Genomic DNA, 142539 nt, shown 5'->3' on the forward strand with positions numbered 1-142539 from the left:
AGTTCCAGGCCTGTCTCAGAAAACAATAGATATGTAGGTAGGGAGGTAGAAAGCTAAGTAAGTAGGGCTGTTCCTTCTTTCCCTATTAGAGATACTTAGGTTAATGTGTACTAAACACCCAGTTATACAGCTGTAGGATTGTGCGTCACAGGCTGGTAGTTACAACCCTTCTCAGCCATGCATCTTTTCAATTTCAGCCAGGAGGCAAGTCCTTCATTGACCTTTAGACGTCTTCACTTTTAAAATGGGAACAGTGGCATACCTGTGAGCAGTCTTGATGATTCAATCTTCCCTTCAGCAAATATTTATGAAGTGTGTACAATGAGCCAAGCATTGGTCCAGATACTGAAGATAATGCAGTAGATAAGGTCCTTTCTTGGAGTCTTTCTCACAGGGTGGAAAACACCAATACAGATAGATATATCCATGTCAAGTATTTTGATGATCAGCACTAACAGGAATAAACCAAGGAAAGTGACCCCAGCAAAGATGAGAGGGTCTGACGGTTCTGTGTTAGTGTTCAGCAAACAGTTCTCAGAGGGCAGGGAAGTAACTCTGTTGGTGTGGGCTTTAGGGAAGCAGAGCTTTGGGGTAACAAGAATCAAAATACCCAGGTCTTAAAGAGGGGCGGAGTGGCATGAAGGACCAGCAAGGAGGCAGTGATCCTGGGAGCAGTTGGCGCCTGAGCGTGTGCCTGGAGCTCTGCCTTTCACTGAAGTGTTTTCAGTGACATAGTCAGACCTACTTAAGAAAAGGAAATCCCGTGGCAGATGAGTTAGACAGAAAGAAGAAAAACAGACATGAAGGCAAGAGACCCTTAGACCTCTAAAATAACTCAGGGTGGGGATTGGTAGAGACGATGGGAGTGGTTAGATATAGCATTTTGAGTAACGGCTGACACAAAACTTGATGACTGGTATGGTGTGATGTTCGTAAGGAAAAATGGAGGATAAGACTCCAAGAAGGACAAGGATGGAGTTCCCATTCCTCAGTAGGGAAGAACTATAGATAAAGATGGAGTAGTAGTCAGCAAAGCATAGACCTCTGCAGAAGAGCCTTAGTTCCAGGAAGGGTATGACCCAGAGACACAGTGGGGGCTTACCCAGGGTGTAGTGTATTAAACACTGGAAGACCAGGAAATGAGGATCATATGGACAAAGTCTAGACCCCCACTCCCATCCCCTCTTTCTGTATCCTCCCTCCAGTTCCCCCCCCTTTTTTTTCTGGGCAATGGAACCCTAATCCTCAGGTACACTAAGGAAGCGCTACCACTGAGCTATATCCAGCTCTTTTTATTTCTGTTATTTTGAGGCCCAGGGTCCACTAAATTGCCTGGTCAGCCTGCAACCTCCTGCTGTCAACCTTTGTAATAACTTCAGGCATGTCCTACTAGATCTATCTGCTCTTTGTTTCTTTCTATAAAGATTTTATGATTGATAGGTAGAAAATTATTTTTTAAAGCATTTTATTTGCTTTTTGAATCTTCAAATCTATAGTACTGTTTTTGTTGTTGCTTTAAAGACTATGGATATTCATTCACATAGTATCATAGGTTGTGATATAAAAATCGTCAAATTCTTGGGCAACTTCAAAATATCATTACAAAGTCAACATAACCCCTTACATTTCTAAATTCCTATTTAATCTTCATCAGTTGCCAAGTTTTCGAACTGATTGACACACGTGTTGAAATTAAAAAGTAAATTCGGAGTAAGTAGTCAACTATGTATCTCTTGGTTGCAGGGCGTTAGTAAAATCAATGCCACCATATCAAACAAAGCAAAAACTATAAAAAGCTACATTCACGACAGTGTGTTTTCCCTTTTTTTTTGGTGGATTGAATCATTACTTAATTTCGGGTGTCATAAGTACAAATTCATCTTTGAAACGGATTTCCTGGCTTCCACCATTTCTAATCGTTTTTGTGAAGATCCAGATTTTAATAAGAGATTTCAAAGCATATGTAGACAGTTCATTTCCTTACATTCAGCCAAAGAACAAAAGTAAATACAAACTTGTTTTAAATGATACACTAGTTACTAGTTACAAAAGAGTGTGCTTTTTTTTTTTTTTTTTTTTTTTTTTTTTTTTGGTTTTTCGAGATAGGGTTTCTCTGTGGCTTTGGAGCCTGTCCTGGAACTAGCTCTTGTAGACCAGGCTGGTCTCGAACTCACAGAGATCCGCCTACCTCTGCCTCCCAAGTGCTGGGATTAAAGGCGTGCGCCACCACCGCCCGGCGAGGTAAAGCTTTTTGATGAGTATAACAAACCTTCAGAATATCTAAGGGTTCTCGCATATTTAGGGGAGTCAAAGGCCCCACAGAAGAAGTGGAGGGCACCTATTTTGCCCTGCAAATAGAGCTAGTTCCCTCAAGGACCCCTTCTGGCTGTCGCACTCCCTGCGTCCTCACCATTTGGACCACTAAGATGGGGCATGCCCGAGTTAGTCTGCAGACGACAGCTGGCACCTAAAGCAACTCAGCCTGAGAACCCAAACCACAGCATGAACGCGGCGAGACCCTTCAGATGAGCCCTGCCCGAAAAATGACTCGCAGCTTGAGCTTCTTCTGCCCTTCTCCAAAATGGCTGTTGTTGGCGCTGGGGATGCTGGGCGTGCAGCTCGTGGACCGGAGGGGGAGGCGATGGGGGCGTGTTTGGAGGTGGGCGGAGCTGTGTGGAGGCTTGCTCTGATTGGCCGCGATAGCCGACCGGCCTCCGGCGCTGGTCCGTAGCGGGCGCCGCGGCCTGGGGCTGGGGATGTGACCGGCAGTGGGCACCCGGCTCCCGGCGGTGACGGCTGCGAGCGGCAGCGACTGCAGCCAGGGCGGCGCAGGCAGGCGAAGCCAGAGCACCGAGGACTGCCGGCCGACAGGGCCGCGGGATGAGGAAGCGGACCGAGCCCGTCACCTTGGAGCATGAGCGCTGCGCCGCCTCAGGCTCGTCCTCCTCCGGCTCGGCCGCCGCGGCGCTGGACGCCGACTGCCGCTTGAAGCAGAACCTGCGTCTGGCGGGCAAGGGGACGACAGAGCCGAGCAGCGGAGCCGACGCGGGCATGAAGCGGGCGCTGGGCAGGTGAGACGCGGCGCGGGTACTCATGGGCCCCTCACCTGGCGGGCAGGTAGTCCCAGGCCCCCACCTTGAGTGATCTGCTGTGGGAGCATCACTGCATCCCATCCTCCCGGCGTCCTCTTCGACCCTTCTTCAGACTTCCTCCTCTGGGCTGGCCCTCAGGGGTCGTCCAGCCCCATTCTTTCTTCCAGGCACCTTCCTCTGAATCGCTGCTTCCACCCTCGCTTCCCTGCTGTCCACCCCTACCCTACGGGCTTCTCACTAACCCAGCCAACATTCTGACATCGAGACCCTTATCTTAGTCCGCAGGGATACTTAGGGACTGGGTCAGTAGTAGTCAGGAGTCCAGTAGTCCTGACTGGCCCTGGAAGAGTCTCCTGAGGAGTTAGGAAGGCCATGTGTAAGAAGAGGGCCGGGCAGGGTGGACTGCAGACCCTGCAAGTGTTGTTAGCCACTTCTCTCGCTTTGCCTTGACCTCAAACGGAGCTCAGTAGCAGCGCTCCCCTGTCTGGAAATTTACGGATGCTTGGTCCTTCCCTTCGGTTGTTCATCCCAGGTAACTATGTCAGAGCAGCGTTCGCCGACGCTGCTTCGAGGGTTAGGCCGTTTTGTAGTATTTAAGGGAAAGGATGGATGCATTCATCCTCAGCTGTTGGAGGGAACCGGTGGTTGCCTGTGCAGGTGGCTGCAGGCACTTGAAACCTGCACAGGAATTGGTCATTGAGAATCAGTTTGTATGGTTCTGAAGTCTTCTGGGGTTGGTCGATTAGTTTTGTATCCTCCCTTTGGGATGGAGAAGAGTACAGTTATGTAAAGCTGATTTCAAAATTGAAATAGCGTCTTTCATAGGGATAGGTTTCTTTCCCTCTATGGTGGTTTCTTAATCTGACAATTTGCCAATTTGTAGATTATCTTTCTTGACAGTTGTGAAGTCTTGATAATTCATGACCAGAGATGTTGCTTTTCAATACTCCCGAGATAGGAATTGTAGCAGTCATTTCTTTTTACGTTAGTTGAACGTTCCTTACGTATATGTAAAACATTTACCTAAACAGAAAGAAAACCAGAGCTTGAAACTCTGTGGTAAAAGATCATGAACTTAAACATAGCAATCTCTTAAATCAGTGATTCTCAGTCTTGAGGAAGGGTCAGAACTGACTGATTTTGTTTTGTATGTGGGTAAAATTAACGAGATTGCCTAGCTGGTGAAGGCTCCTGCTCAGACCTAATGACCTAAGATCCATCCTTGGGACTCCATGGTGGAAGGAGAGAACTGTCTCCTGAAAGTTGGCCTTTGACCTCCTTGCAGTCTACCTACATACATGCACAGAATAATAAATGTATTACATGTAATTAAAAATTAACTAGCAGGTGATCTTTTGTAAAACTGATTTACTCTATTTTCTTTTAAGTTTACCTGCATTTGAAAATTCTTGATAGTTCAAATAAATACATTTTTATTTATATGCTTTTTAGATAACTTAGAAGTTTTTCCTTTGAGAAAAATCAAATTGTCATGCACAGTAATGTTTTTTTTTTTTGGTTTTTCGAGACAGGGTTTCTCTGTGGCTTTGGAGCCTGTCCTGGAACTAGCTCTTGTAGACCAGGCTGGTCTCGAACTCACAGAGATCCGCCTGCCTCTGCCTCCCGAGTGCTGGGATTAAAGGCGTGCGCCACCACCGCCCGGCATGCACAGTAATGTTGAGGGGGCAGGACTACTGCTCTGACACCTTCCTTGTATTAAAAGGACCTGGTTAGTACTGTGAGACAAAGAGACACATTCACATGGTGCCCACATCCTCTGAATGAACAGAGGCTTCAGGAAAATAAAGCATAAGGAAGGAAGGCCAGATTGGAGTATTACTCCATAGCTTTCTTTCTGGTTCCCCTACAAGACTTTCTGGTGCTTCTTCGCCCAGCCCAGCCCTGTTTACCTTATCACTTACCTGACCTTGCAGACTTGTTGACTTGCTTTACCTGTCTCCTCCCCCAACAAGAATGGAGCTGCAATTAGAGCAGGTTCTCTCCACCTCTGTATTCCAGTGCCTGCCAAATGGTAGGTGGTTAAAAAAAAAAAAAATACTTGTTGAATGAATGAGTATCCATGGAATAAATTCCTAGAAGTGGAATTGCTGGGCCAAAGGGTGTGTCTATAAGCCAAAGCGTGCACTGAAGAATTAGTACTAATTGTGACCTTCGTCATTTTAAGTTGCCTGCACTTAAAATGGTGTGTAATTACCACATTTTGACCTTGCCTGTTTCTTTGAACTCCGTTTCTTGGGTACTTTCAGGTACACGAAAGTGAGGAAAACATAATGGTTCATTATGTCTGCACACACACATTCTAAACTTTCACTGTTTAGCGGTATTGAATCATCTCACTTCTCTGCAGTTTTTTTTTTTCAGGGTGGGGGGTTAGACTATTTTTAAGCAAATTTGATTGATTGATTGATTGATTGATTGGTTGGTTGGTTGGTTGGTTGGTCTTTTGAGACAAGGTTTCTCTGTGTAGCCCTGACTATATTGGAACTCGCTCTGTAGACCAGACTGGCCTTAAATGTGTAGAGATCTGCCTGCCTCTGCCTCCTGAGTGCTGGGATTAAAGCGTGCGCCGCCACCACCCAGTTTGCAAATTTTTAAGTACTTTAGGATAATCTGAACAAAAAAATTTATTTGCAACGATGTAGTAGTGATAGTACCATATGTCAACTATGTATAATGTCCAGTCTGCACTCAAATTCCTAAATTCTCAGAAACGTCCTCTTGATTATTGTATCTTAAAATTGTTTTTTCTTTGCTCCCTACCTGTCTACTTCTTTTAGAAAAATTCTATACATTCTCTATTTTATTTTGTGTGTGTATGATATGTGTATGTGGAAGTGCATGCAAAGATCAGAAGACAGTCATGGAATCTGTTTTCTCCTTCTCCCTTTGTGTGGGTTCTAGAGTCTAACTAAGTTCTCCATGTCGAATGACAAGTGCCTTTACTGGATGAGTCATCTTCCTGGCCTCTCCTATACATTTTCAGTCTAATTAGTTGATTTTGTTGTTGTTGAAAATAGAATCCTTTATCATAGCATGTATTCTTATTGTATTAGTCATAACTAGTAGCATTGTTTTTTATAGCTTTTTACAATTGATTCGCTTTGTTTTCTGAGTTTTTGCATGGTGGCTGCAAGTAGTAAGAATTTTGTCCCTTGTCTTCCAATGTTTATGTCACTTGTTTCTTTGTCTTTTCTAATTCATGGTATTTCTAGGAAAGCCAAGTACTGTTGATAATAGTAGACATTTTTGACTAGTTCATGACTTTACTGACAGCCAAGTGCTATGACTGATACTTTAATTAGTTTATGACTTTACTGATAGCCAAGTACTGTGGAGACCCTGGGCACCTTGATTAGTTCATAAATTTACTGACATCCAAGTACTATGGGTGATACCAAGCACCTTCATGACTATATTGATGTTTTTGGTGTTTTTGCCATTAAGTGTCATGCTAGTTATTTTGGTAAGGGGATTATTGGTGATGTTTTTTATTTGTTTTTTTTTTTTTTTTTTTTTTTTTTTTTTTTTTTTTTTGGTTTTTCGAGACAGGGTTTCTCTGTGGTTTTTTGGAGCCTGTCCTGGAACTAGTTCTGTAGACCAGGCTGGTCTCGAACTCACAGAGATCCGCCTGCCTCTGCCTCCCGAGTGCTGGGATTAAAGGCGTGCGCCACCACCGCCCGGCTTGGTGATGTTTTTTAATTAAAAAAAAAATGATAGCTGAAATTTTTTCTTTTTTCCCTTTCTTTCTTTCTTTTTTCTTTTTTTTGGTTTTTCGAAACAGGGTTTCTCTGTTGCTTCGGAGCCTGTCCTGGAACTAGCTCTTGTAGACCAGGCTGGCCTCAAACTCACAGAGATCTGCCTGCCTCTGCCTCACGAGTGCTGGGATTAAAGGTGTGTGCCATCACCACCCGGCCGGTAGCTAGATTTTTTTTAAGTGCCATTTTAGCATTTGTGGCAGGTTCATAGTGTTTTTCTTTTTACTATAACAGGTGATAGATTCTTTTAAATTATAGAATCATTCCATTTTGGGGATAAGTATTAGAAGGTATGTTGACATTTAGAAATTGTACATCATTATTCTATAATTTCATTATTAATTTTTTTTGCAGTACTGGGATAATGAACAGTTTTTAAAAGAAAAAAAGATTTATTGTATTTTTAATTGCATGAGTGCAGGTGCCCAGGCCAGAGGCGTGGGATCCCCAATAGCTGGAGTTATAGGCAGTTATGAGCAACCTGACAAGGTGTTGGGAACTGATCAGGTCCTCTAAAAGATCTGTACATGTTTTTAACACTGAACCATCTCTCCAACCCCCCAGACTTCTTTTTTTATTGCTGTCTCTATCAGTTGTTTCAGCGTTGTCTATAGCTTATTTAAAAGTTTTTTTCTGGCCAGGCATGGTGGCCTGCAGGGGTTGAGGCAGAGGAAGGTGCTTGAGCCCAGGAGTTTTGGATTAGCCTGGGCAATGGGACTGGGAGCAGGGCTCTCTCTTCCTCTAAGTCAGTTTAAACTACTTTGTGTTGGAGCTTTAAGTAGCTCAGGCTGTTCTCTAATGCTCTGTATAACCAAGGATGACCTTGAATTCTTGGTCCTCCTGCCTCAGCCTTCAAGTGCTGGGACTACAGGCCTCTGCCATCAGACCTGGCTCAATTTTAAATACTCTGAAAATTGTCTGTTTCTTTAAAATTTGTAGAATTGCCATGTAAAGCTGCCTAAGTATGGAGCTCTTTCAGCATATAGCGCATTAACTATTACGAATTGTACTAGGCCATCAGTGTTTAGACTTTGCTACTGTCTGGATTCACTTTTGCTGACTTACATGTTCATGGAAAATCATTAAATCATCTACTTAATTTAGCTTCTCCTGTCTCTCTCTATCTGAGGCTGTTTTCCTCAAATTATTAAATACTTCCTGCCCTCCCCCTTGATTTAGACTAAATAATGATATATTTAATACAGATGTACACTGGAATTTGAGAAAATGTCCCCAAGACAATACTTGGTTTTTATCCTAGAAGGGCTGAAGGGTCACTAGAAGTTCTGATGAAGGGTGCTGCAGCCATTGTGCCCTGTCTATTGGTTTTGTTTGTTTGTGTGGGTTTTGTGCTTTGTATATGGTCTCATCAGCTTTAAAAATCAAAATCAAAACCCAGAAAAAAACAAGAAAAACAAAACAACAAAAAACTCCACTGTAGCTAATTTAGATGGAAACAGTGTTTGAAGTCAAAAGCCCCCATTTTGTTGTTTGAAGTTCTGGGTGGGTGAAAGGGTGGTTTTTAAAGGTAAATATTGATATAATTAATATAGGAACTCTGTAGTCTCTGGGAAGAGGAATGATATTAATTTGCTTTGTCTGGATGAGCAGAGATACAGGGCAGATGAGGGATTTTGTAAGAGTTTCACTTTTTTTCTTGTAGCCGTGGGATTCTTGACAGTGTTCATGAAAGGTTCAAGTGGTCTAACATGGACCCTGAGAAGGCATGCATGAAATGTACAGGAATGATCTTTCTTCTTCTCCCAGCCTTTAGACCAAATCCAGAGATGGACAGAGACTAATGAGCTGCATGGGAGGTTTCCTAGTCAGATCCCTGTTCATGTAAATACCAAAGAACACAGTCAACACCCTTCATTTTTCCTTGGTCCAGAGAAGGACCGTCATCCAAGATGCTGTTGACTTTACTATAGCCCAGAAAGGCAGGTGGCTGAGGTCAGTGTCCATGTCATTCACCTTTAGCCATCCCAAGGTTAACCACACTTCATGCATCCCGGTATCTGTCTTTTCATGCTTAGTTTCAGAGCCAGCTTTTAATCTTTTGTTTTGCTCTACTGCACCTAAAACAACAGAATTGCCCCAGCAATTTGGCTAGCAATTGCCCTAGCAAGTTGGCTTTGTCTGGTGTGCTTAATCAGGACCTCGGTTGGATCAGCCTTTTCCCATTGTGCCCTACCTTGTCATGGTTGCTCTATATAGCCTGACACCAAATGTTATTAGGACTGCGGTTTTTATATTGCTGTTTGACTCAAAGTTCCTTTCAACTCACAGTCACTACTCCTACCCAAGGTAGCTTTCTGTGGTAGGTAACTCTGACAGACAGGTCTGAAAGGATTAGTATGGACCAAGACATCCCAATACCAAGTTTTTAGCACAAAGGAGATTTATTTGCCCCAGAGGGACAAAGGGCAGGGAATAAGAGACAAAGACAGGGGATAGAGAACAAGGGAGAAGGGAAAATGGGCAAGGGGAAGAAGGGGTATTTGTCCTAGAGGGACAAAGGACTGCCTCTGCATAGAAAAGAGACAAATGTAGTCCATAGGCAAATGGCAGATTATAAAGGTTAAACTGGGGAACCAGTTTTAGTATGAGTTGGTTTGTTTTGATCGGGCATGTCAATTAGGGCAGCAAAAAGAGGGCTTTTGATTGCTGGACTTTAATGGCTGGACCTTAGTAGTCAGCCTCAAGGGGAGAAAGTGGCCAAATAAGGGAATGGACCTTGGTGGCTAGCTTTAGGAATGAAATATAATGGCTTTTAGCAAGGCAGAGGGACTAGGGGAATGTCAAGGCCTGCCAGAGCCATTTTTGTCATGCATGGGCCTACTAGAGTCCTCCAAGGTCTACATTTTGGAGATGCCTTTCGGCAAACTGAGTTCTTGACATGCTCATGGAGGCTGCCTTAGAAAGAGTCATGGAATTTTTTAGAAGTTTAAAAGTGACTGGGTGGGGAGAGCAGTAAGATGGGTCAGTGGGTAAAGGTGCTTGTTGCACAAGTCTGGTGACCTGCGTTTGATCCCTCAAACCCATGTATTGACAGAAGGAGAGAACACTACAAAGCTGTCCTCTGACTTTTACATGCGTGCCATGGCAAGCACACCCCCATACAATTTTACAATTTTAATACTTAAAGTCAAGGAAGATAGTCATTTTATCAGGTCTGTGCTAATAAAACTGGGATCCTGTTTCAGTTTCCTGATATTCCTCCCAAGAGAACGTTTGCATTTTGAATAAAATATGCAGAAGACTGTGTAATGCCAGCTGAGACAAGCTTCAGGTCAGTGCTCTTTGTCTACAGTTGCTGTCATAAAACTTAGGTTTCAGTGGGTTTGTGCTTTCTGAGTGACTGTCAGCACAGCAAGTGACTTGTTCCATCCTATGTTGTGATGGGCATGTGGAATTTCAGAACAGAGCGACCAGCCAACATAGAGAAGATGATAGCCAGAGTGCCAGGACTAGACTGTCCATTAACTAAAGGACCTGCCATTTGGGTTTAGTCTCCCCTGGACCAAAGTCCGTATTTTATAGGATGCTGCATAGTGACCTGAGTTTCAAGTGAGTCTTCTCAGAACCTTTGGCGTGGCATGAGCTATTTAACGTTCTGAGTCTGTTGTTTTCATCTGTAATGTGGGGATAAGAATGTCTCCCAGTTGGATTGTGGTGAGGCCCAGGTGTGTGGAAAATTCCTGGCACCTGGTGAACATCAGTCAGTAGCATCTTCTGGTGCAACCATCCCATTGTTATTACTAATGTTATAAGCTAAAGGGACTGAGAAAGCTGTTAGCTTGTGTCAAGAATTTATTCCTACTTTCCATTCCTGTCCCCAGACTGTAATCTAATCTAGCATTTCATAGTTGTGCATTTAGTATATCTTTTTATTGCATATATTTATTTGTAGCTTTGTGGCGGGGGTTTGCCCTCAAATACTATGTGGAGGTCAGAGAATAACTTGCAGGAATCTGTTGTGGAATATTGTTTTTACTATGTAAAGATGAATTACATTTGTTTATGCTGCAGAGTATTTGACTATATAAAGGTGTGGTACATTTGTTTATGTTGCATTTGTTTAACGATGTAAGGATGTGTTTTTAAATTTGTAGAGATGAGTTGCATTAGTTTCACCTTGCCTGCCTAAGGTACCTATAGGATAGTAACAGTGGGTGCTTGAGACTTTACTGTCTGTAGCACTCCTGCTTCCATAGCATTGTTGGGCTTTTACCAGTGATCATAAATTGGAGTCTTTTACCTGAGTTCTTCCACAGTTGGAGACTCATTGGTAGCTCTACAGTTCTGGGATCTTTCTGGTGGCCCCACCCTTGTAGCTTTGCTGAGCATTTGCGCTCATGCTATTTCTTTTCTTTCTTTTTTTCTCTTTCTTTCTTTTTTTTGTCTTTTGATTTTTGTTTTTTGCTTTTTTTCAAGACAGAGTTTCTCTGTAGCTTTGGAGCCTGTTCTAGAACTAGCTCTTGTAGACCAGGCTGGCCTTGAACTCACAGAGATCCACCTGCCTCTGCCTCCCGAGTGCTGGAATTACTGCCCAGCTCCTCGTGCTATTTCTGTGGTGGCTCTGCCTCATGATGTCTCTGTCTAGTCTCCTTGGCTGTTGACAGTTCTCATAATGTTCTAGAGCATGGACAAAACTGAGCTAAAGTCTTTGAACTTTATAAACGAGTGATCTTTGCTCTGATTTCCCATATAGTTCCTCATTTGTGTCTGAAATCTCACAAGGATGGTCTTTGCTCTGATTTTCAGTATTATAGCTTCACACTTTGAGATTGCACAAGGATGACCTTTACTCTGATTTCCAAGATAGTTCCTCATTTTTTATCTGCCCTGGTTAGTTCTGTCAGCTTGAGTTGATTGTTAAACCTAGAGTCATCTGAGAAGGAAGTCTTAAATGGGGATTGCCCAGGTGGGATTGACATGTTGGCATATCTGTGGGGAATTGCCTTGATTGTTAACTGATGTAGGAGGGCCCAGTCCACTGTAGGTGGCACCGTTCCCTGGATAGGTGGTCTTATTCTATATCAGAAAACTAGCGAAACATGAAGCTACAAGTAAGCCAGCCAGTAAGCTCTCCATGGTTTCTTATTCAAGTTCTTGCTTGTTCCTGCCTTGACTTTTCTCAATGATGAACTGTAGCTTAAAAACTAAAATAAACTCTGTCCTTCCCTAAGTTGCTTTTGGTTAGAGAGAGAGAGAGTGTGTGTGTGTGTGTGTTTGTTGTTTTTGTTTTGTTTTCCAAGACAAAATTTCTCTGTGTAACAGCCCTAACTGTCCTTGAACTAACTCTGTAGACCAGGCTGGCCTCGAACTCACAGAGATCCACCTGTCTCTGCCTCTCAAGTGCTGGGATTAAAGGCATGAGCATCACTTGCCTGGCTTGGCTAGAGTGTTTAATCACAGCAGCAGAAAGGAAACTGAATACTAACTGATACCTGGCAAACACTTAAACAAAAAATGATGAATTCTTTACTTCCCTGAAGCTCTTTTTCTGAATGCTTATCAGAACTTATCCCTAATGCTTTGCTCATGAAAATATAGACCTTTTCTAACTTTCTCTAAATTATTTCAACTTTAACCCTTTACCAAGTTCTTTTTTTGTTTGTTTGTTTGTTTTTCAAGACAGGGTTTCTCTGTAGCTTTGGAGCCTGTCCTGGAACTAGCTCTTGTAGACGCGGCTGGCCTCGAACTCACAAAAATCCACTTGCCTCTGCTTCCCGAGTGCTGGGATTAAAGGCATGTGCCACCACCGCCTGGCCCTTTATCAAGTTCTAAACCTTCTTCTACATTTACCTGTGTGTATGTGTGGAGGATACAGGAGGGCCTTAAGTGCCCTCTGTCACTCTCCACCTTATTCCTTTGAGGCAGTCTCTCCCTGAACCCAAAGTTTTTGTTTCTTCAGCTGACAACCAACAAGCCTTAGTGTGTCTGCCCTATTCATTTCTCCTGTGTCTGCCCCATTCATTTCTGGGGTTTCAGATACCATGAGGATCGCATCCAGCGTGTTATATGCACTCACAGAGAATGTGAGGCTACAGGCTCAGGTCATCATTCTTGCAGAGCAAGCACTCCTACACCACTGTGCCACCTCTCCAGCCTCTTAGTCTGTTTTTACAGCTATAACAGAAGACCACAGATTGGGAAGATTATGAAAAAATAGGAGTTTATTTGGCCCATGGTTGTAGAATATGAGAATTCTAAGATTGAGGATCATATCTGGTAAGGGCCTTCATGCTGTGTTATATATAACATGCTAGAAAGCATCATAAGGAGAGAGAAAACTCAGGAAGTAGAATAGCTTCAAGGAAGAAATCACATGCCAGACCCTGTTCACCTTTATTACAAAGCTACTTGCTTGATTTTTAAGCCAGTTTGTTCAGTCAGTTTGTCAAGATGAAGGTAGAGGACTGGGCTATGACTTAGTGGTAGAGAGCACTTAGCATTTCCAGGCCCTGGGTTTGATCCACAGTGCTGTAAAAAGAAAGAGATAGAGGAAGTCTGCCAGTTGAGGAATATAAGCAGAGCCAGGAGTGTTTTGATCTTTTTGTTGTTGTTTTGTTTTTAGACAGGGTCTCTCTGTGTAGCCCTGGCTGTCCTGGATTTGCTCTGTAGACCAGGCTGGCCTTGAACTCGGAGATCCCCCTGCCTCTGCCTCCCAAGTGCTGGGATTAAAGGCGTGTTTTAGAAGTGGTCTTGCACTTTAAAGTGAAGGAAAAAGTTAAGTTGTCTTCAGCTGTTATCCGACTAGTGGAAGTGCCACAAAGGATTGGATATATTGACTGGCTGCTCATAATGGAAAGGCAAAAACGTAGAATTGGTGCCAATTATTTTGCAAAAATGACCCTAGAAAAGATCAAGATGTTGATTTTTCATTGCTTTTAATAATGTGTTTTTTTTTTTTTTTTTTTTTGGTTTTTTGAGACAGGGTTTCTCTGTGGCTTTGGAGCCTGTCCTGGAACTAGCTCTGTAGACCAGGCTGGTCTCGAACTCACAGAGATCCGCCTGCCTCTGCCTCCCAAGTGCTGAGATTAAAGGCGTGCGCCACCACCGCCCGGCCTTAATAATGTGTTTAGCAGATACGCTATGCCCTTTCATCTTTGACCTGTGCCATTCTTGATCATGGAATAGCCACAAAGCTTTGCCTGAAAATAACACCAGTGTCAGGTACCTATACATTATTGTATTCATCAGTCACTAAGCTTTCCCAGGTACTATGAAAGCAACTGGTGATGCAATGAGAGGATTCTTGCCCCTAGGGAATCTTGTTTTTCAGCTTTTATGAATGGCAGCCATCAAGTCTTACACTCAAATGTTTTGATCAGTGCTATGGCTCAGAGAGAATACAGTCTGTCTGCTCTCACATTCATATTTTTCTTCGGAGTTTTGTTGTATAGCCCAAACTGACCTTAAACTTGCCTTCTCTGGTGGTTTGGGGGAAGAAAAAATAAAAGGCCCCTAAAGGGAGTGGCACTATTAGGAGGTGTGGCTTTGTTGGTGTATGTAAAGCCTGTTGAAGGAAGTGTATCACTGTGGAGGCGAGCTTTGAGGGCTCATAGATGCTTAAGCCACGCCCACTTCCTGTTGCCTGTGAGTCAAGATGTAAGAACTCTCACTTGCTTCCTGCCTTTATAAGAGTTGCCATAGTCAGCCAGGCGGTGGTGGCGCACGCCTTTAATCCCTGCACTCGGGAGGCAGAGGCAGGCGGATCTCTGTGAGTTCGAGACCAGCCTGGTCTACAAGAGCTAGTTCCAGGACAGGCTCCAAAACCACAGAGAAACCCTGTCTCGAAAAACCAAAAAAAAAAAAAAAAAAAGAGTTGCCATGGTCATGGTGTCTCTTCACAGCAATAGAAACCCAAAGACTTCTTTCTTCTGCCTCAACCTCCTGAGTACAGTAGGCATTTACTCATCACTATGCTTGATTTCCTGATGACCTTCCTTCCTTTTTTCTATTTTGAGATAGGATCTTTTGTAGCCAAATTCCTGATCTTCCTGACTTTACCTCCCAAGTACTGGGATTATAGGTATGCACTGTAGACCAAGCTGGCCTCAAACTCAGAGTTTGTCTCTGCCTTCTGAGTTATGGGATTGAAGGTGTGTGCCACCACTGTCAGGCATTTCATCTTTCTTAAAGACCAATATATTGCAATATGTGTTACATGCTGATTTATGTTAACAGCATCCCGTCATTTGGCCTCTCACTTCATGAAATGTTATAATACAAGGAACATCACAGACCAGCTACGCAGTCTAGAAATAGAAGAGGAAGTCTCGCAGTTAGGGACACAATGCACTCTGACAAAGTATGTCACGTCAGGACCCTGAGGAATAACCAAGAAGACCACCATTATAGAACACCTAATATCTAGCTTAAGATTCCAGAAGCGCCTCTTAAGCCAGTGTGGGCAATGTAGAAGTTTGCCAGTGCCTCCCAAAGGCCTCAGGAGAAAACTGAAAATTCTGTGGGGCCCAGGGAAGGAGTCTAGGTGTGAACTTACCCAGGAGATGCCATCACTATGGTGAAAGGCTGTCTCAGGGGCTATCACTCTCTCTCTCAGCTCCTTACTTTGTATCTGATTCCAAAGTAATAAAGATCCTGTAGTGAGAATAAAGCACAGAAAGATAACAGGGAGGTGAAATTCTCCAGAGTTTTAACCGTGTGGTGTGTATGTGTGTTGAAAGTGGGATTTGTACTCATTTGTTTAACAAGTAGCTTTCACTTAGCCTTCCTTGAAGGCTAGATAATTCAACTAAAGCATGGCATAAGAGTGGGTTAGTCTCATCTGTACAGAGTTTACAATCTTGTGAAGAAGAAGCACAGCCAAAAAGGTTACATACACATAAATACCAAGTAAAATTTCAACAGTGTGGTGACGTACTGTGGAAAAACAAAAACAAAAAACCAAGAACAAGAGAGGAAACATGGCCAGGTATGAAGTCTTGAAAATGAGCCCCACCTCTGATAATCTTTATTTTTGTTATTACCAGAACCCCAATCCTGTCCTCTTTCCCCTGCTGAACACAAAGCAGACCTTTCCATAGTGGTACACTTAGCTGTTCAACTCCGCCAACAAATTCCTCTTTGAAAACAAAGAAACATTAGAGGTGGTTGTTGCATGTTTCATTAAGGTCTTGACGTTTTCAGCGGGAGTAGTGTAATTGCACCTACATTTGATTGTATTGTGAAGGTTGTTAAGATTTCCTCCAAGCCAGGTGTGGTTGTGTATGCCCTTAATCCCGGCACTCAGGAGACAGAGGCAGATGAATCTCTGTGAGTTAGAGGCCAGCCTGGTCTGCAAAGCATGTTCCAGGACAGGCAGAGCTGTTACATAGAAAATCGCCAGCTCTCAAATAATGGCATTACACTTCTTATTAATTATGAAAGCTTAGCCTTAGCTTAGGCTTGTCCCATTGCTCTTATAACTTAAATTAACCCATTTATTTTAATCTATGCGCTGTTATGTGGCTTGCAGCTCGTGGCTTTTACCTCTTCTAGATGTCCTGCTTTCTCTGAGTCCAGAAGGCAACTCCCCTTCTCCAAGTCCTCTCTGCCCCCAGAAGTCCCACCTAACCTTTTCCTGCCCAGCTATTGGCCATTCAGCTCTTTGTTAAACCAATCACAATGATACATCTTCACAGTGTAAAGGAGTATTCTGCAACAAAACCCTGTCTCAAAAAGCAAAAGAGAAGCCGGGTGGTGGTGGCGGCGCACGCCTTTAATCCCAGCACTCGGGAGGCAGAGGCAGGTGGATCTCTGGGAGTTCGAGGCCAGCCTGGTCTACAAGAGCTAGTTCCAGGATGGGCACCAAAGCTACAGAGAAACCCTGTCTTGAAAAACCAAAAAAAAAAAAAGAGAGATTTCTATGTAAAAAAAAATTAAAAAAAATTTAATTCAGCTGCTAGTGTTGGGAAATTAATCTTTACTAATGGGCTTGTACTTTAGTTTCTAAGAAAATATGTTGTGATAAGATCAAAAAGAAAACACTGCAGCTCTTTCGATGATGCAGTAATGGAATTGTAATAGTTATTTTTCTCGTGTTGTAAGAGAACATCAGACAGAACAGCTTCGGGAAAGGGGATGTTTTTTGGCTCACAGTTTTCAGAGGGTATGATCTACTATGGCAGGGAAAGTGTGGTGGCCAGAGCTGCTGATCACTCTTGTGGCAGCTGTTTTACTATAGCCAGATAGAAGCCTTTTCCTCATATCCCATCCAAGCCCCCAGCCCGTGAACTAGTCCCATATTCAGGTTAGGTCTGTCTTCCTCGGTTAATCTTCTCTAAAACATTCTCACAGATACTCAGAGGTAAATGCTTCAATTTCTTTGGAGGTCCTAAATTTGACACTGAAGGTTAATTATCACAAGTCCATTCCTTGTCAATTTTCAAACACATTACTCAAATCTTCAATACTTTCCCCCTACCTTCATGTTCCCATTCATTCCTCTCAAAAACCCACTCCTGTCTAGCTCATGATTTATCTAATTTCAAGAATACCTTCAAACATATTCAGAAGTTTAAGTTCAAAGTCTCCTCTTTGAATTGATACTTTGACTCAAAGCATTCTCTTAACTTGAGCCACTGTACATATTTTAAAAATGTTACATACTTCTAATATACAGTAGCACAGAGTACACATTTCCATTCTAAAAGGGAGGAGACACAGTAAAAACATTATCAGACCTAGCCAAGACCAAAGCCCAGATGGAAAACACAAATTTTTATAGTTCCAGGTTCAGCATTTAGGGCTCATGGTACCATCATGTGGTCTCCAACAGGCTTGCGTAGCCATGACCCTCCAGTCTATTACTTGTGACATGCATGGCATCCATTGTGAGTTTACTCCACTTAGTAATCATTCCTAGCATCTGCAGCACCCTGGAGTCTATCTGTTGCTGCTTGGGCTTCACATTCATAGCTTTACAAATACCTACTCAGGAGCTCCAGTCATGGAATTCTACCCTGCCATACATTGACTGAACCTTGATTCAAGGTTATCATTATCCTACGACACTTGTATTTTTCATGCCTTCAAGTGGCTTGAGATGTAGCTTAGCCGCTTTGAACCATAGCTTCCCTCCCTTCCTTTCTTCCTTCCTTTGTTTCTCTCCCACTCTTTCTTTCTCTCTCTCTCTCTTCCCCCAGCCTCTCTGCTCATGGTGTTTTGCCTGCTTGCATTTATGTGTGAGGATGTCAGATCCTCTGGAATTAGAGTTACAGAGAGCGGTGAGCTACTGTGTGAGTGCTGGGAATTGAACCTGGGTCCTCTGGAAGAGCAGCCAGTGCTCTTAACTGCTGAGCCATGTCTCCAGCTCCAGGAAAGCATTCTTCAAAGGTATCCTGCTGCGATGGGGTGTCCTGGGAGCTGTCTTCTCAAGCATTCTCATCCAAGCATTCTTCCTTCAGATTAATTGCATTTTATGCCCTGGAGCTTTTGATAGATTGGCGTCTTGGCTTCATGATATCTTTTCTGCTGTCCCAGTTCTAAGTGTGAGCTCTTTTTAATTGAACCAGAATGTCAGTTACAATGACTTTGTCTTCAGCTACTTTGTCTGAACTTTAAAATTTGCTCAATATCCTCTGTTCACAAAACTATATTTTTACCTTCTAATTTAGCAAAAGAACAGATCTTTTGCTAGACTATAATACAAATAGTTTCCATCACAGTTCCTGATAGAATCCTTATTTCTCACTGAAACCTGATGAGTCGTCTTTTCTTATCTGCTTTTCTATTGGCAGTCTAATCCCCTGAGTTTCCACCAGAACTGCTCACTAAGCTATGCTTACAACGCTCTAGAGTTTCTTCAGCCTCTTCCACTTTCCTGCCACATACCTATTCCCAAAGCCTGTGAACCATATGGTTAGGATTATCACAGCAAGACCCTGCTCGGCAGTACCTGTTTCCTGTATTTAGTTACCTTTTTACCTGTTTTATCAGTGGGGCAGAATATCTGACAGATCAGCTGAAGGGAAGGAAGATTATTTTAATTCACAATCTCAGAGGGTACATTCTGTCACAGGAGGGAGCCAGTTGGGTTGGCAGGAGTCTGGGGCAACTGCCTTATACAAGTTGCCAAACGGGAAACAAAGTGAATGTTGACACTGAATTCACTTTCTCTTTTAGCCCATCCTGGCCCCCAGCTCATGAAATGATTCTGCTCAGATTCAGGATAGGTCTTTTCTCCTCAGCAGATTCTCTCTGATGGACTCAGTGGAGTGCCTCAGTTCTCTAGGTCCTTCTGAGTCCAGTCAAGCCAATAATGAAGGCCAACCATCACTACAGATATTGCTGAAAAACAATTATAACACTTCTTTTCTTTTTTATTTTTGGCTTTTTGAGACAAGGGTTTTTTTTTTTTGTTGTTGTTGTTGTTTTGTTTTGTTTTTTCTTATTTCAAGACAGGGTTTCTCTGTAGCTTTGGAGCCTGTCCTGGAACTAGCTCTTGTAGACCAGGCTGGCCTCAAACTCACAGAGATCCTCCCACCTCTGCCTTCCAAGTGCTCGGATTAAAGGTGTGCACCACCACTGCCCAGTTTAGCCACCAGGTCTTGAATACTCTATAGATGTAGAGAGAGGAGTATATGGGGAATCCGTGTTGCTTCTGCTCTATTTTGTTGTCAACCCAAAGCTGCTCTAATTAAGGGTTTAAAGGAGAGAAAAGAATATTGACAGGGGACACAATGAGTGAAGAGCTTGAATCCTCAAATATGATGTACGAAGACAAAAAAATGGAAGTTTTCTCTAGTGACAGATGCATAGGCACTTGAAGTCGGAGCCAACTGGAGGGATTGAGAGGAGGCATGAGAAGAGCTGGAAACAGAATGTCAGACAGGCCTGTTGGTTTCCCAGGAACTGAAGTTCAGACTTAGTAGGTTATACACCTTTATGCAGTTAGTGTGTGTCAATTTGTCTCAATAAAACAGTTTTTAAACAGTGCTTGAGATTCTCTCTTTCATTTCTTGTATTCTGTTGTTCATGCTTGCATTTGTGGTTCCTAATCTTTTTCTCATGATTTCTGTTTCTATAATTCCTTCAGCTTGTGTTTTCTTTATTTTTTCTATCTCAGTTTTCAAGTCCTGAATAGTTTCTTTATATGTTTGAGTTCTTTTTCTTGGTTTTCTTGAAATGATTTGCTGATATCTTCCAATTTTTTGTTTGTTTTTTCCTCCATTTCTTAAGGGAATTTCTCATTTAATCTTTAAGAATTTCAAACATTCTCTTGAGGTTATTTTTTAGATCATTTTCTTCTGGTTCATCTATATTTGGTTGTTCGGTCTTGCTTTTGTAGAGTCTTTAGGTTTTACTGGTATTGTGTTGGTCTTTGTGGTGTAACGTGTGATCTTACCTTTTCTACTCATCTTTTCCTCTAATAGGTGTGGTTGGGGCTGTCTGAGATTCTGTTGAATAATCTTCTAGGTGCCAGCGAATCCAAAGTTCAGATGGTTGTTCCTCGTGGTACAGTCAGTGTCACAGTTCTAGTTACCCTGTTGGTTACTCCTGTTCCTGGAGGTAGCTCAGTGCTCCTGTGTTTGGTCTGCTCCCTTGCAGTTTGTTGTCAGGCCTGCTTTGGCCTAGGCTGCTGGCTTTGATCTGTTTCTGTAAATATTGGTCTGGATCTCCTCCTACAGAAGTCCCTGGCTTGGAGTTGGACCTGTTGTGGTGGAGATCACTGACTCTGGATCTGGCTGCCGGCTCAGACTTGATCTGCCCATGTCCTCAGACTGGGTTTGCTCCTGGCTTCTGCTCCTGGTGAAGCTTGTTCTCTCTGTGTCTTAGGTAACCGGTTCAATCCCACTCCAGTTCCGGTGGAGATCGCAGACTCTGAGTCAGGTCGTTGGCTCAATTCTGGTCTGCCAGTGTCCCAGAACTGGGTTGGCTCCCAGGGCTGGATTTGCTCCTGGCTTCAGCTCCTGGGGGAGCTTGTTTCCTCCGGTCCTCTCAGTCCTAGGAGTCAAGATCTCACTTCTTAATAGTGTCACAATGACAGCTGAATCTTTTTTCTTTTTTTAAATATTTATTTATTTATTATATATACAATATTCTGTCTGTGTGCATGTCTGCAGGCCAGAAGAGGGCACCAGACCTCTTTACAGATGGTTGTGAGCCACCATATGGTTGCCGGGAATTGAACTCAGGACCTTTGGAAGAGCAGACAATGCTCTTAACCACTGAGCCATCTCTCCAACCCAACAGCTGAATCTTTTTTGGTTTTTCGAGACAGGGTTTCTCTGTAGCTTTATCAACAGCTGAATCTTAACATGACTTTTGAAGGGGCACACTTATTAGTGAGATCACTAATTACTTTTCTGTGTTTGGTTTAGTAAAGTCTATAAAGCCCACCTCAAAAAGTGGCCGTGAAGATCGGGAGGTGATTTTTATTCTTCATGTTTCCCCCCCTGTATTTATATGCTATGTTCCCTGCAAGATTCTTGTAGAAAACTGCAGTGGTACAGAGCCTCCTTTCATGCTGAAATGATTGTGTCTGGTGAGGTTTTGTTATGTTTTGTTTCTTGGCAGAGTTGTAGATAGACATTTCTGTCACGCCTGGTCCTACAGCCATTCAGTCCCAAAGAAACACACAGAGGCTTATATCAATTATAAATTGTTTGGCCTATTAGCTCAGACTTATTAACTAGCTCTTACACCCTAAATTAACCCATAATTCTTGTCTATGTTTAGCCACATGTCTTGGTACCTTTTCTCACTACAGTATTCTCATCAAGAAAATCATTAAACTTTACTAAGAAACATTAATATCTATATAAAAATATTTTACAAAAATTTATTTTATTTATTTATTTATTTATTTTTTTCAAGACAGGATTTCTCTTTGTAGCCTAGGTGTCCTAGAACTCTCTCTATACACCAGGCTGGCCTTGAACTCATAGAGATCAGCCTGCCTCTGTCTCCTAAGTGCTGGGATAAGAGGCTTGAACCACCACTGCCTGGCATAACATTTAATTTTATACTTTTCTGTTTTTTTATTTTGGTGGGGGGGCAGTAAGGGGGAAGGGAGAGGGTTTCTCTGTGTAGCTATGGCTGTCCTGGAACTCACTCTTTAGATCAGTCTGGCCTTAGAAATACTCCTGCCTCTGCCTTCCAAGTGCTAGGATTAAAGGCATGCACCACTACCACCCAGCTTTTTTCATAGTGTATCTTTCATATATACCCCCAATTCCCTCTTTCTGCTACCTTAAAACCCTCCATGTCTCCCACCCATTGTCCTGTGTCTCTGCTTATAACCTACTGAGTCTGCTTAGTGCTGGAGGCTGGAATGCCAACTGAACTTGTTGGCCTTAGCTTTTACCCTCTTAAATAAACACAGATCAGGACAGTAGCTCCACTCTGTTCTATGAAATAAGAATCAAGGTCAGTTTGTTGGTCTATCTGTCTGTCTGTGTCAAATTATCCTGATTCCTGTCTGAATCTGAGCAGCTTCAGACTGAATCTGAGCAGCTCCTATGCCTCATTTGCTCACATGCTGATTCAGGGTTCTTTTAGGCATGTTGGCTTAATTCCTGGAGTTGTATTCTCTAGCTTACAAATGTTATTTTTTGATATTTATGTTTCTTTAAATATTTATTTATTTATTATGTATTCTGCCTGCATGTATGCCTGCAGGCCAGAAGAGGGCAGCAGATCTCATTATGGATGGTTTTGGGCCACTGTGTAGCTGCTGGGAATTGAACTCAGGACCTCTGGAAGAGCAGCCACTGTGCTTAAGTACTGAGCCATGTCTCCAGCCTGATACATATGGTTTTATAGTGTTAAAAAAATTACTGTTATTTTAGTGGAAGGAAGTTAATTAAACCTGTGATCTTTTTTTTTTTTTTTTTTTTTTTTTTTTGGTTTTTTGAGACAGGGTTTCTCTGTGGTTTTGGAGTCTGTCCTGGAACTAGCTCTTGTAGACCAGGCTGGTCTCGAACTCACAGAGATCCACCTGTCTCTGCCTCCCGAGTGCTGGGATTAAAGGCGTGCGCCACCACCGCCCGGCAAACCTGTGATCTTTATACTTGTATGTAAAATTTTTATTTTCAAAGTGATTTTAAAGTTACATTTATTTAATGTGTATTTGTGCATGCTTGTGCATTCATGTGTGTATGGTGTGTGTGTGTGTGAATCTTGAGTGTTGTTCCTCAGGAGCTGTCCACCTTATTTGAGACAGGGCTTTTCATTGTCCTGAAACACTCCTATTAGGCTAGATAGACTGGCTATCAACTCCAGGGATCTGCAAGTCTAACTCACCAGCACTGAGATTATATGTTGGCATACAAAAGACTTTCACAATAGTCCAGAATGGAGTATAACAAAGGTTTATTTATCTGGGGATAAACTCACAGAAAGAGTAGTGATCTGCAGTCCTCTATGTGCACTGGGAACTGGAACTGAATCCAGCAGGCAAGAGGCCTGCACATGCTTTTTGTCTGCATTTATAGTACATAAGACCACACCCGGAGTGGGCCAGTATCTTAAAGGCTATTGACTGAAGGAGTTTCCACAGCACCTCCCCCTTTTGTCAAAATAAGAGAGTTCTAAGCGTAATGCAAAACTATATACAATAAGAGCAAATATCAACTATTGTTCAGGGAAAAGAAGAGGCAAAAACACACATAAAAATTGGTTATAACCAGCATGAACAACATCAAACAAGAAACATATGCTAAATGTTTCAATGGTTATCCTGTCCTATGGAGTCTAATTATATTAAAAATGGTTCCACTAAGTCATGAGAGAAAAGTAACTATGGCTATCTAGTCTTCAACCCCATCAAAAACCTGAAAAGGGAAATAATATTACTTGAGTAAACAGGAAGTGCAATCTAGCAACTTCCAAAAGGCACAAGAAATGACAGAGACAACTGGCTACCTGGGCATTCACCCAGTCTCATTTGCAACATTGGGTCAACCAACTTTGGTTAAGGCCTAGTGAAACTGACAGACCATTTTCAGAGGCAGGAAAATTTGAAAAACTGTCTTACCTTGTCTTGGCAAAGTTTGGCAGACTTTTTGCTTGTATCCCGCTTGACCAGTCTGGGCACAGTGCATTTTGTCAGTGGTTGAGGCAGGGTCAGTTCTTCACCCAAACACTTGTTTTACCAAGAAGAAAACAAGCTCCAAGTGGAGTGTCTTTGGTGCCCAACATTCTCTGGGGAATAGATTGGTGCTGCCAGGAACAGTCATGTCTCACATCAACAGAATCCTAAATTATTTAAATGCCATATTCTACAGTTCTTTGAAGTGTTTAAATATTACCTATCTATGTAGAATACAATCTCTATGCATCTAAAGAGTATGATTAGGCTAACTATAAGTATATAAGCATGGATGACTATTGACCTATAATTCTTAATACCATTATAGCTTAAGGACTAAGGTGTCATATTAAAAAATTAAACAATCTTTAAACAACTGTACAGCAAATGAGGACTCACTTTTTGTGAGGGCTGTTATGCTGATCTACAGAGGTAAGGTATTTACAATGAATATATCTTTTTTTTTTTGTTTTGTTTTGTTTTTCGAGACAGGGTTTCTCTGTGGCTTTGGAGCCTGTCCTGGAACTAGCTCTGTAGACCAGGCTGGTCTCGAACTCACAGAGATCCGTCTGCCTCTGCCTCCCGAGTGCTGGGATTAAAGGCGTTACAATGAATATATCTTGTCCCTATACCACAGCAGCCTTAAATGCTTGGAATAGGATTCAAGAACCAGAAAGAAGAATTGGATCCCATACTAAGGTCATACAAGGCCCAAGAGAACCCTTTAGTGACATTTACAAAGATTAACTAAAGCTATACAAAGAGGGGTAATAGATCCAGAGGCTAGACGAATACTTACTTATTGAAACTCCGGCTTTTGAAAATGCCAACTTAGAAGCAAAAAGATACTTGGACCTTTAAAGGTTAGGTCAGCACCAATGGATGAATGAATCCTGCACACAGTCAATGTTGAGTTATTTTACTATAATACTGAGGCTTTGGTAGGAGAAGCAATTTCCAAAGGTATGTAAATACCTTAACTCTGTAGATCAGCATAACAGCCCTCACAAAAAGAATTTGATCTTGGGAAGCCTCAAATCCTTTGACTCTACCTTACTATTCTAGGGCTTTAATCTCCTCTCTGCAATAGCACTTCCACTGTCACTCCAGCCTGTCTTCTAGCACCACTGAGACTAATTGAAGTCAGTCATTGCTTGAAGCCCATGTCTTTACCATCTCCCTAACAAATGGTGAATGCATGCCATAAGATACTACTGCTTGCTTAATTTTTTTTTTTTAGATCTTTCATACCTATGGGTTCCCATTTACATTCTATACATCTGTTTGGGTATTGCGTATTTGCTGGCTTTTCAGAGGTAATAACAGGATAAGTAGCTAACACTCTTGGTAAGTAACTTCTGACTCTGAAAGGTACTGGTGATGCTAAATCTTTTGCCTGTACCTTCCGTCCTTGCTTATCAGTTCCAACAAGTTCCTCAATTGATTCAACTCTCTTTATCACTGTCTTTTGTAAAGCCTGAATCTCTTGACCTGTGAATATTTCTAATGATTTCATCAAATCAATTAATTTCTGGTTCTCATTCTGCAATGTGATTCTAAGGTATTAAATTTTTCTCTTAGGGGGCTGGAGAGATGGCTCAGCAGTTTGCCTGTAGATTGCCTGCTCTTCCAAAGTTCCTGAGTTCAATTCCCAGCAACCACATGGTGGCTCACAACCATCTGTAATGAGGTCTGGTGCCCTCTTCTGGCCTTCAGGCACACACACAGACAGAATATTGTATACATAATAAATAAATAAATATTTTAAAAAATTATTTCCTCTTAATGATAACTTTTCATCCTTGGATTTTATTTGAATGATGTGCAGATTGCCTTCCTGGAGAGATGTTCTATCTGCTAACTTATAACTTTTTTTTTTTTTTTTTTGATTTTTTTTGAGACAGGGTTTCTCTGTAGTTTTTGGTTCTTGTCCTGGAACTAGCTCTTGTAGACCAGGCTGGCCTTGAACTCACAGAGATCCGCCTGCCTCTGCCTCCTGAGTGCTGGGATTAAAGGCGTGCGCTACCACCGTCCGGCCTTATAACTTTTTTTAAAACAGATTTTGATTGTCAAACTCAACAATATGAATCCTTTCAGCTAAAGACTGTATCTTTTCTAAAAGTTTCTCATTCTTGATTCTGCTATCAAACCATTTCTTTAAGGATATGATATGAAGAACAAAGCTAATATCTATCGTAATCACATATATCATATAGCTTTTGCAGAATTCCATTCATAGTAGAAACAAAAAGGTTGCTAATTTCCTGGATGGCAATATTGTCTTCAATTATCTTGGGGTTGGTTCATAATTTTCAAGTTTATTTATTAATCAAATTAACTTACCTCCATTATAATTTTCAGAAAATTGTTGTAGGTGTAATAATCTTGATTGGCCAGCAAGTGTAGCAGTTGCGGCAATAAGTCAGGTCGTCGATCAGAATCTGAATTACCTGAGACTTAGAAATACTAACAAATTTAGTTAATTACTTAAGAGCAGCACATGCCCATACGGAGGTTTGACTTGGGGAGAATATCAAGGAACCCTGAGCTTGCAGGCAGTTGCAAGCTACGAGTTTACTGACCAAAGCTTGGACCAAACTTTCACAAATCCAAACTGGGAACACAAGTCTGTGTTCCAGTTGCAGGATTAGAGCCCCTCCTCTCGGAGTCAGAGCTCGGCCTGATCAGAGCAGGCCTGGCAGAACCCAGAGAAGCCACAGAGGAGTTGCTGTAGAAAACAGCAGGTGACAGTAACAGGTTGAACTAACCCATGCAGGTGCGGGCCAGAGGAAATTGCCAAATCTCCATCTTGGGCCATCCGAGCTACACCTTGCACAGCTGCCCAGATGGGTAGTTCGGCTGCAGAAGGGTAGTTCAGGTGCATGGGGTGGAGAAGGCCGTGGGGCCTGGGCAGTGCCCATCAGTGGCATGGATTCAGACCATGTTGGTGCCAATTTGTTGGTGTACAGAAGAGTTCCACAGTAGCCCTGAATGGAGTATAACAAAGATTTATATATCAGAGGATAAACTCACAGAAGAATAGCGATCGACGGGCCTCTGCATGCACGCTGGAAACTGGAACCGAATTTAGCAGCCAAAAGGCTTGCCTACACACGTGCCTGTATTTATAGTACATGAGACCACGCCCAAAGTGGACCAGTATCTTAAAGGCTATTATTGGCTGAAGAAATTCCCATAGCAATTATAAGTACGTGGTACTATACCTTACTTTTTTATGTGGTTTCTGAGGATCAAACTCAGGTCCTGTTCTTGGACAGCAAGCAAGCATTTTACTCTCAACTCCAGGGATATCCTTTTGAATGCATCATCTTACAGTGTTTTTCACTTAGCAGTAAATCAAGAATTTACTTTTGCATCAAAAACTATTTGTATAAAATTAAGAAAAATAACATGGAAGTCAGTGTTGATTATGACTGTTCATTGTAAAATGCGTTTTCAGATAATATAGGAAGGTATAAAGTAGACAACAGATAGCTACAGGTTCACTTTCCATGGGCATCAGTTACCCTTCTAGCTGTATTTACATGCTTTAATCTGTGTACACACAAGCACAATTTTCATTTTTATCTAAGATTTTGGTTTTGTTTCCCCAGTGCTGGGATTATAGGTGTGTACTACTGTACCCAGCTGTACACATGATTTTATGAACAGTAACTTAACTACTGTATGCTAGATTTAGGTCCAGGTCCTCACCTAGAGGTGCCATTGTTTTTAACATTTGTATATCAAGTACCTTCCTTGTTTGACCCTGGGGTCTCCCTGTGTACTGAGTTGCCATAGTGCTGTCTGACTGAAAGATACAAGGAGTAGCAATGATCTGATGTGTACAAGGGAACCACGTGTGGCCTGAATGCCACCCTGTTTTATCTTTGTCACAGTGGCTATGCTTTATACTACCAGTGGCTCAGCTGGCTCATCATAGAGCATGAGATTTTGTTTGTTTGTTTGTTTGTTTCTAGAGACAGGGTTTTTCTGTAGCTTTGGAGCCTGTCTTGGAATTCACTCTGTAGACCAGGCTGGCCTCAAACTCACAGAGATCCACCTGCCTCTGCCTTCTGAATAATGGGATTAAAGGTGTGCCACTGCCCAGCAAGCATGAGACTCTTAATCTCAGGGTTGTGGGTTTGAGACCCACATTGGGCACCAAATGTAGCAAGCTTTCTTGGACTGCCAACCCCTAAATCATGATGTGGAGACTTATTAATTATGAATGCCCATCCTTATACATGTCTCACTAGCTCTTAAAATTTATTTTAACCTATTTCTCTTCATCTATGTTTTGCTTTGGAGCTTTTTACCTTTCTTTCATTCTGTGTGTCCTACTTCCCTGCTTTTTCCATGTCTGGCTGGCCCCAGGTCTCTCTCTCTCTCTTCTCTATAGTTCTCCTCTCTCGAGCCTAGGTTCCCCCTCTAATATTCTTTTTTTTTTTTTTTGGTTTTTCGAGACAGGGTTTCTCTGTGGTTTTTGGAGCCTGTCCTGGAACTAGCTCTTGTAGACCAGGCTGGTCTCGAACTCACAGAGATCCGCCTGCCTCTGCCTCCCAAGTGCTGGGATTAAAGGCGTGCGCCACCACCGCCCGGCTCCCCTCTAATATTCTTATTCTTTCTGCCTGACAGCCCCACCTAGCCCTCTACTCCCTAGCTATTGGCCATTCACCTTTTTTACTTATTTATTATTTTTGTTTTTTTAAGACAGGATTTTTTTTTTTTTGGTTTTTCGAGACAGGGTTTCTCTGTAGTTTTGGAGCCTGTCCTGGAACTAGCTCTTGTAGACCAGGCTGGTCTCAAACTCACAGAGATCCGCCTGCCTCTGCCTCCCGAGTGCTGGGATTAAAGGCGTGCGCCACCACCGCCCAGCTAAGACAGGATTTCTTTGTGTAACAGTTCTGGCTGTCCTAGAACTCACTTTGTAGACCATGCTGGCCTTGAACTCACTAAACTCCACTTGCCTCTGCCTGGGCTGGGATTAAAGGTGTGCACCACCACTGCCCAGCAAACTGTTCAGCTTTTTATTAGACCAATCAGATGCCTTAGGCAGGCAAGGTGAAAGAAATGCAACACATCTTACATAGTTAAATATGGCATAAACATGTAGCACACTTTTACATAGTAAAGTAATATTCCACAACACAACCCTGTGTGCTTTGCATAAGACCCTTCCCTACTCCTGATAATGCTTGCTCTGTGTGAGATTTCTCCTGTTTGCCTTGTCTTGCCCCTTACCATGTTTTGACACATATGAAGAAGGATGTACAGGTCCTAGTCCAAATTGTGTATGCAGAAACAAAAGAAGGGAATTAAATGCAGTCTGGAGATGACACAGGAATGGTAGCATGCATTCACATAAACCTCTGTTGCCCCAAGGATGGAATGATCATTGAAGGAACAAGAGGAACTTGCGGCCACCCCTCATGACATCAGGGGAGTTTTAAAAGAATAGTTACTACTGTTCTCAGTAAAGATTTGGTATGATACATACCCAGCATCTTCATAATACATGAGTTCATCATTTATTTAATCAGCTTCCTACAGATCTGGCTTTTCTCAGTGCTTCTTGCTATTATTTGCAGTTTTCTAGTGTTCAATCTGTTCGTTTTTCAAAAGGTGCCTTGTTACTTTGGGTAATTTGAGATGTGAGTCAGAGTATGAATATTTGCAATTTTGACATGTTGCCAAGGTGACCTATGACAAGGTTATGTTTTACCCTTTTGCCTGGAATGTTCAGATGGACCATTCTCACTTTCATTAGCTATTATTAAGATTAATTGACTGTTTATGGATGAAAATAAAATTTTATGTGACACTTTTCCTTTGATACATAAACTGCATAATATGTATTTAACTTGAACCTTGCAATTTTTTTTTTTTTTTTTTGAGACAGGGTTTCTCTGTAGCTTTGGAGCCTGTCCTGGAACTCCCTTTGTAGACCAGGCTGGCCTCGAACTCACAGAGATCCGCCTGCCTCTGCCTCCCAAGTGCTGGGATTAAAGGCGTGCGCCACCACCGCCTGGCGAACCTTGCAAAATTTTATAGATTATTTCCTTGAAAATATTTTGCTAGTGGAAGTTGTTATAAGAACTTGACTTCTAGCTGGCTGGTGGTGGTAGCACACCCTTTTAATCCTAGCACTCAGGAGGCAGAGGCAGGTGGATCTCTGTGAGCTTGAGGTCAGTCAGAACTGTTAAAAAGAAAACTCCTGTTTCGAAAAACAGTAACAACAACAACAAAAAGAACTTGACTTCTAGGGATGGATGTATATATAGCTCATTGACCTAAGAAGCTCTAGGTCCTGGGTTTGATGCCCAGCACCACCCAAAATATTATTGTCCTGCTGAACTCTTTTTTTGTCTAATCAAAAGATTCTTTTTTTTTTTTTTTTTTTTTTTTTTTTTTTTTTTTTTGGTTTTTCGAGACAGGGTTTCTCTGTGGCTTTGGAGCCTGTCCTGGAACTAGCTCTGTAGACCAGGCTGGTCTCGAACTCACAGAGATCTAATCAAAAGATTCTTGATAGAAACTGAAGACTTCTGCCTTAATTTATGAACTTTGTAAGTAATATTTTATGAGCATCCATGTACTAGGTACTGGTGACAGTGTCAACTATAACATAAATAATGGAAAAAACAGATTGAAAATATATATTTAACTATTCCCTTACAGACTGTGGAGGGGAAGGAAAGCTCAGATTAGACTGGAGTCACAGGAAGACTTCAGAAGCAGCAGTCACATTGTATGTATCCATAGTCAAGAGGAATCAGGGAGTAAGGAATGCATGAACAACTCAGTTCCCTTTCTCCATTCATACAGCCCAGGTTCCCATCTAGGGAATGGTGCCACCTACAGTGGGCTGTGTATTAGTTTGCTCTCTATTGCTGTGCTAAACATCATGAGCTGAAGCAACTGCAGAGGAAAGTGGGGTTTTTGACTTACATTTCCCCCATTACAGTCCATCATTGGGGGAAATCAGGGAAGGAACCTGGAGGCAGGAACTAAAGCAGAGACCATGGAGGAGTGCTGCTTACCAGCTTGCTACTTACAACTTGCTTTACTTTCATTTATTTATTTACTTACTTATCTGTTTGTTTATGTGCATTGGTGTTTGGCCTGCATTCATGTCTGTGTAAGGGAGTAGGATTATTGGAACCTGAGTTACAGACAGTAGTGAGCTGCCATGTAGGTGCTGGGAATTGAACTTGGGTCCTCTGGAAGAACAGCCAATTCTCTTAACTGCTGAGTCATCTCTCTAGCCTTAGATTTGAGACAGTGTTTCTCTATGTAGTCCTGACTGTCCTGGAACTGGATATGTAGACCAAGCTAGCCTTAAACTCAAAGAGATCACCTGTCTCTGCCTCCCTGGTGCTAGGACTAAAGAAAGATATGTGTCACCTCAAAGATTTTTTGGTTTTGATTTTGTTTTTTTGTTTTTGTTTTTTCCATAACAGAGTTTCTCAGTGTAGTCCTGGATATTTTGGAACTTGCTCTGTAGACCAGGCTGGCCTTGAACTCAGAGACCCACCTGCCTCTGCTTTACTTGCTTTCTTGTACAACTCAGGATCACCTGATCAGGAGTGGTACTGTCTACCTTGGGCTGAACCTTCTCACATCAATCATCAATCAAGAAAATGCCTCACAGACTTACCTACAAGCAATCTGATAGAGATGTCTTCTCCATTAAGGACCCTTCTTCCCAGATGACTCTAATTTGTGACAGAAACTAACCTGCACAGTTGATTTTCCCACCTCAATCAGGTCCCCACAGGTATACTGGAGCAGGATTGACAGTTGATACTCAGAACAGCACAAACCCATAATCCCAGCACTTTGGAGGTGGAGTTAGGGAGATCACACATTTAAAGCTGGAGCACACAGCAAAACAAAAAGAAAAGGCGTGTGGTTCATGGTAAAATAGTTGCCTACTATGTGTGAGGCCTTAGATTCCATCCCTTGCAATGTAATCAGTTGATTAATTTTGTTTGATGTGCGGGGGATGGCTAGTCCGGGCAAGAAATGTTTCTGGTCTGAATTGAGAGTAGTAATTGAGATGACTGAAGGGAGAAGGGTTGAAGCAGGTGCCAGAAGACTTTGTGGGTTGCAAGAAGATGAGTAAGGAGGCAGATGCTGCCAGGTACTGGGGCTAGTGGTGTTTGCAAGGTGGAAAATGTGGCACAGAACAGGTGTTGAGAAGGAGAAAAAAGCAAGAGTGTTGGCTTTGAGTAGCCGCTAAGGATCCAAATGGAGACCTAAGGAGAGAGATAGGTAAGGAAACTCAAATAGTGCAGACATAGATTTCGCTGAGGAACCAAGTCCACTGAAGCATGCTGCTTATTCCTGCTGTGTGCCAGCTTTTTCTGGTGTGGCTGGTCAGGGCCCAGGCTGTGCCTGCCACAGTTGCACACATACTTCCTCCACCTCTCAAGATAGACCCTTCTGCTCACGTTCCCTAGTCTGAGCAGCACAGTTGGCCCTCCCTGAACTTAAAGTGGAAGAGTACAGCATGCCACTCTTCCACAGTTTCAAACAGGGAACAGCTCTAGCCATTGCCTGGCAGTTTTCCTGAAGACCCACTGGTACACCGGCCATTAGGTATAGTGGGGAACGGCCTTGAATTACCCCAAACCACTTGGCTCTGGGCCTGCCCCGGGGGAATCGTAGATAGAAAGCACTGTAGCAGAGTTTTTAATGGCTGGGCAGGCACAGGTGTCCTCGGAATGAAGTTGCTGCTGCCTACACTTGCCTGGAGATCTCTGCAGTCTCAGGCCACTAGTGCTGCTGAAGAGCAGTAGTTCTAAATGTGCCAGAACAGAAGTGTAAGCTCAGCCGGGCGGTGGTGGTGCACGCCTTTAATCCCAGCACTCGGGAGGCAGAGGCAGGCGGATCTCTGTGAGTTCGAGACCAGCCTGGTCTACAAGAGCTAGTTCCAGGACAGGCTCCAAAACCACAGAGAAACCCTGTCTCGAAAAACCAAAAAAAAAAAAAAAAAAAAAAAAAAAAAAAAAAAAAGAAGTGTAAGCTCAGCACAGCACGGGTACAGGTTTGTCCAAAGGGGCCTTGTTGGGGTGTGTCTGCCTCTCCCTAGCCTCTGACTAGGCTCTGAAACTTTTCACTCCCTGCCTCCTTCAGGGAGCTCACTAGTGGTCTTGGACTCTTGGGGTCTACCACATTGCTGGCAGCTGACCCGCAGAGCCAGTGGGGTTGCAGTGACTGAGATAATGCATCTAGGAAAGAGGATCTAGGAGAGTTATGTGTTGTCCTCTAGAAGAAGCTGCTGATCAGAGAGTGACCACTCTCTGGCTTGGTTGATGGATGATTTGAAAACTCTGATGTTTATTGATATATAGCCACTTAAAGGGAATGTGAGGGCCCTAAGGGAGTGAAATCTGAAATATCTGGTGCAGGAGCAGAAATCAGTAGTTACCTGGAGGCCTGACCCTGGCTGTACGCGCTGAAAGTTTCAGCATACAGATGACCCTACTACTTACCACTCAGGCTCCCATAGTGATTGGACTAGCTTTTGTTATCCCAGGAAAAAACCAGACACAGCCTTGTTTTTTAGTATTGTCTCTATGTCACAGCTCAAAGTGGTGGAAGGTCAGCGTGCTGAAACATAAATGACAGATACTTGGTGGCGCGCGCGCGCGCATGCGCGCGCACGCGTGTGTGTGTGTGTGTGTGTGTGTATGTGTGTGTGTGTCTTTTCCCCTATATATCTCCTGGGATTTTCTAAAAGGGGATGTTTTATACCCCAGCAGGAAATGGTTTAAAAACACAAAGAAGGCAGGAGTACACAGCTGTACTCCCTTCATTTGGGAGGCTGAGGTAGATCACAAGACCAGTCTGGGCTATGCAGTGAGAAGGTGTTTCCAGAGAAAAGGAAGAAGTGAGGAAAGGAGAGATTGAGGGGCAATCCGTTCCCAGCTGTGTAGCAGGCAGCGTTTCTCACAGACCATGATGAGCTCAACCTCATCCTTGTTTTCTTTATGAGTCTAGATCTTGGGGGCCGAGATCTGTTCCTAAAATTTCTTGGAATTTTCTGCCTCACCTCCTGTGATGCTGGAGATGGAACCCAGGGCCTCACACACGCTAGGGTAGTGATCTGTCACTGAGCCACATTCCAGCTCCTGTTTCCTCTGACTGGCAACAGCAGGGATCACAGAACCTCTCTCTCAGTCTGAGCAGGGAGGTTGCAGTGACTGAAGTCATGTAACCAGGAAAGAGAGGGTCTGGGAAAGTTATGTGCTATCCTCTAGAAGTTGATCAGGAAGTGAGTTCCCTAGTCGTATTGTGGATGATTTGAAAGCACTGGTGTGTATGAGCACCTAAAGGGCATATGAGGGTACCATGGGAAGTAAATCTGTAGCCTCAGGTGCAGGAACAGAGATGGGGAGGCTGCAAGTTACTGAGATGGAGACAGATGTGTACCTCACAGGGCCAGCAAATTCATAGAGTACCAGGACTTCAGCAGCCTTGGCAGAGGCTGTGCCAACTTTGACCTGGGGATTGGGCTTAGAGAGGGGGCTTACCATTACTTTACCTGTCTTTTGTTCTAATTACAAACGTCAAAGAACAGAGGTGCAAGTTTGAGTATCTTTTTAAAAGGCACAGAAGTCAGTGCCCAAATGAAAAAAACAACATCCTCAGCTTTTAAATGTATGCGTGTGTGTTTGTGTGTGTGTGTGTTTGTGTGTGTGTGTGTTTGCATTACTGAGGTTGGAACTCTGGTTCATACTTCACTATTGACCTATATCCCAGCCCTATGACAAAATATGTGTTAAGGATATAAATAATGAGCAAAGTGACAAAACACATGGGACAAGACCTAAAAGGGTTCAGAGTGTAGGAACTTCCATCTCCATGGAGCTGGGTTTCTCCATGCAGAGGACAAGTTCTCGTTCATTTTCCCACAAGTCCGTGTGATCAGCTGTCCAGCTTTCCGGTGGGTTCCTGTTTTCTTCTTCCTATAGGCATGACTGAAGCATAGACAACCACATAGAAACGGGATTGGACAAAAAGGAGAGAACACCAGAAAACCCGTCTGTCAGCTTTTTGGTTGTTGATTTGGCCGGACCCCATCTGAAATAAGAGTTTTTTTTGTTTTGATTTGTTTTGGTTTTGGTTGGGTTTTTTTGTTTTTGTTGTTGTTTCTTTGGTTTTTTTGAGACAGGTTTCTCTGTAGCTTTGTAGCTTTGGTGTCTGTCCTGGAGCTCTTGTAGACCTCGAACTCACAGAGATCCGCCTGTCTCTGCATCACGAGTGCTGGGATTAAAGGCGTGTGCCACCACCACCCGGCCAAAATAAGAATTTTATGAAAGGTCAGGAGACCATAGTTTACATTATCTGACTTGAGGAAGAGAAATTGTGACTGTGGACTTCCTTGTGATGAAAAAGAAAGGGGTGAAAGGGGTTAAAAAAAAAAGCCAGGAGAGATGATGAAGGAACATCATGGGCAGTTATGTGCCTAAAATAGACAACGGAGAGGGAGAGATGGACAGCTTCCTGGAATCATCCAGGCTCTGTCATTGACTGATGAGAGACACTAAGTAGACCTAAGGTCATCAAGGAGATGGGTTAATTATTTAAAATTTACAGAGAAAGGGGAAGGACCAGGTAGCCTCACAGGAAAATGTTACCAAACCTCTGGAGACCAACTAACAACTTGTCTCCTCAAACTCTTACATGTTCCACCTATAGGACTTTTATAAATTTTATCCTGACAATAAGGACAGAATTTCACAATACAACTGCAGGTAATGCCTTTCATGATTGCAGATAATAGAATCCTTAACAAAATACTAGCAAATCAAATCCAGCAGCACATAAAGTATCTACATCGTAAACAAGTAAGATTTTATCCTGAAGATAAATCAACTAATGGAACCTACCATATTAATAGAATAAAAGACAGAAATCATACAATCATCTAAAGAAAGGCATTTGAAAAATTCCAATATTCCTCATGATAAAAACATCCAAACCAACTCAAAATAGAAATCTATCCTTTAAGACACATGTAGGGCTGGGAAGATAGCTCAGTCCATAAAATGTATGCTCTGCAAGTGGTATTAAAGGCGTGCACCACCACCGGCTATTATTCTTTTAGTTTCAAGGGTTATAATTTGTGTTTCCCTTTGCTTAGCTGTTTTAACATACTTGTGCATGATAGTGTTCAATTATGATAATGGCAATGAATATACCCCTGTAACTGGTGTTTTACTCTGATGCTCTGCTTTGTTTGGATTACTGGTGTGAGGTGGATATGAACTTCTCTCTGTCAAAGGGGAGTACCTTCTTCCTATATTCCTTGTTCACTAAGTTTTTATTATTGCTACTACGTGTTGAAGTCTCTCCACCCCAAGACCTTGCTTATGTTATATATATTTTTCCACTCTATTTCCTGGATTTCATTATTTATTTGTGTGTGTGCGCATGTGTGTGCGCGCGTGCGTGTGTGCATGCGTACATTTACCATGATACTTATATGGTCAGAAAACAGCATGTAGAAATTGGTTCTCTCCTTCTACCATTTGGGAGTGAACTAAGATCAACAGGCTTGGCAACACCTTTACCCACTGAACCATCCTACCTATTCTCTCTTCCTCAAATGCAGGACACAGCTCCTTCAACTACCATCTCATACCCTTACCAAGCAGGCATTACAAGAAAATTTACAAGCAGTTCAGTGTTCCTTTCTCCCACCCTCCCCACTAAGTAGCATCTTATATAATTGTGTTGCAAAAATCAAGCCCAGGGCAGAGTTATCTATGCAATCCCTGGAGCGTTTTAGATGTACCAACTCAAGTACATTGCTTGTGTGCATGAGAGGGCGAGAGTGTGTGTACATGAGAGACAGACTATGCAGTTCTACCATCCCTGTCTTCTCACCACCACAGTTACCCAAATACTGCTATGCACGTAGAAGTAGAGTGCCTTAGAGTGTGGTTCTGGGCCCTGTGGGAAATCTAGTTGCACTTATTTTCACAGTTCCGTTTTGTTTCATGGCCAGTGAGTCTTCTCTGTGCACTAAGTAGCTTTTAATGAAAACACATAGAATGATAATGCAGATGTGACCATGGACTTGGGTCTATGAAGTTTGGAGAAACATGAGCCTCTAAGTGGACACAAGGTCCCATTCAGGGTCTTGAAGGAAGGGATGTGTTCCTTTAATGCTGTCCCAAGCCCTGAGGGCAGCCCTCAGTTCAACCAGCCAGCCATCAAGGACAGGCTGCTCACTGCAGGCACTAACTGTAAACAGCAGCAAGGCACTGATGAAAATTACAGCTAAGGAATTCTCGGTCATGGCTTATGGCTGTAATCCTCTAATCCTCACACCCAGGATGTTGAAGAAACTGCTGTTTTTTTCCTGAGACAGGATTTCTCAGTGTATGAAACTCACTCTGTAGACCATACTGGCCTCAACTCACAGAGATCCGCCTGCCTCCGCCTCCTGAGTGCTGGGATTAAAGGCGTGCTTCATCACTGCCTTGCCAAAAGTACATTAGTTTACACATCAATATTTATTTATTTATTTATTTATTTATTTATTTATTTATTTATTTTTTTAAATATTATCTAGTGTGGCTCTTTATTTTTTTTTTAAATATTTATTTATTTATTATGTATACAATATTCTGTCTGTGTGTATGCCTGCAGGCCAGAAGAGGGCACCAGACCCCTCTACAGATGGTTGTGAGCCACCATGTGGTTGCTGGGAATTGAACTCAGGACCTTTGGAAGAGCAGGCAATGCTCTTAACCTCTGAGCCATCTCTCCAGCCCCCACACATCAATATTTATAAACTCAGGTTGGACATTGGTGGAAACTTGAAGGAGTTAGTTTTCTCCTTCCTTCTACAGGGCCCAGGTCTTTAAGCATGGCAGCAGCCACCTTCACCCATTAAACCATTTCATTGGCTTCATGCAGTTTGGGTAGGGGGGATGTGACCATGGACTTGGGTCTATGAAGTTTGGAGAAACATGAGCCTCTAAGTGGACACAAGGTCCCATTCAGGGACCTTCTGAGCAAGGTGGCTCCTCCTATCTGTTGCTTTCAAGGCTACCAATACCACACGAGGTACAGCACCTAAAAACTTCCATTATATTTATTTTACTTAGACAGGAAAGGGCCAAATTTCAGGTCAGTGTTATGAAAATCAGTGATCTCACTGGGCCTCTGCAGGAGCTTGGGGACACATGAGCCTGCAGTGCACCTGGGGAACTGCTGCATCACTTGGCGTCTCTTTTGGCATTTCTCACAGTATGTCAGTATAAGCCTTGCTGGAGCCAATTGGTTACTTCTGGGCTATTTCTAAATAACACCTAAGATGATTTTTGAAACCTTCATTGGACTGCTGGCACATGTAACAGCAGAGATGAACCTCGAAGCACTGTGCCATGTTAGTAAGACATGTTAGTAAGACTTACTGAACGCCTAGAAAAGACAAAACTGGACGACAGAAAAGTAGAATAGTGATGCTGGGGGCTTAGGTCAGAGAGAGACTGACTGAGTGGTACAAGGGACTTTGGAGCAATGGAAATATTCTTCACTGTGTTCCTCCCACAGCCTCTCACTCATCTTTTATTCTACTGGAAAATATTTAGTGGTTTGGGATCTTACACCCAAGGAGATAGAAAGCATATCCACACAAAGACTCTTCCATAGTGTTCCCAAACTGAAACTATATCAGTGCTCACCAGCTGGTAAATGGACAGACAAACCCGTGGTATCCTCAGACTAAAACATAATGAGGCAAAACCATGGAGAAAATCACTGCTGCATGCAAACATCTAGAAGTTACTCATCCTCATGTGGTATTTTAGAGCGATGCTTTCTCCACATAGTAAAACCAATAACTCTATCTTCTTTGTTTTAAAACACATTTTTCCTTTCTGGTGTTGGGATTAGACCCAGGGCTTCATGCATGCTCTATTACTGGGCCCTTTTTTTCTTTATGCTTTGAAACAGCTTACATGAGATAGAATTATCTACTCTTTATAATGTTAAAAGAACTTACCAGTAAGAAGCTAAAACCAAACAAAAGATGTGATGAGGGTGAGGATGGGGAACAAAGGCTCACTGTGCAGCATAGACTGGCCTTGAACTCAACAGTCCTCTCTGGTGTGAGTGGTGCTGGAACTCAGGAACTCAGGTCCTCTAGGACAGCCCTGTTTTAACTCCTTGGTTTTAACTCCTTGGATGACAGCAATAAATATAAATAAATGTGTCTTAGGGTCCCCCCCCCTTTTTTTTTTGTAAGTAGAGATAGTTTAAGACTACAAGTTTGAAAAGTTTAGAGACACCTTTTAAAGGGGATTGAGAAGAGACTGAGGGCCTCTTGGTACTACTCAAGAATCAGAAGTGTTGTAGGCTGGAGAGATGGCTCAGTGGTTAAGAGCATTAACTGCTCTTCCAGAGGACCCAGGTTCAATTCCCAGCACCTAGACCTAACAGCTGTCTGTAATTCCAGTTCCAGGGGATCTGCCACCTTCACACCAATGTACATAAAATAAAGTTAAATAAATTAAATAAATATATTTAGAAGTGTTGAGAACAGATGTGGGATTCTGTGGGACGGGTGCAAGGGCTGGTCTCATTTTCAGCCTCTGCAGTCTCCAGGACCTGGTTGGGCAGGTTCTGCTGATGTCCTGGGTGGAGGGACTTCCTGCTTCCCACGAGCAGCTAATGAGTAACTCAGCACTGAGCTGGCTCAGAGCAGGTTAGTACAGTGAGGCTTCAAGGCCCAAAGAAGCCAGACACTGCCAGGATGAGATGGAAGCGGGGCTCTGATATCAGGTGGGATGCTTTCTGAGGGCCTTTTGTCTCTGCTCAGTTCTTACCCCAGGGCCAGTAGAACAAATCAACAGGACTGCCTTTGACTCTTAAGAAATAAAACGTTCCCTCTAGTACAGTTGAAAACTCAAAGACTGTATCAGTTAATTATCAAAAGCAGATGGCAGGTCACTTTTTATCAGTATCCTCTGTGTGGAAAGATGCCTGTGGCACTTGTTTAGAGATCTGAGATGCAATTACTAAGCCGGCAGAATCGTACCTACTGCCTTTTGACCCATATTGCTTCTGTCTCATAGACGAAAGAGCCTGTGGTTCCGACTGAGGAAGATAATTCTCTGTGTTCTGGGGTTCTACATTGCCATTCCGTTTCTTGTCAAACTGTGTCCTGGGATACAGGCCAAACTGATTTTCTTGAATTTTGGTAAGTCCTTTGTATCAATTTTTCTTTGCTTTTACTTAGAGTTTATTTTCACTGTGGTGGCTGACTTTAAGAGATGTCTTTTTATTTTAATTGAGATTGAACTTACATGTAGTATGATGTATAGATTTTAAGTGTACAGTGTGGTGGGAAGTAGAGCCACCACCCAGACTCAGGATTGTATGGGTCTGTGACCTGAGAAGTTTCCTGCACTTTTTGTCTAGTTGAGACATGGCGACGATGGCTTACCATCCAGTGCTGCATTTGGGTCTCTAGGTGAAAGTACTGCATTGAAGGTGATTATCTCCCTTGAGCCAAAGTAGATAAAAATGTTGAAAGCATGAACAGTTGTCTGAATCTGTCATCTAGAGACATGTTGTCTCTTGTATAGTGCAGGTTAATTGAAACCATAGAAATGAACAGTACCTTTAAAAATAGTAATGATGAAGCCTTATGGGTTTTCTTTTAATTTTTATTATTGATCCTTCTTTTTTTTTCTTTCTTTCTTTTTTTCTTTGTCTTTGTTTTTATTTTTCAAGACAGGGTTTCTCTGTAGCATTGGAGCCTGTCCTGGAACTTGCTTTGTAGACCAGGCTGGCCTTAAACTCACAGAGATCCGTTCATCTCTGCCTCCTGAAGCTGGGATTAAAAGTGTGTGCCATCACTACCTAACTGGTTCTTTTCTCTAAAAACAAACAAACAAATAAATAAACAAACAAAAAATCTGTTTTGTTTTTCATAAAAAGAAAAAGAAACTGACACATTTTGATTTTTGTGGAATTGTGTGCTGTTTACAAAACGTTTTAGGACCTTGCGTTAACATGGACCCTGTGTGGTTCCAAAGCTGTTTGGGGTGGAAGAGGAAGGGAAAGTGAGGAAGGATTGTGCTATAAGGCAGGAAGCAGAGGGCTCTAGGTGTGTTCTCTAGAAACAGTCCTTTCAGAAATATCATTTTGTACCCAAAATGAGGCAAAGGAGGGTGCGAGGCATTAACTCTGGCCGTGAAAATGGCTATGGTCAATGTTAGAATGGGATGAGGTGGACTCCTCACCAGATCTTTGGCAAGGCTGGTTTACAGAGTGAGCTCTGGGCCCTTGTGTGTTTGGGAGCTTGAGACTCAGAAACTGGCTTGATGCTGTGCGACAGAAGGTAAGCTTTGGGCAGGTAGAGGGACTGTGAGGGTCCAGTCTGTGTGAGACTGTATAGCCCAGGGCATGATAGAGCCAAGGATGCAGGGCAGATTGGAAGGCATGTCTCAGGCTTCAAACCCCCAGTAGTCATAGAATTCCAGGCTCTGTAAGGTCTGGTTTTACAAATTTTGAATGTTTAGTCTATAATAGACATAACTGTAGAAAGATACTAACAAAGAATTTATATTTTTTTAATCAGTAAGAGAAACAAAAATATGTGTGCTGTTTTTTAAGAGAGATTTTAGTTTTTCAAGTGGAAGGTCCTCAAACTTCTAGGGATTCATGATCTCTAAGTTAGGTAACTTGTAAGTAATAAACTTAAGAAGAAACAAAATTATTAGGAAAAGTGAGGTAGTGTTGTTTTTCTGAGTTAGTGTCCCTTAAAGAAGGCACAGAAAAGATGGTGGGTTTGCAGACACAAAGACGCAAGAGCTGTAAATTTATTGGTGTAACCATTAGAACTGACCCATACAGCCTGGGGCTCTGTGTTCTCTGCTGTTTGGTACACAGTCCGGTGCCAGCAAAGACCTGGATTGGACTTTTTCTTCAGTCTGCTTTAGGCATAGCCCACGGTTTTGCAGTGCTGCTTTTCTGAAGAGATAGAAACCGTTGCCACAGGCTCAGAACTTTGGGTTCTTGGTCTGACCATGTGTCAAGAGAGGAGGTTGTGTAATGACTGCTGCCCAGACTGATGCTCCCCACTAATGTTTTTCTTCCACTGCTCACCGCTTGGGGGCAGAGGGCCTGGGGCAGGTTTGGTTTGGTATTGTGCTGATTTTGGAGTAGTGGGATTTAAACCCAGGGCCTCACATGCACTATACCAGTGAGTCCTTCCTTGGGCAGTGATGCTGAAGGGATAATAGGATAAAAATCTATCTCTGGGTTGCTGGGTTTTGTTTGTTTTGCTTTGCTTTTTAAGTTACTCAAGGGGCTGGGGAGGTGAGCCAGTGGATAAAGTGCTTGGTGCTTAAGAATAAGGATCTGAGTTTGGATCCCCAACACTCACATAAAAACTGAATATGATGACACATGTCTGTAGTCCTGGTGCTGGGTGGTGGAGAAGGGCTGATCCTGGGCCTTACTGACTAACCAGCCTAGCGGAAACGGGTGAGTTCCAGGTGTAGTGAGTCTGTTTAAACAACTAAGGCAGAGGCTAGGCATGGTGGTGCATGCCTTTTACCCCAGCACGTGGAAGGCAGAGCCAGATGGATCTCTGTCATTTCAAAGCTAATTTGGTCTATATAATGAGTTCCAGGCCAGCTAGATAGTGAGACACTCTAAAAAAAAAAAAAAAAAAAAAAAAAAGGAAAAACGATTAAGAAAGATATCCTGACATTAACCTCCAGCTTCTGCTTGAGCAAGCATAGTCCCCCACCTCCATACACACACTCCTCAAAAAAAAAAAAAAAAAAAAAAAAAAAAAATATATATATATATATATATATATATATATATATATATATATATATAAGACTTTTTGAGTTACTCAAGGGCCAGAGAAAGGCTCATCAGGTAAAGCTTTGCTGTCTGCCAGCCTGGAACTCACATAAAGGTGGAAGGAGGAGCGGCCTAACTCTACAAAGTTGTCCTCTGACCTTCATGCCTGTGCCCTAGCATACACATATACCACCCACTACAAAGAATAAATAATAATTTTTTAAATTACTCAAGAATTTGGCACTTATGGATGTCATTTTAGGGCAGTGGTTAGCCATCACCACAGCCTTTTCCACAGCAGTGCTGGCCTGGCCCTCTTTGCCATGCTTTCACTGTGAGGCCTGCTCTCCTGGGAGGAAAGGGCAAATGGCTCAGGGCTTGCTGGTTTTCTAGTTATAGTGTGGACAACTTTAATTGCTGTGCTTGTCTCCTCTTTCGGCTGAAGCATTTGAGGCTTTGAGGCTGGAGTTTTACCTCAAACTGGGAAGGCCTATGCATGTAGAAGTTCTTGTCTCTTCCAGATGGGAGTCAGGACTTGTTGCTCTCCATCCTGACAATCTTTAGGGCTCACAGCATGGTTAATATAGTCATGATTGTATAGCAAATTTCTCTTAAATTTGCAGTCAGATAAGTAAGCAGGATTGATTTGTGAGTCTCAGGTTACCAGTGGGCATCTGATTTGGATCTTTACTATGCTGCAGAAAAGAATTTCAGCATGAGCCAGAGCGAAGCAAAGTATATGAGTTATCTCAGTGTTTAGATGGAAAATCATTGAATTAGTACCTTTTCTGTTACTAAGATTAAACACTGTGACCAGAAGCCACTTATGGAAGAAAGTTTATTTTAGCTTATGGTTCCAGAGGGGTAAGAGTCCATCACAATGAGGTTACATAGCAGTAAGCAGCAGGAAGCTGAGAGAGAATCGGAAGTATGCTGAGGCTATGAACTCTCAAACCACACCTTCAGTGATCTAATTCATCCCTCCCACACACCCCATCCCAACAGCGCCACCAACTGGGGACCAAGTCTTCAAATAGCTCAATTTACAGGGGACATTTGTCATTCAAATCACTACAGTCATGTAGGAAAAAGAATAATACATAATCCCAAGACATGGGCCTAGGCTTCTCAGGAGAGTCATGCTAAGGTCAGCAAGGTGGCTCAGCAGGGAAAAGTGTACAAGCCTAAGGACCTGAGTTTAGTCCCCAGGACCCACAGTAGAATGAGTTGTCCTGACCTCCACATACATTCCATGGGATATACACAAATGCCCACATTCACACACATAAGCATACATATACAACAGTAGTTTTTTTTTTTTTTTTTTTAAAGAAAGAGGCATACTTAAGTGTTTTTACAATGGCTGCATATAATCCTGTGACTTTCTAGGTTCCATTTGTCAAAGGATGTAACTTAAAACAAGGTTCAAAGACTAAGCAAAGCTCAAATGCAAAAAAAAAGGCCTAAGTGAAACTATATATGCCTTTTTACTTTTTCTTAAAGAATTTACCTTTGTGAATAAAATTGTAAAGTGGCTTTCTGATGTGCATTGTTTAGATTTAGTGACAAGATGGGGTCCTGTGTAAGCACAGCTCACTTGCTGTTTTTAACATCCTGCCTGAGATAGCATCTGGAGGTTCAGGAAGACACCTATCTCTGTGGGCAGTTTTGGCCCCATCAGTTATGTTGAATTTTTTATTATTATTATTATTATTTTATTTTTTGTTTTTTCGAGACAGGGTTTCTCTGTGGTTTTGGAGCTTATCCTGGAACTAGCTCTTGTAGATCAGGCTGGTCTCGAACTCACAGAGATCTGCCTGCCTCTGCCTCCCGAGTGCTGGGATTAAAGGCGTGCGCCACCACTGCCCGGCAGTTATGTTGAATTTTGACTTCAGTGCCCCCATCAGCCACAGAGGCAAACTGGGTGTCAGTGAGAGGCTCTTCTTCCTGTTCTTATCCCTTTAATTTTTTTCTCTTTTCAAGTTTTTTGTTGTTTATTTTTGTCTTTCAAAACAAGGTTTCTCTGTGTTAACAGTCCTAGCTGTCCTAGAACTCACTTTTATAGACCAGGCTGGCCTCAAACTCACAGAGATCACCTATCTCTGACTCCTGAGTGCTGGGATTAAAAGTGTGAGCCACCACTGCCTGGTTGATTTTTTTTTTTTTTCTTTTTTTCCCATCTTAATTTCTTTTTTTTTTTTTTGGTTTTTCGAGACAGGGTTTCTCAGTGGTTTTGGAGCCTGTCCTGGAACTAGCTCTCGTAGACCAGGCTGGTCTCAAACTCACAGAGATCCACCTGCCTCTGCCTCGCGAGTGCTGGGATTAAAGGCGTGCGCCACCACCGCCCGGCTTCCCATCTTAATTTCACCTGCAGATGAGGCTGCAGCTTTCAAGTTCCAGTGTGGTCAGGTCATAGAGGGAAGCTTGGGATATGCATGTACAGCACAGGAAGTAAACTTCTTTCTAGTTGAAGCCCTCATAGGCCCCACTGTTACCAAACTTAAGTAACAGGACAAAAGACCTGGCATTTCTATCTTCCTTTCTGTGCTGCCATTGCCCTCAGGTCGGGTTCTGTTCAGTCCTCATGCAGACCTGCTGATGTTTCGTGGAGCTGGTCTTCAGCCCCCGAAGATTTCCAGCAGCTCTAGTGTGTAGAACAGCCTCCACTCTACCTTCAGGCCAACCAGTAAAGGCGTGCTTCCTCCTTTGTTCAGAGAGCAACCAGTGCTGGCTCCATTCTACTTGTAAGCTGGAGCCCCACTAAAGCTTTGCATGCATTCCTTGCTTTGTTTCATTTCTATTGCTTCCATGCCAGACAACTTCCAAGTCTCCAGTAACACCACTGGCACAATAAAATCTGAATGCTTTAGTATGACTGTCCATTTTCCTGACAGGTCTTCAGATTGGGTGGCTTAAGACAAAAATGCTGTCTCACAGTCTCAGTGGCCAAAAGTCTAAGATCAAAGTGTTTGCACCCTCTGAGACACCTGGATAGAGTCCATCCTTTCTCCCTCTTCTCATTTTCCTGCCTCCCTTCATTCTGTGCTAGGGATGGAACTCCAGGGCCTTGTGCATAGTGGGCAAGCACTCTACCACCGCCTGCCTGTTTCACCAGCTGCCAGTGGCCTGTAGTCTTTGGTATGGCTTGGCTTGTAGAAACTCTACCCATCTACGCACAATCTTTATGTGGTCTCCTCTTTTAGAAGTCTGTTAGACATGATGGGTTAGAGGTTACTCTGGAAACCTCAGTTAAACTTTGTTACTTTGAAAAGACCTGGTTTCTAAGCGAGGTCAGAGTCTTGGGTTCTAGGAGTTTGGGGGAAGATGTTATTCAGCATTTAACAGAAACTTAAGAGGAGATTTAAAACTTCAGCCTGCTTCTTCAAGGAGATGTGGATTAGGAAGCTAGTGATGTGAGGAATTCCGCTCCCAATGTGACCTGGGGAGATGCTCAGAGGAATTTCTAGAGAAGGAGCACATGCATCCTGTGTCCTCATGAGTCCGATGGTTCATTTATTCAGCAAGTGTTCATTGAGGCTAAGAGGTATTTCAGGAAGTGAGTTAGACCTCCAGATGATATGTGAAGTTAGTCTTGAAACTCCCCCTTCATCTCCTCCCAAAAAGCTGTGAATGGATTCCTTCTAGAGCTCGTGATGACCGAGAAGTCAGGACCATCCTGCTCTTTGTTGCTCCCCCCCATGGCGAGGGTAAATTACACCTTAGGGCTTGTGTTTTTGGTTTTATTTAATTTGGTTTAATTTCATTTAAGTTTTTCATATTTCCATTAAATTTTTCTTCAAAAAATGTTTGCCATTGCAGTAAAGTACAGTGATATGTAAGGAAAAAAATTTAAAAGTCCCTCTGCACACTCACACTTGGCGTGTGTCTCTCTGCATCCCCCCTTCCAGCCACACATGGTGTGGTCACAGTTGTTGATGTCCTTAGCTTGTATCTGCAGTGACAGTAGGGCAGTGTCCCTCTTATCTGCCCTGTCCTGCACATTTCCTATAGCGGATGTGTCCATGATCTCCCGTAGTTTGGCATCCCAGTTTATCCAGTTGGGGCCCTATTGGGAGATGACTATACTGTAAGACTCTGCATAGTAGCCTTGAGTTCACTGCAGATGAGTTTTGTATTTATTCATTTTGATGTCTTTTCTGGGTTAAGTGATGTCGCAGAGACTTGAGAACCTCTGTGCCTCCTTCCCTCTTGTACCTGTCATCTTATCCATTGCCCCTTTCCAGTGTCCCCCAGTCACCCTGACCTCAGCTTTTAGCTGTGGCTTAGGTGAGCCCTTCTGCAGGGTCTTGTCCCCTCTGTGTCTTCCATATCTTGTGCCAACTTATCTTGTTAAAGACCGTCCTTTCCCTTGCTTCCGTCTTCCCCTTAAGCAACCCTTCCTGGTTTCAGGCTCCACTCAGGCTGTGCCCTTACTCCAGTGTTTTCAAGCTGTATTTCAGGTTTTAGCCTTACCCCCTCCCTGAAGTGTGCCTCTCATGTGGCAAAATCCCGATAGAAAAACACTTAGTGCCTTTTCAGAGTTTCTCCTATGCTGTGGGGATGGGGTGTTTGCTTGTCAACGTATGTGTCTCTGTGTATGTGTGTGTGGGGGGGTAGTGGTTATATATTGCAGTGGTGTGTGTGGTGTGTGCTCAAGAGGGCATGTTAATACAAAGGTGAGCATGTGTGCCCATCCTCTCCCATTAACCCAGACTTCATCTCTTTGTCCCCTACAGTGAGGGTCCCCTATTTCATTGACTTGAAAAAGCCACAGGATCAAGGTTTGAATCATACCTGCAATTACTACCTCCAGCCAGAGGATGATGTGACTATTGGAGTCTGGTAAGTGCCTACAGCCAAGCCTGCAGGGTAGAGGCACGAGCTTCTCTGGCCTCTTCAGGAAGCTATGAGGGCCCTGCTCAGCTTGGGTGGTCTGTGGACACCAGGCTCAGGGTGCTGTCCTGCTCAGGTCAGGTGGTGTCCAGGACACCAGGCTTGTGGTGCTGGGCTTGTTTTTGTCTTCATCTGTCCTTAAGACCAAGGGAAGAACTCAGCTAAATTTGATCTCAGTGGTGCAGAGTGAGACGGCACCAGACTCTCTCCTGGGGTCCTTGAAACAGCAAAGGCTTTGTAACCACATTGTTTTTAGAGTCTTATTTCCAAGTTTTTTTTTTTTTTTTTTTTTTTAAACCAAACAGTCTAGAGAAAAAAAGGAATGTAAGCACACAATCAGAAATACAGACTTGAGTGTAGCTCTTCAGAGAAGTGAATGCCTCCTGCCTGTAGGAGGGATGTCTACTTTTCTCCATAAATTTACACTGGACATAAGCCCTGTGACTTCTCTGTGGTTTCCTTGGGATGTATTTTAATGGCTTTTTGTGTAAGTGATGATCCCTAAACAACTGGGTCAAAATTGACCAGAACTGCATCAGCGTTTCTTTTTTCTCTCAGAAGCAGCTCTGAATAACTGCCCCTTTATCTTAGCCGGGTCTGTTTCTCAGTTCCATAAAGTCTCTTTCTGCAGCCGTAGAGACCCACCATGTATGTGAGATGTTTGTAAATGAACCAGTGAGCAGGCTGCCAGTGTGGATGAGGGACTTCACATGCTTCCCTTGACAGTCTGTGGTAAGAAGGGAGAACAAGAAGGGAGGCTCTGTTCTCAGCAGAGCACTGGGAGTAGAGTCTTTTTGTCATTTTCTTTTTTTATTTAATTGAGCAGTAGCTGACCCATGTGTGCTTTTGGAACTTTAAAGAATCTGACCTGCTTTGTCCAGAGCTGTGTGAGGGTAGAATGATTGGCCCCTAACCAGGATCAAGGTTCTGTCCTGTGCAAGAGGAGTATACTGGTGGTTCTTAGGCAGAAAGCATTGACAGCCCCTTTGTACATTGTTAAGTTCCCACAAGAGTTAGAGTGATGGCTATGCAAATCTCGAGGTAGTAGACAGCTGATGTCTGTCCACCTAGACCATTCCATAACCTTGGGCCTTGAGAAGCAACAGACTCCACTCTCAACTGCCCTCACGACGTCTTTTCAGATCCCACCCCCAGCTTCTGCAAAGGCCTGAGTGCAACCCAAGCACCATTCTCAGCTACCAGCTCAGTATCAGCTGCCCTCTACTGACATGTTGGAGGTGTGTTCACTGGATCTCTGCCAGGAGATCCGAAATGAGGTAGTCTGGCTTCTATCAGAAGAATATCAGCTCCAGACGTCTAAAATAGGCTGCCATCTTTTCCCCACTACTCCATCAATGCTATATATTGCCTAAGCTGGCTGAAAACTCCTAGAATCTAGCAATCTTCTTGCTCAGCCTCTCAAGTATCTGGTATTGTGATTGTATGAGAGTGATAATTGTAGTGGCCAGAAACACAAAAACACGATCCTCATGAATAAACAAGAGAGATGCATTAAAATGAGAAAATAGCCGGGCAGTGGTGGTGCACACCTTTAGTCTCAGCATTTGGGAGGCAGAGGAAGGCAGATCTCTGAGTTCGAGGACAGCCAGGTTACACAGGAAAACCCTATCTTGAAAAATCTGAGAGAAGCTGGGGAAAATATGGGGGCGGGGAAGATAAAAGGGAGCGAGAGAGAGGACAAACTTGGCTACTTGATTTTTTAAAGATTTATGTCATTGGTGTCTAGAATGAATTTGGCTAAGAATTTTAGAGGAAAAGTAGATATCAATTTATACCCTTCCCAGTGATTATCAGTATTCATTTTGTCCTTTGTATTATCTCTGAAGGAGAATTTGGCCAAATAGAATAACAGTATCTAAGATCCTGGGTCAGCCTGGCTAATGATGAATTTGCCCATGTATTTGTGGCTCTAGAATGCAGGAAGGTTCTATCTAGGATGTACTAGTTAATGCAGGATATATGTCTCTCATCTCTAGATAAAGGCCACTAGAACAAGCTGTTTGACCAACAAGAGGTTCTTTTGCTCTCTCTAAGGCTATCAGCAGTGACCTTGCAGCTTACAGTTCTAGTTAGTTATTTGAAGGATGAGATAATATGCTACCCACCTGCTTGTCCACTTGTATATAGATAGGAGCCCTGCTGCTTTCTGTTTCCACAGACCTTCATATAAGTGCTACTGTCTATGCCAAAGGGGCATCTGACTTTGCGTCCTTCTCTACTTCTGTCTCTAGGCACACCATCCCCTCCATCTGGTGGAAAAATGCCCAAGGGAAGGACCAGATGTGGTATGAGGATGCTTTGGCTTCTAACCACCCCATCATTCTATACCTGCATGGGAATGCAGGCACCAGGTAAGCCACACATGTGGTGTGACCTCCATGCAGCACCTGGCTCCTTCTTCGGCTGGAAATGTTTTAACTTAGACTATCTGAAATGGGCCTGTGGTCTACACAATCAGGTTTACTGACCTGCTGCATGCAAGAGAAACTTTTCCAGAACAAAGGAAGGTAAAGTTCTTTTGGAGCTGGGAGAATTTAGAGACACTCCAATGTGCTGAGGACCAATGGGTCTCTACCCAGAGGCCCCTGGGAGATAGTGCGGAGCATCATACAACTTTGGAAGTTGAATTTGAATCAAGTGGAGGGGGGGAATGTGCCTCTGCCAGAGAGACTGAGCTCCTGCAGCCATAGTGTGTTCCTTCCTCCTGCTTTGGATCAAAGGGCACTGTGTCTGCTGGTGTATGATTTAGGAAGCAGGGCTTCTCTTTAAGGAAGTGGTAGTCATTTAAAGAAGGGGTGGTGATGACCCTTGTTGGTGGCTCCAGTACACCTTGAGGAAAATGCTGGCTCCCTTTCACCTTTCTGTGGTTGTCAGCCCTGGTCTGAAGAGTGGCAAGCAAGTCTGTCTTACCAGTGAGAGAGCACCAGGGTGTAGACTCGGGCTTCACGGCTGTAGGAAGAGGCACACCACTTCTCCTCCTCCTCCTCCTCCTTTTCTTCTTCTTTACCCATCTCTAAAAGAGAAGCAGTATTTAAAAGTGGCCAGAGGGGAAGCTGAAGACTGAGCCTGCGTGGGCATGTCCTGGACTGCCTGTGTGGGTGAGCTGTCTGCTAGTAGTCTTGACACAAGCAATGGCAGTGTGTCCTAATGGGCTGTTGGAAAAGTACACAGTTGGTGCATTTGGGCCTTTCTGGTTTATCCAGATGCTTCTCATGAGTGCGTTTGATGCCTTGGACTTCAGGCTGGCTTAGGCTGGATTTGCTCTCCCACCTAAAAAGCTCATGTGTTTTTTACACCACAGCATGTTGTTCAAAAGGGGTAGAGGAGGTGGAGAAGTACATTTTTCTAAGGAAAGCATTGTTTGAAAATTCTAGGGTCCGTTTTTCTATGCTTCTTTGGGTTGCCTGTGAGAGAATCTGAAGGAGCCAGAAGGGAGGCAGGCCCTTCACCAGCAGGCAGTGTGAGGGTAGCTGCGGGGTAAACGTTTTATAGGTAGAAACAGCAAGAAGAACAATGTGTGGGTCTTTCTGTGGGGAAGGCAGTCCTGGGTAGTTATGTGCCATGCAGCAATGCAGAGGGCATTGTAGAAAGAACCCAGAAGCCCAGCCCACGAGGTTGGGCTCTGTGCCAAGAGCAGAATGTTTGGCTACTGACTCACCCTGCTCTGCACAGTTTATAGTCTGCTTTGTTGGGGACAAGCTGCAGTAGGTTTCTCTTCTGCTTTTTAAAGACCAAGGAGCTATAAACAGCTCTTGTTGCATACTTCCATAAATGAAAAAAACATAGTTGGCTGTGACACATGTTTCTGGTAGTCATGTGTTAAATGAAAAGGTCAAAGCTTTTCTGTATCTATGTCTGAAAGAAATATGGTGACTGTGCTTTCCTACTCCTAGAGACTGCCTATAGTGCCTGCACTCTGTCTAGTTCTTCCTGCACCCTCATTTCTCAAAGGCTTTGGCTCACCTGAGCCTCTTCTCTAGCTATCCCTCCCTCCCCAATCATAGCACTGAAGTCTCCCAAAGGTGTAACTTTCTGAGCTCTCAGTCCTACTTTCTTTTTTTAGTCAATGGAGGGAATTTGGGGGTTTTAGGAAAGCTATCTTCCAAAGAGAACTAAAAACATCTGGGAGGATTTCCTTCTGGTCTTGAACACATTTCTTTTCATTTTTGTGCTGCAACATATTGGTTTCTCTCCTCTAACTCATTCATGTGTCCCTGCAATGGCATTCCCACTCACCATATACCTGCAATGGCCTCAGTGCTCATTATAAAAGAAAAAATAGGTTTGAAGGATGAAGAAAGAAATAAGAAATGCTTGATAGGACTCTTGTCTGCTAGGGAACTGGCCATTCCATACACTATGATGAGAGGCAAGGGCCTCCTGATGAAGGGCCAGCAGCTGGGTCCAGGGCTCATTCACCTGTGTCTAGGTATATGCCATATATGTGTATGGCACATGTATGTGCAGAGATATCAGTGTAGCCTGATGAAGCAGCAGGCAGAAAGGAGCTCCCATGATTGGGAGTCTAGATAGGAAATGAGGGTTGAAATAGGAAGGTATATGGACAAATTCCTTGGGATACAACTTCCATACACATAGGTAGCCCTGACCCTAGGAAGCTGGGGAGGGCTGAGTGGCACAGGCAGGCAGGGTGTTTTCTTGAATCTGGGCAATAAATGTGCATTCCTACTGAAAAATTAAAGTACACATGAGAATTAAGAAATATCTCTAAGATGTTGGAGAGAAGTTTGATACCACTTAGGGGGATCCAAAGAGTCATGTGTCTACCATAGATCCTTCTTTAAAGTGGTGTTTGGGATTTCAGATTTAAAATTTTAAAAAAATATATATGTATGTGTGTCTGCATGAGTTTATGTGCACTATGTACATGCAGGTGCCCACTGTTGGCAGATGGCAGAGGGCGTCCGATCCCTTGGAACTGTAGTTACAAACAGTTGTAAGCTGTCTAATGTGGGTATTGGGAACAACCCAGGTCTTCTGCAAGAACAGTAAGCATTCTTTACTACTGAACCATCTCTCTAGCTCTGACATCCAGACTCTTGAGGGCCATCTTGTGCCTTACCTTGAGCAGGGGCACTAACACCACTTCTGTTTCCTTCCCTTTCATGCTGCAGAGGAGGCGACCACCGTGTGGAGCTGTACAAGGTGAGTGCCGATGGCCCAAAGGAGCAGTGCTGTTTAGCTACAGGATGCTGGAATAGAAGGGGTCGCTTGAACTAGCCACTCTGAAAAGTCACCATTCATGGACTTGCTGAAGGTGATGCCTGGCCAGTTCTCCCATGGTTCTTCCATTGTGCTGCTTCTGGGGTGGGTTCCAGAACCAATGCATTACATGCGTTTGCTAATGACATGAAGAGCATTTGCCATTGTTTTTCATGATGTGTTTCTCAAACACAGAAATGCCGTGCGAGCTTATTGCAGGATCACCCCTGGGGTGTAGGGTGTATAAAGGCAGGTGGAATTTGAGCCAAGTTCCATACAGGCTTCATAAGTAGGCCCTGCAAGTAAATGTTCATGCCTTAGGCAAGACATCGAATTCCTTTCATTTTTATAGTTTTATTTTTTATTTGTATGCATGTGTATGCATGCGTGCACGCACCACAGTTCAAATCAGAGGAAGTCAGAGGACAGCTTGGGAGAGTTGTTTCTTTCCTTGCACCATGTGAGTCTTGGGTATCAAATTATCGGGCTCTGCAGCAGGTCTCTTTACCCATTGAGCCATCCCACCAGCTCTGTGGTTTTGTTCTTGATCTTGGGTCTTGGAATCTTGGTACAGCATGGTTGGCCCAACATACATGCCCTCCTCTCCTTAGAGAGCTGTTTGTATCTAGGGCCTATTTCGATCTGGGTAGTGGGAAGTTTGTATTCCCTTGAGTCAGTTGGATCAAGGCAGGAAAGGTAAGTGACTGAGAAGTTAGCAGTTCCCTTGATGTTTCTGTAGTAGAAAAGAATCTCCTTGTCCAGGCCCACAAGGCTTTGAGTGCAGGCTAGGAGAGGGCAGGAGTCACCAGGCTGCCTAGGACAGTACCATGTCTCCCTGAAGGTGGAATGCTAAGTGGCTCGAGGTGACAGTGGTGATGTGGAGTCTCTTTGATTGTTCTAAGTATACCCTCGCCAGTATATTGGACACTGCACTTGAGCAATGATCTTAATGAGAGTGGACAATGACAACTAATTAATCTGTAGGAATTTTTAAAAATAATAGAAAAATTCACCAAAATCAGAGAAATACTAGGTTGCAGTGAGGATCCTCAAACGAATTCTCTGAGGTCCACCAACATGCTGACTGCCTCAGGCCTGCCGACAGTATCTGAGAGCTGTCTGCTGCCCTGTATTGCGAAACATCCTGGGAACTGTAGGAGCTGGCCACTTGGCCGTGTAAGCAGCAGCAGAAAAGGCATCCTTCCTATGTTGCTCAGCCAGAGGAAGTTCTACATTCTACAGCAACAGGCCCAGGCAAGAGCTATATGTCAGCAGTCTGTTAAGCTTCCACTGTATGTAAGACTCAGGACAGAACTCTGGATGGGGTTGGCAGGAAGCAAGCTGCTCAGTCCAAGTCATGTTGCCAATGATGGATGTCTTCCATTTCACAGGTGCTGAGTTCCCTTGGTTACCATGTGGTCACCTTCGATTACAGAGGTGAGGTTCTTTTTTAATGTATCCCTCAAAAAAACCAAAACAGCCGGGCGGTGGTGGCGCACGCCTTTAATCCTAGCACTTGGGAGGCAGAGGCAGGTGGATCTCTGTGAGTTCGAGACCAGCCTGGTCTACAAGAGCTAGTCCCAGGACAGGCTCTAAAACCACAGAGAAACCCTGTCTCGAAAAACCAAAAAAAAAAAAAAAAAACCCAAAACAAACAAAGAATGTATCCAGGCATGCCCTCACTTCTGATTACACGTGATGGACAGACTTGAGAGAGAGCTTGGAAGCCAGGCAGGCAGTTTGTGTAATGCTGGGCCTGTAGGGCTGTGCTGTCAGTGGGCGGAAGGGTAGTAGGCATCCTGCTGTAACTTCTGGAGGCTGACTTTACTGTCAGTGTCCTGGTAGTAGCATTTAAATACAGAAAATACTGTCTTTTCTCCTTACTGGACTCAGGATTTTCCCTGCAGCTGGACATTAGACACTAGCTTAGTAACAGAGCTAGTCTTGGTGAAATGATGAAAACTGGAAAACGGTTCACTGAGAACAGACCGATTCCTCTGTCTTGATGGCCTTGCTTCTTTCTTTTTGTGTTTAGTAGGGCTGCCACTGGTGTGTATTCCGAGCATTCTGATTAATGAGCAGCAGAGATACTTTTTTAACAGTGAGCAGCTGTTTAAAAGGGCTATTTCCCCACAGGGTCTCTACTTGGAGAGCTCAAGGGACAAAGACTGCTTAGCTAGCTTGTTTACTCTTCTGGAGGAGGGCAGTTACTCACATGTTCTCGGGCTAAGGGACTGGGAAAGGGTGGAAGCCACTGCCACTTGCAAGTGGGACTTACATTAGTTTTCTTGTGTTGATGTAACAAATTTCTACAAGCAGCATATCTTAAAACAAGACAAATTTATTATCTTGTAGTTATGGAGATCAGAAATCTAAAATCTTTAGCCCCTGTGATAGAATTAAAGTGTCTGTGGGCTTTGTTCTTCAGTGACTTCTGGAGATGCCCCATCCCTTGCCTTTCCTAGCTACAGAGGCTAGTGCTGCAGGAGCTCCTTCTGTTCCTTCAGCCAATAGCCTTTAAGATACCAGCCCAAAGCAGGCCCTCATGTTACAGACCAGTACACTCTTTGGCTCATGGCTGTCTGAACCTTGGCATTTGACCTCTCTTTCTGTTATTAAAATGTTTATGAATAATTGGGCTTTCCCAGGTGATCCAGTATCGCCCTATCTCAAGGTTGGCCTGTTGTCATTTCCATCATATCTGGGATCCCATGGCAGGCAGCATTCAGACAAAATGCTTAGTCACTCTAGGTGCTAGCATTTGTGGGGTTCTACAGCTGCGCACACACCATCAGCATTCAGACAAATTGCCTAGTCACCCCAGGGCCTTATGCCCTTCGTAATCTATGTGCATGTGTAGCATGGCCACATAATCTATACATATGTGTGCTGTGACTACATAAGCCCCTATACGCATGCGCTGAGATGCCTTTAAAAGGCAGACATGCCCACCCATGCTCTCTTTCACCATGTTTCTTTCAGACAGGTCTGTGCACCCTCTCCCCTTTCCTTCCTCTTTATTAATAAAAACTCTTAAAGTGATAATGTCATAGCCCACTAGTGGCTTTCTTTCTTTCTGCAGCTCAACTCCTGGCATGAGGGTCATGTGTTTACAAACTCTGTTAAGATGTGGGCTTCTCCAGGAGTCACTGCTGATTGCAGTGATAGCTTTTGATAAAGAAAGTTCCGTCAGGATGAATGTTCTGAGCCAGGCAGTGGTGGCACACACCTTTAATCCCAGCACTTGGCAGATCTTGAGTTCAAGGCCTCCTGGTCTATAGAGGGAATTCCAGGACAGCAACAATTCCAGACAGAGAAAACCCTGTCTCAAAACAAAACAAGGATGAATGTTCTGGGCTCAGAAAAATTTACTGAAGAGCTGAAAAGCCCTGCTCCTTTTCCTGTCTTCTTCCTTCTCCGTGCTGTATAGTTTTTTAGAAACATTCTTCCTCAGTGTGCTGAGACCCTAGGGTGATGAAAAGAACACCTCCTTCCTTCTGTGTTCTCTTCCTGTAGTCATCTAGAAAAGATATCCCAGGCATCTCTTTTCAGGCCGAGTCTCTGCCTGTCTGTGTGCTGTGGGACCACTCCAGTCTGTCTCTGACTCTGCTCCTATTTTCTGTTACTCTGTCTGTCTCTTCTTGTCTCCCATATGATATCCTAAGCTCTTACTCAAGTCCCTCCTCAGTTCTTCTTCCTGGGGTTGGGAGACTGAAGTGATAATTGTGGGGTTTGCTCACACAGCAGAATGCATTTTTAAGCCTTGTGGTGTATGCAGATCATGTGATGATGACTCAGTGCTGAGCTACTAGAAAGGCAATTGTGCTTGATCTTTGCTGGAGACTGAGGAGGTCAGAGTTCCCTCAGGAGGGGAATCTCCAACCTCCCTGCCTCCCTGCAGTTCCACCACTTCCTCCTCTCTGACCTGGTCCTTCTGTGGGCTCTGGGCAACCTGGGCTCTCTTAGGGGCACTGCATTCTTCTGGTCGTCATGAGCTTCAACACTGGTCTATCAATAAGAGTAGAGGAAGAACTAGCCTGGAGGATGTTCACACCTGTGGCCAGGCACTAGAAGGCATGTGTTTGAGGTTCTGGTGTGCGCTTTGCTGCCTTTCTTCTGTTGGTTACCAGTCTGATGTGCATGTAGAGCGACAGGAGCCTCTGGTGTGTCAGCCAGCAGAAGTAGGACAGGTACACTTCCAGGCCCCCTGCCTGTCTCCCTGCCACCAAAGCTGGAGCGGAAATGAGGGCACAGATGTGGGACTGCAGATGCTTACATGGCAGCTTCTGTTGTGGCTGCTTCCCTTCACAGGCTACCTTTGACATTCTTCTTTCTCAGGTTGGGGTGACTCAGTGGGAACACCATCGGAGCGAGGCATGACGTATGATGCACTCCATGTTTTTGACTGGATCAAAGCAAGAAGTGGTGACAACCCTGTGTATATTTGGGGCCATTCACTGGGCACTGGGTAAGCGCTTTCAGGCAGGAGGAAGACTTGGTGAAGGCAGAAATAATTTGTGACTTCTGAAGCAGCCCAATGCCTCTGAGCCTATAGCATCATCCATTCTTACAGTCTTGGTTCCTGGCCCTGTGGTAGAGGGTAAGGGAGTGGAGTACCATGAGGGGCTAAGGAGAGACTGGATTTATATAGCTATTTTTCAATTCAGAAGTGCTTTAGGACCAATATGGGCAGCGGAGATGGCAGCCAGTGTTGCAGGGAGCTCTTGCCCCCCAGAGCTTCTTCAGAATGCCCATAGAACACCTAGACGGTGTCAGGTATGAATTAGTGTGTGCTTACCAGCCATTGAGTCCAAAAATGCTATGTGGAGATGTTTGGAGCAGCATTGTCACTTTGCTAGGTTCAGCTTAGCAAGGAGGATCAAGAAGATCTATGGGAAACCTGGATTCTGCTCAGCAAGGTCCCAGGTGTTCTTAAAAGAGCCTTGGTCCTCAACCTTCCTGATACCTTTCCCTGCAGGTACACTGGAGGGAGAATATGCCATGGAAGGATACTGACCATCTCTGTGGCAGTCTGCATAGTATCTGCCTCGTGTTATCCTAAGACAGCAGGAAGTCACATGACAGTAGCACTTGTCACCCACCAGGATGCCAGCTGAAGGGAGGGGACAGGGAAACCTGTGGGAGACTTCCTGGAGAGAGTTCACAGCCTGAGGACAGGAGGGTGGCAGGGTGGCCGTTGTCACCTTTTAAGAAGGGTCAACTGATGACTCTCCTTGTTTCTCCCACTTACCCCGAGCCCCAAGTTAGCTTCAGGTTGTTTCTCTGGGCACTTTCCAGGATCTGTGCGGTCTTATTTAAAAACATTTTCATTATAATTCAGCTGAACTCTATTTTTTCTTCCCAGAGTGGCAACAAATCTGGTCCGGCGCCTCTGTGAGAGAGGTGAGAGAGCCAGGCACCGTGGCTGGGCACCTTGTTCATGTTAGTGGTCCAGCCTCTGCTACACATTCTTGCCAAGCAAGTTCTAACTGGCAGGCAGCACAGTGATGGTATGAGCTGACCATCAAGGGTGGGGCTCCAGGTGTGCTCAGGGTGTACCCAACCTACCTACCCTCCCAACAGGATCCTCAAAAGTCGTCTGGGCCCCGTGGAGGCTGGGAATGATGGTGGTGGGAGGCCTGCAGAATGGGTACATGGGCTCCCTGTCCTGTCTAAGCTCCTCAGCCACTCAACCCCACTGGCTCTATCACTTCTTACCCACTATCGGCTCTCTGTGTTTGCTTATCTAGAGACGCCGCCAGATGCCCTCATATTGGAGTCTCCATTCACAAATATCCGTGAAGAAGCAAAGAGTCATCCATTTTCAGTGGCAAGTATATTTCATTATTGACATAATTGCTATGAGAGTAAGATCAAGTAGATAATGAAAATAGTTTAGTTTGACATTACTAAAGAACTCCCAGTTCTAGGCACTGACCTGCCTGTAGAGCTGCCAGAGAAGGGGGATAGCTTTTAGCCAGGGATACTGGTACTACAGGAGGCCTTGCCCTGTGGCCTTATTGTATACTAGGACCCATGTGGCTTCACTGTCCACTGGTGCTGTAGAAGGCTGCAGATTCTCTCTCTTCTTGAGTGGAGTCTACACTTTGGGTACTAGAGGATAATTGGAACCCAAGCTTGGTACACAGGAGAGCTGGACTTCCCAGTAATGTCTCAGAGTAAAGCATAGGTAATCCTTGCTAGGGACTCTAGGGCAGGCTAGTCCAGTCCCACCTTTCCCTCATCAGGTGGGATCCATCCTATCCTTCTGGCCTGCTCTCCCCTTCCCACTTCAGCTCCTGACCAGTGTGTGTTCTTTATTCTGCCTCTTGACATGACCTCATGCTACCACCTGCGGGCAGAGCGCCCCTTTATTTCCTCGCATATCATTGGTACTTGTTATTTTCTGACATCTTGTGAGGAAGCCAGCCTTTGATCCCTATTTCCTTGGTGGATACTGGTCTTTTGTCTGTGGGGAGTTTGGTTTCTAAGCAGGATTCTGGTTGTATCTGAGGTGTAGAGGCCCCATCTGATCATTGGGGCTGGCAGATGAGTCTCCTGTCCTCACCTACAAGGCTAAGACAACGTTGGGAATGAATGGAAAGAAACTGCACACCCCTAACTCCCTGAACCTAAACTGCCAGAACCCTGGGCTCTTACATCTGCGCAGCTATCTTAATCCTTCTGAAAAACGCTCTCTGTCTTGTCTTGTGTTCAGATATATCGATACTTCCCTGGCTTTGACTGGTTCTTCCTCGACCCCATTACAAGCAGTGGAATTAAATTCGCAAATGACGAAAAGTGAGTATTGTGATCGAGTGAGCAGAAAGACAGATGTAGGGACCCCTGCGGGACTCACTGCAGTGGGATTCGGGAGACTTACGGTTGGTTTCTAAGAAAGTGTCTTTTGGAAGGGAAGATCAAGTGGAGCTTTGTATTAGAAATGAGAAAAACATTAAGTGGCAGGGCAGGCAGGGCACAGGCATGCCAGGGTATGCGTGTGGAGTCAGAGTTTCAGGTGTCGGTTTTCTCGTTCAACTTTGTTGATGGTTTCTCTTGCTGTTTCTGCCATGCTGCATACTCTAGGCTAGCTGACCACAAGGTTCTGGGCCATGCTCCTGCCTCTGTCTCCTTTCTTATGTAATACAGGGGTGTTGGGATTTTAGATGCCTGCAATCACATTTATCTTTTTTAATACACACTCCAGAAATCAAATTAGTTTGTCAGGCTTGCACAGTGAGCAAGTAGATAATGAAAATACTCATTATAAAAGGAACAGTCTTGGGGCTGGAGAGATGGCTCAGCCGTTAAGAGCACTGCCCCAGCAACCAACATGGTGGCTCACAACCATCTGTAATGAGATCTGGTGCCCTCTTCTGGCCTGCAGGCATACAGACAGAATACTGAGAATACTGTACACATAATAAAATAAAAAAAAAATTAAAAAAAAAAAAGGAACAGTCTTCTCACTGGTACAGAATTAAAGAATTTTAAAAGATTAATAGCACATTTTTGCCCGTATAATTCTTTTTTCAGTCTTTAAACCAGGACTTCTGAATTAAAGCAAGGCATTAAAGTAGTATTTAAATTTAACAGTGAACACATTGAAATAGATATTTAAACATAAAGTTTTCCTTCAAGTATTTATTTTTGTTCTAAAAATAAAAATGTGCCAGATTAAAATTTTACTAAATCATTGCAAAGTCCCTTGCTGAAATATTTTTTTAATGATTTATTTATTATATATACAGTGTTCTGTCTGCATTTATCCATGCAGGCCAGAAGAGGGCACCAGATCTCATTTATAGATGATTATGAGCCACCATGTGGTTGCTGGGAATTGAATTCAGGACCTCTGGAAGAACAGCCATGGCTCTTAACCTCTGAGCCATCTCTCCAGCACCCTTGCTGAAGTATTGCCATTGTAGATCTTAAAGGAAAAGTTATCTCTTTAAAACAAATTTCTTTAAAAACAAAAGTGAGTAGTGACCTGGCAAGCTCTCCCACAACAGTAGGTGGCATATGAGTGGCTGCAGGACCATGCCCCAGTGGAACCCTTAACCTTCACATCAGCCTCATATGTGGATGGGACCTTCCTAGGCTCAGATAGGCAGTTTCTGTACCAAGGACTTGTCTTGAGGAGGCTCAGGTTGAAGGACCCAGCCCATCAGATGATCACCACTGCCTAGGGAGATAACTTTGTCAGGGAAATGCTTATCTTGCAAACATGAAGACCTGAGTTGAAGCTCCAGAACCCATGTTTAAAAAAAAGCCAGGCAAGATAATACATGCTTGCAATCCCAGTGCTAGGAAGGCAGAAACAGGCTTCCTTGGGTTCACTGGCCAGCCAATCAGCCCTGCTTGCTGAATTCTAGGTCAGTGAGAGACCCTGTTTCAAAACAAAAGGTGGATGGGCACCTGAGGATGTTGTGCAAGATTGTCCTCCGGCCTTACCCACGCGTGCATACGTGTGTGGGTAATATGCACAAGAAGTGTTCTGGGTGCCACTAGTAGGAGGTGTGTTTGGGAAACAGGCTGTCTCAGGGCTAGGTCCAGCGCTGTGTGCTAGAATGGCATTGTGCTGCTCCCAGGGGGTCAAGTGGCTACCTCAGTGGTCCTGTCCAGCCTTGTCAGCTTGTCTTTCTACTACAGCTTGCGGAAGAACTCTGGCTCTATTGGACATATTGTCCCATTTACTGTTAAAGGTTCAAAGTTAGCGTGACTTCATTGTCATCAACTACACCAAAGATTAAATAGAGTACTGATTCTTTCAACCAACAGATTTCATAGTAATATGCATTTCAATAAGCTTCTTAGAGCACTTAAAATACTCCCACTTATAAAGATTGTCTTTTTTAACTTTTAATATATCTACTGGCAAATATAATGGTTTTCAGTTTTCATAAAATACATAAGGGTCAGATGTTGACCCCTGGAATACATACTGATTTAAAAAACTAAAACAAAACCCTGAGAAGTTATTTCTTAGCTCTATAGTGAAAAGAAACCCAGCTACATTCAGACTGTTAAGCACCAAGGCAGAACACACCATAAACCCAGATCCCTGCTCTGGCTGAGGGGTGCAGATGACCTCTCTTTGGTCCCAACTTAGCCCCTTTCTTCTACAGTGTGAAGCACATCTCCTGTCCTCTGCTCATCTTACATGCTGAGGATGACCCCGTTGTGCCCTTTCATCTCGGCAGAAAGGTAGGTGCTGTGTGTCTCTGCCCCTGGTGCAGTAGGTGCCATTGGCCCCAGGTGTGGATCAAGTTGAGCGTGCAAGGTAGGGTGGCAGCCCCTGTATACTAAATGGAGTGGGTTCAGGTCCCACTAGGCTGCATCTTCTCCAGGTGCTTGACAGCCTATGAGGTCTGATGTCAGGGTCAAGACCAGACTGCTGTCCTATCTACCAGAAACTATGACAAACATGCACTAGAACTCAGGCTGACAAGGAAGGACTGAGAGGCTAGCACCCGGCCCAACTGGCAGAACTGATGTGAAGACATTCAGTCTACCTTCTTGCCTTTGGGGATAAACTGCAAGGGCCTTGCACTTGCTTCTACTAATCTGCTTTGACTTTGCTGCTAGGAAGCTTGATTAGATTTATGAAAGGAAATAAGAGAGGAGTAAAGAACACCACATGGGCTCTTGGCATGTGTTCATATGCCAAGGAGCAGGTGAGCCTAGAGGAGTGCATGCCATCCCTTCCTATGAAGCCATTCCAGAGAGTGGGAACTCTCCAGCAATGCACCTGTGATGCATGGAGCCGAGGTGGGATTACATTGTCTCTGCCATTGGAGCTGCCCCCACTTAGTTGTACTCTGGAGATATAAGGGCAAAAAGGGAAATGGTGGACTTAAGGAGTAGCCATGCCTAGTGTTTGGTCCCCGTTATCCCAGACTCTGGCTTCTTGGACCTTGGCTGTTGAAGGCTGTAATGACAGAAGCAGTGTTCATGGGCACTTGCACTACTCTCTGGAGGAAGCACACAATCTTTGTTGCAAGAGAGGCTCTGTTGGGCTCTGGGCTGATTCATCTCTCCTCTTACCAGCTATACAACATTGCTGCACCATCTCGAAGCTTCCGAGACTTCAAAGTTCAGTTTGTCCCCTTTCACTCAGATCTTGGTTACAGACATAAGTACATCTACAAGAGCCCTGAGCTTCCACGGATACTGCGGTGAGACATTCTCTCGTAACCCATGGCCTCTCCTGGACAGTGATGCCTCACAACTAGCTGTGCAGCAAGTGGCAGCCACTGAAGCCATTTGAGGGGCTCGGTGGCGTACCACAGGGTCAGTGATTCAAGAGCCTCCCGCTAACATCAAAGGAGCCACAAAGTTTGTTTCCCCCTTCTGGATAATTGTAATTAGATGGGGCATACGGTCTCCCTGTACACATTGTACAAACCCTGTGAACATGGAAAGGGGGAGTACCTAACAGTGTGTGTGCACATGCACCGTCCTTACAGACTGTGTGTGTATAGGAGTGTGTGAGCGTCCAGAAGGCTTTCAATGTGCGTATGCACCATTTCCGGTACAGGAAGAACTCAGACACAGCTTCCCAAAGGGAGGCCATGTTCCTGGCTACTGCACACTAATCATACTCTTGGGTAGAGTGTAGGCTGCAGCCCAGAAAGACAAAGCCCCATCTGGCCTGGACCCAGGTATGAGTGTGGAGTAACAAAGGGCAGAGTTTCAGGTGACCGGCCCTGCCTTCCATGCATGCCTGTCCTCCGTGCTTCTCTGCAGATTTCCGGGATCATCACCTAGCTCCCTGTCAGATGACCCAGGCTCCACCCACCACTCTTCAGAGCAGCCCATCACAAGTCTAGCCCTCCCTGTACACCGAGGCGCGGGAGGGTACAAAACTGGGCTGCTGGACAGCACAGGACCCTGAGCTCTGGGCCCATGGACAGCGACAGAAGTGGCTTAGAGGCCAGTTATTTCCAACCTGTGACTAAAACTGGTTCCATAAATTGTCTCCCAAAGAGCAGTATCCTGCCTAAAATTGTAGTCCCGACTCTGGCTCCTTTGAGAGTTTCGGAGGTAGAGCTACATTATAGTAAAGGATTCCTTGCCATTTGGGACAGGGCATTGAATAAGTAGGGTTTGGGATTGACATCTTTCCCCCCTCAGTATAAAAGGAAATATGGCAGAAAATTTCAACTGAACATGGAGCGCAAAGCCTAGCTTTGTCTCTACTTCTCCACACTGGGATTTGACCTGGGAGCTGAGCTGCAGTGCCCTGTCTGCTTCACCGAGGGCTCGCTCTTGTCAGGCCACTTAGGTTCTTTGCTGCCTCCAGTACCCAAGACTCGAGGATTGTGGGGAGTGGGATCTTAGGTCTAAGCACTTTGGCTCATGCACTTGTCCTTTTTCGGTCTAGGGAATTCCTAGGGAAGTCGGAACCAGAGCGCCAGCACTGAGCCTGGCCTGTGAAGGAGCATGAAGACCCACCCTCCTTCCCTTCTCCCCTGGCCAGCAGTCTGGCACCCAGTAGCCCAGGGTGTCGCTACCTGTGGTGCTCAGGAGCCCAGTGTGTACCTAGAAAGAGGACTCAGACACAGCAGGCAGAGGCTCCACAGACACAGATCTGTGAGGAAAACACGGTGGCAGGCAGGCGGCCCCCTGATCTGAACTTTTGGGACCCCATATGCCTTGTGCTGGGCAGAGGGAACCTGGGAGGGGCCCAGGAGCTCGGGACCACTCCAGGTTCTCTGGCACCACCACTTAAACTATGGGGAAATGGTTCTTTCTGCCCTTCCTGGTGTACACAGAGTGGACTCTAAGTGGTTCGGTTTGTCCCTTCAGCTCGTGTACCTGCTTGCCTTCCTCAGCTGACCCTGCCTCTCATGGCATCTGCTCACCCATAGTAAGGGGCACCTGGATTTGCAAGTCCTTCCATTCTGCCCACCTGTCTGTCATCTAACCTGGCTGTAGACTGAGCATTTATTTAAGAATAAAATCTTGGTGGTGGTCTATGTGTTGTTTTCTGTACAAAGCAGGAATCATTGTTGCCTCCTCTACTGTCCCAGGCAGGATCCCCACAGGAAGTACAAGTTTTGTTCCCAACTCCCAGGCACTGAGATTGGAGGCATCTTTTCCATGTCGGCTAGGTAGTCTTTTCCTAAAAGGCAGCCCCACACAGAGACTGCACTACCACACTGTGTGTGAGCATCGACACCGCCAACACACAAGCACTGCTCTTCCAGAGGATGTGACCTGTGTAGCCAGGACTTGGAAATGGGCCAGACACATTTCACCAGGTTGTCTTGATCTGAGTCTGTTTTGTCGAAGCAGCCTGACCTGAAGCTATGCACCTACAGACCAAGCAGGGCTGAGACTGTCGGAGCACAAGGCTTAGCAAGAACTGGCACGAGGAGTCACAGGGCAATGGTCCTGTATATGCAGTTGAGTACAGGTATCTGCACTGTCCACATCCTCTGTGATGCAAGATCCTCTGGGTGCAAGTTCACTGAGGACCCAGCCTTTCCTGATGGTGGACTTTCTCCAGGTCCTTCAACTATGGAATCTTAAGGTACCAGTCCTGGGAGGTCAGTGGCCCAGCGTTAGCAGAGGTGAGCTTAGATGAAGGACCCATGACTGGAACTTTATACTCACCCATCCCAAAGCACCATAGGGCATCCTAAGTGATTCTCAAGACACGGGAAACAAACCTTCCCTACATCATCTAGGGTCAGGGATTTAGTCCCACTAAAGCCGGCCCGTGACAAGAACAAGCTTCCTTCTCTTGGCCTGTAGCTAGCTGTACCCATCTTGTGTTACCCATCTACAGTTCACTGTCAACAGGACATGGCCATCAGGGAGCCCTTGGCCTCCTTGTGTAAGTGGTCTATGCCAGCAACCTGGGCCTCGTCACAGGGGGACTGTTCAGTGTGTTGCCTATCCCTTACATCCTCCAGCCTCCCATGCGGGTTACCCGACACTGAATATTGTGATAGAAAGACAGATACCACATTGGCCAACCATGGGCATAGAAGTTTAATCCATTTCTCACACAAGGAGGTAACAGCAAGTAGTAGAGTGGTGGTCATGTATTGTGGCTTCAGGGACCTCATGCATAAGGCCCCACACAGGGCAGCAGATGACCAGCCCTAGAACCTGCCCACCCCACAATCTACCACAGTGGCTCCGGTGAATTGAGTCCTGAAAGCAGACCCTTCCCAGCAAATTCTGGAGTGAGGAAAGTGAGCGGGTCCCCTGCCCACCCCCAGCCAGTACAGCGGTGCAAGGGGACAGACGCCTATGGGAGGAGAGTCCCTCACAGTTTCTCTGACAACCCACTCTCTTTTGGGCAGCACTTAATGCAGGTTCTGCCCGCGAGGAGGATGGCCCCTGTAGTAAGCGGGTGGGGACGCTCAACCTCGTGTCCTCAGTAGGCTGCTATAGCAGAGCGGAAACTGGGTCCTTTTCCCAGACCTGGCTGGTGGAAATGGAGGCAGAATGGTGCCTGGTCTTTGTGTAGACAACAAGAAATGCACCTCAGGCCATGGACAGAAGTGTTTGGGGGGGTCCCCATTACAGGACAAGTAGCTAACTCTTCAGCCAGGCAGAAATATCCTCAAAGTAGTCAGACTGACCTAGAACAATGTTTACTTGCTAAAAAGAAAGGCTTTAGCTAGTTTCAGTTCCTCATGAAGTGTTATTTCTTGTTGAAAAAGCAAAACACCAAGCCAGCTCTATAAAATTGCCAGTCCTTAACCAAGACCTCAGACATGGGATAAAGGGTCCTCTTCAGCGCTCCTCTCTTGAAGTCCTGGGTTCTACATGACACCCACGTGGTTCCACAGATGGCTACAGAGGCATGGCCTATATGGGTTAACAACCCATATCCCCAGTACAGCCAAGGGTAGAGGACAGAAGGCTGTGAGCATGAAACCTGAAGAAATGATTATCCAGCAGGGCCAAGGAGGCCACACACTGGGCTTGGCCCTACCCGACAGCTAGTGACCCAGGTACAGTAAAACACATAGAAATGCAGGCTTCGTGACAGTTCCCTGCCCAGATTCTAAAGGTTCTAAACTAAATACTTAAGCTCACTCAGCTATGTGCAGAGTTTTGGGGGCTCAGCTCCACTCCCTACACATCCTCTATGGGGACCATCTCTGCCCATCTGTGCTGTGAACTCTGCAAGAGTTCTTTTGCAAGAAACCAGGAGGATGCCACACACCCCTTTATCCAGGTCCTCAAAACCATTCCCATGGCCCCTCCTGGAAACAGAGCGCATCGGATAGCAGGGACCAGCAGCTGCTTGCAGTGCCTGAAGACTGGCATGGGCACAGGGTCAGCCAAACAAGCTACTGGTCTCACTGTGTGGGGTAATTAGTCTTTGGGGAGGTTGGGGGGTGGGATCTGCAGGTCGGAAGGCTCTACGCCCCAGATCTCCCGGGCATACTCAGTGATGGTCCGGTCACTGGAGAACTTGCCAGAGCAGGCAATATTCCTAATCACCTTCTTGGTCCACTCCTTGGAATTCTGTCAGAGGAAGCAGAGAGGATTAACCTTTGCAGAGCCATGGAACCTAAGGGAGCCCAAGCTTCCAGGATGTGAGGACTATTAACAGTGAGCACTGAGCCTTGAGACTGCAACCGTGTGCTCGGAGAAAAGGGGCCCTCACTGGCCAGAAGAGTGACATCAGACCTAAGAGCCCAGGAGCTTAAGGCAGGGCCACTGTTCTGCTCTCAAGGCTCCTCAGCATGGCCTACAACATTAAGCAAGGAGCACAGCCAGGTAAACAAATGCCACAAGCAGACCAAATGTCATGGTCTAAGACTTCAGCCCCATTACGACTCCCTCCAAACTTCACAACTGTCCCCAGACTATAGCACCCAGACCTCAATGGAAGGGGCCTTCCAGGAAGGGCTTGACTCCTGTGGGCCAGCCCCCCTGGATGCTGTTTTCAGGTCCCTCATTCTAGTCTTGGCTATCAGGAAAGGTTTCCCTGCAAGACACCTAGGTTTTCCCCCATGGTACCTAATGACAGGGCAGCTGACCTAAAGGTAGGCTGGATATACTGATAACAAACCACCCCACCCTCCCTGGTCTGGTTGAGAAATGGTCTAACCCAACAGGTCTGCGCAGACCCACCCAGCCATATCCTACCCATCTTGATGGCCCACGAGCCTTACCCTATATAGGTGGTCCACCTGGGCCTGGCACTGTATGTAGGCTTCATAGTCGGCAAACACCTTGAACCTGAAACAGTAAGAGGAGGCTGCGTCAGGGCAGCAGGTGCAGCAGGTGCAGCAGGTGAGGAGCCCTGCCTGGATCATCCCAGAAGACAGTCTCCCAGCCAGATCAGGAATAGCCTAGGCCATGCCTTTCACCTCTACCCAGCTCTTGGGGTGCCAAGACAGAGACTGTTCTGCTTGTGGGTGCCAAGATGCAGCAGGTCCATGTGGCCACAGGCTTCTCTGGGGGTGCTTTTTTGGAAGTCTGGTTTCAACCCAATGTTTCTTTTAAGGAAATTGTCATTTCCAAGCCAGGTGTTAGAAATGAACACACCCAGAGGCAACTGTACTCTCAGCAGCAAGCCCATAGTGCATTTTATTTTACTGGCAAGCTAGAGGCATGGTTCACTATTTAAAAAGTCCCTCCTTCATCTCAGGCCCCAGCAGGGTCCCACTCCATGCTGGACACATGGGTAGAGCCATGATCTAGTCTGACTGAAGCCAATGTGTGGTACAGTCTTCAAAGAACAAAATCAAGTTAACTAGAGGCCACTGCAAGTGGAGATGTTAATACTAGATTCAGCTTTTACCAGTGGGGTAAGCCCTACTCTGAGGCACCAATGTCTTTGCAGACTTGGCTATGTAACTAGGCTGGTCCTAACCATACCTGGTATAAATGATATGATACCTCAACAAAATACTGAGTACATTAACAAGTTTGCAATGCAGCAAGTTGATTCCATTTTAACCACAGAATGTCCTTGTAGACTAACACTTGCCACGGATCCATACCCTCCCTCCTACCATGTGGAGGCCCAAAAATGTGAGCCTATTTCCATCTTGTCTAATGGTCGGTCAGAGAGTTTTAGCTTGTTCAAAGTTGTTGACAAGTGTGATTACACATCCTGACCTAGGGTGTGGTTGCTTGGTCACATGTAGATCTACTCCACCCTGACCAAAGGTCAGGAAAGTCAAGCATACTTCTGCTCCTTCTTTTGAAATAGGAGGTTTGACCTTGGGAGTGGCTGCCTTCAGGATACTTGGTCTACGGTGGGCTCACTGCCCAAACAGAATGCTAATAGCGGAATGGCTCAAAGTAACTGTTCTAGTTGTCCTTTGTATCATGTTAAAGCAGTCTTTTGTCTTCTTCCCCATTGTACTGGGGTATAAAGTGTATGGAAAATTAAACACAGGGATTTCAGTATTCACTGGAGCTCCCTCCCAGTACTATCCTGTGTTTTCTGTTTTATTATTTTCACTTGCGTCTGTTCTCTTTACTATTTTTCTAATCCCCATGCCCCTACCTTGGTAAGTGGTATTTTGTGCCTCCACACCACCACTCTGCAAGCTCTAGGCTGTACTACCTGCACTCCTGAGCACCCTCTGCAACAGCCCAGGTGTAAAGATTCAGCCACACAACATGGCTGACACTTCTGGGTTCCAGGGCCATGCAGGCCCTCAAGCAGAAGTGCCTAATGGCCCTGGGAATCTTAAAGGACCCTACGTGACCCACGTACAGCATGGTTGCATCATCTACGCATGACGCTGCTGCGTGAGCCCTTGCACACATGTGTGAGCTTCGTCATCTGCATATGATGTAACCACACCACCACCACTACCACCCCTCCCCCGTGCATGCTCTAGGCAGTCCTTAAAAGCTGGAGGCGCCATCTTCAGCGCTCTCTCTCTCTCTCTCTCTCTCTGTACACTGACCTTCACCAGGCCTGTACACCTTCCCCCACAATAAACTCCTAAGCAGGTTTGTTGCGTGTTCCATGTTTCCTTCTCACTTGCGCCAGGTAATTTCACCAGGGACATAGCTCCCTTTCTCTACAGGGTGGCTCTGTTGGCCACCACCCATGAACCAGGGTTCCCAAGGTACCACTAGAAGCCACTGCAGACTGTGGCCCTGGTTTGGCTGTGACTGGCTGGGGTAAGGTCTCCTAAGCTGAGGTGGAGAGGGGAGATCATACAAACACAGGTCTTACACTCCTCATAACATGGAGTTTTTAGCCTAGGTGAATCCAACTGTTTCAGTGGTGGGGAGTGGGTGGCCAACTTGGAAAGCAGAAGTAATAGGATTTGTGTCCTACCTGTCATGGTACATCAGCATGTTGACCACATCCTTGAAGCAGTCTGGATCTTTGGGAGAAAAGAAGCCGCTGCTGATCTGATCAACAGCCTGTCTCAGCTCTGGCAGGCGCTCATAGAATTCTCTAGCATTGTACCTACAGGAGATAAGCTCACTTAGCACTGGGAACCCCAGGCAAGCAGCCTCCAAGTCAGGTGGTGGGACCAGCTAAGGCTTGACACAGACTCGACCCTGTGGCAACCCTGGTGACCAAGGGCATCAGCTACTGCCTACATGTGGTTCCCTTGAGAGGCAGCTTGTTAAACAAAATCAACCCCTGCTTCCTTCACTGTTCAGAGAAATGTCACCAGGATATATGTATTATACAACAAGCCTCCCTTTATCTTTCTGCTAGAGAATACAGAGCCCACCACAAGCGTACCCCTCCAAAACATCCCGCCCTGGGCTCTGAAAAAGATCAAAGGACACTCTGAGAGACACGATGCCCGAGAGGGTCACCGGCTGGCCCGTAGAATGAAGAAAAAGCCAGACAAGATGACATAAAGCTAGCTGTGGCTCACCAGGAAGCCTGAGAGGACACATGAAGAGAGAAACACGAGCTTTTGGGGAGACAAGGACAGTTTGACCACAGTGACTCCCCAGGAGCTTTGAAAAGCAATAAGGACTACACTGCCTTTTACATTCAGAGGCCAGGATTCCTCATCAATGTCAAGGTCAGGAAAAAGGGTGTTTTCAGGTCAGAAATGGGAATAGGTGATGACCACAGTCGCCAAGGGCAGGAAAGGGCAGCGCAACATGGACTTTAATAACCAACATGCCACTGGGATGCGGGAAGCTGGAAGAGTGGGAGACAGGAGCTCTCTGTACTGTTTGCGATATTTCTACGTTCCACTTAAAAATGAAAAGGTCTGTGGACTGTGCTCTGTCCGGCCCTGAGTGGTATGCCCCTCTAGGAGGAAACCCGTAGCCAGGGCTTCAGCTGATGGGAGGATGCTTGTCATGAGGACAAAAAGGGGCACTCAGATTCCTAACCCATCAGCCTCCTTGGGACCTCATGTTTTGTGCTTATGAATGGACTTAATGAGCACTTACTCCCTGGCCCTTGCCCTGCCTCAGCTTCCAATCAGCTCCCTTTCACAGCCCCCCCCCCCCACCATAGCTGCCACACCTCAACAGCAAGGGAAGGGACACATACCCTTTCTGGTCCAGGGCCTCAACATCCTCCACCCGCATCCCAAAGATGAAGAGGTTCTCCTCCCCGGCCTCCTCAGCCATCTCCACGTTAGCGCCGTCCATGGTGCCAATGGTGAGAGCCCCATTGAGCATGAACTTCATGTTGCCAGTGCCTGAGGCTTCAGTGCCCGCAGTGGAGATCTGCTGCGACAGGTCAGCAGCTGGGATCACTGCAGGGAGGGAGGGACAGATACAGACAGGGTGGCAGCTCAGCCCGTCTCCATGGAGAGTGATCCTAAGATGGGAATCAGTCCTGAAACCACCGAGCTCACCACCAAACAAGGAGACGGACCCAAAGCAGCCACCTGAATTTTCCATTCTTCTCTGAATGGTTAAATAAGGCAGAGGGTCTAAGATGGAGACCCTCGAGAAGCCCCACAGTGACATGGGATTTCTGTCCTGGAATTTTTCTTATAATTTTTAAAAATTGTGTATGTGTGCTTTTCCTATGCATGTGTATGTACTAAATCATGCCTGGTGCCCAGAGAAGCCTGAAGACTTTCGATCCCCCGAACTAGAGTTAAAATGGTTGTGAGCCACCACTTGGGTGCTAGGAACCAAACTTGGATCCTGTGGAAGAGCAGGCAATGTCTCTTAACTGCTGAGCCATCTTGACAGCCAGTTCTAGGATTTTCCAGGAACCATGCCAATTAAGTCCAGTGGAAGGACTGGGTCCTGGTTTCCTGACACTGCAAATACTTCCTCCTCTGGGCACTGGTATCTTATTCAATATAAAACACTCCTGATTAGCCTGAGAAGAACTTAGATCCTGCAGAACCAGATGGCGGACAATACTGGGTCCAAACTTGAGGTTCACAGCGTGGGAGTTAGTTAATTCATGTGCACAGGGCACACGCAGGCAGCCAAGTACCACAGCCTCTTCCACACTCAGGCTCCTTGTGCTTGTGAGGTAGCAGGCTAGAAGTGATATCCTTGGGGCTGGGTCACTGCCCCAGGTCCTAACCTGGCTGGAAACCTCATCTGAGCATCTACAGCTGAAGCCAGAGCTGCTGATGCTACTTGGTGGCAGTCACTCAACTCAGCCAACACCAGAGCCTTAAAGGGGGAAAGGCCCAGGACCAGTTATCTACAGCCCCCCAGGCCCCACAGTCCAGCTCATGATAGCTGCATGTCTCCTAGCAAGTCCAAGAGAAAATGGGGTCAGACCCTGCCTGAAGCCCAGACTGGTGCCCTGTGGCCGATTCTGTAGGTGAGCTAGAGCCAGATGGTCTCAAAAATAAAGGTGGACAGAGTTCCAGGCAGCAGAAAGGGCACAAGATAGTTTGGTGATAAGTTCCACCAGGGTTCCTAGCCAACACCTGGGTGGAGCCCAGTTCCCTGAACCCACCAAGGAACCTTAAGCATCAGGTGTACCCAACAGAGGTGGCAGCAACGGGAGCATGACAGCAATAGCTAGACCAAGGACCAGACCGTGGAGCAGTCTGAGTTAGGGCTCCAGGGCCTCCAGCTACGGTCTGGAAAGCAGCACTATGCAGCGCGACACGCGGGCGTCTGACCTCAGTGGCAGAAAGGGAATTGGAAGCCCAGGCTCAGACTCCTCACCATCCATCCGATTAAAAAACATATTTCCAGCCGGGAGGTGTTGGCGCCCACCTTTAATCCCAACACTTGGGAGGCAGAGGTAGGTGGATCTCTGTGAGTTTGAGGCCAGCCTGGTCTACAAGAGCTGGTTGTAGGACAAGCGCCAAAGCTACAGAGAAAACAAAACAAAAAACAAACAAAAAAATCAAAATCATGTTTCCTACCAAAAAAGCCCTACCTAGGTCAGTGAACATCCTCACCTTAGGAGAAGTTCCCAAGAGCAGTCCAAGTAGACGGCCCCAGGACAAACTCTCCAGCAGGCTATGAGATGCCCTTAGGAAGGAATGACAACAGTGCTGCCGCATGACCAATGAGCAGCGAGGAGTGTGGAGGGAGGAGAAATGGAGAGGACAGGCTTCAAGAAGCAGGGGAAGGGAAGGTGGCAGGAGCTGGTGTTGGTGAGCAGGGAAGGAGGAGAGGAGAGGTAGAAGGTTCTGGGAGGTCAGGGGAGTCACAGTCAGCTGCCAAGAAAGACCCAAGAGCATCGGGCAAAGCTGAGGGAGGACGAGGAGGGAGGAGCAGTGAGATCCAGACAGGCGTAAGGAGGTCTGGGTGGCAAGAACGATAGCAGTTCTTCCTATGACAGGCAAAGGTTCTCAGACACTCGAGAAATACAGTGTCGCCCTGGCAGAGCCTCTGTGTTCAGAGCAGAACAGCCCGGGTCAGCATGGCCGATCCCCTGCCCAGCCCAAGCAGAAGCCAGGCAAGGAGTTCAGAACTACCTTTCTCAGCTAAGGACACCCGATAGTTCTCCAGGAAGATCACTTTGAGCCTGTCGCCCACAACTGGATCATGATTGACAACATCTCCAATGGATGTGACCAGCTTGATGATCATCTTAGCCATGTGGTAACCAGGAGCTGCCTGGAAAGAGGAAGGTGAGGTTAGGGGACTATAGCATAAGGAGGGTCCTTGGAGCACTTGGTAGCATTACTGGCTCTTGGGCATGTAAGATAGGGACTTGTGGGCCATAGAGACCTGTGCTGGATTGGCCAGTAGACTGCAGACCATGGAGGTCATACCTACAGTGGCCCTGCTGGTGTTGGGGAGAGGGAGGAGCTTAGCTTTGCCTGCGTGTCTTGACTTCGACTGACCCCACATGTCACCTCACTTCTGGATTTGCCAGTCTTGAATTTGATTTTCTGACTCTAGTCAGTGTTTTAGAAACTATAAGATGCAGCCGGGCAGAGTGGTGCCTTTAGTCCCAGCACTTGGGAGGCAGGAGCAGGTGGGTCTCTGTGAGTTCAAGGCGACAGCCAGGGCTACATAGTGAGACTCTGTCTTGAAATAACAAAACAAAGCAAAACAAAAAGAAACTACAAGATAAAAGAAACGAAGACCTCTAGAGCTATTAATTTACAAAAAACAAAGGAATATACTAGAATGTACCAGGAAGGATATATTCAGAAAAGGCTAACCTCAGGAGAAAAATGTAACAAATATACTGAAAATTAAAATAAAAAAACACAGAAGAAACTTAGGTGGTGGTGGCACATGCCTTTAATCCCAGTACTTGGGAGGCAGAGGTAGGTAGATTTCTGCGAATTCAAGGCCAGCTTGGCCTACAGAATGAGTTACAGGACAGCCAAAACACACAGAGAGACCTTGTCTTGAAAAACCAAAATCCAAAAGCAAAACAAACTCACAGAAGAAAAGCCCACAGTTGTAAGAAAAATTAAGGGACCAATCTCAATTCTAGGTCTTTACTTGAAGTCTTGGCTGAAATCGTAAACATAGGGCCCAGTGGTAGAATGCTCTCCTCACATGTGGCAAGCCCTAGGCCCGTCCCGAGCACTGCAAAGAAAAGGTAAGTGTGACTTTAGCTGGGCATGGTGATGCCTGCTTGTAGTGCCAGCCACTCCAGAGCAGAGGAAGATGACTCTGGAGCCAGGTTAGGCGACATAATCAGAACCCCCAACTCAAAAGAGAAAATATTGCAACTTCAGTAAGAAAAAGTGGTTAGTGGTGCCAGAGTGGGTTGGAATTTATTGGTGTGGAAGAATCCCTGTCCAGTGCGTTGGGTGTCTGATCACAGTGACGCTGAGAATCTGCGTCCTGTGGTTTCAGAAAACATCGCTTGTGAAGATGGACAGTAGGCACAGTATACAGTACATGATCTGGACTCCACAGCGCTGGAGCGGGATGTTCTGCAGTCCTTCGGATTTCCTCCGGGCTTAAGTTTGTTCACTGTACTACTTTCATCTTCCTAAAAGTTCACATTGCTCTGGCCTTGCACATACTAAAATCCTATCAAAATAGTATCAGATCCAAATTTGCTTCCAAAATACCAGGTGATGAGCGTGGGCAGAGACCAAACAAGGCGAGGCACTCGGATGCTGAGCCTGATTCTCCAGACCCTAACGTCAGAGGAGAGAATGGCCTTGTGGCCAAGGTCAGCACCTATGTCTGTCTCACTCCAGCCAAGGAATGCCAGGAACAGCAGGAATGCCATCCGTGGACGGCCATGCGAGGCTGTCCCAGGGCAATCTCTCAGAAAGAAATTGCACCCCAATAGCTCATATCCTCTGACAAGACCCAGCTACCAGCTGAACACAAGTGACAAACATGCCTGCTACCTCTAGAATGTGTCACAGTGATTAATCAACTCAAACCATGCTAACCCTAGTGTGGCTTCACGTGTGGCAGATGAAACAGTCACGGCCACCACTGCACTGTGAAATCGTGGAGGCAGAGAAAGGATGTGGCAGGGCTGGGGTGGGAAGTGGGAGTGTGGGGCTGGGGATCCCCTAACTCCTTGAGTGAGGCCAGGAGGCTTGACTCCACTTCCCGCATAGTCTGTTAATTGTGTCCAAGGCTCCTCGCCCCACCCTGGCTCCTCGTGGCAGGGCGCTGCTGGCATGCACAGTGGTACTGCTTTCTGAGCAGGTCGGCTACCCAGAGACAGGTCAGGAACACATCTGCTGCCAGGGCCAGCATCAAGACAAGGAATGAGGAGGAAGTTACCTCACCTTGCCTCCGATCATAACAGTCCTGGGCACAAAGGCCTTGGCTGGATCCTTCTTTATTCCTGGAGGACAAACAGAAGAGGCAACTTTACCAGATGGTCCCTGCTCAGCTCCCCAGAGAGACCTAGCGAGAGGCACATTCATCAGGCTGTGTGTTCTCACCTAGGACATACACAGCTGTGAATACCTCTGTGGGAACTTGTCGCTAAGAGGAACAAGGCCTCCCCTAGACTTTGCCCTGGCACACCAGGCCGGTGGAGAAGGCTACCCAAGACCCCTGCCAACAAACGATGCAGTATCCCACATGTTCCTAAAAAATTCAACCCAGGAGCTGTTTGCCTGTGGTCATGAGGAGTCAAAGTGTATGAGACATGCACTGTGTTCTCAAAACCTATTTTTCTTTTTTGCTATTTTGCTATTATTATTATGTGCACAGTGTGTGTGAGCGCAGGTGTGCATGTGCCGCTGTCCACGGGTGGGGCTGGTCCCCTTCTAGAGCTAGGGATGGAATCGGGCTTCAGGCTTCTGCAGAAATGCTTTTCTTTGCTGGGCCACCTTACCAGTCCTTAAAACACACCGTAAACACATCATTTTGATGGTACTGAGAAAGGAGGTGACCTCAGGATTGTGGTCTGGTAGCATCAGCCTTTGAAGTGTGAAAGTCTCCCCACTGCCTGTGTATGGCTTGTGTATACAATCATTTGGAAATGCCCCCTCAAAGGCCCCTGTGCCAAAGGCCTAGTCACCAGCGTGCACTGTCATGGGGGAAGTGCTGGAGCCTGGTGAGGCTTGGGGAAGAAGTTAGACCACAAGAGGTATATCCTCGGAGCGGACACTGAGAGGCCTTCTCCTGTCTTGTTTCCTAGAGGTCAGGAAGTGAGCAGGCCTCTCTGTCCATGTGTTCCCACTGTGAGATGCTGCGCCACTCCTGAGCCCAGGGACCAAAGCCTGAAACCATGAGCCCAACCGTGAGCTGGAACAGCCTTTCCCCCTTGGAAGCTGATTATCTCAAGGACTTTGCCACAGAGGTCACTTCGTGGCTGAGAGGCTCGCACCTGACGCTTTCCTGGAGAGATCTGGTCAGAGGACTGAGCCACAGTGGCTGGTCCATACCCATCCATTTACACATTTCAGTCAGGGTGAAAGTGTCGACAACAGAAACCCCCAGACAGCCATTCAGTAGTCAAAGCTAAGGAGTGGGGTTACCTTCAGTTCTGTGGGAACATGGCTATTTTACTTCTAAACCCCCCACTTCGGGGAATCAGGCAGAATAACATGAAGAAAAACAGTAAAAAGGGAGGCTAGGCAGGTGGCTACGCCTGCAGGCCAGATATTTGAAACACTAAGAAAGGATTTTTTTTTTAAAGTCCAGGAGTTCAGGGCCATCCTGGGCAACAATATAGCAAAATCCTTTCTCTTCGTTTAAGACAAAACAAAAACAAACAAACCCACAAATGACATCTTCACCAAAACTACCGAAGTAGACACCAAGCAAACTTCAGTTACTTAGTAACTCCTATCAAGGACAACGGGTGGTGGAAGACGCCAGGGTCTCCGAAATCTAACAGGCCCTGCTTCAGGGTGGGCCAGACCTCCGCTGGACCACCCACAAGACTAAGGGCCATGTGCTAAGGAAACATGGCTCAGACCCAGGAGGACAGGCAGAAAACTGCCCTGGCAGAGGAACCTCCTACAGCATCCTCCTGGGCATCCAGATCTTCCCCAGCTCTAGGAAGCAGTCGTCTGCAGGCTCAAGCACCAAGACACAGCAAAGACAGAGCTGTTTACATGATGAAGAGAACCAAAGAGCAGGCTGGAAAGAGGCTCAGCAGTCAGCAGCACTTGCTGCTCCTACAGAGGGACCTGGGTTCTCAGCAACCACATGGCGGCTCTAGCAAGTACAGTCTTTCCAAACAAGACAAAATTCATTAGAGAAATAATAAACTTAAAACAAAAACTAAAATGAGTGTAAGACCTTGCCTGGGAACTCTTCAAAGCTCTACCTGTATAGACCATTCTTGGCATCCACAAAAAAAAAAAAAAAAACAAAACAAAACTATGGGCCTTATGTTTCAGTCCTGAGGTTTCCCAACCTCAGACTCCAACACTGAGCTCTTAGAAAACCCAGCTGTGGCTCAAAAGGAACTTATCTTCATCTCTCTCTCTCTCTCTCTCTCTCTCTCTCTCTCTCTCTCTCTCTCTCTCTCTCTCTCTCTCTCTCACACACACACACACACACACGCATCTGGAAAAGGCAGGAGTTGAGGATCGAGTCCCGGGCCGCCTGGGCTCTCGAGGGAGGGAGGCCGTCGTGGCAGTGGGGCCCCGGGACTCACGGTTGTACAGGGTGATGATGTGCAGGCAGTTGAGCAGCTGCCGCTTGTACTCATGGATCCTCTTCACATGCACGTCGAACATGGAAGCCGGGTTGATCTTCACCTTGTACTCCTTCTCAAGCAGGGCAGAGAACTTCAGCTTGTTTTCCTGAGAAATGGAAGATACTGGCTATACAGGCACGGAAACTGCCTGCAAGCTCCCCCAGGCCCATGGCTCTCCCACTTCCCACCTGACCCAAGATGTCTCTCCAGAAACCAGCATGGGGGCTTAGAGACGGGAGCTGGGATCAGAGACTGCATTAGCAGAGAGTGGGGAGCAGGGAAATATGGATCACAGTGAAGACAGATGTGCTGGCCACACAAATAAATGAGAAACTGGGGCCAAGTACAAACCTGGAGCTATGCAGAGAAAAGTGAACAGAATAAAGGGAGCCACAAGTGTGTTCTGCAGGCACAAAAAGCAAGAGGGTTGCTGGGAGTGAGGTGCAGTGGTGACAAGTGGCTGGCAGGAGGGCATTGGAAACTCGGCACTACCATGGTTAGGTACCCAAGACACAACTTTCTGCTGCCCCAAAGGCTGATACCAACACCCCTGCCAGATGCCACCACAGAGGGACTTTCCTGGTTTCTGTTGAACTGGAGGTGCCTGTGACCCAGCCAGGGTCTACTAGAGGCCACAACCTCAGCTCTCCCAGAAGAAACTGGAATGCCCCTGGCAGTGACTTCCAGAGGCTTCTCCACTTGTTGCTGATGGAGGAGCAGTGTGCGGTGAAGGTTCACGTGGCAGGGCTGCATTTGCCCACTTGCTCCATGACCCTGAAGATAAATGAGTCCTGACCCTGGCTCCCGGGTGCCTACCCAAGTCCCAGGTGCTGAGCACAAAGGAGGCAGACTGTAGGCCATGGACGCCTACCTGCTTGATCTTGGCTATGTCTCTGATGAAGGCCTCGTCATCCACCAGGGACAGCAGCTTCTTCAGTTGGCTCAGATCGGTCAGGAAGCCTTCCCCGATTCTCTGGATTAATAGGATACACGAGTTCTCTTCACCATGCCTCAGCCATCATGAAGCGTGTCCCTCCATCTGCTACCCTTCACCTTGTATCCGCCTGGCCTCTGGGTCCTCATGCCACCCCCTCTCACGCCACTAGGACACTACAAACTCACAAGCCTCGCCAGCCACTTCCAGGTAGCTCCTGCATGAGACACCCTATCATAGGTGATGCCTGGGGCCAGCAGAACAATTTTGCCTCCCAACTTCCACCACCATGAACAAAGAGGCTGTCTTCTCATTACCATAGCAACAATCATTTCCAACACATCCCATTAGGAGTCTTCCTGCTGTCTGCCTCCCACAAGGGGCCTCCCCAGCCTCTCCCCACAGAGGCCTGGAGCTGTATGGACACTGCACTGGCTTCCAGACCCCTTGGGGACATGGGTACTGTACCAGATCTGTCCCCAGAGAACCCCCTGCACCCCACCCCCACAGTTCCAAGTGGACTGTCTTTTCCAGGCTCAGGGCACTGTGCCCCTCAAGGAAGGCCTCCCGCATCCTCTGCGGTCCTGATGCAGCACAGGGGCTCACACATGAAAGCTGTGATGAGGGACATAAGACGCTTGGGGTACAGCCTCATCTGGTCCTCTCAGGCTGGTGGCTGCTGCTCAGCTACATCCCAGGCCTTCCTGAAGCCCAGGCTAGCTTCTGAGATAGCGCATAGCCAGAGCTGGGCCATCATGGTGTGCTGTGGGGTCCCTGCTACTCATGTGCCTGGGCCACTGCTGGACATGAAAGGAATAGCCCTACCAGTTCAACAGCCGCTCTGAGAAAAGCCTGGTGAGCTTCTTGGGGGTCAGCCTCAGCGTCTGATTGTGCCCCTGCTCCTTTTCTGACTTCGGCCTGGTATCTCCCAGGACACAGAGTTTGGCCAGGACTCACCTCCACGATGATGTCCGCCAGCCCCGGGTTACACAGTAACAGCCACCGTCGGGGTGTGATCCCATTGGTCTTGTTCTGGAACTTCTCTGGCTCTAGTTCATAAAAGTCCTTAAACCTGCAAACACAGAAAGCAGGGACTCATCACAAAGGCTGGTATAAACCGGGTAAAACCAGAACTGTCAGCCGCTTGACTTTCTAAAGCACAAGGAGGATGTGCTACCACTGAGAGCTGGAGCAGCCACACAGAAGCAGCAAGTGACAGCCACCACAATGGCTGTGGCTTGTGTGACTATCATGTCCTAGGTGTTAGGAACTGGCTGTCTCCACACAGATCTAGAATGAACAGTCAAGGTCACGAGAGTGGAGACTGAGCAGGCTACAGGGCTGAGAAGACACCCAGCTCAGAGGCTGGGTATCGGGAGGAATACACAAAGTGCTGGGCCGAGCCCCAGGACACAGGAGGGCTTCCAATGGGCTGATGTGGCTAAGGGCCCTTTACCCGCGGTGCTGCTAGACTGGCAACTGTGGTAGTTAGTCAGCACGCCGGTGAAAGAGTGGGGGGAAGAAATTTCTGTTGCACCACACTCCCCACCTCCTCGTCGGCTGAACCCACACACTCAGCCCTATGTGGGGCATCCACATTACCCGACAGCAGCAGATGCACCCTAACCAGCCGCTTCGAGAAGGCAGGAACACAGGAGGAGCGACTACTGGCAGCAAGGAAAGATTCCTCTGCAATGTCACCAAGTCACTTCCTGTGAACTACTGAGACGTGATGTGGTGGGGGCTTTGGGCACCTTCGTCATGTCCAAAAGTGACTCAGTGGCTATATGCCACACCTTAGTCATGGTTTGTGTAGTGGAGAAATCCAAGCTGGGCTGGAGATCAAAGAGGAGCTCTCCCCTCTCCCTCCTCCCCCACCCCCCAGCTTGGTGAAAAGCCCCTCACTCACACAGACTGCTTCACAATCTCGGAGTGAATCCTCGCCACCCCGTTCACGGCATGGGAACCAATCACACACAGGTGTGCCATGTTGATTCTCTTGCAGTCCCCCTCCTCGATCACAGACATCCTCCTCAAGCGGTCCACATCCCCAGGAAACAGGGCGGCCACGTGCTGGAGCCAAGAACACACGTCAGAGATAAGCTGAACATCTCACAGCAGTTGAGGTGCTCCCCAGCGCCCCAGAGCAGCCACCAGGCCTGCAGGAGGGGCCACTGATGCCAATCAGGCAGCTGCGCCGTCCAGCCCTGAACACCCGTGCCCTTGAAACTAGCCACTTATCCCGGCGTCTTCACCCAAACCCATCTCAGATGCTGTGCCCTGAATTGCACATTTCACCCAGAGGAGGCCCTGGGACCAATAGAGCTCATTCTGAGGCAGTCGGGACACCAGTGGTGTAGAACAGTGTATTCCAGTTCACAACGGGAGAGCTAGGCCATGGCCCGTTGACTTGAGCAGCATTACAATGGGAGAGCTAGGCCATGGCCCGTTGACTTGAGCAGCATTAAGCTATACTTTCATTAGGAGGACAGCTGTGCTTTCCCCAAAAGGCTGAAGAAGTCATAAAAAGGCTGGGATACGGCTCAGTGACAGAATGAATGATAGCACAGCAAACACAAGGACCTGGATTCATCCCCGGTACTGTACACATGCAAAAGCAGGACAATTAGCCCAAACCAGAGATTCTCTACTCATGTGCTACCATCCTCTCTGTGGGTAATACAGAATAGCAGGGTCTGTTTCTGAATTGCCTGGAGCTGTCAGGACACCTCCAGTGCAGCCCAGGAAAGACACTCAGACTTATATAGCCTGCTCAGAATGGACCTTTTAAAAAGATTTGCATTCACGCTTCCCATATACAGCACAGGGCTCTCACAGGTCAACTAGGAACTCTGCCAGGGACAGTCCTTAGTCCTTAAAGTAAAATAGCTCCTCCTCTGCCAAGCAGGATGAGGCCAGTGTGATGGAGCTGTCGTGTGTTGTTGTCCAAGCCCTACCCCCACCCATGCTCACATCCAGGTGCCTCTGGTTGATGGCGTAGATGATGTCCAGGTGCCGGGGCAGCAGCTTCTCAAACATGGACACTGGCCAGCGTTCCAAGGCCTCAGGCAGCACGGTGTGGTTGGTGTATGCGCAGGTTTTCTTGGTGATCTCCCAGGCCTACGCAGAGAACAGCAGATGTCACAGGGACACACTGGAGCCATGAGGGAAGGCCCTCATCCCATCCCTGCTCTCTGCGCCCCAGGCATGCAATCAGCCCAGGCTAGGCACCACACGAATACACCAACCACTTGGCTTTCACATCCCACACGCAAATACATACGACAGATCCCATTCCCTGAACCTATTCTCTGACAATTACCTTTGAACTTCTCCTTTGTAATATCTCTGTGGCCGGTGAACTAAGACAATGGAGCAATTTTCTGCTAGTTTCCTTTAAACTGTCTGTGACACCCGCAGCAGGGGACACTGGTTACCATGTGGCCTGCCCCCCAGGGTAGAGTCTCAAGGGGAGTGTAGACCATCAGGTCAGAGAGGGGCTCTGGTGTCTGAAAACTGCCTTATGGTCTTCTGGTGATTTAGTTAAAGCTCAGCCAAGAAGATGCTGCTGTACCAAAGGTGAGGATCAAGGAAAGCTGAGCCTCTAGACAGTCCTCAGATATGAACACTGCAGACTTTCTGACTTCTTCCTCACTACGTAGCCCAGGCTGGGTTTGAACTTACTACCTTCCTGCTTCACCTCCCTGAATGCTCAGTGACAGGTAGGACCACCACAGCCAACAACCTGAGAGTTTAATACTTCCAGGTTGTTTTGTTGTGTTGCTGAAAGAGTGTATCACTATGTATCCCAGGCTGCCTAGGAACTCACTATATAGACCAGGTTGACCTCAAATTCATCGAGATCCATCTGCCTCCCAAGTGCTGGGATTAAGGTATGAACGGCCATACCTGGCCGAACTTCAAGAGGGGAGACGTTTACAAGACCCCTAGGGTCTCTGTCCTGTCACCCTAGCCCCACTGTGCACCTCTCCCTCAGGGCATCCATCTCCTGTAGTCAGACCCTCTCTCCAGGGCCTTGACACTCTCAAAGGTGAATCCCCAAATCTCCCGAGGCTGGGAAAAAGACCCTACTTCCTGGAACTAGCTGAGTCCATAAACGACCAAGGATGCTGTCACCCAACCCCGGTCCAAGCAGGACACCGTCTTTCTCTTCTCACTCTCACCTTATCCCAGTCTACCTTCTCCACATCCACCAGGATCCGCATGAGCTCAGGAATGGAGAGGGCGGGGTGGGTATCATTCAGCTGGATGGCTACCTAGAGTTCAGGAGGGTGCTATTCAGTTGTCTCACCCTTGGCACCAGAAGTGGTGAACCAGGGTGGGAAGGAACCAGCCTAGGAATGCACTCTGGGGGAGCCCAAGAACTTAGAGGAGCCAGGAGGGTGCTGCTGGCCTGGCAGGTAGCTGTGACCTGCAGTCAACTGTCCCCTCACATAGCTGCAACCTGTGGACAGACATGTCCCTAGAGCAGCTATGCTCTGAGCAGGTGGAGAAGGGACTTCAGGCCACTTTCCCCTCACTCAGATGGGACAGCTTTATTTAGGATTATTACCATGAGCCTGTCGCATGCATCGGGAGCCTTTCCCGGTGACCTCCCTTCCTCTCCTATGCACCAGGGCTGCACTGCCTTTGGAAGAGACCCTAAGACTCAGGGCACAACACTATCTTCTTCCTGCCCCTCCCCAACACAAGGAAGAAATCTCAGAAGCCTGAGGATGACCCATGCCTATGACAATGAATCTTTTTACAGACCTTATCTGGGAACGTCTCGAAACTGGTTCTCACTGGGTCTCGGCAGCCGAACCTGGAGGACTTGAACCTTCGAATGATGTCCTGAAGGGTAGCAGCTACCACAAAGTACTCCTGCTTCAGCCGCAGCTCCTTCCCCTCAAAGAACTGCAAAACAGCACTGCTGTGGCACCCAACACCAACACAGTAACCCCAACACTCTGATGGGCTGGAGGGGCCCTGCATTTGTTCGCTCCTACCTATCTCCTGTGCTTATCCTTCTAGAAGGCCAGGTCAGGTGCTTGCCTCAAGATGGCAGACTGGAGGATTACATGGTCAAAACCAGACTGCTTGACAGCAAGGCCTGCATGTACTCCTTCAGCACAGGGTCACCTAGTTATAAGGTATCTGGTCTATCAGTGAGAGAGTCAAGCCTAGCTACGAGGAGTGCCATAGCTACTCAGAACCAGTTCTCAATTCAGACATCAGGAGACACCCCACACCTGAAGTTCCGGAACCTAACCACTTTCCAATGCCAGGAGCCTTTGGTTTCAGCCTCCTGCACTGGTCCCCTGCTACCACGTGCACAGAACTCCTGCACTGGTCCCATGCTACCACGTGCACAGACCCCCTGCAACCAAGTGCACAGACTTCCTACATGGTCCCCTGCTACCACGTGCACAGACCTCCTGTAGTGACCCCTGGTACCATATGCACAGACCTCCTGCACTGGTCCCTGCTACCACGTGCACAGACCCCCTGCACTGACCCCCCTGCTACCACGTGCACAGACCTCCTGCACTGACCCCCGCTACCACGTGCACAGACCTCCTGCACTAACCTCCATGCTACCACGTGCACAGACCTCCTGCACTGGTCCCCTGCTACCACGTGCACAGACCTCCTTGCTACCATATGCACAGACCTCCTACACTGACCCCCGCTATCACGTGCACAGACCTCCTGCACTGACCCCCACTACCATGTGCACAGACCTCCTGCACTGACCCCCGCTACCATGTGCACAGACCCCCTGCACTGACCCCTACTACCACGTGCACAGACCTCCTGCACTGACCCCCCTGCTACCATGTGCACAGACCCCCTGCACTGACCCCTGCTACCACGTGCACAGACCCCCTGCACTGACCCCCCTGCTACCACGTGCACAGACCTCTTGCACTGGTCCCCTGCTACCACATGCACAGATTACTTTGAGAAAAGAAAAATTCCAGTTTTTAAAGAGTGCACAACCAATCAAGATAGGCCAGTTCTGGTGGTTTACTTTTGGTGTTGGGGACGGAACCCAGGGCCTTGGACATGCTAAACAGGGTCTTTCACTGAGCTATGTCTCTTCCAGGGCTCCTCTGACAGTAATAAGCCACCAGATACTAGTCCCAGGTGCGGGCAGAAAATCTAGCTGTGACCTTGCATGTGACAGGCATGTGGTAAACATGTCCAGGCATTGCTGCCAAGATGGGGGGCTACCACCCCATGTACACATAGGTTTCCAGCTTACATGTCTGCACTTTAAAGAGAGTCACGCTAGCCACTCACGTTGTCATTGGGATACAGAACCCTGGAGATGTTCTCAGCCAAGTTTCTGTCCAGGACAGCTTCGATGTAGTCCCCAACGTTGACTAAGGAGAGACAGAGCTCAGTCAGTGCAGCCTCTGCGCAGGCCTGCGGTCTCTGCAAGGAAGGCTGCTGCAGCTGCCTGGCAGCTTCCTGGGGGGGAGGGGGTTCCTGCCATCCTTGTCTCATCACAATAGTGCAGCCCCTCCACTCTCTCAGAGCCTCGTTCCCACTGCATGCTACCAACCCCCATCCCCCCCTCTTTTCTGGGAGACATATGGTCTGCATGACCTGGCTGGCTGGGGCCTGGCATCCTGTCCACCCTCCTACCTCTTACAGGGGGACTGTAAGGGTCACACACTTCACAAGACACCCCACCCCAGCAGAGTGTATAAACATAGGGGCAGGAGTGGTAAAGGCCCAGTGTTTGGATAAACCATCTAAACAGAGCGCATAGGAGCCGCGGTGGGAACTCACAGTCCTTCAGCTTGAAGTCATTGGGCGCCTTGGCAGACCAGAGCCTCATGGTGTTGACGGTGTTGTTCTTATACCCGGGCACTGGGGTGTCATAGGGCATGGCAAGTACCACCTGACCATAAGAAAGCACACGGAGGGCTGGGTCAGCAAAGTCCCCTTCCTGCCCAGCCACCATTCCCTGGCAGGACAGCTCTAGCTCCCCAGTCTCTGACCCCGTCTGCTCCCATGCCCCTATCTTCTCCCTCCTGCAGAACACACTCACCTGTCAGAACACTCGCCAAAGTGCAAGTATTGATATATGTACAAGAATAATCCCTTTCTTAGGCTTTACCTTAAGTCCTCCAAGCAAGCAGCATGCCCCCTGACTCTCAAAATGAAGTCTAGGTGATAACAAAGGCCCACACTCAGGGTAGCCCTCTCTCTCGACAGCAGTGTGTCCCTGGGCAGGGCTGCCATACCTGTGTGTCCAGCCACAGGACGCCATCAGGGGTGTGTTCCACTCTCCCGTAGAAGTGCACAGGCAGCATGTACTCAGGCCGCGCTTTCTCCCATGGGTTCCCATAGCGCAACCAGTCATCAGCTTCCTCAACCTGGGGGGCAGCCGGGAAGGAAGCTCTCAGTGTGGAGACGATAATATTAACAAGCCAACCCTGCTCCTGGCCTAGGCATACAAAATGCAGAGATCGCCCAGTGCCTGGCACCAAAACACCTAGTCAAAAGTTCCAACCCAGTCAAGCCACACTCACTAAAGCAACAGAGTCCTATGCTATTCAGAAAAAGACACTATATAAAAAGACGCTAAAAATCACTCCAGTGAAGGACTGATACCCTTGCCCTATGGGTGAATCTTGAAAAAAGATGCTGGTAGAAGTGAAAGAAGACAGAAAGACAGACACACAGACCACATACTGAATGACTCCACTTACAGCAACTGTCTAGAGCAAGCAGACTGACAGGACAGAAGACAGAGGGTTCACAACTAACCGTGCGACACTAGCCACAGTGATAAATGGGTAAGTGTTCTGGAGATAGTAAGGAAGGCCGGCTTCCCAACCATGAGCCTGCCAAGAATGACGTTAGACCTCCAGAGATGCTACTAAGGAGAGGAGGCGGCCAGGAGATGGCTCAGCAGTTAAAATGCTTGCTGAGTTCAGATCCCCAGAACCCACAAAAATTACGGATGGCTGGAACTACTTGTATGCACACACATACGCCGAAAAAACATGCACACACATATGCACACACCACAACACACACATACACACACACACAAAGATGGAAGCTGGGAAAAAAATTACCTCAGATTAAAAAAAGGACAGTCATAGTGCAGGGTTAGGCATGGTGGCACACTCCTGTCATTACAGAAATTTGAGTGAAGAGGGGGTTAGGGCAAGCCCCAAAGTCACAGAGCAAAATCTGTGCAACAGGTGAGCGGTGACCTGGGAGGTAGCCCCATGGGAATGTCTGAACACATCTCCCTAGAGCAGTAGTGGTTCTCAATGGGTGGCTTGTCAATTGACCCCTTTGGGGTTCACATATCAGATATCCTGCATATCAAATATTTATATTACCACTCATAACAGTAGCAAAACTACAATTATGAAGTAGCAATGAAATAATTTTATGTTTGGGGGGCACCACAGCATGAGGAACTGTATTAAAGGGCCACAGCCTTTAATACAGTAGAGAACCCCTGCTCGAGAGGATGCTGCTGTTTGGACATCCCATCCTCAAATCAGCTATTTCCCCACACCTAGATCAGTGACTATGCAAATCCCACTCCCACTGGGAATCGCAAAGTTTGAGTCAAATAAGTGTTTTTCATTTGAATTAAATAAGTGGTCCCAACATGTGACTCTGAAGGTTTGTTTCGAGACAGTCTCACGTAGCCCGTGTTGACCTCAAATTCAGTAAGTAGCTGAGGGCCATCTTGAACCCCTACTCCTTTTGTTTCCTCTGCCCAAGGCTCCAGGGCCACTTTATAAAGCACTGGGGATTGAGCTTGGAGGCTTTGTGCAAGAAGCCAAGTGCTCAGCCAGTGACACTTGCCTCCTCTGGGCAGGGATTCGTTAATGGCTCCTGCACAGAAGACTCTCTAGGGTGTTCAGGAAGGCGACACAGAGTCAACATGGAGTAGGTCGCCATGCATCTCTTTCTTCCCAACAAGACTCTTCCACGCATGGTGATGGGTTCTGCCTTTGACCTTAGGGCGGCAGTCCCTGGTCCACCACTGAAAACTTCCTGTACCACGGCTGGTGTAACCCTGCAGAGTAGTCCCAAAGTCAGCGACCTGCCCAAATGCAGGCAGCAGCAGGCCCACCCTCAAGTCAGTCTCCTCAATCCTTCCACCAGGGAGCGCCACAGGCCACAGCCCTGCCTGTCACTTGTAGCTATCCAACCTCTGCCTCAGTGGTGCTGGGAGTGAAGGCAGAGGGTGGGAACCCAAGCTATGATAACTGCTTTCATTCTAGTCTAGTCAAGTCTATTGTTTTGAGACAGGGTCTTACTATGGAGGGCTAGCAGGCCTAGAACTCAAAAAGTGGACCAGACTGGACTCAAATCTGTGGTAATCCTGTCTCTGGCCTCTTGGAGGACCGGAAATACAGACATGAGCCACCATACCTGGCTTTGCTTCTCTAGTTATCAAACTGTCTCAGTGGATGAACCCCAGCCACAATACCCTCACCCCAAATACAAGGATCCCAGGACACCGGTATACAGATCACGGTGTCCTGGCCACCACTGTTGCTGTGCCTGTCTGGGGTCTTCTGAGGCTCAGATGAACCTGTGTGGCCTCCCACATGACTTCCCCGTCCCCACAAAGCTGTTTGCCAAGGACTCACACAGCTTCAGCCTGGCCAGAGCCGGCTACTTCCTGTTGTGCTGCACTAAGAACTGTCTAGCTCTCTCCGGAGAGTGTGGAGCACAGCCAGATGAACTCCAAGAGTGCACACTCACTTCCATGTGTGAACGAGGACCAGAAAACAATGGAGACACCTTAGTCACTCACCTGCCAGCCATTGACAATCTTCTGGTTGAAAATCCCAAATTCATAGCGGATTCCATAGCCATAGGCAGCTAGACCCAGGGTGGCCATCGAGTCAAGAAAGCAGGCTGAAAAATCCAACCAAAAATCACCGATCATCACCAGAACTCACAGTGTGGGATACCAAGGTTCCACTGGGATTTGGCCAGGGAGTTGTCAGGGAACCAGTGATAACCATAGCAACCTCAGTTTTCACAAAAGGGTACACTTCAGTCCCCCTCACCCTCAAACAGGGCAAAAGTAAGGAATGCCAGAGATCATGGCTAAGTCCCCTCACTGCCAGCCTGCTTGCAAATGATCAGGTTGACTTCTGTACCCTCTCAATTGACAGCTCTGACAGCAGGGCATGTCTGACTCTTTCCATTGGAATCAGGCACAGAAATGGGGCCACTGATGTACACCCTATGGCCCAGAATACTAAACAGCCAACCTCCACTGAGGTTGAGTGGTAAGGCATCACCGGCTTTGGAGAGGAGGATGGGACTAAGGAAAGAGAAAGAAGCAAGAGAGAAAATAGGAAGGGTGCTTCAGAGAACACTAGCAGATATAATGCATGTCTAATTCACCAAATGCAGACACCTGCAAGGGAGAGCAATGAGCAAGGCCTGGACTCCCGTGCTAGACTCATTCTTCTGAGAAAAAAAAAAAAGATCAATCAAGCCACATGGACTCACACCAGGTCAAAGAAGAGACTGGATGGAAGGAGGCCATTCAGGTTCGGGCCATACAGAGCAGGTGACAAGGTGCCTGGTATCCAAGAACATGCAATGGGCACCATGGCAGAGAGGGGACACCTGAGATTAGATGGGTTCGCCAGACGGTTGCAAGGCTGGTAAAGAACATGGGAGCTTGCATCCAGGAAGGACACAGTCTCTGCACCAACACAGCCAGGACAAGGCAAGACAGTGCTGGCTACGTGGTACAAGGCTTAGGTAAAGAGTAGCTGGGGATTCCTGAAGAGTAGGCTCGTTTTCAAAGCCAGCACCATGCCTGGCCTGACCCTCTGAGATGGGGCTGTGAAATATAGGGGGTGAGGTGGGCAGGGCAAGTAATTTATGTAGATTCAAGCACAGTTTTATTTGAAAGAACCATGATGCTTTAGAAATCTTAAAGAATTTAGTTAAAATTTGAAAACACACAGGCACAGTTTAGAGCATATCTCAATTTACAAATGGCAACTTCCAAAAAGGCTAGAGCTGGATATCCTCCTTCACTCACCCCACCACAAAGCCATACTGATTTTTCAGCTTCTCTGTTCATCACCTGGCTTGTTCTGTCCCCCAAAGTCTGTAAAATCCTCAAAGAAGACAACAATGCAGTGGATGTGTTCAAATGTAGCCAGAGAAAGCAGCATGGCCCAAAGCTTGGCCCTATTCTAACAGGAGCCAAGCCACTATGTTGGAACCACAGCCTCACTGGACATGGGCAAAACTCCCAAAGCATGGGCTTTGAATCCTGGGAAGTGGTGGGGGAGGGGTCTATGGGGAATCTTCTAGGCACCACTGACCCAATGCTGGCAAAGACAGCCTTCATGATAATTACAAAGTACCCTGACAGGGAGAGAATGTACACTTTCCTTTTTGTCTAGTGATGGCCAAGATTCTGACCCAAACACGTCTACCCAGGCCTTTGAGGGAGGCCAATTTATGGTGATGGATGGGGCATCAGGCATTAACATGACGTTGGCCTTGCCCTGTGATCCTCCACCATGCCAACAGGTTAGAGAGATGTAAGAACAGATTACCTGCTAGCCGCCCCAGGCCACCATTCCCAAGGCCAGCATCTTCCTCTATCTCCTCCAGCTCTTCCAAGTCCAACCCCAACTGCGAACAAACAAAAAGATGAGGACATTAAAGACTGTTTCGGCCATTCCTAACCTCTTGGGAAACTACGCAGGCATGCGGATCATTTTGTCACACTCTGAAGAAACTGACTGGAATCTGAAGAGGACTGAACCGAATCTCCAGATCAACGTGCAGAACTCTGCATCTTAATACTCACCCACAAGTGCCTCTTCCATTTTTAAGCCTTCCCTAGTTTCAGGTTCCTCTCAGAGAACAAATGCTGGGGGGGTGGGGGGTGGGGGGAGTGTTGGGGGGCATTCTTTGCTACATTTTTACCCTCTTCATTCTTCTTTATGCTACTATAAACAGAAGCGGCATCTTTGTTTCGATTTGGCTGTTAATCAGCACATTTATGAAGATACAGGTGGTTTCTGCAAGGGTCCTGGATCCTGAAAACCGTGGCATTCTCTCGCCAGTTCCAGCATTTCTTTATGTAGTTCTTTTGTTGTTGCTGCTGGTTTTCCAGACAGGGTTTCTGTGTGTCCCTGGCTGTCTTTACGGATTTCTTATGATTTTCTAGTTCATGTCACCTGTAAGTACATAGCTTTACCTCTTTCTAATCTGGATAACCTTTGATTTCCAATTCTTTTTTTTTGGGGGGGGGAGGGGTTCGAGACAGGGTTTCTCTGTAGCTTTGGTGCCTGTCCCAGAACTAGCTCTTGTAGACCAAGCTGGCCTCGAACTCTCAGAGATCCGCCTGCCTCTGCCCCCCGAGTGCTGGGATTAAAGGCGTGCGCCACCACCGCCCGGCTGATTTCCAGTTCATGCCTAACTACCTGGTCAGAACCTACCACTGTAGGCCACTGAGACAGTGTGAGCAGACACTATGCTGTTAACACAGGTGGGTCAAACCCGAGATGGGAGACACAGGAAGATGACAGAAACTTTGCAAGGTAAGTCCATTTCCAAGAAATAACTCACTACGGAAAATTTGGGAGATGTATCAATTTCAAAAATTCTGTTTGATGCCGGGCGATGGTGGCGCACGCCTTTAATCCCAGCACTCGGGAGGCAGAGGCAGGCGGATCTCTGTGAGTTCGAGACCAGCCTGGTCTACAGAGCTAGTTCCAGGACAGGCTCCAAAGCCACAGAGAAACCTTGTCTTGAAAAACAAAAACAAAAACAAAAACAAAAAAAAAATTCTGTTTGAGAAGGTCTAAGGCAATCTGTGGCTGGAGAGCTAGGTCAGCGGTTAAAAGTACTGGCTGCTCTTTCAGAGGAAACAGGCTCGGTATCCAGCAACCACATGGTGGCTCCCAGCTGTCTGCAGCTCTAGTTCCAGGGGATCTGATGCCCTCTTCTGGCCTCGAGGGGCATTGCATGCACATGAAGCACACACATTAAAAAAAATGAAAAAACAGAATTGAAAAAAGAAGAAATTCTAAGGCAATTTATATGGTCAGCATCATGGGGCGTGTCTTCTAGAGATCGTATTGAACCTCTGAATTAAAGCTGATAAGAATAAGCCGGGCGGTGGTGGCGCACGCCTTTAATCCCAGCACTTGGGATGCAGAGGCAGGAGGATCTCTGTGAGTTCGAGACCAGCCTGGTCTACAAGAGCTAGTTCCAGGACAGGCTCCAAAACCACAGAGAAACCCTGTCTCGAAAAAAAAAAAGCTGACAAGAATAGTGTTCACATGCACTTAAGTTTTTCTATAGTGCAAATGATTTCCACTGTGCCGTTGCTATGTTCACTCAGAAGAAAGCTGCTTCTTTTGAAGTTCTAGTTGTGAGAGTAAGCTGTTCCCTGAGCCTTCTGGCATGTCATACCTTGAGAGGTGACTGCATCATTAGAGCTGTGATGGGTTGAGCAACTGATGAACTCACAGGCTGAGTTAAGACTACCAGGGAGGTCTAGTTACTCTAGAAGAGTGCGCCTGCCCCCAAACCCCGCCTCTGATTCCTGACTTCCGGGAGGGGAGTCTTCTCTGCCACAAGGTCTAAACATCAAGGCATGCTGCCTGTCTCAGGCCCAGTGAAACTGGCAGCTAAAATAAACCTTTTTTTTCTTTAATTGATTCCTCTCCAAGTATTTTGTCACAGCAATAGAATGGTGACGAACACAGCCTCAGAGGAGAGACATGGGTCTCCAGCAAGACTTACACCCATGACAGTCTATGTCCCTATCAGGCCCCCAAACTCCCCCAACTTATGCTCTAAACAAAGCAGGTGGGGTGCTGCAGTGTAGGTGGGAGGACCCCTCTCTAGAAACTTCTGTACATCCGTGCCAGCAGGGAGGAGCCTGCAGGGTCTCCCACAGAACTTCCCCATCAGAGACAAGGGCGAGAGAAGGCAAAGACAGTCTGGGCTCTGCTGAGGCTACAGCCGACCTGTGCGGAAATTATTATCCCAATGAGAACGGTGTACGGAGGAGCCCTTAGGAAGGGCTGGCTGCTTCTAACGAGAGGAGAGAGGGGCACTTTACACCTATGCAGGGGGACTGTCTTGAGATGGAGGAGTGGAACTAAAGGAATCAAGACAAATTCCAAACCTACCTCTAGGATGGGAGTGGAGAGTACTCTTCCTAAAAACTTCCAAACCATAGCCTCACCACTCAACTCAGTCTTCCCACAATAATTCCATTTATTGTCTTCCCTTACAATCTTACATTCTCCCCAGAGGAGGAGGTGGCGTGCTGCCCGCCAGCACAGTCCTTCCTGGTCGGGTAGCACACACCAGAGCACAGGTGTCCATGCTAAGAGGGCACAAGTCCTAACATCAGCAAACACTCTGCAGGGGACAAACTAAACCTACCTGATAAGTGGCTTCGTCACACGCAGTCTGAAGACCCAGGTTCACCATGGTGTTCTGCAGCGTGCGGCCCATGTAGAATTCCAGGGAAAGGTAATAGATTCGCTGAAGAAGTAAAGGAAAGAGACTTAGGTTTCCCATTCTGTCTGCCCACAGGGAAGGCACAGCAAGGAGGGCGTCACGGAGCTCCTGGGGAGGACTTTCGTGTGAACCCAATACTGATTCTGGTAAGGTTGCCCTACCCTCCTGAGTCTTCAGTGCACACAACTGACTCGGACAGAGGATCAGGTCATCCTAGGATCTGGGAACAGGCTTCCGTGGCTGGCAGATTCCACAGTGAGCTAGGCTGGCCTCTTACTAGCTGTGTGCCCTAAGACAGGCTGCTTCTGCACTCTGACATAGGATCAAACAGTCCACAGAGGAAAGGTTACCAATTGTTAAACCCATGCTGGCCATCGTGTGTTCTCTTGTTCCTGCTGCTTGAAAGACTAGGGCAGGGTCAGGATGACTGAAGCACAAAAGTGTGAAGCAACCTGAGTGACCTGGTGGCTTCTGGAGTCTACAGGAAGTGCACGATAGCCAGGAATGCGGATGCTGGCAACCCAGTGAAGACATTCCCTCAAGGCAAAGCCTGGTTTTTATGGGCAGTGAGAAAGGCTTGCTTGCTGTGGGGTGTGGTGTGACTGTGGCCACACACAGTGCTACTAGACCCGGCAGGTCCTATGAGCTACTGTCAAGACTCAGAAATCAATACCCCACCAAAAGGTGCTATCATGCAGAGAAACCACTTCAAAATGTGACATCCCAAGACAGGGGGTGGCTTTTAACCAAGTTCCCTTATCTACCTGATGAGAGTCCCTAAAAGAGGAACATGATGCCTCTCTCTCCTTCCTGACATTCTTTGTGTTAGCCACAAAGAACTAACCCTCAAAGACAAAGACTGACACTGACTGTCATGTTCCAGGGTTGTCTTCTGTGACACCCTTGTCCTGTTCCCCGGGCTACTCAGCATTGCAGAGGACCCCCGCAAACTGCTGCTGAGTCTACGGGCCAAAGCAACTTTTCTTGTACCCATACTTCTGCCTGGTGCACAGGGTATTTACGTCACAACTATCGGCAACTACTACTCACTTCAACATGTGCTATCAGAAGTCAGGCCTGACTGGGCCTGGTGGTGGATGCCTCTCACCCAGCTACTCGGGAGGCCGAGGCAGCAGCAGGAGGATCACACTTTCAAAGGCTGCCTGGGCAACTTAGTGAGTACTTGTCTCAAAACAAAAGTTAAAGTGGCACAGGCCTTTACTCCAACACTTGGGAGGCAGAGGCAGGCAGATTTCTGAGTTCGGGGCAGGCCTGGTCTACAGAACAAGTTTCAGGACAGCCAGGGCTACACAGAGAAACCCTGTCTTGAAAAACAAACAAAAAAAAACCCTCAAAAAAAACAAAAACAAACCCAAACAAACAAACAAATAAATGAATGATAAAAAGTTAAAAGACTAGAGAGATTGCTTGGCAGTGGAGAGCACTTGCCCCCTTTCTAGAGGACCATGGCTCATGGCTGGCTCTAACTCCAATCCCAGGCAATCTGGTACCTTTTTCTGGCCCCTGCAAGCACCAGGCACATACAAAACATCCTTATTTACAACATTCATACATTAAATAAAGAAAACTGAGGATATAGCTCTGAGATAGCACCCTTAACCTACACACATAGGCCCCGGGAGACTGGGGAGACTGTGTAGGGCAGAGGAATGTAGAGTGTCAGATGCCAAAGGCTGTGTGTGTGTGTGTGTGTGTGACAACTAAAAGGCATAGTGCACTCAACAGTGTGATGAATGCACAAGTCTGCACAAGTCTGCGAGTGTCTTCCCTTGCTTGCTCCCTCCCCAGCTCCCTTCTCCCACTTTTGCAGATCAAACCTAAGGCCTCCCATATGCTAGGCAGATTCCCCCACACCCAGTCATCTCCCCAGTCCAATTTGCACATTTAAAATGATAAATTATATAGCTATGAATTTTATTGCAATATAGCTCTTACCCAAAGAAAACATAGTATTAGAAAATCAAAGTTAAATTAAATCTAACAATATGTTTCCATTTATTCACTGTGTGTATGCACACGCTATGGCACATGTGTGGAGGTCAGAGGACAGTTTTAATAAATCAAATTTCTCCTTCCACTATGTAGGTTCTAGGGATCAAACTCAGAGAATCAGGCTTGGCAGTAAGTGTCTTATCCACGAAGCTATTCTGTCAGAAATTCCACAACAGCTGAGGCAACAGGATAAGACCTCACATTTAATAAAAATAAAACAAAACAAAACAAAAACCTTCCAATTGAAAGGATGGTGGGATAAAAATGCCCGTCACACATCCTTTAAAACCGACTAGCCATAAGAAAACAGATAAAGTAGGACCTGGCTGTACTTATCTTTAATCCCAGCACTCAGGAGGCAGAGGCAGGTGGACCACTGTGAGTTAGAGGTCAAAGTTGCATGGTGAGACTTTGGTCTCAAAAAAATAAAACTAGCCGGGTGGTGGTGGCGCACGCCTTTAATCCCAGCACTTGGGAGGCAGAGGCAGAAGGATCTCTGTGAGTTCTAGGCCAGCCTGGTCTACAAGAGCTAGTTCCAGGACAGGAACCAAAAGCTACGGAGAAACCCTGTTTCGGAGAAGAAGAAAAAAAAAACCAACCGGAGGGGATGGGGATAGAAGGGGAGATTACTGAAACAGATTACTGGAAAAGGGCGCATTTCAGGGTCACGTAGAAACCTGGAATCTCCCAGGAATATATAAGGATGGTTGCAGCTAAGACTCCTAGCAATAGCGGATATATAGATTGAACTGGCCATTTCCTGTGACCAGGCCAGACTTCAAGTGGAGGGAGCTGGAAACCAACCCAGCCATGTAACCTTCGACCTATATTCTGTCCTGCCTGTAGGATATGCTGGGGTAATGGTGGCCTAGAAATTGAGGGAGTGGCCAATCAATGACTGGTCTAGCCTAAATAAAACCCACCCCTGACATTCCCTGGAGCACCAGGAACTACAGGCTGGATGACTCAGATTTAGGATAGAGTAAGCCCACCCCTGACACTCCCTGGAGCACTAGGAACTACAGGCTGGATGACTCAGAGACCTAGGATAGAACCAAATGCAGCTGAAGGGAAAAAATGTCAAAGTAATGATGCCTAACAATATTCTGCTATACACATAGATCAGTGCCTAGTTCAACAGTCATCAGAGAGGCTTCATCCAGTAACTGATGGGAACAGATGCAGTGACCCACAGCTAAACCTTAGTGGAGTTTGAGGAATCCTGCAGAAGGGAGGAAGGATTGTATGAGCCAGGAGTCAAGGACACAAGAAAACCCACAGAATCAACTAACCTGGGCTCATAGGGGTTCACAGCGACCAACAACCAGGGAGCTTGCATGGGACTGACCTAGGCACTCTGCATATATGTGACAGGTGTAGCTTGGTCCTCTTGTGGTACTCTTTACAGTGGGAGCACGGGTTGTCTCTGACTTTTACTGGATTTGGGACCCTATTCCCCATACTGGGTCACCTGCCTAGCCTTAATACAGGACTTAATACTGCAACTCGATATGCCATGTTTTGTTGATATCCATGGGAGACCTGCCCTTTCCTGAACTGAAATGGAGGAGTGGATTGGAGAGTAGAAGAGAGGGTGGGGGAGGGGAGAAGGATTGGGAGGAGAGGAGGGAGATGAAATTGCTGCTGGGATGTAAAATACATTAATTTAAAAATGTATCAAAAATTTAAAAAATAAAAAGATAACAGACAATGGGCAGCAAAATTAGAAAACGTCTTCAGTGCGTGCCACTTACAACCAAGGGGCAGTAGGGGCAACTGTCCACTGTGAGTCCTGCCTTTAGAAGTCAAGGAGCACTCATAGGCTCCCACGAATGCACAGCATCCACCAGTTCTAGCAGCAGATGCTCACAAGCACGCACAATTCAATGTGACCTTTCTCGCTCAAGAACAAACTCACAGACACCTTAAAAGAACTCCTCTAGGGGGCTCAGCGGTTAAGAGCATTGCCTGCTCTTCCAGAGGTCCTGAGTTCAATTCCCAGCAACCACATGGTAGCTCACAACCACCTGTAATGAGGTCTGGTGCCCTCTTCTGGCCTGCAGGCATACACGCAGACAGAACATTACATACATAATAAATATATATATATATATATATATATATATTTTTTTTTTAAAAAAAGAACTCCTCTAACCACAAGCCTTTAATCCCCGCACTTGGGAGGCAGAGACAAGTGGATCCCTTGGAGTTCAAGGCCAGCCTGGTCTACAAAGTAAGTTCCAGGACAGGCACCAAAGCTACAGAGGAACCCTGTTTCGAAAAACCAAACAAAAAATCCAAAACAAAACAAACAAACAAACAAACAAACAAAAAAACCCAAACCAAAACAAAAAACCAAAAAACAAAGAATTCCCCTAAACCGGGCAGTGGTAGCACACACCTTTAATCCCAGAGGCAGAGGTAGGCAGATCTCTGTGAGTTCGAGGCCATCCTGGTCTATAAAGCAAATTCCAGGACAGCCAGGACTACACAGAGAAACCCTGTCTCAAAAAAAAAAAAAAAAAGAATTCCCCCAGAAAACCAGGTAGGAAGATGGGACAGGAAATATAATAGGCAAAAACCATACTACATCTACCATGGGATGAAAAAAGTTCAAACACAAACTCATCCCCACAAAATCAAGGAACCATGAGGGAGCCAACTGAACACAGACAAGAAAGACCGAGAGACGGCAGAAGACATCTCTGCAGCAGTGAGTACACACACACACACACACACACACACACACACACACACACAGTGTAAAGTCATTCCAGGCTCAGGGGACAGAGAAGGAGCACAAGTTCAAGGTCAAACTGGGCTACAGGGTGTCAAAAAGCAGAAAACTCAGCCCTCAAAGCCTATCATGGACCGCAAGGAAGAGCAAAGCTGGAAACAAAAACGTGGCTGAGAAAGACTGGACAAAATGAGACAAGAAAATAATTAGTGGAAAAAATACTGATATTGGTGAGAAAGAACAACACAGGCAGATCCGGTGTGCCAGAAAAGGAAATAATAATGTCGGAAGAGGAGACGATTCCAGAACACTAAAGCTAACCACTGAAAGACTGTATTAAAAGTCACAAAGTCACCACCCCCATTCTTGATTTGATTACATGAACTAATATTGAATTTCTACACAAATTCCACTATCCTTTCAATGACAGAAACATATGGCGGGGGAACTGGCAAGTCCGTGGACAGCTGTAATTGCACCTGCTGTTATTACCGGTTCACAGTCCACTGCTTCCTGCTTTTTAATCACCTGTATGCTTTATTTGCACTACACTTGAGACCACTTATTATTTTATAGAGTTTCCATAGTGCAAAGGAAGCTGCAAGTCCTGTCTGGGCGAGGTTTATTAACAAATGTGGAAGCATACAGAGTCCAGCTAGATCCCAGCTGCCTAGGAAAATACCTAGTGCTCAAGGTCACACGTACAAATTCCCTTTTCCTATGGATGGTATCTCGGTATCTCATGCAGGATGATCTCCTAAGCTCTCAAAAGATGCCAACAGATGTCTAACAGTAAACTCCACACAGCTGAGCATCTCTCCTCTGACACTTTTTTTTTTTTTTTTTTTGAATGAGAGAAGCTAAAATGATCAGGTCAGTGCAAATACTTCAATCTCCAAAATCTAAAACCACTTTTGGTTCTAGGCATTTATGAGAAGAGACTGTCAACCAATATGCACCATGTTTTCCCATATGTGTGTATCTGTATGCATATTCATGAGCTTAACTTATAAATTAATAGCAACAATAAAAAGGAAATATAATGCTGCTATTTGATAATAACAAGGAATACACTCAAATGAAGTTATGTGATGTGGCCCCAGGCCTGACTGGGGCACCTAATCCTACTATTCTGCTAAATGGGCAGCAATAAACTGCCCCCTAAGTTCTTTATGCCCATACAGTAATGCAACTCTTATTGTCCATCAGAGCTTCTCTGGTAATTAATATAGAGATCCATAACAGATTCATTTACAGAGAGTAAAAGAATAAGGGGTGCTCAGATCTCACGAGGACAGATCTATATCAACATCCACTCCCCTCAGAGTGCAGGGATCACCGCAGAAGAGGGAGCAGAACGGCGGTACGTGCAAAGGTATGCAGTGAAATATCATTTCTGGGCACGATAAGGCTGCTGCATAAATGAGCTTTCAGCAGCTGTTTCTGCAAGCACAAGACTCGCACAAGATCAAGCCAGCCAAGAGCCTAGCACAGACGTGGGAGGGGACCCATGAAGCCCCACCCCTAACTGACGGCTGCTGGGGATGGAAGACTGTTTTTCTCAGTGATGCGGCCTCTGGAAGGCTACCCATGTTCCAGTGCATGGTCCTACACCTGGGTACATACAGATGGTACTAAGTACACTCAGTATGGTTGTTTGGGAAAAAAAAAAAAGGACATGAAGTTGGGAGGGAAAGGTGGAAGAGGAAGTGCCAAGACATTTGATCAAAATACATTATATGAATATATGAAGTTATGGGGTTTATTTCTAGAATTCTCCATTTAGCATCTTAAGATTGCAGCTGACTACAGGTAACAGGCTTTGAAAGCACAGGTAAAGTGTACAACGGGGTATACTGTATATACAGGCTGCTGTATCTCCACATATCTACCGTTGAACTCTCACTAACGGAAGAATTATAAAATGCTGACCAGTCGGGAGTACGATCCGTTTTGAATGTTCTATTTGCTGTTCCTAAAAATGTGTGTGTGTGGTATATGTGTATGATATGTGTCCAAATGTGGGCATGTTTGTTCCCTGATGTGTGTGTGGTGGACAAATGACATCTTTTCAGACCAGTTCTCACCGCCCATCTTGTGGCTGTCTCTGCTGCTGCACTACGTATCTCAGTCAAGCTTGCCCATGAGCTTCCAGGTGATTCTCCTGTTTCTGCCTCCCATCTCACTACAGAAGCACTAAGATTACAGATCTGGCCGGGCGGTGGTGGCGCACGCCTTTAATCCCAGCACTCGGGAGGCAGAGGTAGGCGGATCTCTGTGAGTTCGAGACCAGCCTGGTCTACAAGAGCTAGTTCCAGGACAGGCTCCAAAACCACAGAGAAACCCTGTCTCGAAAAACCAAAAGAAAAAAAAAAAAAAAAAGATTACAGATCTGTACCAGCAGATCCAGATTTTACAGGAATTCCAGGGATCTGAACTCCGGTCATCACACTTGAACAGTAAGCCCTTTTACCAACTGAGCCATCTCCCCAGCACAAAATCTTAAGAAAAAAGGAAGGCATGGGTCTCATTGTGTGGCCCTGGCTGTCCTGAAACTCTCTCTGTAGAGGAGGCTGGCCTTGAACTCACAGAGATGCTCTTGCCTCTGTCTCCCAAGTGCTGGGATTAAGGGTGTGAATCATGCTCAGCCACAAATCTGTGTATTTTTAAATTTATTTTTATTATTTTATGTGCATTGGTGTTTTGACTGCATATATGTCTATATGAAAGTGTCAGATCTTGGAGTTAGAGCTACTTGTGAGCTGCCATGTGGGTGCTGAGATTTGAACATGGGTCCTCTGGAAGAACTCTTTTAGCCCACCAAATCTATATTTTTAAATTATTTGTGATAGTTTGTCCTTTCTGCCAAAATGTGTACCTTCCACCTAGCACCGTGAAAAGGAAATGTAACTGTGGGTCCCCAAAGACTACACTGGGGACCCAACACATGCTGGACCTAGCCTCGAAACCTCTGATTGCATTTTCCCGCCAAGATGATCATCACCAGGCAATTTCTTTCACATAAGCAGAGAAGTCTGGCCAGGGACAGTCAGAAGCAGTGGTCAAGTAATGAATGAGAGCCTTGGTCTTTACAGTTGGGAGGTGCTTGCTGCTTAGGATTTCTGCAACCTGTTTGAAGAATGTTCTTGCAGGGCAGTGATGGCGCACACCTTTAATCCCCAGCACTCGGGAGGCAGAGGCAGGGGGATCTCTGTGAGTTAGAGGCCAACCTGGTCTACAGAGGGAGTTCCAGGACAGCCAGAGCTGTTGCACAGCTGTCTTTGAAAAAGGAAAAAAGAATGGTCTTATCTCCTCATCTGTGCTGATTCTGTTTTTCCCATTTCCTTAAGATGGTTGGGTGAAATCCTTCAACCAAAAGCTTGCAGAGGAGCCAGCCAAGACAATGGACAGACTTGATGGTCTAAGGAGGCCCAATTCAGGCTAGGCTGCTTTGGCCAGCTGGGTGCTGAGCACAAGGTGCTCACCCTCTGAACACAGCAAAGCCACCCTGGGGTTCCTACCAGGCCAGGCTGGTGCTCAAGCACTGGTTCCCTTCCTCACACCGTTTTAAAGGGTGTCGCAGAACCAAATGTGTTAGCCAGCAGTGGCAGCTGTGGAAAGCAGTCTGGGGACACTTGTCCAGTCCCCTCCCCGACCTGAGAGTCACCCTTCAGTGCCCACCCTCCAGGGCAAGGGTGCTCTGGGCTTCCCTGCTCAGGGCTGTGGGTCAGAGACTCACTAGACTGTTTCAGCTAGAGAACAGCAGGATCCTCAAACCCTGTGGGCTGTTGACCTTTGGAATCTGTCTGACCGACAACAGCAAGCGTTAAGTGGCCTGGTGGAAGTCTTTGTGTGGAGGTTGCTTCTGTAGTGCTAAGGATGGAACTCCAGTGCTTTGCTCACACGCAGGTGAGCCACACCCCTCAACCCACTCTTAAAGTTAGGTTTATTTACCATATGCAAAGCCTACACTACTAGGAGAAGCACAGAAAAGCCCTAATGAAGCTCTCCAGCCATATGAGTAAAACTCAAACACGAATACCACACAACGTAGCGAGTGATCTCCCAAAGGCCTCTTAGAAGGTAAAGGGTTTAATAATACCAACAGACAGAGCCTTCATAGAGCTACTTCTTTTCCCTGCATTGTTTTCTCTTGGGCTTTGAGACAGGACCTAGCTGCGTATCTCTGGTTGGTTTTGAACTTGTGATTCTAATGCAGACGTGTGCCTTCTCATCACACCTAGCCTGATGCCCTTTACAAAACCACCTCCCCCACTCTCAACCAACTTCTTTTCCCTCTTCTGAAAAAAAACCCTTAATTGGGAGTCTCCATTTGCAGAGTGTCTGGGCACCATACTGGAAAGGGAAAGAGAATTTTCCAACATTCGGGGCACAAAACAAAGACTCAGGCAACCGCTTTCATTGGGATAGCCAAGGCTGCTGCAGCCAGTCTGAGATCTCTGTTCCTGTTTCCAGGATCATGTGGTAACATTCCCCTTGTCTGTTCGGTTCTGTGTACTCACTGATGACAGGACAGCTCTCATCGACAGACTACCCCTGCCTGTCCAGTGGCATTAACATGACACAGGCATACAACTATAGACCAGTGAGCCAGTGTCCACAGGTCCAGTCCTGGGAATGCTCCTTGCCTCTTTAGACATACAGAGCCAAGCCAGGGGCTAGGTCTTCGTCCTCCTGTTTCCTTTCTATAAGATGAACAAGGCCCAGACCCTTCCCAGAACGAATTGAGGTCTAATGACAGGAGAAAGAAGCCCCTACCTGCCAGACAAGACCTGCTCTCATCTTCTAACCATAGCACAGAATCCACACTGCATCACCTTGGTTCCTGGGGGTGGGGAGGGTATCTTTCCTTGGTCAGCCTTACACACCAAGCATGGCATTTGCCACAGGATATGTGGCCTGCCTGCCACAACTCTACAACCCTCTACCTTATCTAGTGAGTATTCTAGGGCTTGAGAATGCTCTTTCCTGATGGTGGGCTCAGTCATAAAGCAAACTGCTGGCAACTTTCCAACTCAGAGACTGGCAGGAAGCAGGAAGAAGGCACCAGCTACGGGAGGAGGGGGCCCACCCAGTACCTCCTGTTGATCTTGACTCTAAACACTAAGCACGGCTCATACTCAAAATGGACAGCAATGATTTTGTCTTGTTTTGTTAAGTTTTATTTTTAAATTTGATTTATGGATATGAGTGTTTTATTTGCATGTATGTCTGTACATTCCAGCCCAGAAGAGGGTATTGGGATCCCTTGGGACTGGAGTTATGAGTGGCTGTGAGCCACCATGGGGGTCCTCTGGGAAAGCAGTCGGGACTTCTAACTGCTGCGCCACCTCTCCAGCCCAGCAGCAATTTTTTTAAAAATCATTTTAAAATAGTTGAGGTAGAGATGAGGTCAATTAAGTTACAATATTTCATAAAGGTACAGTGATCCTTATAGCCATTTACAGGCCCATACAGTAGGAAATCTCCAGAGAAACAAAACCAACAAACAGCACACACTGGACAGGAGGCTCTGTGGACTAACTGTACAGTACAAGATCAAACTCTGCAGGACTCTGCAGGGCAAACCAGGCTGGCAGAACTGCAAGGCCAGTCCATAAGCAAGCGGTTAGCAGAATTCATTCTAAGAGGCTTTCAGGCCCTTGAAAGACGCACTAAGATATGTGCAGTTGGTCTTCATGGCCAGAGGGCCTACACACTTGCTTTGTTCCTAGTCTTTTCCTAAGTGGTAAGAATAATACATGCAAAATGGCCATTGCTGAGGACATGGTGGCACAGACCTATAATCCCAGCAGAGAGGCAGAGATGGAAGGATTTGGAAGTGAAGTCAGCCTAGGGTTACAGTCTCAAATAATAACAAAAAAGCAAAACAAAACAAATGGTAAGGAGTGTCTTTTATACTCCAGCCTCATCTGACTTTGTGCTCATGGGGTAACTTAGAGAAAGTCACAAGAGTGGACACTGGCTGCCAGGAATCACCTAGGTGATGCAGGTGATTAAGGGTTGGGCAGTACAGGCCTTGACCTTGCTAGGTAGCTGGGAATGACCCTGAGTCTGATTCTCCTGCCTCTACTAGATAGCTGGGATCACAGGTGTATGCCACCACGCCCTGTTCATGCAATGCCTGAATCAAGTCCAAGTCTGCCTCTGTCAAGCAAGCATGCCAATACCAAAATGGATCCTTTTTTTTTTTTTAAATTTTTTTTTATGGTTTATTTAGCTTTATTTTATGTGCTTTGGTGTGAAGGTGTCAGATCCCCTGGAACTGGATTTTTTCAGACAGTTGTGAGCTGCCATGTGGGCGCTGGGATTTGAACCTGGGTCCTCAGGAAGAGCAGTCAGTGCTCTTAACTGCTGAGCCATCTCTCCAGCCCCTCTCCCTCTCTTTTTCAATCTTAATGACCTTCCTGGCTTTACCTCATTCTGAAATTATTTTCTGTGGCAGTCAAGGATCCAAATTTACCTGAAGGAAGTCTGTGATGGTTTGATTAGAAATGGCCCCATAGATTGATATATTTGAATGCTTGGTCACCAGGGAATGGCGCTATTGGGAGGTGAGGCCTGGGCAGAGGAAGTGTGTCACTGTGGGTGGGCTCTGAGGTTCAAGCCAGGCTCTGTGTCTCTCTCTTCCGGCTGCCTGCAGATCCAGATATAGAACTTTCAAGCTACTCCTCCAGCACCATGTCTGCCTGCATGCCACTGTGCTTCCCACCATGGTGACAATGGTCTAAACCTCTGAACTGTAGGCAAGCCCCCATTAAATGATTTCTTTTATGAGTTTCTGTGGTCATGGTGTCTCTTCGCAGCAACCGAACATTGACAAAGACAGTAGCAACCAAAATTTTAATTAAATTAAAGCTAAGCAGAGTGGTATATGCCTATAATCCCAGCTAGGAGGCTGTGGTAGGAAGCTCACAAGTTCAAAGCCAACTGGGCTACACAGGGAGACCTGTCTCAAAACAAATAAAATGCAAAAAAACCCCCAGGGATTTAACTGTATATCTCATCCCCCAAATCACCACCCTATAAATCGGAATAATGCTGTCTGTCCGGGCACTGTGTCCCAGGCAAGTTTACACATAAAATTAGCCATCACAGCCTGTCAGAGCAGAGGCCAAAGGTGCATGCTCACTGACGGGAGTCTTCTTCATCTGGTCAACACTGCACAGCTGCCTGCTGTCAGTTTCAGGCCAAAGACCTTCGTTATCTGCTGTGGGGGAAGCCTGCCCAAGGGAAAGGTCACCTTCACACACACCAGTGGGAACACATCAAGAGACTAGGAATGCCAAGAAGATTCCAGCATTCGCTCCCATTGCTGATAAATTCTTTTTTTTTTTTATTTTTATTTTTATTTTATTTTTTTGGTTTTTCGAGACAGGGTTTCTCTGTGGTTTTGGAGTCTGTCCTGGAACTAGCTCTTGTAGACCAGGCTGGTCTCGAACTCACAGAGATCCGCCTGCCTCTGCCTCCCGAGTGCTGGGATTAAAGGTATGCACCACCATCTCCCGGCTGCTGATAAATTCTAACAAAGCCCCAGATATGGGGCTCACAGAGGGGCCTGGCTGCTGCATTACCTCCTTAGAAACCAGTCCAGCCAGACTGCAAGTTCATTACGGATATCTTCTCAGAACTGCTTTTCCTCTGCCTCCTTCTACCATCAGGCCTCATGCTGATGGGGCCGAACCATGGTCCAGGGGGCCCCAAAGTGAAGGTCACTAGCCACAGGGCACTCAGCTGGCTTCCAAAGACCTCGATAGAGATTGTGCGCCTGCACATCACACACGTGACAGCAAGATCCTGGCGGGGCCTGTGATGGACTTCACTTGCCATTTGTTTTCGTGGCCAGAAATGAGGGCCTAAGTTTAGTTCCTGACTTCACACCCAAATTTAACCTACCCTCTACACTTGTCAGCCACAGAGCAGACTCCTCAATCAAAGGACATTCGAGGTATCTGGTCCTTTATTTTCAAGAGAAGGTTTGGAATACCCGCTGCAAATGGCCAGAGGCACTCCAGACCATCACTTTAATCTTTCTTTCAGCTGGCAGAGGCACACGTCTATCACTGGGGAGGCAGAGACAGAGGGACCTCTGTGAGTTCAAGGTCAGCCTAGTCTACCAAGTGAGTTCCAGGACAGGCTCCAAAGCTACAGAGTAACCCTGTCTCGAAAAAAATAAAATAAAAAAATCTTTCTTTTATTCTTTTGGAGATGGGGGTCTCACACTTTACTATTTTAAACTTGTGCTCCCTGACTTGGAATGAGTATACTCAGAAGTCCACAATTTAACTGAGCATGCTCAGGAGTGAGCCAGTCCCAGTGTATCTACAGGCCTCCTTAATAACAACCCAATGTGGGCTCTGCTCTAGGAGGGCACTGCTTCCGAGATAACTTCCATGAGCTCCTTGCTTGCTGCAAACTGTAAGTCTTTTTCTACCACGTCTGGCTCGTGACTCACCACAATTCAGATTCACTGTGCTTGGCTATACCACAAAGCCTTGCCCCAGCTTCACAGAGGCCTTCTACTAATTTGAACCCTTTATGTTACACCTTCCTTGCTAAACCATCCTCAGATCTTTCTGGATGAAGGTTTTTCTTTATTTTCTTCTTCTACACAGGGTTCTACTGTGTAGCCCTGGCTAGCCTAGAATTTACTATGTCAACCAAGCCTTGAACCCAGAAACCAGCCTGCCTGTGCCTCAGAGGTATGTGCCAGCACACCCAGTAAGGTTTCGGTTTTTGAGACAGGGTCTCTTGCATGGTTCACGCTGATCTTAAACTTGCTATGTAACCAAAGATATCCTTGAACTCTTCTGGCTCCCAGAATTTCTGGATAGAGGGAATGCCAACATAAAGTGGAAACATTTTACAAGCAAACATAAAACCTTAGCTTGTCAGAATGACAAAAAACATCAATAGATTACCTGGCTCAACTCTCCTCATTTTAAAGAAGAATGTGAGGCTAAGAAAGGCAAAAAAAAAAAAAAAAAAAAAAAAAAAAAAAAGCTGAGCTGGGTGGTGGCGGCGCACGCCTTTAATCCCAGCACTTGGGAGGCAGAGGCAGGTGGATCTCTGTGAGTTTGAGGCCAGCCTGGTCTACAAGAGCTAGTTCCAGGACAGGTTCCAAAAGCTACAGAGAAACCCTGTCTCGAAAAACAAAAAACAAACAAAATAGCTATATTCAGCTAGCTGGTGTGTGGTGTTACTCAAGGTCATTCTGGGCTACACAGAGGGATCCTGCCTAAAAGGAGTAGGGGTGTCAACCCAGACAGTAACACACCACAGACAAGCGGAAAAAATCAGGGTGGAAAGGAGTTTGGGGCTGAGAGTGTGTCTCAGTGATGTTTACCCAGAATGCTTCAGGTCCTGTATTTGACCTCGAGCACCAACGAGGGAAACAAAAACTGTAAAAGGAGTTAGACTCAGGTCCAGGCCTCCTTTGCTATACAGGTCTTCTGGTCCCTAAGCTGAGTGGCCTCCAACGAGTAGAACGGACTTCTAGACTTTGTCAGGAATGAAAAGAATCCACGCTTTGTCGATGATTACTAATTTCTAGTTTCTAATAACCACAATGCTAGGGTTGGAGAGATGGTTCAGTGGAGAGCACTGGCTGCTCTTTCAGAGGACCTGGGTTTGATTCTAAGCACCTACATGGCGGCTCACAAACTATCTAACTCAGGTCCCAAAAGATTCATCACCCTCTTCTAGCCTCCATGGGCATCAGCCTTAAAACTGATGTACAGGAGGCAAAACACCCATTTTACATGTATTTATATAATAAATATGTATTTATTATTTTATAAAATAATAAAATTAAGAAAGAAACAAAACCACAATACCTCAAAAAAAGTCAATGACACTTCCAATGTGGAGCACCACATGGTGGAACCACGGTCAACATCTCCCTACTAGTCATGGCTTTTTTTTTTTTTTTTTTTTTTTTTTGGTTTTTTGAGACAGGGTTTCTCTATAGTTTTGGAGCCTGTCCTAGAACTAACTCTTGTAGACCAGGCTGGCCTCAAACTCACAGAGATCCGCCTGCCTCTTCCTCCCGAGTGCTGGGGTTAAAAGTGTGCGCCACCACCGCCCGGCTAAGTCACGGCATATTTTTAAGAGAAAAAAAGAATTTTAAAAAATAAACAATTTAAAAATGACTGTTAAAGCGCTGGTTTATCAAATATGCCTTCATGCTCCCACTGTCTGAGATGTGTAGGTTCACATCCCTCAGGCACTGCCGGAGTCAGGGATGGCTCTGAGGTATGTTGCTGGTAGTCCCCTCCCACTCCTCACATGTACAGTGGAGTAGCTGAGTCCACACAAGCAAACCACCAGACCTGGATCCACCTCTCACTTCTAATTCACTGATGTTTGTATGACGCATGTGAGCACAGGCACACATCTGCCACAGGACAACCCCAGCGCTCTGAACTCAGCCAGCACGCCTTGTTCTTTCATTCCACCAAGGGCCGAGGGTTCGAGTTTGGGCTTGCGTGGCAAGTGTCTTTGCACCATCTCACCAGCCCTTAGCTTTCCAATTTTATACAGCTTTCCTATGTGGATCTGACAAACAACAGTCTCCCGTTCACAAGCCAGGCCAGGTTATTTATGTTTTGGTTTTTGAGACAGGGTCTCAATCATGAGAACCCTGCTACAGTATGCCGTATATGAGGGGGTTATCAGTGTAAACTACTTGAACATACCTATCCGCACTAAAATAATTAATATATGGGTATGTGTATGCAAAGTGGGGCATGGGAAGGAAGGTTTCCATCTCGAGTAATGACGGCAGATAGGCCATCACACCTGACCAAGGACCAGGAGACTCGCAAGGTAGATGGCTGGATGGAGACACATTTCCTTAATCCTTGGCTCCATCACAACCGGAACCCTAGTGTCCTCCAACTCCTGGGAAAAGACCATGAACATGCAGGCGAAGCTGTATCCCTTGTTCCCCTCTGCCTGGACAACACCAGAGACTCTGAGCTAATCTACTAACAAGGCTCTGGAGGAGCCACTGCTCCTGGCCACTGGCCCTGGCAGTTATCCCAAGCCCTTGTTGTAATAACCTGTTTTAGCCATTTGGGCCCACTTCTTTAGAAGCTGTCTTGCATACTAAATATGAAGAGGCCCAACCAGTAGTCTAACAGCCTGTCCTTGCCATCTTTATTGTAGAAAGGGAAAAGCCTCAGGATGAGTGTGGAAAGTAATTAGTTTTGACTCCTAGCAATTATCAAATATACTTTAAGGCCCTAATAAAAAATTAATTACTCTAAACTTCTGTCAGTAAAGCAGCTGCTAGGTGCCTAGGTTTCTATTGCAATCAAAACATTACTAACTGGCCCCAGAACAGCAAGTGTCTTTTCCTTACTAATTTACACTCTAGCTTAGTACAGGGTAGGCAGAATTCTCCATAACAAAAGAAAAAAAAAAGAAAGGAAGGAAGATCTGGCAACAGGGGGCTGTGCAAAAATATTAGACATTCATAAATTGAAAAAACACTAGTGTGTATTATTGATCTAGAACCCTGTTTATGAGTGAAACCACAAATGGTTTGGGATGAAACAAAATCCACCAAATTGTGCAACACACAAATCTACATGCCTGCCTGTGTATTCACAGAAATTACCTGGAAGCACAAATGGCAAAGAATCACGAGGACTGTGGGGCTTGGTGGAGTTGCCTGTGCCCTTAATCCCAGAACTCGGAGACAGAGGCAGGTGGACTCAGTGAGTCTGAGGACAGTTTAATTGCATAGAGTTACAGGCCAGACAGGGCTTTATAGTGGGTTCTGTGTGTGCGTATGTGGAGGAGGAGAAAGGTTAACTGCCAAAAGACTCTCTTCAACTAATTTTTTTTTTCCTACAGAGAACAAACATTTGCAAAATGGAGAAAATAACTTTTAAAGCAATCTCCAAACATGTTTTGCCAAGGTGGAGACTTCAAAGACAACCTTCTGAACCCTCCTATTTTAGGCAGGCATTACAAATGATTTTCTTCTCATAAGTCTTGGGGGTGGGGGAGTTGGAGGCAGGCACAATTCCCTGCAGAAGATCTCACCCCTTTCCAACTCGTAAAACTACCGGGCCTGGTTCCAGTCCCCTGTTCTCCACTCGGGGCTGCAGAAAAACAAAGGGGGTGGGTAGTAGAAACACCAACTCTGCAGCCATCTCGAGAAAGTTCGCAGCTGGAAACCAGCCAGAAAATCAGCCTGGACTTGGGGCCTGGCAGCTGCAGAACAGCAGACCCCCAACCGCACTTCTTGCAGACCTGAGACTCCGTTGAGCAGAGGCCTGGCTCTGGACTGTCAGATTCGGGACCAAACACCCCAGGGGGCTAACTGCAGTGGAAGATGAGGGCCACTCAAAACCATCCTCAGGACTGGGGGCTGCGGGCGGGGGAGTCAGGGGATGGCTCTCAATCAGAACAAACCCGCAAGAGCAGGGTGTGCACGCGTCCTTCTAAAGAGATGCATAGCTCTACTGTCCCTTAGCTGGTCACTGGTGACCGTGGTGCAACAGGGACCAGGGCCCACGGGCGACACTGGGGGGCGGAACCCGCCCTGCCCAGGGCCGTGTCCCCCTCCCGGGAATGGCGGGCAGCTCACCTTGGGGTCCCGCTCATAGTAGTGCTGCTGCGTGCGGATCCAGCGGCCCACCAGGTGGTCGCGCACCGTGTGTGCCAGCGCAAAGAAGTAGTCGCGGGGCGTGGCCACATTGCGGTCCTTAACCAGTGTGAAGTGCAGGTGCCTGTTGAAGCTCTTCCGCACCTCGGCCACGTCGCCCAGCCCCGCGAGGCCACGCACGCTGATCTGCTTCTGCCTCTCACTGTCCGTCAATGGCTTCGCCATGGCACCAGAAGAGGCAGAGGACGAGGGATGGACCTGGAGCGAGCTGAAAAGACTCTAACCCCTAGGATGCTGCGGCGTGTCTGGCGCCAAGGACTGCGGCGGAGGCCGGCTAAAACAGATTGCGCGTGCGCACTTCGAGAGGGCAGGGCCGCGCCGAGGGGCAGGGCCTGAGCTGGAGGCGGGCCGCGGGGGAAAAAAGACCATGAATTTAGGAGACCGTGTTGTTTTTAGCCAGGAAAACAGCATAGACGTTCAAATGTTGGGGAGTGGTCTATCACTTTTACTGGTGTGTCTGAAGCTGGAGTGACCGGTTTACAGCTTCACCATACCTGAGATCCATACACTACTTTATGGGCCAAAAGTAGAAACAGAACTAGTGGCTGCGCCTGCCACACCAGAGGGCATCCAGGAACCCTTGCCATCCAGAGACTTCCTGGAGTTTCTGGGGCTGAGTCGCTGGCTCTGCCCAGAATCACCAGATGTCCGCTTTAGGACTGCCTTGGGTGCTAAACTGCAGAGGAGTCCTGTCAAATGTTAAGAGTGCATGCTTGACAGGCAGCCTCCAATGCCTGCTGGGTCCTGTCGCTGAGCTGACAGGTGGTTCTGAAAATACAGCTAAGAAAATAAAAGGTTGTTTATACAATAATTGCAAATTCAGAAGTCCCCATGACACTTCACTTTGGTTCTGGGGAACAAATTGCATAGAGAACCTCAAAATACAAAACATAAATGGCTATAAAATACTGATGTGTGTGTACACATACATACATATATGTGTGTGAAGAATATATACACATTCATGTACATCCATACATACATATGAATTATATCATATATATGAATATGTGTGTACATACATATATGTATGTATCTATATCATCTCCTTATCACTCTGAATGACTACCAAGTCATTCAGAACCCCTGTTCCCTAAATTACACACTAGCAGACATAGTGCCCTTTGATCTGAAGCAGGAAGAAGGAACACCTTATGGCTGGAGGCGCTCAGTCTCTTTGACAGAGACACACTCCCCTCCAACTCATGTGGAGAGCCACTTCCAAAGCCACTGCTCAGCACTGTCTCCCAGTGAGCAGACGAAATCCACTGGTCCTCAGCACACAGGGCGGCCAGCTGTAAACTCGTCTGTCCCCAGAAGAACCCTACTTTTCCTTTGTTCTGGAGAAGCTCCCCCCACATAACGAGGCTTTGGGCTGCTCCGTTATGTAGTCTGAAGTTCCAAAAGCTTAGCCTGTGGAGCCTCTCTCCTTCTGCCTCCGCCTTGCAGATAAAAGTGAGCTCTCAGTAGCTACCGCTCCAGCTCCGCTTGCCTGCCCGATGTCAGACTTCCTGCCGTGATGGTCATGGACTCTCACCCTCTGAAACTGTAAGGAAACCTCCAATAAACTCTCTCTTCTATTTAAAAAAAAAAAAAAAAGTCCAGGTGTAGGGTTGGAGGTGTGGCTCAGTAATAGGTATGGTTTGCAAAAACAAAACTAGTTGTTTTCCTGGTTTGATAGTTCCGGATTAATTTACCTTAACCTCTTCATCTGCAGACTTTCTCAGGAGACAACACCCTGGAGTGACTTCCCCTTGCTCCTGTCTACTCTGGAACTCACTCCAGGGCTTTATCCTTGCGATGCTGAAGCCAGCAAGATCAGATTTCAGCCACTGATGACAGGGCCTGTGGGACTCCTGATAGTCTGGAGGCTGGGAACTCTGGCTAATGTTCTCTCTCTGTCAGTGGCTTTGCAGTGCAGGAGTCACACCAGTGTGTGTGTCCCTACAACACCACTTGCACAGGCCTGTGGAACAGACTGCAAGCTTCAAAAGACAAAACCATTAGCACTGGCCACGCCTGTAATCCCAGCCCTGGCCGAGGCCAGCCTCATAGGCAGACCCATTGCAAAACAAATAGTTGGCCAAAGGTAAGTTTTCTAGTGTTACAGATTACACCTAAAATCTGGAAAGGTTCAGCCGCCTACTTTGTCAGGGAATAGAGACCCTATTGCTCTAACCAGAGGAAGAGGGAGTGGGCGGGGCTTGTCTCTTAAAGGGACAGGGCAGACCATTACAATTATAACCCACATTCAGGAAAGCTAGTGGGAACTGGTAATGACCAGCTGCATTTCCTCAACACAGTGACTTTTGTTTCCTCCATGCTAGGAGTGAACCCAGTGTCCTGCACAGGCTAGGCAACTGCCCTTGGCTTGAGACATGATGCTGTTGTATTCTCGGCTGGCCTCAAACTCATGATCTTCCTACCTCAACTTCCTGAGTACTGCGTATGGGGCGCAGGGAAACCTGATCACACAAAATGGGGCCCAAGCCATGTGGAGCCCAGGCTGCACAGGTGTGATGGCAGGCAGGACCGGGTTTCAGGAAAAGTCATAAGCTTCCTTCCACCCAGGGAGGGCCAACATTCCAACCTTTAGATAAGATCATCAGATGTCCCTAAGCCCAGGACTCAACCTATTCCCCTTTGGCCAAGAGCCCTAGACAAATGTCAGCCAGCTGAGGTCCTGAAGTCTGGAAATCCCCTCACCTCCAACCTCTACTATGATAAAAACTCTACCCAGACTGGATTTGGCACTCTGTGCTCTCAACTGCTGCATCAGACAGGTGAAGAGTCCAGGCTTAAACTTGAATAAAGGCTCTTTGCTTTTACACAGAAGTGTGGACTCCATGGTGGTTTTTGGGGGACCCCGTGATCTGGGTATAACTCTGGGGATCACCAGTGAGTGTTGCTGCCTCACACCAGAATGAGGGATCCCCCCCCCTCCCAGCCAGATAAGAACAAGTGGAGAAGCATCTTTAAGTTTTCTTCTGATAATACCGGAACTTCTGTGAAATGACCCTGAACCCCTTGGGCTGCCCACTCTAACATCGCTGGGATGTCCATGGCTTCAGTACTGACCACCGCCTCAGGGTGCATCCCAGCCTCTTCAGTTTCTACATCAATAAAGCTCTTTACACACAGGCATTTGAGCAGCTGGCGGTGTGCACAGAAGGGAAACGATCCTTTCATTCTGACCTTGTGATTCTACTCCGAAGAAAACATCCCACAAAAATGCTTATGTCCACCTGAAGCCGCGTGCAGAAAACACTACTAACAGTATGTAAACGTCCATGAATACTTGAATGGGCACATAAACTGTGACATAATCGCATGGCCACAAGACACCCACAGCCATTCCCACTAGAGCAGGTAAGTAGTGCTGTGTGGTAGAGGCCAGCTCAGAAGAACACACCCAGAGTCATGCTGCTGCATGAGGCTCTGGCAGAGGTCAGCGCACAAGAAGGGGTGAAAACCTCTTGGACTACTTCTTAGGTCTTGGATGTTCTGCTTGTTGGTCCCCAGTTAGCTGTCAGCCACAGCCAGCTTGTGGGCTCACCTTGTCCCCAAAGTGACTGAGAAACCTGCTGCAGACAGCAGTATCCCAGGAGAAGCTACTGGCACATGGCTCTATGCTGGAGTCTCTCCTGGGCGCCAACCTCGACTGCTGCCTTGGTTTCCTCCCAGGATCCCCTGTCTTTGGATGTCCCCCACTAGAGTTACCCTTCATGAGCTGCAGGTCCCACACTTCCTCAGGGAAGCTCCTAGCCTAGACTTCCTGCAAACCATCACCTCCTAGCAAGGGCCAGTGTCCAACACCACTCTTTGTAGCCTGCTCCTAGGTCCTGTGGCTGGGCATGGAACAGCAGAAGAGGGGCTGGGCAGGTGGTAACTGAAGACAGACACTGAGCCAAAGCTGGTGGTCATTCTGATGGGTCAGACTCATGTCTTTAACCCTAACAAGTCTGGACTACATAGCAAGCTCCAGGTCAGCCAAGGATAGCAAGACCATGTCTTCAAAAAACACAAACAAACAAACAAAGCTAGATACAAAGAACATATACTGTGAGATTCGAGTCATGTGACGTTGGAGGGCTGACACAAACAGGTGTCATAAAGGGGCCAGAGGTGTAGCTCACGAGCACGTGTTTAATCGCCACAACCCAAAACAGATGTGTGTCACCATGAAAACCAGACAAGGGTTTCCAGGATACTGAGTGAAACTCTCTGGGTTGGTAGACATGTTCTATAATCTATACATTTTAGGAGTATAAACTAACTACATGAGGGCAAGCAGGTCACACAATCATTTACGTAGTAGTTTTAGGGTCTGTGTTGCAGTGAACCGCTTGTTCGTCCTGGCTGCCTGGCTAGCTTAGCCCTGAAATAACCAAACAGAAATTGTATTAATTAAAGCCCATCAACTCTAGCTTCTTATTGGCTAAGTCTCACATCTTAATTCAACCCATTTCTATTAATCTGTGCATCACCACGTGGCAGTGGCTTACCGGCAAAGCATGTCTATCTCCGGTGGCGGATCCATGGTGTCTCCCTGACTCTCTTTTCTTCTCCCAGTGTTTAGTTCTGTCTTCCCTGTCTACCTAAGTTCTTCCCTATCAACAGGCCAAGGCAGTTTCTTTGTTCATTAACCAATACAAGCAACACATAGACAGAAGGAGCTCCTACACCAGATCTGTGCATTTTACTGTATGAAAATGATACCTATTGAAGAGAAAACAGCTGGACTGCTAAAGGCTAGAAACAGCCTCTACAAAGCAGGCAGCCGCAGCCAACAGCGAGCCCTCAGAACAGCGCCCAAGTTCCTCCTGAGTGTCATTTCATGCAGCGCAAGCCGAGCAGAGACTGAGCCAAACATGGAGCTGTGGCTAAGAAGGGGAGGCAAGGAAGACTTCTTGCCAAAAGTCTATTTGCTTTGCTTTGCTGCTGAACCCTGGCTGTTTGATTTGGGTGGAGCTCTGCCTGGGAGCACCCACTGACAAGGCAGAGGAACAGAAGACCCTACAAGGAAATGCCAAGCAGAACGAGGACGGAAGGCCCACATGATCCATCAGGGATCTCAATCTCCTTCACTCTTCTGGGAAGACTTCTCTCGGTTGAAGGCCCCTCCCCCAGGATCACAGTTACTGGGCTGGCCTGACTCTTCTCTCAAGAGTTAGTGAGACTGCAGGTCTGAAAAAGGCCTGTGGGTTGAAATAACAACAGCATCTGCCCAGTTAAGAACAAAAGAACACATGTGGTCAGGCTTGACTAAAGAGACCTGGCCGGAGAAACCTGTTGTCTGTGTTTCTCTGGCAGCGTTGTGCCAGGAACATAGGACCTCACAGACTCTGTGGAAGCCTCTGAACTTCATTCCCAAGTTCATGCTTCCACTTTTCAAACTGCTTTAGAGAGATGTAGTTTACATACCGTAAGCTAGTTGTGTGAAGTGCACACTTCAAAGGGTTTTTAGCGTTATTAGAGTTGTGCCACCGTTATAATTTAAGTATAAATGACCTTTCACTGTCTCCCTCAAATCCTGCATCTGTACTAGTCTGAACTTACTATCAATTCCCCCAGATCTGCTCTGGGAAACTACCACCTTGATTCTGCCTTTACTTTGGGTATTTTACGTGAGCCAAATCATACAATATGTAATCTTTTTTTTTTTTTTTTTTTTTTTTGGTTTTTCGAGACAGGGTTTCTCTGTGGCTTTGGAGCCTGTCCTGGAACTAGCTCTTGTAGACCAGGCTGGTCTCGAACTCACAGAGATCCGCCTGCCTCTGCCTCCCAAGTGCTGGGATTAAAGGCGTGCGCCACCACCGCCCGGCCACAATATGTAATCCTTTGTGTCTAGTCCCGCTCTCTCTCCACCACTGTGCTGAGATTAAACCTAAGGCCTTTCTCCACATGCTAGACGTCACCCCATGGATTTAATAACAGCCAGGGACTTCATTCTTTTTAAAGGCTGAATTACATTCCAACGTGCTACTTTTATTTTATGGTGTTCTGCCTGTATGTGTGTCTGTGCACCACATGCACACCACGTTCAGAGGCCAGAAAGGGGGTATCAGATGCCCTGGGACTGGAGTTCCAGATAGTTGTGAACTGCCAAGTGGGTGTGGAACTCAAACCAGGGTCCTGGAAGAGCAGTCGGTGCTCTCGACCAGTGAGCCATCTCCCCAGCCCTAATGTACTCATTAAAAAAAATAAAAGTCCTTTGAAGGTCTGGGATTGTGGCTTAGTGGCAGAGTTTTTGTCTGGTATTTACGCACACCCTTTCCCCCCCAAATCTTAGAAAAAAAAATTCTTTGAAATTTCCTACTCCTCAGAAAGTTGAAACCCTTATTTTTATTTCCACATCTCTCACCTTAAACCAATCCTGGCAGGCCTCTGGGCTTTGGCACTTTGATTTGTAAATGTCTGAGCTGCCCTCCAGGAGTGGCTTCCAGCCCTGAGTTTTCAGAGCACCCCAGCATAGCAGACATCCCATTGCCTGGCTCCATACCATGGAGCCTCACCAGGGGCTGGGGGGTGGCTCAGTGGAAGAACAGGCATGCTTGAGCTGGGCACTCTTCCGACCCTTCAGACAGCTCCTGGAGACAGCCTTTCGGGAACTCTCTGCTGGGAAACTATGCAAAACCTGCAGCTGACAGCAGGATTACAAGGCAGCACCCTCTGCCATAGAAACCTTCGTCTCTATAACCAACAGCACAGGAAAGGACTAAAGGTTGGCGGCTGATAAAGGAGTGGCTAGGCCTAGAGGTGTTGTTTCTCGTCGTGCAGACTTTTCCTCAGCATCACAGAACACATTACAACCATGACTGTCTCTTTTGTTTGTTTCTTTTTCCAGACAGGGTTTCTATGTGTAGCTTTGGTGCCTGTCCTGGAACTAGCTCTTGTAGATCAGGCAGGCCTCAAACTCAGAGATCTTCCTGCCTCTGCCTCTCAAATGTGGGATTAAAGGTGTGCGCCAACAGAGCTCAGTTTATCACTGACTCTTTAGGGTGTTCCTGTGACCAGGAACGATAAGGTCACTCTTTCCCCCACAAGGAATGAGATAGCAGGCTGGCTTAGTGTGAGAAGGGAAGCCTCTGGCCCTAGGTCTCACTCACTAGAGAATCCTTTGAGCGCCTGAGGGCCCAGCTTGCCAGTGGCAATGAGGGCTACTTGTGTGGCTAGTGACCCAGTCAGGGTTCTGTGGATGCGCAGCAAGCACACTGTCCCTCACCACACCTCAAACCCAGAACTTTACAACTGTTTAAGTGAGGAAGCCTCTATAAATTATGGCGAAATCTGGAAGCCACACAATAAATTTGTATGTAAATATAGATTTGATCAGTTTAAATAAAAAGTTTCAATATACACTAACAAGCTACCATAAAATCAAAAGGGTAGGTAGTAGAGAAAAAAAAAAACAAAAACAAAACTACCTCATCACAATGGGCTATCTCTTTAGTAAAGATCCTAAAATCAGGGGGAAAAAATGACCAGTGTTCTTGATAAACGGTAGATACTAACAGATGTTCCACAGGAAACACAATGACACTTAAAAACAAAGATAAATTAGAGGAATCATTAGTCCCATTTTATCAACTGCCAGAATGGCAAACATCAAACCATGGGCAATCGCTGCCTTGGTGAGGGAAGCCAGTCCCAGTTACCGGTGGGGTAAAGAAACTGGCAATGTGCACTCCATTTAAAATGCTAACGTCCTTAACCGGACAGTGTCAAGTGGATTGCATACGTGGGCATGCAAACAGGACAGCCGGAGGTCCTGTCATCTAAATGCGGGATGCATGGGAGCCACCACAGCATCCAGCCAGGGTGTCCATCATTCAAGTAGTAGCACTGTAGGGCAGGGGACACGGCAGGAGGTGCTTGGGGTGTCGGGTGGACCCAGTGAGGCCCACAGGCGTACAAGGCCAGAGTGATGCAGCTGTTTAGAAAGAACAATAAAGTCCTCTTTATTATCACGAAGGATGCCAAGAGTAGAGTGACTTGCACAGTTTGCTGGGCCTAAGAATATCCCACAGTTTATTAGTGTTCGTTTGGGCAGTATCCAGCTGTTTACTTTTTCATGAGTGAGATCACTAACCTGCAATGAGTCCACTTTTGTATTCCATCCTGCGGGTTTGATGCTTCGCCTCTGGAGGTCTTTAAACATTCAGGCCATTAGCTATAGAAGGGGCAATGGGGCCTCTGCCAAGGAGTGAGCGGTGCAGTGTGGGAAAGGACAGGATTTTCCATGTCTTCTTCAGCAAAACCCTCTGGGCTCTGGTCCCAGGTGACTTTTTATCTGGAAAAACTCCTTCTTGCTTTATCTCTTTCTTTCTTTCTTTCTTTCTTTCTTTCTTTCTTTCTTTCTTTCTTTCTTTCTTTTTCTTTCTTTCTTTTTGAGACAGGGTTTTTCTGTAGTTTTGGAGCCTGTCCTGGAACTTGCTCTATAGACTAGGCTGGCCTTGAACTCACAGACATCCTCCTGCCTCTTGGATTAAAGGCATATATCATCACTGCCAGTCTGCTTTATCTTTTTATTTGGACACAAACCAATTCAAGGTTTTATTTTAGGGAGACCACTAGGCTTCCTTTGGTCTGGTTCTAGGGTCTCCCTACCTTGGAATTTGGGTCCCATGGACCACCCTTTCCCCCAGGGAATGTCAGGTCTTACCCAGGCTCCCTCTAACCTTTCACCTGTGAAGTTACTGCTTCTGTAGTGAGAAGCCACCCAAGAAGGCAGCTACAGTCGTGCAACGCAGGCTCCACTGTACAAGGACCCAGTTTCTTCAGGGTCATGTGACCATCAAGAGGCAAGACCTTCTTGGAGTGACCTGAGCAGTACGGAAAAGGTGGCAGAGAACTGAGAGCTGGCTTGTTGGAGTGCTCACTGCCCCCTTAGCCTGCAGAATTCCGTTCCTGTGCACTGGCTAGTCCAAGAGGCACCCTTGGTGTAAGGGTTGGGGGTAGGAGGCATTTCTCAGGGCCAGCCTTGTGAACCATAGGCTCGGGGGGTTGCGAGCATTTGGGTTATCAGTGAGCCCACATCCTTTCCCCATCATGTGACCCCTTTAGGACTATGCCAGAATCAAACTTGATCAATGTTGAACAATGACCTAGCGGTGATGTACCCAGAGCTGTCCCTAGCCAGTCTGTCAGCCATGTTCCAGGAGAGGGAGGAGCTCAGCAGACAGCTGGAACAGGGAGCCCCTGAAATCGTCTAGGCACCTGGGTGGCCTGCTGCTGCTGTTGCTGGTTACTGCTACCATTTGCTGTCCCAGTTGGGCAAGCTTTAAATGCTGGGTGCTCACTCAGGAGGCAAAGGAGAGAAACCCTTGTAAACCTTTATTCAGAGTAGAACAGCAGTGGCTCAGCTCACTCTATAGACTGTACATTCACTGATGGGACTACAGGGAGCCAGCTGCAGCCCAGTAAGAAGGGTGGGGGAAGGGGCAGGATGGTTCTGATCGGCCCCACTGGTCTGCAAGTGGCTCACAGCAGTCATACATTCACTGGGACACAGTTGTGTCCAGAAAGGGGGCTCAGTTTTAACATAAAGCACTCACAGCTCACAGGGTAGTGCCTGAGCACACGACCCTGAACATCTCATAGTTCCGCTCCTAACCCCATGCTCTACAAAGCTGGAACACCGGGTCTATGAAGAGGCATCGTCCCACTTCTTCCTACTCAGTGTCCCCACATCAGTTAATGCCATACCATCCAGAGATGGAATAGCAGACCTCCAGGTAATGTCACGTCTATCCTGAGGAAGGGATGGACGCACTCTAGATGCAGTCCCCGGGAGATTGCCCTGTGTCTGGGCCAGTCTACTCCATCTCCCTCAACTCAGGGAGGACAGAAAAAGGCTTTGCTCATGGGGGAACAGGGGCTGGAGACAAAACAAGACCCGTGTTACAGATATACATAAAAGCAGCCACAATCGCCGGGATAAGAACAGAACAGGGCTGCATCTCTATCTCAGCCTGTGTCCTGGGTCCCACCTGGCTCCCTGCCCACTTGGAGGCAAGGGGGGAGATGGCCTCAGGCCAGGCAGCATTCCTATCCTGGCCCTGCCCCAGCTAGTGTGGTGTAGCAGGGCTAGCGGATGGGCCAGGTCCCAGACAAATCTGCAGGAGGTGACACCGCAGGCACAGAGGAGGGTCCTAGCCAGGTGCAGGCTCCTCTATGGCGTCACTTCCAGGACAGAGGAGTTGGGAGCCTTGGAATTCCAGCTAGGGTGGGGACTAGGGCTTGGCTGCTACAAGGCAGGAATCTTTTCTCTCTTCAGGGAGTCGATGTAATGAAAAATAGCCCCCAGAGCCCAGCTGGTTTCAACGTTGTCAATTTTCCGAGCCAGCTAGAAGAGAAAGGAAAGGAGAAGAGAATGTTACAGGCCCGAGCTGAAGAGACGGGGTGGCATCTGGCGGGAGCTGAGGAGGCTACACACAGTTTTGGGCTGTTTCTTAAGGGTGGGAGCAGGAGGGTCAAGGATTCCCAGTATCCCACCCACGAGTGGAATGTGGAACTCAGGTGGAAGAAGTGCTCACCTTCAGTACCTTGTCCTTGGGAAAACCAAACTCCCGGAGCAGCAGGCTGATGTAGGTGAGGTCCATGCAGGCAAAGGGGCTGCTTGGTGGCTGTGTCTCCAGGGTGCGGCACACTGGGAGAGATGCCCACCCCTGGTCATGCTCTAGAGCAGCGGTTCTCAACCTGCTAGTGCTGCTGCACCCTTTAATACATTCCTCAGGTTGCGGGGACCCCAACAGGAACATGATTTTCAATGCTACTTCCTAACAGTAACTTTGCTACTACTTTGTTGTTTTCGAGACAGGGTTTCTCTGTGTAGCTTTGGAGCCTGTCCTGGAGCTTTCTCTGTTGACCAGGCTGGCCTCGAACTCACAGAGATCCACTTGCCTCTGTCTCTCAAGCACTAGGATTAAAGGTGTGCGCCACCACCACCCAGCTAATTTTGCTACTGTTATGAATCACAGTTAAGTATTTTTGGAGATAGAGGTTTGTCAAAGGGGTCACGACCCCTTTGGTTTGAGAATCACTGTTCTAGACAGTCTGCGGGTGGGGAGCAGGCGACCCTGACCCCACCTGCCGTGGGGTCCCATCTTGCTCTTCACTTCTGATTTACTGTCACACTGAAGTGCGGTCACCCCACTGGCAGACCAAGAGGCCAGTCCACTAGGCCTGGACGTCAGGACCAAGAGCAACTTGAATTAGCGGTGGAACCATCACCCCCAGCCCCATCCCTGTATCGGAGACCCTCGACACCTCCTAGACCAACATCCACTAGGATCCAGTCTTTCTAAAGCATGAAAATGGCACTAAAGCTGACTGTAAATCTACTCTTGTGTGTGGGCACAGAGGACATCTGGCATCTTGATATGTCACTCTCTATTCCCTTGAGACAAGGTCTCTCATTTGACCCTGAAGCTCAGCTGGTGACCAGCAAGCCTCGATCTTTCTGTCCTCTCCCCCACAGCCTGGGCTTTGAAGGCACAGGCAACCACACCCTCATTTTATGTGGATTCTGGGGATTTGAACTCAGATCCTCATGCTTGTGCAGCAAACACTTACACCATTTTTATAAGCTCCCAGAATCTATTCTTGATAGAGGACAAATCCATCTAGATAACTAATGTCCAGGGAAAAGCTAAAAAGTGGCAGAAAAGCATAAAAACGACATGTTTTCTAGCATGGGAGGGTGGGAGAGGGAGAAGGAACTTCCTATGGAGACATACACAAAGCTTAATTGCTCTGATTTGCAAACTGGGAGCAGCAACAAGAAGAGCTGAATATGGACATGACATTTAGTCTTGGGTGCCAGTGTGGTGTGGCCTAGAACGGGTGCAGAAAGGGCGTGGGGGGCGAAGAAAGACTCAAGATGCTGCCATAGCAGCTCCACTGTCCTGGAACTAAGTTCCTCAGGTCATCTGACCATCATGAAGTGGCTGTGACCATCTCAGGGAAGACTGATTCTCTTGGGGTTACTTTGGTAGCAAGGAAAAGGGATCAGAGATTTGAGATGAGGGAACTGGTATCTGGGAACCCTGAGGTGGCTCTGGAACTATCTGGGGATACCCTCCAATGAGAAGCTGTATCTGGGGTTGAGGCCCTGGGTGGTCCTAGAACACTGTGGGCGCTGCCCTTCCATACTCTCAGCACCAGCTGATGGACAGAATAAGGGCTGAACCCAGCAGCTCTGGCCTTGCGCACCCCAGAGCAAATGTTACCTTCTAGCAGGATCTGTATTCACAGCAATGACCTCTGTTCCCATCCCCCCGACCATCACCCTGACAAGTGCAGTACCACTCACCATACTTGGCTGCCGTCTCAAAGTCTCCGACTACAAGGCTGCCTCCTTTCTCTGCATCTGTTGGATAGGATAGACATTGTCAGTCTCTGCTAACTCCACTGGCTGACTGAATATCCTGTCTTAGGTCCTTAGGCCAAGATGAGACCCTTATTGCAGGTCTAATCTCTTCCTCAGGAAGAGAGCATGTGGCTACCCATCCCAAGTGGTTCCTGAGCAGATGCTACAGGGGCAAGGGCAGGCAGTAAACCACAGAGAGTGAGCGCAGAGCAAACCCCACCTTCTAGCAGGATCTGTATTCACAGCAGATAATTTCGATTTTACTAGCTGGCTTAAAAGAACTAACTTAGCTCTGAGAAGGGGCTTGTAACGTCCTGCCTCTTTACTGCATTACCTCCTAAGCCTACTCATTCACCTAGACCAACAACACTGCTAATGGCTAGCATTGGCCCCCTGCCCAGACTGCCCTGGCCCTTACCTATAAGGCCAAAGCTCGCCGCAAGGTCATAGTAGTAGGAGAAAGCATAGAAGTCCACATGCTGCGCCTCTTCTGTCCTGTGCACTTTATTTCTGAGGATTTCTGACACCCTGCTGGCACACAGCTCAAAGAGGTCCACTGCAAAAGGTAAGAGAACACAGTCAAAGTCGGCAAGCCCAAAGCACGTAGGAGATGCAGCTGCCATCCATGCAAACTGACACAGAACCAGGCTGACCACACACCCAAGGCGGATATGCGCACGTCTTGTGTCCAGCCTGGGAACAACAGCCCAGTATTTCTCCTAGAAGAAAATAAAAGGACCCAGAATAACAAGAGCAGGGTGAGGGCCGGTGACAGGGTGGTAGAGGCTGTGTGTCCTGGGACACTGGCAGGAAGCAGCCTTCATTTCTCTCCGCACAGAACTGGTCAGAGCAGAGTTTCTGGGCCAGGAGCCCAAACGTGGTCATTTGTCTCAGACCCCAAGGCAGCCAGTTCCTTCCTCATTGGAGGCTTGTTGGGAAATTGGGCTATTTGGCTACAAGTGTTTGGTGACAGACAAGGAGACTTTGTGCAGAGACCCCGAAGAGGGACGTAGCCAGAGGAGGACCCAGCTCTCGACAAAAGCCTTCGCAGTCCTGCCATGGCTCTTGCTTGCCCACACTCTAGGGGAAGGGACAGTCTTGTCTGTGTTGCTGTCTGCTTTTTAGAGGAATGTGGAAAAGGAACAGAGGGAGCAGACTACCTTTGACCCTCAGGAGCCTGGACAGCAGTGCCACCTACCTGCCTCCTGTCCTGAAATCCTATAGGTGGTCTCGGCATGTTCCCACTCTCCTCTGAATCGGGGAGACAGACAGGGGCTGACCAGTTCCTTGTCATTCTCAGCTGAAACAGATAATCGTGAAGGGGAAGAACAAAATGGTGCCGTGTCCATCAGACAGAGCTTAGAGGACTGGGTGGAGTCTGACCGAGAATGCTACAGGCTGTAATAGGGTGCTGGGGGACAATGGGACCTGTCTCCCAGGACAGTCCAGGCCGGCTGGAGAGAACTCCTGACCTGTCACAGGACTGGCAGTCAATCTCACTTGGCCCTGGTGAAACGCAGCAGCTCGTGTCCCCTGGGCATCTGGGGTTCCAGATACATTGGGCCCAGTGCTATTTTATCAGTTATCACAATGACCCTATTTGGAGGAGATTGTCACAGTTTTACTGATGGCCAGGGCTGGCAGTAACTGGTAGGAAGGCAAGGACAGGGGCCACCAGGTGTTACCATGCTACAGAGTGAATCTGTACTGCACAGCATGAACTAGGCCCAGAAGCCATGTGCTGAAGGATTGTGTCCAGTCTTTAGCACTACTGAGATGGGGTGAAACCCTTGGTAGGTGGAGCCTAGAGGAGGAAGTTGGGGCATCTTCTTGTAGGAATACTGGAGCCCGACGTTCTTCCTCCTTTGCCTCCTGTTGTCTGCCAGGTGAGCAATGTCCTCTGCCACACACTCTCACCATGATGCCATCCTGCTTCACCACAGGCCCAAAGCCAACGTATTTAAGTGATCGTGAACTTAAACCTCCAAAGTCATAAGCCAATCAAACTTTCCTTCCTTAGTCATTTGTCTCAGCTACTGCGGGTGACAGAAAGCTGGGTAAGAGCTGATCCTAAGTGCAGGTGATACAGCTCAGAAACTATTTTGCTATTATCTCTTCTTTTTTTTAAATTAAAAAATTCCCTTTTTGTTCCTGTCCTAGAACTAGCTCTTGTAGAACAGGCTGGCCTCGAACTCACAGAGATCCTCCTGTCTCTGCCTCCCAAGTGCTGGAATTAAAGGCGTGCGCCACCACCGCCCGGCAAAACTCCCTTATTTTTATTTTATGTACTTGGGTGTTTTGCCTGCATGTATGTGGGTATAACACATATATACAGTATCTGTGGGAGCTAAATGAGGCTATCAGATCAGCTGGGTCTGGAGTTACAGACAGTCTAGAGCTGCCTGCCATGTGTGTGCTGGGAATCAAACCTGGGTCCTTTAGAAAAGTAGCCAGTGCTCTTAGCCACCGAGCCACCTCTCTAGCAACCTCCTAGCATCTCTTCAACGAATGATAACTTAGAAGACTGTACATGGGTAAACACATCATCCCATATTCTATCCCACCCACGCTGGCTGGGTAAGCAGTGGCTGATTCGCTGCTGTGTGGCAGAGGGGAAGGGGAGGCGCTGGGAGTAGGGCAGAGCCTAGAGCAAGTGTTCTACTCACCAGGCTTCCCCTCCACACCACCCAGAATAGCCAGTCGTGCCGACATCAGTCCCAGCCCCAGGTAGCTGTGGAGACAAATCCTGGTGAGGCTGGGCAACACATGCACCTGCCTGGGTTCAGTGAGAGCAAGAAAGGCGTTCCTGCTTCTTCTATAAGCCTTACACTAAGGCCGAGGCATGAAGTAACTGAACCGAGAGCCTGTTGTGAGCTGTGTACACGGCAGCAAAGGAGACAGATCCCATCTGTCTTTATGGGGTTCTGCACATGCCACGTGGTCAGCAGGCGGCCAACTCCTCATCTCGAGTCTTTTTCCAAGAGTCCCCCAAAGTAGAACAGAGCAAGCACAAAGGATGAGATTTTACGGTAAATGTAAATATGAAGCTTGCGGGAAGAGAAGCAGGGGAGGCGGGACGAGGAGGGCCCAGGCAGTCACTGGCATAGGGGATTCTGGGATCTGGCATCTATGTGGGGAAATGGTCCCACCATAAGCAGCAGGGGGAGGTGCATCAGGAGGGGCAGACCCACCTGTAGGAGTACAGCTTGTACGTCCTGTTGAACATCTGCAGTGCTGTCAGGTGGCCTGGCGGGGAGGCTTGCAGGGTACCCTAGGGAGGAACACGAAGCTATGGTGGTCCTGCTCTTTCCAGAAGACCCTGCCCTCCTCCCTGAATCATTTGGAAGAACAGGGACATTTAGGGAGCTTTCCATTAAGTCTTTGGCTATGAAAGAGCGAGGAGCAAGTGGCAAAAAAACAAAACCATCCAGAGCGATGGCTCTCCCATTAGGAGCAGCTTTTTTTCTGTTTTTCTTTCCATATTAGGGATCAAACCAGGGCTTCTAGGCACTCGGCCAGTGAGCAACACCCTCAGCATTTATTATTTACTTTATTTATTATTGTTCTTTTGAGACAAGGACCTGCTAGCTTGTTCAGACTAGTTTTGAACTCCTAATCCTCCAACCTCAGCCTCCACGGTGCTGGGATTACAGATGGACACCGGACCAGCTGCATCTTGCGCCTTCTGACCACAGCTTCAGTGACTAGGTGTGTACATGTGTATGCACTGCACACTCAATTCCACGGAAATAGATGTGATTGTTAATAAAGTGTGGGTGACAAGAGAGGCGTTTAAAATAGCAGATGCCATTAAATTCCAGTGTTTTTATCTCTTTAGAACATTTATCTTGAAGGCTGACCCCTCTCCCATCTATGAGTCATACTGTCCACTCTTGCTCCTGGAACTTTGTGGGGGATGGGAGGTGTCTAGTCTCTAGCCCAGAGAGTATCATTTGATTTCACTTCACTGAAGAGCAGGTTTCTCTTTTGGTTTTTAGTGCATAGAGTTAAAATCTAAGAAGTTATCTGTGAGAACTCGGGGTGGGGGGGTTTGGAGCGCCTTCCAGTGGCCAAGGGGCCTTCTCTGAGGGACTTCCTCTGGGTGGCTGCAGCTCCCTGACTGAGATGCACACACCTGGTGAGGCAGGCAGGGCTGGTTACCTCGACACGCGGGAGGAAGGTGATCTGAGTGGATCCTCCGCCCAAATCCAGCATGCCCACACTGCTGCTTCCTGGGGTTTTCAGACTGCCTAGATCACAGTAAGTAAAGACAGTGCTGCCGTGTTAGGGAGGATATGAGAACACCAGGAAGATCAAAGAGAGGTCAGAAGCTGCCCTTTGGTGGGATGGGAGGGGTGAGGAGCAGGGAAGCTGCTGTAACTACTTAAAAAAATTGCAACTTAAAAGTATCCAAGAGTCGTGACTCTGCCAGCTGTGGCTTTGATGGACAGTAAGACTCTGACCACTGACAGAAACTCATACTTGGCCTATCTTCTGACAAGGCCAGCCTCACCTCCCAGGGAACACCGACTTCCCTGTTTGATGCAGGTTCTCCCGTCAGGAATTCTCCTTGACTAGCTCCATCTCAGACTGTTCTTCCAAAGCATCTGAGGTAGCGATCCCTATCCTGTCCACCAGTGCCTTTCTGCCCTCAAGTTGGTGAGTCCTGCCAGGAAAACCCCTTCTTTGTCTACATACAGACACAGTACCCTTCTCCAGTACAGTAGCCGCACTGAAAACTACCGGCACGTATCTGTTTCTGACCCGTCTCTGAGGCAGACGCTTCTGGCACGGGTGACTGGCACTCATATTACATCCGGTATCTGAAGACCTGACTGGGCTCAATTCGCTGCTTTTCTCAGAAACAAACTACAGGTCAGGGTCCCAGCGCACGCTGGGTGAGGGCTGTGCTGACAGAAGAGTAAGGGCGTGAGGAGCTATGAGGAGCATGCATACGGGCTCACACCACCTGACCTGTCTGGGTACGCCGCTACCCCAGTCTGCCTCCAGGCCAGCAACACTGAATCTGGCTGTTACGGTAATGGGGCCTCCTTTCCCAGGGATGGTGAGCCATTAGACTGGCATCCAGGGACACGCACCTGTCAGGAAGTTGACGGTGATCCATGCTGAAACACCTGTAAGAGAAGGGCACAGACGTTTCAATTCCTTTAAATAAAAATTTAAATGCATTTTTGGTGTATGGGTGTTCTGCCTACATGTATATCTGTGGACTCTGTGTGCGCCTGGTGCCATGGAGGCCAGAGGAGGGGCTGGAGCCCCTGGAACTAGAGTTATGGATGGTTGTGAGCCACAATATGGATGCTGGGAACCGAATTTGGGTTCTGTAAGAGTAGCAAGTGATCTTAACAGCTGTTTCTCCAGACCCCATTTTAACTCTTGCCACATAGGGCAGCTACCTATTTCCAGATTTCAGGGGCACCGTGGGCACTGTTCGCCATTCCCAGCCTTCAGGAGGAGCAGAACTGACTTAAGAACACTGCGGCTTCAGGCACACACTAAAGACCTAGACTACATTACCAAACGCTGTATCTCTTCCAGGACTTTGTCACCAGCTTCCATTTCTGAAGGAGGCAGGCAGAGAATCCAATGTCCCCTCTGCCCTCCAGACATGCTCACTCTTAAGGTCATATTTAAAAAAAAACAATCACTGCCTGGGAGGACCACAAGTGCCTGTCTCAGAACGAGCTACGTGACCACAATGTTCCCAGTACGGCAGCAACTGGCATTCTCTAAATGCTGCTTCCAGAGGGCTTCATCTGCACCAGGTTTGGAGCTGGTCAAGATAAGATCCTGTCCCTAACAAACCGAACAGGACCATGACAGGCTAACCACAGTGCCTCAGTCCTGGAGTCCATGCAGCAGCAGCGGCGGCAGTGGTGGTGGCAGCGGCGGCACCGAGTCATTTGTCTGATGGGGACATGCACTTATGAGATGCTCATTTGTCCACTCTACCTTCATCTGTGCCATTCATGATGGAAACACAGTCGTCCCCTACAAGGAAGGGTGATGCCTTGAATACCTCCTTCACCTAAACACAAAGAGAAACATTTCTTAGCTTGACGTGGAGCTGGACGGAACGTGTACTTGTCAGAACTCAGGAGGCTGAGGCAGGAGATCTGGAGTTTGAGGTTACTTTGGTCTACAGCAAGTGTCTCACTCTCCACCCCAGCCAGGGCAAGGAGGATACGTTCACTCTTTAGAAGCAAGATAGGAGCTTCCAAGGGCACAGTGTGCTCAGCGGGCTGCGACAGAACACTGAGGGTTCTGTGGTGTTCTGAGAGGCAAAGATTGAACTGCTTTAAGCTTCTGTGGTCTTCTCTAGGCGTGTCCTTGGCTGATAGCTCTAGGGTAGCTAAGAGAAATGCTATTCCAGGTACTCATCTTGAACTGCTGGGGATAGGACAGTTCTGAGAGAAAAAATGGTCTAGAGAGAGTTGGCGTGCACTGAGCCTGCAGGGTTCCCAAACATTGCCTGGCTTTGGGTTGAGAGATGAAGGGCAAGAAGCCCTGAGTCAGGGCTTAAACCTGGGGACCACTCATATGGCCTGTGTAAATATAGGTGGGGCCACTGATCCAGGACATGGGTCATTAGAGCAATGGCAGAGGGAGGTGAAGGTGTGAATGATTGGGTATGTTTCCATTTTCTCCTAAGGACATAGAAACTTCAGTGCACCTTGTCACCCCTACCTCCCTGTGTCCTAAGAAGGTGTGCTGTGCCACCATCTTACAGGTAAACGGAATAAGAACAGCCTAGAAGTCGAGGGAAACTGTATCTTCCCAAACTTGGTGGATGGGAAGAAAATCAGAAATGCATTCTAGGGTTGAGGATGTATCCCCAGTAAGTGACTGTCTGGGGACACCAGGCCTCTTAAGAAGTATGGGGACTAGGGAAGAGACTGAGGGTCTCTTGGGCAGTCACATCTGAGCTTGGGCTAAGACGCCAGCTCAGCTCATACACCTGGGGGTGCCCTTCAGGAGCACAACACAATTTTAAACCAAAGTTGTTTTCTTAAATGTCACACAGACAATTCCTAACTGTTTTCTCTTCAGGACACTTCTAAGTCCTGCCTGCTTGACACTATCTGGAAGGCTGGTGCCTGTCCCACTCTGTAGCCCAGAGTGGCCTCTGGCTTGAGACTGTCTTGTTGGCCTCCTAGGTGCTGGGCTGACAGGTATGCACCATCATGCCCAGCAGGGTTAGTGTTTCAGTGATCCTTAGCCACCCTCCAGTGCAGGCTATGGCTAAGCTTACCTTCTGCAGCAACTTCTGAGCCTTTTCTCCCGGCAGCAGGCGCAAACCAGCTGTGGCCTTGAGGACCAGAGGGGTGGCCTTCCAGAAGTCATATGGAATGTGTTGCTTAGCAACATTCAGAAGCTCCTGGATCCCCTGAGCACTCTGTGGATGTAAGTGAAAGCAAAGCAGGGCTGTCACACACACTCCCCAGTTACCACCACCCTTTCAAATGTGTCCTAAACACATTATCTAACTTAAAAGTTAAACTAGGAAGATGTGTGTGCACACACTCCCCAGTTATCACCCCCCTTTCAAATGTGTACTAAACACATTATCTAATTTAAAAATTAAATTTGGGAGATGTGTGTGCACGCATGTGCATGCTCTCATATAGAGATAGGAAGGCAACCTCCATGAATCAGCTCCCACCTTCTACCTTGTGTGGGCAGGATCTCTCCTGCTTCTGCGGCTGCAGGCTTACGACAGGCTAGCTGACTCAGCACACTGGGCTTTTTATGTGGGTTCTGGGACTAAAAGTCAGGTCACAGGAATCTGAAGCTAGTGCTTTTACCCACCAAACCCTCTCCTGGTCCCTTTCTCTGGTTTCCAAAATCAGCAGGAGTACTGCATCAGCACTGACCATTTGTGAGACAAGGGTCAGGACATAGAGGACAGGCAAAGAATGTGGCGGGTGAAGATAGGTCAGGAGTCATGGGGCTGAGCCTCCTTTAGAGTAACTTCCATGCTCTTTGAGCAGGACTTATGCCCTGGCCTGTCACTACTTGTCCTAGCTAGTTCTGTGTCAACACAAGCTAGAGGCAGGTGAAAGGAGTAAACTCAATTAAGAAAAGCCCTCCACTGGATAGTCCCAGAGACAGAGGGGAGAACCAAACACAACTGGCAAAAACAAATAAATAAATGGAATTATTCCTAGTGATGTTCTTCTATACTCATAGATCAGTGCTTGGTCCAGTCATCATCAGAGAGGCCTCCTCTGGCAGCTGATAGGAGCAGATGCAGAGACCCCCCCACACCTCCCAGTCAAAAATTAGGTGGAGAGAGAGCCCAGGTTGGAGGTCTCCTTGAGCTCCTGCTCTTGGAGCTTGGGAACCCATGGAAGAGGAGCAGGAGGAACCGTGGGAGGCAGAGGGGTAGAGGATACTCACTGAATCAACTAAGCAGGGCTCAAGGGGGCTCAGAGACTGAAGTGGCAGTCTTGGATCTGTGTTAGGTCCTCTGAGTATGTTATGGATGTTGGCTTTTTTTTTTTTTTTTTTTTTTTTTTTTTAATGGGACCCTTGACAGTGGAAGATGTGGGTGTCTTTGATTCTTTTGCCTGCTTTTGGGACTCTTTTCCTTGCACTGGCTTGCCTTGTCCAGCCTTGATGTGAGGCTTTCTGCCTGGTCTTATTGTATCCTCTTGTGCTATGTTTGGTTGACGCCCCTCGGAAACCTGCCTTTCTCTTGGGGGAGAGGGAACTGGGAGGAGTGGAGGGAGGGGAAACTGTGGTTGGGATGTATTGTATAAGAGAAGAATAAAAACTAAAAAAAGAGGCCAGGCGGTGGTGGCGCACGCCTTTAATCCCAGCACTCGGGAGGCAGAGGCAGGCGGATCTCTGGGAGTTCGAGGCCAGCCTGGTCTACAAGAGCTAGTTCCAGGACAGGAACCAAAAGCTACGGAGAAACCTGTCTCGAAAAATCCAAAAAACAAACAAACAAACAAACAAAAAACTAAAAAAAGAAAATACTGGGGGCTGGAGAGATGGCTCAGTGGTTAAGAGCACTGGCTGCTCTTCCAAAGGTCCTGAGTTCAATTCCCAGCAACCACATGGCGGCTTACAACCATCTGTAATGAGATCTGGCGCCCTCTTCTGGCGTGTGGGCATACATGGAGGCAGAACATTGTATATATAATAAATAAATAAATCTTAAAAAAGAAAATATTTTCATAAGATCCAGCTGTAGGGCATTTTCTTAACTAGTGATTGATAGGGGAGAGCTCAGCCCATTGTGGGTGGTGCCATCCCTGGACTAGTTAGTGGTCCTGGGTTGTAAGAAAGCAGGCTGAGCAAATCACGAAGGGCAAGCCAATAAGCAGCACCCCTCGATGGCCTCTGCATCAGATCCTGCCTCCAGGTTCCTGCCCTGCTTGAGTTCCCTAGCTTCCATCATGGACTACAATGTGGAAAAGTCAAATAATCCCTTTTCTCTCCAACTTGCTTTTTGGTCACGGTGTTTCACTGTATCAACAGAAACCCTAACTAAGCCAGGCGATGGTGGCGTACGCCTTTAATCCCAGCACTCAGGAGGCAGAAGCAGGCGGATCTCTGTGAGTTCGAGGCCAGCCTGGTCTACAAGAGCTAGTTCCAGGACAGGCTGTAAACCTACAGAGAAACCTTGTCTTGAAAAACAAAGAAAGAAGGAAAGAAAGAAAGGAAGGAAGGAAGGAAGGAAGGAAGGAAGGAAGGAAGGAAGGAAGGAAGGAAAGAAAGAAAAAAAGAAAGATAGAAAGAAATCCTAACTAAGACAGCACCCCTCACTAGGTGACCTCACAGGGTCGTGATTTCCTTAGATGTCATGAGCATGGGGAAACAAATAAATCCTATGGTCCCTGTAGAACTGAGCCCCATGAATGACTCCTGTAAGGGGTCACACCACCTGCCAGAGAGCTCAAAGGGTGGCTTGGCACATGGTAAGCAGCAGTAATAGGTAAAGTCTGCACAAAGGGAAAACTTACTTTCTTTTTATCTAGAACACTTAGTCCACAAATCCACCCAAAGATGCCCTGTGCATATGGATGATAAAGTCTGTGTCAGACAGACTGTCCCTCTCTACTGTATGCAAAATAAAAACAGGAACAAGTCTCAAGTATCTGTCCAAGGACACACAAAGCGGCTCTTGAAGGCTCAAAGGCTCCGTGAGAAAGCAGGGCATGGAGTGGAGGACACTGAATATCACCTATATACAAGCTGGATTGTTTGTTTGTTTTTCGAGACTGGGTTTCTCTGTGTAGCTTTGGAGCCTGTCCTGGATCTAGCTTTTGTAGATCAGGCTGGCCTTGAACTCACAGAGATCCGTCTGTGCTTCCAGAGTGCTGGGATTAAAGGTGTGCGCCACCATTACCCAGCTCTACAAATCAGCTTTTTAAAAATAATAATAATAATAATAATCTCACCAGTTTATTAATCTAAGCACATGAAAATGAAATTTAATTTGTCTTAACTGGATGCCTCTCCTTGCACAGCCAAGTCTTGCGGTACCCTGTCTGAACCCATGTGTGTTATGCCCACTGAAGCCAGAAGTTGGCACTGGATTCTATAGGACTAGAGTTACAGGTGGTAGCAAGACGCTGGACACTGAACTCAGGTCCTCTGGAAGAGCAGTCAGTGCTCTGAACCACTAAGCCATCACTCCAGCCCCCCAAAATAATGTTTCTGTATGTTTGTGGGTGTGAGCTTCTGAACTGTGTAAAGATCAGGGCCTCATGATATCAGCACCCTGGTGGGTGAGACCTGCGTTTCTCCCTACCTCTCTATCTTCCGGGATATAGCATTCCTCAGGCAGTGCCTTTCTCGCAGAAGATGACCAACTGATCCAGTGTCAAAGGGGTTAGCTAGGAAGCCAGAGGACATTGGAAGAAGAGACAAACACAAGATGGTAGTAGTTACCTTTTCAACATCATCAGCATAAGCAGAAAGTCCAGGCTTCAGTGCTTTGAAGGTTTCATGGGTCAAGGTGGGAGTTTCTAAAAGGAAACATTTTTAAAAGATGTAATTATGAATATATACAAGGAGTATGAATATCTACAACGGAGACCAGCTGATGTTAAAAGCACAGGCCCGACCATGGAGGCCAATTAAAAGGAATTATTTTTGCTTAAATTTTGCTGTCCAGTTCATCTGAGTAAAGGACTAAAGCTTGCACCAGACCTTTCCTTTATTAAATATATGAATGTACACACACACACACACACACACATACACAGAGGCAGGCTGGGGTGAATGTGCCTCCCTAGCATCCTAGAAGCCCTGGAATTGATTCCAGCATTGCAAAAATACAAATGAGCAACTTGCACCCTGAACTTATTGAGGATAACTTACTTAAATTTTAAGATAATTCTTATTGATTTAACAAGATAAATGACCTTAAACTGTAAAATAAAAATGACGTCCGTCACTCTAAAAAACTGTCTTTATACGGGCCTTGAACAAGCTTTTGAAGGTTTGCTTTTCTTAAGAAGTTGGATAGCTGATGTCAGGAGGGATGGACTATATTGCCACAAGGGAAGTGTCCAGATGCATCCTGTGGTCAAAGACACCAGTCCAAAATAGGAATATGTGTATATGAAGACTGAGGAAGAAAAAAACAGGACCAAAAAAGCAGGAACAAAACTTTTTCACAAAACTGTTCTCTTTAGAACAAGTTTCTCGAAGACAAACATTTGATTATAGTTATTACTGCCTTAAATTTATTTATTTATTTATTTATTTATTTATTTATTTATTTTTTTGGTTTTTCGAGACAGGGTTTCTCTGTGGCTTTGGAGCCTGTCCTGGAACTAGCTCTGTAGACCAGGCTGGTCTCGAACTCACAGAGATCCGCCTGCCTCTGCCTCCCGAGTGCTGGGATTAAAGGCGTGCGCCACCATCGCCCGGCTTTTTTTTTTTTTTTTTTTGGTTTTTCGAGACAGGGTTTCTCTGTGGCTTTGAAGCCTGTCCTGGAACTAGCTCTGTAGACCAAGCTGGTCTCGAACTCACAGAGATCCGCCTGCCTCTGCCTCCCGAGTGCTGGGATTAAAGGCGTGCGCCACCACGCCCGGCTATTTATTTTTATTTTTAATTTGGTGCTAGAAATTGATTGGGGCCTCAGACACGGTAGAAAAGTGTTCTACCGCAAAGCAAACTCTCCTAATCACATCTGTTTAATTTGGTTTCAGAACCAATTTTGGAGGTAGGTCAGTAGATCTGGCATTTAATGTTTAGCCACTGCAATAAGTATAAAGGTATCAATGCATAAATAGCCAAATTACAAAAGGCTAGAGCATCATTTATGCTGTTGAGTCAGTAAGAATTAACTGTTAAATTATTATTATTGGTATTGTTTTTCAGATCAGGTCTCTCTGTGTAGCCCTGGTTGTCCTGGAACTCACTATGTAGATCAGGCTAACCTCGAACTCAGAGATCCACCTGCCTCTGCCTCTCAAATGCTGAGATTAAAGGCATGCGCCATCATAGTCAGATTAACTGTCAAAATTTAACACCTTAAATAGATACAAACTTTTTAATCTAAATTATCCTTGATAACATTTCCTTTTCTTTTCTCGTAAAGCAAAGTTCTGGCCCAAAGACATGAAAATTAATAATTAAATCATAAGCAAGTAAAACAGGCTACAGTAGCTTTCAAGAGAGGTGCCAGGGTTCTCATGCTGACAGAGCAATCAATGCCAGGATAGTGTCTGGTCACTAGGGACCTGGATATGGAATCGGGCAGAGCAGAGGGCTGGAAAGCTGGTTAGCTGAAGGTCAGATGCACAGAGAGGGCAGATTTTAGGGCAACAGATGGGAGAGCCGAGTAAAGAGCCAGGCAGCCAAGGGGTCCTGGAGAGAAGCCTCCACCTTCTAAGTTCCCACTCCTGGGAGGGAAAGCAGGTAGGGCCTGAGGTACAGGACCCTTCTCAGTGCCGTGCCAGGCTCTTAGGACCCGCAGCAGCAGGTCCTGCAAGCCTCGGCCCACGTTTCTACTACTGGTCTAACCTGCCTGGCTCTGGCTCCCGTGAGCCTGAGTCTGCAGTTGTTTCCTGCCTTGAGATCTCCCGACAGCATCATGACATGGCCCAAATCTCAGGTTCAGCCACAGGAGGGCACAGGCCACTAAATGCCCTCTAGGGCCTAGCTGCCTATCAATGGTAGTCACTGGTGGTCTCAGAGAATAAGGACAGCCTTGGGTTCCTGGGGAATTTAGGTGCATGGCTTTGTGTCCACTGCGTGGGTATCTCTTAGCAACTGCACCCCCAGTCCCACCCCAAGTGGTCTGGTGCTCATACCCAGGGCCTCTCATGTGCTCTACCGCTGAACTCTGCCTTGATAAGTTCATGGTAACAGGTTTAGTCTAGGGCACGGGCTCAAGCCCACTGTCTTCTGAAGTAAGTTGAGAGCCTTGCCCTAAGTGGGGAGAAGGCAAGACCCCGCGTTTGAGCCCATAATGACTCATGGTCAGACAGATACCTCCAGGTGGTCGGGCAAACTGGAAGACATGGATGCGCGTGCCGGTGCTCCCAGCGTCAAACATGATCCCATAGAAGACCTCATGACTGCGCGTAGCTGAGCCTGGGGAGCTGAAGGCCTGCTGGGTCCACCGTGCTCCTGAGGCAGCCCCAGCAATGGTGAAGAAGGCCTGGGCAGCAGTGGCCCGGTGCCACTTGATATAGGCAACATAGATGAACAGCCCCACACACAGCCCGAGGGGGTATGCCACCTTCGTCATCCGCAGAGTCCCATGGTTTGGTATTTTTCTCATTTCTCAGTCTGCCGGGAACTGGGTAGCTGCTGCTGGCTGAAGGAAGGAGAATTAGGTAAATCACATTAGGTTGTAGCCTACAGAGTGTGTCAGAAGTCCCCAGGCCTGGGGACAAAGTACGCAACTCATGACTGGTCTGCACCCCTGTCCCCAAAGTCAGAAGGGTTATTTCATTTTCTTGATGACTGTGGAAGAGATGGTCTAGAACGGAGAGTTCGGAACACTGAGTAACTTCCCAACAAACCACGGGATATGCTGCTGCTGGTATCAAAGAGCCCGGTGTCCACAGGTCACTCCAGGTGACAGATCCAGATGCCCTCCCCAGTCTTCCAATCTTTACTCTCGTTCCCATTCATAGATTGTAATTTCAGCAATTTACTTTCCCAGGGCCTTAAAAATGGTCATTCAAACAACTGCAGTGAACCGGAAGCAAGTGTGAAACATTGACCTGACTTTTCTGGGTGTTTAATGGACGTCACTTTTCATTTCTAAGAAACATTCCTGTTGAGGGAGTAAGTTATGTCTGGTACTTTCAAAGCCTCCAACATTCTATAAAAATAAAATAAATTAAGTTGATGTCATAAATTTTGGTCCAATATACTCCAAACAAAATCATTCACTCATTTTTGAAATTTAATTTTAAATTTTTTTGAAAGGGTTTTGGAGACAGGTTCCTGCTCTATAGTCCAGTCTGGTCTCAAACCTCAATTCTCCTGCCTCAGACTCCTCAGTGATAGTAGTCTAGGTGTGTACCATCATCCCTGGATATTTAAATTCTTTTTAGTAGCTCCTAGTCTTAAAAATATGAGAAGTGAGGGTCCTGCATCTCGATGCGTCTCTTGTCCTCAAGGGATGTCTGTCGGTCTTTTCACCCATACTCTTATCAGTTGTGGAAACACAGCAGCTAATCCTAGAAGAGCAGGAGGCTTGGTGGCACGGGCTACAAGAAGGACTTGTGTCCTGCTGGCAGCACTGTGTGACCAGCGCAGGCTAGTTCCTCCAAGGGCTTCCTCTGCAAGGTGGCTGGTCGTGGAGGACTAACACATGAATTACAATGGCATTTGGAAATTCGGTGTGTTTGAGAATAGCCACAGAGATTATCAGCTGAAGACAAGCTCTGTAGATGGGCAGAGGACACATCGCCTGGAAACCAGGGGCAATGGCGGGCAGAAGGAACCCGTGGCTGCGCTAGGCAGGGCCTGTTGCATCCTAAGGCGGTCCAGGTGGAAGAGAGGTGGGATGCCACTGCACACAGAGCAGGCTTTCCTTGGTTCCACCTCTGGCCACACTCAAATACTGTTAGCTCAGGGCACATAAACACTGCCCCTGCGCCCCAGGCCCAGCGAAGAGGCCCAAAGTGGGGCAAGAAAACAAGACAAATCACCGCCCCCAGTTCCTGTCCCACAGAGGGCTCAGAAAGGTTCTCTGGGCAGGTGCCAAGGAGTAAGCTTCCCTCGCCAGTCCAGCTCCTGCCTTCCTTTGTCTCACTTGGTCCCACTGCACTTGAGAGCTACTGATGGAGGAATTACTTTCATTTAATAAAGAAACTGCCTTGGCCCATTTATAGGCCAGCCCTTAGGTGGGTGGAGTAAACAGACAGGATGCTGGGAGAAAGAAGCCGAGTCAGGAGTCGCCATGATTCTCCCACTCCAGACAGACGCAGGTTAAGATCTTCCCTGGTAAGCCAGCTCATGGTGCTACACAGAATATTAGAAATGGGTTAGATCAATATGTAAGAGCTAGCCAATAAGAGGCTGGAACTAATGGGCCAGGCAGTGATTAAAAGAATACAGTTTCCGTGTAATTATTTTGGGCATAAGCCATGCGGGCGGCCGGGTGCTGGGGATGCAGCCCCGCCGCTCATTATTACAACAGAGTGGCACCCAACGTGCTAATGAACTCCACGTAAAACCTGAGAGGGCTTAAAAAGGACACAGAGAGAATTTAAGACAGCTTTTTGCTGTTTGTGGGTTGCGTGCGGCAAAGAAATTGTCCTGACTCAACAACAGGAAAAAACTGGCTGTTTTAAAATGCCGGCTTTCTGGGCTGTGTCGCCATCACGATCTCTGTCTGGCTCCTGCAGGAGACAGAGCTTTTGAATGGAGCATTTGGAGTAAAGTGCTATGGCTTGCTTGATGGCAATGTGGTCTGCTTTGTGTCTGGAACTGTGAGTGGCTCAGGGGCACCAAATGGCTCTGAGGCAGGAGCAGCTCAACTCCACCATGAGGAACTCTGCTGGTCTCAGGCAGGAACTACCATAATTACCATAATAACAGCGCAGTTAAGGTTTAGACTGAGCAGGACACAGGCGGTACCGTATTATCTGTACGTGGTGCAACTTAAATTTTTAAGAAGTGCTTAACATTTTAGGAAATGCTCCTGGATAGTAAAAAAATTACAGATTCACAATAAAACAGAGTCAGACATAAAAGATCACAGTGTTGGTGACTGTACGTAGGCTAGAGAGAGAAGAAACAAATATAGAGAATAAAGTTAATGGTTTAAAAAAAAGGGTAAAGTCTTTAAAGAGACAGAGTACAGATAGTTATAGATTAAAAGAAATAGAGAAAAATAAGCCACGTAAAAATGGAAAATTCACAGAGAGTCTGGATTCTTTGTATTATTGTGTTTTCTTTAAAATTTTTGACTGTAAAGGAGCTAACTGCAGAGAGACATTTCATTATACGGGCTGCCAAGCTAAACCAGAATGGATATAAGGGTATTATGATTTCAGAATATGGGTCTAAGGATATGATGCTTTGGAGAGGGTCTTCTTTTGTTTTCACAGAGGACGAGACCCTGTTAATTGCTTCTATCCCAATATGGTATGATAGACCACGCCCTCCTGAAAGGTTGCTGTGAACACCCTCAAAAAATTGCTTCACTCAACTGCCTACTGAGATGAACCTGGCACACAGGTTATACCATGAAAGACCTGAATAACAGCGCCCCCATTCAGCAGGAAGCAGTTTGGAGAGAAAAAACTGCGCCCATATTCCCAAATATTGTTTATAAATGTTCTTTTACATTTAAAGGGGGAAATGATATAGGTATGAATAATTTGCATTGGTATGGATTTTAAGGTCAATTCTGTTATATGTATATGTGTTTCTGCTCTTTATTAAGGTATTGTGATTGTAAAGTTCATTTTAAAAATGTAATGTATAATTAGAAAATATAGGTTGTTAATGGATAATCATCAATAATAGTAAAGCTTATAGTCATGTTAGTTAGATTTTCTAGATATATAGAGATATATTTCAGTTAGACATTCTTCATATCTTTCAAAGACTACAGAATATGGCATTTTAAATATTTTAATAACTTAGGGCTTTTCATGATAATGAGACACATCTGCTCCTGGCAGCACCAATCTACTTCAAGAGGAAGATGGGCATCCAAGAGGCTCCTTATGGAGTTTGATAGCCATTTGGGCAAGAAACTGCTCTTGCATGGACTGATGCATAAACTGGACACAAAGAACCCGCAGAGAGAGGACTGCTAAACTTGCCTAAAGGTGAGATGATCTTTCGGGGTTCCTGACTCATGAAAGAGTCGGCGAGGCAGTCTGCAGGACACAGCAGAAAATGACTGAACTGTCTTTGGAATTTCCTGCTTCATGAAAATGTCTGCTGGATACTATGGGCCTGTAGGCTGAAGATGGATGCCCCAACAGTACAAAAGAACTTTGGGTGACTGTCCAGGCAGTGAGATTTCTGTCATTTCTAGAGTTTTGGATCTCTTGTTTGCTTAGGTAATATTATATCCTTCTGGAGTCTTTGATGGAGTTGAAGAATGGATAGATAGTTATAGTTTTCCTTAGTTATGATAAAATAGATATAAATATTATAACTGTAATTCTTGCTTGATAACTGTTTTGCTATATGTAATCTTACTATGTTAAAGTAAAAGCCTTTCTTTTTTGTTTAAACAGAAAAAGGGGAAATGATGGAGGAATTACTTTCATTTAATAAAGAAACTGCCTTGGCCCATTTATAGGCCAGCCCTTAGGTGGGTGGAGTAAACAGACAGGATGCTGGGAGAAAGAAGCCGAGTTAGGAGTCGCCATGATTCTCCCACTCCAGACAGACGCAGGTTAAGATCTTCCCTGGTAAGCCAGCTCATGGTGCTACACAGAATATTAGAAATGGGTTAGATCAATATGTAAGAGCTAGCCAATAAGAGGCTGGAACTAATGGGCCAGGCAGTGATTAAAAGAATACAGTTTCCGTGTAATTATTTTGGGCATAAGCCATGCGGGCGGCCGGGTGCTGGGGATGCAGCCCCGCCGCTCATTATTACAACAAGCTACCCACTGCTCTCAAGATCACACCCCATCAGCTGCTGAGGCCGGGCCCTTGCCACTTATTCCCTCCTTTTATCCCCGTCCGTGCATTCCAAGAACACAGGGCCTCCTTTTGCCTTGAAAACCCAGTTTCCTGTCCCAGGCCCTTTATACATACCATTACCCATTCCCAGAATGCTCAGTCACTAAGTAAGCCAATTTTGTCCAACTGTCCAATTCTACTGCCTTCTCAGCCTGAATGTCTTCACCACGTGTCCTGAGTGCCCTACACCCAACCAGTAAATACAAGATTCTTCTTTAGACAGCCCGACAACACATGTGAGTTCACAGAGCTACAATCATTACATTTACATATCAGCCAGCTCAGGATGACAGTAACAACCTAAACACAACACCATATCCAGGGGGCACAGGACAGACTGGTCCACAGGCACCTCCGTGTCTCAGAGGCCCAACTCCAAACACACTCACTTTATTCTGTTGTACTGAAGTGTCTGGCCATAGCTAAGGTACTTGCAGGAAGGACCAACCACAATCTGTAGCCATGTCTAACATCCAGTGGTGGTATACTGATCAGACTCCCAAAAGGCTTACCAAGGAAACAACTCAACCTTAGTTGGCACTTTACAGAACAGAGGTTTTTTTTTTTTTTTTTTTAGAAAAAAAAAATGCAAGCAACAGGCAAAGGAAAGCCAGGCAGGGAATGGGCAGGAAGTAGAACAGGAAGCAGCATGCAGGGGCAAACAGAGGTAGCTTGGACAGGTCCACTTCCTGTTAGGTAGAGGCTGGAGTCAGAGAATGTAGGTGTGGCGTTAGGAGGGG

General features: G+C 46.7%; 3 protein-coding genes across 3 annotated transcripts in view; 1 reads left to right on the forward strand and 2 right to left on the reverse strand.

Moving 5' to 3' along the window:
* The first annotated feature begins 2704 nt into the window (after positions 1-2704).
* On the forward strand, positions 2705-64877 carry Abhd12 (abhydrolase domain containing 12, lysophospholipase). The gene is made up of 13 exons (XM_057780239.1): positions 2705-3071; positions 40013-40137; positions 47498-47603; positions 49907-50026; positions 52811-52841; positions 54290-54335; positions 57237-57366; positions 58264-58301; positions 58649-58728; positions 59617-59699; positions 62027-62105; positions 62949-63076; positions 64285-64877. Exons 1-13 carry the CDS (start codon positions 2881-2883, stop codon positions 64322-64324), a joined length of 1197 nt encoding a protein of 398 aa, XP_057636222.1. The 5' UTR covers positions 2705-2880; the 3' UTR covers positions 64325-64877.
* Positions 64878-65882: 1005 nt separating this feature from the next.
* Pygb (glycogen phosphorylase B) lies at positions 65883-111535 on the reverse strand. Its single transcript, XM_057780238.1, has 20 exons — positions 111190-111535; positions 93740-93841; positions 90886-90964; positions 89106-89209; positions 86554-86685; positions 86096-86207; positions 85601-85683; positions 84068-84211; positions 83479-83571; positions 82268-82414; positions 81204-81367; positions 80252-80366; positions 79232-79333; positions 78319-78466; positions 75986-76044; positions 73739-73880; positions 71377-71584; positions 70183-70317; positions 68048-68114; positions 65883-67394 (listed from the first exon to the last, which is right to left on the reverse strand). The coding sequence occupies exons 1-20, from the start codon at positions 111430-111432 to the stop codon at positions 67242-67244; spliced, it is 2532 nt and encodes an 843-aa protein (XP_057636221.1). The 5' UTR covers positions 111433-111535; the 3' UTR covers positions 65883-67241.
* Positions 111536-119692: 8157 nt separating this feature from the next.
* Positions 119693-142539, reverse strand: part of Entpd6 (ectonucleoside triphosphate diphosphohydrolase 6) — a 24399-nt gene continuing 1552 nt past the window's right edge. Inside the window, exons 2-14 of the mRNA XM_057781029.1 lie at positions 137120-137447; positions 134564-134640; positions 130914-131057; positions 129614-129689; positions 128740-128775; positions 127802-127890; positions 126832-126911; positions 126307-126371; positions 124839-124940; positions 124059-124196; positions 123584-123640; positions 121806-121918; positions 119693-121615 (exon numbers count right to left, since the gene is read on the reverse strand). Of these exons, the coding sequence (XP_057637012.1) occupies positions 121517-121615; positions 121806-121918; positions 123584-123640; positions 124059-124196; positions 124839-124940; positions 126307-126371; positions 126832-126911; positions 127802-127890; positions 128740-128775; positions 129614-129689; positions 130914-131057; positions 134564-134640; positions 137120-137411 (1368 nt within the window). The 5' untranslated portion in view covers positions 137412-137447 and the 3' untranslated portion in view covers positions 119693-121516. The remainder of the gene's footprint in view (positions 121616-121805; positions 121919-123583; positions 123641-124058; positions 124197-124838; positions 124941-126306; positions 126372-126831; positions 126912-127801; positions 127891-128739; positions 128776-129613; positions 129690-130913; positions 131058-134563; positions 134641-137119; positions 137448-142539) is intronic.

This window comes from Chionomys nivalis, chromosome 9 (assembly GCF_950005125.1).
Source record: "Chionomys nivalis chromosome 9, mChiNiv1.1, whole genome shotgun sequence".
NCBI classification, from domain to species: Eukaryota; Metazoa; Chordata; class Mammalia; order Rodentia; family Cricetidae; genus Chionomys; species Chionomys nivalis.

Bases quoted from the DNA above. Each gene is read 5' to 3' on its own strand.
- Abhd12 (XM_057780239.1), top strand. From the start codon at position 2,881: ATGAGGAAGCGGACCGAGCCCGTCACCTTGGAGCATGAGCGCTGCGCC. The intron at 52,842-54,289 runs GTGAGTGCCGAT...TCCATTTCACAG, and splicing joins ACCGTGTGGAGCTGTACAAG to GTGCTGAGTTCCCTTGGTTA. The intron at 57,367-58,263 runs GTAAGCGCTTTC...TTTTCTTCCCAG, and splicing joins GGCCATTCACTGGGCACTGG to AGTGGCAACAAATCTGGTCC.
- Pygb (XM_057780238.1), bottom strand. From the start codon at position 111,432: ATGGCGAAGCCATTGACGGACAGTGAGAGGCAGAAGCAGATCAGCGTG. The intron at 80,367-81,203 runs GTGAGTGAGGGG...CTGTGTTTGCAG, and splicing joins GAGATTGTGAAGCAGTCTGT to GTTTAAGGACTTTTATGAAC. The intron at 67,395-68,047 runs GTAAGGCTCGTG...TTCCTCTGACAG, and splicing joins AGGTGGACCACCTATATAGG to AATTCCAAGGAGTGGACCAA.